Raw genomic sequence first — 144,179 nt, 5'->3', positions numbered from 1 at the left:
TTTCTAAAACAGTTTAGTGAGTGTGGTCTTGGCTAAAAGGATTGCTCCCCATTTCTTATTCACAATTTCAGAAAGGCAAACATCCCAGGAAAAATACTGATGAAGACACAAAGTTTGGGTTCAAATTCTGAACTTTTTCTCTATTATCATTCAAATTGCTAGCGTACCTTGTAAGTTTCTATGTTAACTAGAAATGCTGTTTTTCACTTATGAAGACTAAACTGCCACAGAACAGAAAATGAAGGTCCTTGTATAGATAAATAACTGCCTAAAAGATAAGGACAACTACGAAGAAGCAAGGAGTTGACTTCCAGCACACAGGAGGACTGCTCGGGGAACCCCAGAGAGATCTGTGCTGGGGGCTGTGCTCATTTCATGCATTTGTTACTGACCTGGAATAGAGGGTGAAGAATGAAGTAACAAAGCCAACTGATGACATTAAGGGTAATGTAATAACTTATTTCATTCCCTCCTTCACTTGGCACTGTGTCCCAGGCATCCACAGTGCAGAAGTACTAGTTAGCTCCCAGCTAAACTAAGGCAAACTAACCATTTGTTGTTTTTTTTTCCCCAGATGAAAACTAGCTGAGGTTTTCAAGTCAGTTCACTGAAGGCGTGACTCCCCAGGGATGGTATAGACAGCACCACGGCCAGAATATATGAGAAAAGAGCAACTCAAGGACTCATTGTAACTTTGAACACAATTTAAAAGGTGATTAATCTGGCAGGGAGAGCTTGGGAACCCCTCGCTGTGGCCTGCCTCCGTTCCCAGCACACTGTCACAGCACCGAAGAGCAGAGGGCTCAGATTTGGTGGTGGGTTGCCTGCTGCCCCTGCACTGCTCAGATGTCATTGCTGGAGCCATGGCCAAGCTCTACCCACTCTGGTTTTCTGATCTTAGACATAAAGGTCCTAAAGTTTGTACTCGCCATGTCTATGCGGCAACACACTGAAGGAGAAAAGGTAGGAGGGGTTAAAACTAGAAAAGTGCAGGTTATCGCCAGTGGGCCAGGGCTGCTGGATGAACAGGCCACCTTGCATTTCAGTGACCCCCCATTTTCCTGCAGATGAGAGGTACATGGGCAAGACGGAGGAAACACACTATGCTTCCTTTGAGCCTAGCACTTGGACATAGACTAAACTCACTCAGCTATACGTACCTACAGGCAGGTGCCTGGATGCTATATTGCAGAGTGTGCTCTGGCACGATGGCATCTGCAATAGCTCCAGGTCACAAACGCATCCGTACACCACGGGTGTTCTCTCACCTGTTTGCAACCTGGTACCCTGGCTTCTCTCCCACACACCGTCCCATTTGCCACACAGAACTGTGTTGGCTGGATCTTCTTCCAGTTCACCAGCTGCTCCCAAAATCACAGAGGGCAGGAAAGGCCACAGCCCTGCCCTAAACCAGTTCCCTGGCACGTAGGGGACTGCACGCTCCCTCGGTTCCTAACGGGGTCGGCGCTGCACGGCTGCAGCCCCGTGCTGCCAGCCCTCACGCCCCACACCGCTGCGGCAGCCCCGTACCCTGCGGGACTCCGTCCCCGCGGGGCCCCGTTCCCTGCGAGGCCCGCAGCGCCCTGCAGGCGGCAGCCGGGCCCGGCGGACGCTGCCCGCACCCCGCGGCGCTGCCGGGGGCGGCCCGCCGTGCTCGCCCCGCCGTGCTCGCCCCGCCGCCTGAGCGGCTGCATGAACCCTGCGTTAAGCAGCGGCAGTCGCTGTACATTTCTTATAAACACATTCGTTGTACATTAGTGGATATTTAATGCTGTTAAACTGGTATCTTCCACTTAAGGAAGTTCATCTATAACACCACACAGGCACTTAATAATCTTTTTTCCTTTTATGTCCTGCAGCATGTAATTCCTAGGACTCATCAATTATTTGGAGGGAAGAAGAAGAAAATCCTTAGAGACTCGCCAAACCAAACGTACACAGCGCTCGGACACAGCACTCCTCCCCTGGCGAAAGAAGAGGGATTCTCCCGGGAGGGCAGAGGCCGGCAGGTGGAAGGCAGGCAGCGCGCGCGGCTCCAGCCCCGGAGGAGAAGCCCCGGGAGAGGGGAGGGGGCAGTGCCGGGGTGCTGGCGGCCGCTCCGGCAGCCCCGGTCCTGCATTTTTAAGAGGTAATTTCACAGCCTCTTCACTTGCTCCTCAAATCCCGTAGACAAAACTTAAAAGGCAAAAGTTGGGCTTGTTCTTTTTTTTTTTTTTTTTTTTTTTCCAATTGCCGGTGATTTATGTTTCCTGCTCAAACGGAGGCACGCGGTTTCATGGCAAGAGCAGTCACCGCTGGAAGAGACTGAGGGGTCAGTCCTGTTTTCACTTCCTTCTTCTCTCCCCTGCCTTCAAAAGCCCCCAAAATGAGGAGTTCACCTTTCAGTTGCACGATAGAGTTGTACAGCAGGAAAGCAGTTTAGAGGAAACAGATTCACATAATGCTGCTATAAAACTGTAAGATCCTAGATCCAGCTGATACATCTAAGATCTTACCTGGCTGTACTGTGCCGCGTGAGCATTTTGCATAAGGGAGTGCCCTCTAGTGAATAACAACATCTGTATATTATAAGCAATGTCTTTTCATGAATATTTCAAAGTTTAAGTGAAATTTTCATGGGTTTGAACTTAAAAGAATTTTTTTGCTTTTTAAGAAAACTGTCCTGTGTATGAGAAAAATCATGTACACCTTCTAAAGCATCCTGGAGTCATTCATATGCCTGGGACACTTCTGGTACTCCTTCTTTAAGGTTTTTAACAACAGCCTTAATAATACCTTAATTAATTGCAAGCCTGGCAATAAGAAAAGACTGAGTACATAAGTGAAATTGGGAGGGCAAACTATATTAAATAAAGCGCAGCAAGACATTTAAAAAGAGATACCCAGAAGTCTGCTGGATCCAGAAGATTAGACATGGGATAGAGCCAAGTTTGGAAACTCTTGATAACATGAAATAACAAAAGCCAGTGAAGTTGCTCAATGGTTGTAGGGGGAAGAGAAGGATGAACACATAAAAATGCAGAAAAGTTGGGGATGGAGAGCCACAGATCCTTGTGCATTGGCTATGTTAAGAGTGATGAAGATACAGTTATGAGCATGTAACAGAAATAGTGTCCTTCAGGCCGTGACAAATAGGCAAATAAATCACTGGTCTAATTTACATTGAAAAATCATGTATTTAGGGTCTACTGCAGGAGAGAGTTCATATTGTTCTCATTCTAATGCAGGTTTCCTTTAGCATTACATAGCTGAGATGTCCTGAATGGAGAATCTCACCTGCTGTAAACATGAGGACATTCAGGATGTACAGCAGTGTCAAAAAATAATGATGTCCCTGTGGTCCAGGTCTAGCACTCGGGAAGGCTTAATTCTTCCTTCTCATGAAGCAGATGAAGCTCCCTGTGGAGAATAGCTACTCAGCAGATGCCCTCAGAAATAAATGGAAAAAACACGTCCTCGTGCAGACATGTAGTGTAAAAACCATAGCTGCTTTTGTGCACCTGCCTGAGGGGGTCAGATATTGTGAGACAGATGCAGCCACTGGCTGGCTCTGTCACTTGCTGGCTCTGCAAAGCCTGCACAGCATGTGGATATCCTTTAGAGGCATATCCAAACCGGAGCAACCATGCGGATAACCTGGAACTAATGTGTAGCTCTCTGACACAGGGACACCTACTGCCTGGCTACATACGTTTGTAATAAAATCTTTGTACGCTCCCTATATGCTTCAGTCTTGAAGAAGAAATGCTTTCTCCCGGTCAAGTTTAGATTCAGTTTGAACACGCCATCAAATGACACTGGAATTCTTCATGCCTTTACTTCAATTGCCATTGGAAGGCACAAGGATTTCACAGCATGTTATAGCTCCTGATGTGTAACATAGCATAAGAAAGAAAAAGGACTTTCCAGGAGCTCTGGCATCCTTTTTAGCTACCTAGACACGTGATATCCCAGGTAATGTTGTTACGGTCCAGATATCATCAGGCTGTCCCAGCAGTACTGCTCAGCAGCCATGAGCTTCTGCTTTTAACACATTGTATTTAATTAATTTAACTGTCAGTCATAACTGCAGGCATGTATTCCCCATGCAGCCAGTGAAAAGACCAAAGAAAAGGAGACTGAAGGCAGGTAACTAGTCTGAAGTACCACTGAGATTTTGAGCCCTCTTTGTGTATGCGAGTGTGCGAATTAAGTCTGCCGTTCCAGAAAAGTGTCCATATCACTGCAGGAAACGGAATACGGAAAGTCCCCTTCAGCTGGCCCAGATTAGGCATGCATTTACAGAAGTAGAAGCCTGAATATTTATACATAGCACGAGTTAGTAAACATTTGAACAAGTCAGTTACTGTGGGAAAAAGTCCTATAAATTTCACTAGGCTCTGGAAGAAGTGGTTTTTATTCATTGTTAAAATCTCGCAATATCTGCAGCTGTTCTTACAGATTTTATTGAGACAGAACTCTGTGAGCCTGGAGAATCGATAGTGAAATAATTTGCTTTAAAATAAGGAAACTTGAATGTGAAACTTTATACTTTTTTGAAACCCCCGTTTCTTATTTTATCAGGTGCATATTTTCATTTTCTACTTTAAATGTAGAGTATGCTGTCAGAAGATCACGCTTGTAGTTCAAGTGGAAAAACACAAGCACACGCTTACTTAAGCACTTAAGAATGTGTCTTTCCTCTTCATGGTTTCTTTCTTGTCTCTGCCAAATATCGATTAGCAAATATCTATTACTGCAAACCTGGTAAAAACGTGCAATGAGATAGACTGTCAAGCTCACAGTCATTTTCAATCTGACTCACAAAGAAAATGTGTTTTCAAATCTTGTTATGCTTTAGGTGAATAGGATTCCTATAGAAACACATGCTTCGTATATGTTTTTCCAGTCCCATACATGCATATATTTAGTCCAAGAATTTCCATGAGTCTCAAGCAGAATTCTCTGGCAAAATGCCCTCCGAGGGAGGAATCAACAGCTCCCAGTTTCTGAAGCCTCTATTACTGACTGTTCTCTCAACTACAGGGCTGAATTGAAGTGAGGGTCCTTGTTCATGTGCAACCTGAGAAGGTCAGATAGATCATGAAGAATGGTGTCGGAAACGTAAATGCAACATCATCAAATTTATTACTAAAGAAGATAGTGTTATAGTAATATCTAAGTAGCATATTGCAGTAACTATATATTAATACAGATATTGTGAAACGAGGGTTTAGATACAATTAAGGGAGTTTTGGATGTCATTAGTGAGAGGAATGTACAGTGTTTTCAGGGCTAAATAAAAGTGTCTCCTCAGTTTGGCACCTTCAAAAATAATGCTAAAATCTTTCATTTACCTTGCAGTCTTTCAATGAGTGAAGTTACTCAGTTTGTTGAAGATTCACTCAATGAACGAGAAATGACTGAAAGCGAATGGCTCTGAAGATCTTAAATGCCAGCAATTTAGCAATTTCTATGATTGCATCTACCCTTTGTCCTTGGTCATATGGATTCATCTGCTTTCATTGCCTCCTGCACAACGTTGCAAACATAAAATGAAAACAAAACCCAGAGACATAAAGAAATACCGTGAAGTGTGATTTAACCACTCTGATTTTAGATTGGATTACTGGGGATAAGGAAGGAAAGCTGACTTCTACGGTTTTATGGGCTAAACAGAAATTCTGTATTTTCCACCTCAGTTTTGCACCAAGGAAAGTAATAATGCTTGTTTTGAATTTCTTTGGTATTTCCAGCCACCTAGATAGTATCATTGTTCAGAAAAGGAAGGACTGAAACTAGATAGATTTAAAACATCAGTACTAGGAATTTAAACAACTTCTCTAGTCATCAGCAGAATTAATGAGTTATTTAGGTTTAGTCCTTGTTTAGGTAATATTTTCTGTAGGATACTGGAGATTTTTCAGAATTTTATTCTTCATGTCTTTTAAAATAATGCTGTGAAAATTGCTCTTTATTCTTTCACAAATACAGTTCTGTTCATTATTTTTTTAAAAGCACATAACTCACATTGAGTCTAACACGAAATCTAGCTGGACTCAGCTCTTCTTTATAAAACAGTAAAAGAAAGTAAGTTAGTTTAGTATATATTTACACATTACATGCAAAACAGTAAAAGAAGTACTTTCACACAAGGTTATTTTTAACTAATCTCTATATAAGCTCTGTAAACTGTGTACTCTATTTGTCAGTTAATAGTTGGGAAATTCTGTTTGTAATTTCTTGCCTTCTGTTTCATGATGTTTGGGGCTGCAGAGGGTGTTAGCTAACTGCCTTCAAATAATAGGCCGTGAAAATATTTGAATGCAAACAATCATATAATTAAATAAAGAATCAAATAAGAAAGAGGGAGTATGCTATGGAGCAGGCATAATTTCTTTCCTCTCTAGAAACTAGTTTTCTCCACTGAATAAGTATAAAGCAAATAAAAAAAATGTGTCCTTAAAAATAAGCTACTGCCTTGAACTTTCCCCTTTTAAATAATATTTATCTTTTTTTTTAATGAGTATTCTAAAACTTTCTTTGTTTTTTCTAATTACTTGTAATTTCTCAAATTAGAGTGTGACATAAAGAAATCACGAAAAGAATTCCTCACATTATGGCATTCAGCTGCAAATTCCACATCAGTGTGCTCAGATACGTACCACAGTTATGCACAGGGTCAAATAACACGCACACTAATTTGACGTTTAAATACAGAGAATATTAGTTCCTGTCACAGAGAATTCTAGATGCATAAAAGTAACCAAAGACAATCCCAATGCGACTCACGTTTCACCCCAGAATAAAGAACCAGGCCAACTTCTGAAATGAATTTGCAGTGTCTCAGTCTTTTATTCATAGATTCATAGATTCATAGATTTCTAGGTTGGAAAAGACCTTAGAGATCATCGAGTCCAACCGTCCCTGATCCCCATTAAACCATATCGCTAAGTAGATCATCCACCCTATTCTTAAACACATCCAGGGATGGGGACTCAACCACCTCCCTGGGCAGCCTATTCCAGTGGCTGACAACCCTTTCAGAGAAGAAATACTTCCTAACATCCAACCTGAACCTCCCCTGACTAAGCTTATACCCATTTCCTCTTGTTCTATCACCCAACACTAATGTAAAGAGCCCCTCCCCTACCTCCCCACCATCTTTTCTCAAGTATTTGTAGGCTGTAATCAGGTCTCCCCTCAGCCTCCTCTTCTCCAGGCTAAACAGCCCCAACTCCCTCAGCCGCTCCTCATAAGTTTTATTTTCCAGCCCCTTGACCAGTTTAGTCGCCAAGACAACATCTCTGAAAACTGTAGCAAAGGATGCCTGGAGAAGACGCTCCTTGCAAAAGCAAGATCTTGCCTCTGTGAAGGGCAGCGGGCATCTGATCAGCTGTACCTGCCTTCTGCTAACGTACCTCTCGGCTCCACCATCCCAAACTCAGTCGCACACCTGAAGAAGGTGGAAAGCCAAGGTGGCATGCAAACACAGTGGATTGGGTCAGCATGGGATAGCAGCTGCTAGCACATCAGGCAACTGCAGGCTGCATACTGAGACCTGCTGGGGAGGAATAAGAATATCCAAAGAATCAGAAAAGTGCCAGGAAAGAGTCTGTGGTGACTCTGGAATTTACTTAGAGTCTAAAAGAAAATAAGCTTCAATTAACAGTGGCTAGACTTGATACCTTCTTTATTATTTAAGGTTCCAGAAGTGTAATCTCCAGCCTTGCCTTTAGTACTCAGTAAATCTCCATATGAGTTAAGCAACTGCAAATTAAGCTGTAAAGCTATCCGTTAAACTGTAAATGTTTTTTGCAGGGAGTGCTGCAAAATTTTTTTTTTTTTTTTTGAGAAAATGTGCTGTCAGTTGTAACTTGTGTTCGCATGGCATTGTCTGCAATGGTCAAAATGACTTACGACCAGTAAAAAAAATGTGTCCCTTTACAGAGTTAGCATTCATATTTATTTATACATGATGGAAAATGAGACATGGAAATTCATTTATTCTCATAGATCCTTCATGAAACTTTGACAGGAATCTCTGTCACAGGGTTTCTAAGATGCTGGTTTCACTGCACATATTTCTTTTAAGTGCACACAACTCTATTTATCACTAAAATGCCTTACAGCTTAAGTGTCAAATATTTTTAGGTTTCTGCTGTATTCTCAAGAGGTAGAAAATGAGGGAAGATGAATTCTTATAAAAGGCAGAAGATAAAAACACTGGCACTATATTAATTTAGTTTTATTGCTTTATTAGTATTCGTTTTTGCACTTTCCTGTAAGTATGACAATCTCTTTTTTCGTTTGTGTGTTCATGTGTTTGCTAAGTTTGCCTAAGAGCTCTTGTCATGGATAAAGAAGCTGTAAGCTTGACAACAAATTTGGCATGTGATAGAGGGAGGGGAGGCTGGAATTCAGCAGGTGAGGAGTTTGAGGCTGAGCACAGAGGAGAACTAGCAGTGTTTTTGCAGGGTTTGGGCCTCAATCATAAAAACTTCAACAAGAGAAAAATGTAGAGTTTTCACAGTTTGCATGTCACACCCTGTAACAGTATTGCAAACGTTCAAATGGCAGAACCAAATGTGTTTCAAGGAAAAGGTGTGTTTGCATTCTCAACCCTATTTACATGTTGTTCAAACAAGCAGATATCAAGGTTGCATCAGGACCAGCTTACAGCACGAGAACTAGACTCTGAGTAAGCTTCTGCTGAGCTTTGCAAGAGTTCTCTATACCTCGCAAGAGTTCTCTATACCTCACTCTCTAGCATGAGAGAGAGTCATTCCAAAATACACAAAGCAGCATGACTTCTTGGTTGTCGCACGCTGCGTGTTCTCTCCTCTCCTTCCCAAGGGAAGATGCTTGGGCAGTGAAGTGTTGTCTCTTGGTAGAGTTGGTTTGATTATAAACATTAATGTTGCCTCAGTGTTTTTGCTAGAGAAGGTCACATAAACATATCTCATACTTTGAATGAAAGGTCAGGTTTGTGACTCTCCTTATATCCCAGCATATCCATTTCACAATCTCAAGAGTGGTCTCCAAGAACATTCTGTCTCCTGGACAGACAACTTTTATGACAGCATTTACTCCTACTAAGGTGGAGATAGGGAGCAAAGGGAATGGTCTGCAGGGATAGACAAGAGCAGTTGTCAGCACTAAGCTCTAGACACTTTTTGGCCATCGTGGAAAACCCCGCTGTGATGAGAAGGACGAAATCTTGCTTTTGACTCCTTTGTGGGAAGAGATTGCAGACAGCTGAGGACAGGTCTGATGATACACTCAAAATAAACAGCATGGCTGAGGGCTTTTTATTCTAGGTGAATTGTTCTAAGTGCTGAAAAGCCTGGTGACCAAATACATCAGGCTCTTGTAGTCCAGCCAGGAAGCAAGTGAAGCATGAATAACTGAGTAACGTGTCATTGTCTGCCAGCATGGGATGGGGTCTTCTAGCCAATCAAAGCTCATAGAAAGCATTACTCATGGGTAATGCTATGTCCAAACTTAGCACAATCAAGGAATGCAAAAGGACTTCTAAATTATAGATTCAGTTGATCAATTACAGATGTGGATCGACTAACTCCAAAGTAGACTGCATTTTGCACTCCTCAGAAGGGCTTTCCACACATCATGATTCTTGCATGGGTTCTGTTTCACACAGCTGTTTTTCATCCTTGGGCTAACTTTGTCCAAGTACAGAGCCAACGAGACAGAAACAGCAGCATGGTTGTAAGGAGTAAGTAATAGACAGAGCAGTGTATCATCTATCTTTTTTCAGTTCTTAAGTTTATGCCACCTGATGAGTTTAGCTTGATGATAAAAAAGATCCAAGAGAGATTGTTCTTGAACTCCACGTGTGAGCAGTCCGACAGTATCTAGCAATTATTCATCACTGCAATCCTACAGAAAGGACTCAGAGCAACTCAGTACATTCTCCAGCATCCTTCCCTTTCAGAGGAAACAACATATTTCCATGGCTGACCATCTCAAGTGCTGTGGGAGGATATGGGAGGTTGTGAACGTGCTAGTTGTCTGTAAGTAGTCATTTCTATTAATGTTAGTGACATTTAGCCATTAAGCTAAATAGCTCTGTAGGTCAATGGTCAGGCCTGAGGTCAAGTAATCCTATTTCTTCTATAAAGTATGTGCTTACTTGTTGGAAGGCACAGGAAGCTGACCACACCTGAGCTGTAACATCTGCCATTTTGTTTTCTTCGATTAATTGATCATAATGAAGACTGATGATTTAGTGACTGGAACAGTTAAATACAATAAGCCTGTCAAGATTTTTTTTTTCCAATTCTTTTTCAGCCATGAGAGTCCTTTGCCTTCTTATTCGCAGCACAGAATAAACTAGTCTTTGGTCAAAACAGATATTCTGTAGCATTGCTTTATATTTTGCATGTCTTCATTGCAATGGAATAGGAAAAAGTGATAATATCTGTTTACTAGTGGGTAGTTGCCTCTACATAGCTACTCAGGAATTCTTTGATGGGAAAATGTAACTTGCATCAGCAGTATTTCTTGACTGAGGAAACTGCGAAGGGTATATGTGCAATGTATACATTGTTGTAATTCTGTCATAAGATTATTAAAGCAGTGCAAACAAAGCAAATAAACTGTATACTCCAGAAATATTTTTTCTGCATGGTTCCAGGTGTTCATTTCCATTCATACCATTCAGTCTGTCTCTACCTATGCTAAGCAGAGGCAACCATCTGTTAGCTGTAAATGACTGACACCAGCAATACAGAATAAAAATAGGATTTCATATACATTAGAGTTTCATATACTTTACCTCACAGATCTATTGTTCTTCTTTGAAGGAATCAAGAAGCCTACAGACAAGGGAGAAAAAGTTAATATAGTCTATACAGATTCAAAAAAGACATTTGGCAAGATTAAAAAAAATACATTGACAAGAGCTAGCAGGAAAAGCCCTTGTGTCGTTATAATTGTTAAAAAAAACAAACAGGAGACATCATAGGAGTAAATGCCAAGTGTCACAGACTGCATGGAGCATCTCTAGGACCTGTGCTCAGATCCAAAGTGTTCATCATATCCGAAATGACCACAAAAAGTTGTGACTCAGAAAGAGACATGGTGTACTGCTGATGCAGTTATATAGCATCATAAGGGCTGAAAATGAACCGCAGAAGAGCCTCAGGAGACCGAGTGACTAAGTACAAAAATAGCAAGGAAATTACATTCATGTAAACGAATGTAAAATGATACATGAAAACACAATCCTAACTTTGCATACAAATCTAATGATGGCCTGAAATTGGCTACTACCACTAGGGAGTGAGATTTTAAAGATACAATAGGTAGTTACATGAAAATATCAACACAAATATCAAATATCAATGTTGAATAATGGGGTTTTTTGGAAAAAAAAAAAAGAAGGGAAATGCTATGAATTATTAGGAAATGAATACTGAACAAGACAAAAAATGTCATTATGCCACTGGGTAAAATCAATTTTGTGTATCATGAATACCAAGAGCATGACTGAAAGGGCGTAGCAGAAATGAAAAGGTAGAGAGAAACCTAGCAAGGATAATTTTGAACCACAGAGTGGCCATCCTGTAAAAAAGAGGTAGAATAGATTAGTATTAATAAACTTGGTGAGGACATAGCTGGGAATATGATATGAGGTCTAGAAATCAAGGGTGGCATAAAGAAGGTGAATAGAGAATCTGTTCTAAAATATCTGGGAGATATCAAATGATACTAGCAACAAAGTACACTGTAGATACAAATGTGTATATCATTGCAGATTCTTTTTCATCAGAAGGACAGCTGCAAGCTCTTAAATACTCTTAGACACTAGATGAGCAGTTTTTACGGTACCTGAATCTACTAGCAACACTTCAATGTTTGCTGCTGGCTGAATCTTCTTTATGTCTAGCGAAACACCTGAGAAACCCCATTCTCTCACTTGACTCCTTGCTGATACATACAAATTTGGACATGTTTGTGTGTGTGTTGCAACAAGCATGTGAATAATAAGTAAGATGTCAACTCACTGAGGTCTACAAACTTATATCCTCTTCCCCTCAAATATGGGGTGGCCTCAGGGAAGCATCCCTGGCCAGTACTGTCCTCAAAACCATGGCCACATGTTGTTTGGGAGAATGCTGGCTGGTAAGGACAAAACCCACTAATAATGCCACAGCATAGATGACCATGGGAGGGAGTTGTTTCTTTACTAGTACAGATGCAGAGACTGATAGATGAAGCGGAAAACCAAGGGTATGATGTATCTTCACACGGTCTGTGGTGACTGATCACTTCCTTCTTGTGATTCATTAGCCACTTGCTGTAGAACCATTTGAAAAACTCACAGTGCAGAGGTGTTTTCTGTTCTTGTTTATGGAGCACATATCTGCAAGTAACCTGACATGAGGACTGTAGGGGCTTCATAGAAATTTCAGTTTTAAATTTGTGCCATATAGACATCTACTGATAGCCAAAGAATGATAGCAGTGATTCTTTGTAACCATTGTACAGTCCAGAGCTGTGTGAATGATGTCACTGTGTTTGGAATAATTCCTAAATCACATGAAAAATACTCATGGGTTGTAGTAAGTGCAGCTGAACTTTGCCAGCTTTCATTTCAGGCAGGCAAAATTCTTTTCTTTTTCATGGGACTTATCACAGAATCATAGACACATTGACTGGAAGGTATCTCTGGAGGTTTCTAACCCAGCTTCCCACTCAACACAACAGCACAGCCAGGGCTTTGGCTATCTGAGCCTTGAAGATTGGAAGAAGATTCCTCCATCTCCCTGGACTCACTCTCTAGTGCTGCAGTCACTCTAGTAAAGTTTTTCCTCATGTCCATTCTGAACATCCCTGACCACAGTTTGTGGTTATTGCACCTTGTTATTAGATGATGAGATGAGGACAGTAACTTCCCATAACCTGCTGGCCATCCAGTGTAGCCCACTATGCAGTTTGCCTTACTGTCCACCAAAACACAGTCTTGGCTCACATGTGAGTCCTATTTGCCCCCTGCAACACCCAGGTCTTTTTCCAACAGTGCTGCTACTCAGCAGCTACTCTTAACATATCCTGTGAAAAAAAGATGTGGCTTTCTGACAATTTGACTAACAAGTTGAATATATTCATCCAGCTCTACTACCATCTTTTTAAACAAAGAATGAATTTACCACATAAGATGTGTGAAGTGAGGTATTCTCCAGTGCTCAAGTGTTGTACAAATTGCCAGTCTCATGAGAAGACATCAGATAGTTGTTCACTGCCATTACAATCTGTTCTTTACCTGATTCAGAACGATAAAAGCCTCTCATTGAGATAGTAAGTAGTTACACAGTATGAGGCTGTGACTACGTAATCACTTTGATAGTTGGTTTCAGTAAATACCAAAGTAGCACATATGTTGAAAGCTAGATTTGCTCTTGCAGACCAGTCGAAGACTAGCATATTATTTTCAGAAGGAAAGGAAACAGAAGAACTTAAATCTACAATCCATCCCCTAGGAACTGGAAACTTTTCTGAAGAAAAAAAAAATTGTACACAGAAGATCAGCAACATACTGAAGCCAGAAAAAAAATTGAATACATCCCTATAATTCAGAAGCCAAGTTTACCGACTATAAATCTGCAGTGAAATGCCTGGAAAACCACACAGCAGACTTTCAGCCTTGACAGTGCTTTTCCCCTCTTCTGATGTTTCAGCATCAGCAAGCACAGGGCCCTGCTCAGATGCTCTGAGTGAAAAATTGTGCCTCTCCCCTATCCTTTGTCCAGACAGTACAAATGCGTTTCACTCAGACTTCTCCCCATCACTGTAGCCATGTCCATTTCATGCCCATGTTGTTCTTTTTTAATTGCGGAATAAGCTCTTGAGCTCTGTATTCCCTACTTCTATTTAGCTATGAAACGACCAGAAGAAGAAATCATTACCATGGAGGCCAAAACTACTGAAGTTTTTGCTGAATAACCAGGCGGTCTCTTGCCCTGTCCCACCAGATGGAAAGCTCTCCTGATGAATTGAGTTTTCCAGAGTCTGACTGGGCTGTGCATACAGGCTGAAAGGAGGGGATGCACTGTGCTCCCTCCAATGCCATTACCTGGGGCAACCACACCAGTAGGCATCAGCCATTCCTGTCAGGAAGGCTGAAATGTCTTCTTTTCCACTCAGTTCAGTTCTATTTCTTTTCTAAATTTCCTAGCCCACTTTGGTTCATGCATCCAGCAATGACTAAATCAGAGTTCTTCCTACAGACCCTAAGAGGGCCAGCCTGGAAGCTAACCTTCTTTTCATCCTGCTCAAAACCATTTCTCTCAGATAAGCCAAACCCCATACAGCACTGCCTTCTCCTGCTTTACCCTCTGACACACCAAAGCCCATCTCTCATACATTTACAGCAGACCACCACGACATCTTTCCTATGCCATGATCTCCCATGGCATGCAAAGTCCCTTTCCTACCAGCCGGCCACCACGGGGCTCATAGAGCGGGACTAGGGCAGCAACACTGCTTTTGCCACCAGTGGGGGACCATTAGCAGGACCTCATGTGGAGCCTGCTTCCACCAGCAGACTCTAGCACTAACCACAATACATTACTCTCTAAATTGGCTTAATGCCACTTTCCACACTGAAATGAAGGGGAATCTGCCTCTGCCAAATCCTTAATATTTTGCTCCTGATTCCTTTAAAATCTGCTGTTACCGTAAGACATTTATGATAATTCATTGCTACAGATTGTATTGACACAGGTGATAGAATAAGAGCTTTCTGTTCAGATTACATTTCACTGCAAATTTTGCACTGAAATCAGTGGCCAAATTCCTGCACATTCTTTAGTCATTCGCACTTTTCCATACCAACAGAGGGAAGGGCTGTGGAAAGGAAATGGAACAGAGAAGTGCTCAAAAGGCAGGTATCTTCTGGTGATGGCATTCCATCTCCCCAAAATACTCTACTTCTTAAACAGGTTTTTGCAAGTCAAGTGGTAGAAAAGATCAGACACCAAGAACATTCAGCTCTTGTAAATCTTTCAGCTTTGTAGTCTGGCTCCACTCATACAAAGTTCTCCTCAAGATAGTACTGAAAGTGTGCTACACTCAGTCACACTCCCCTGACTCTGCATCGACATATTTAAGGTCCAAAGACTTCCCTGGACTGACAAATTTGCTCAGGAACAGTTGTATTTTAAAGCTGGAGAATATACACTAAATCTGCCAGTTTGAAAAACAAACTGAATTTTAACAGAACCAAGACCGATGCCTACCACACCGATTTTAATGCTGTGTTCTTCTCGGAGCAACTTTGCCTTCAACTGCCATTAGATTAGAAAATCCAGCTACTAAATTCATTTTAATTATTAAGTTAAAAGAAATTACTCAGGTATATAATGATTAGTCATCATTTCTAATATCTTGAGATATTCTTCAAGAGATAAAAATGCATTTTTCCTACCATACCATCAGGGATGAACTCTACTATTTGCTTTGAATAGCAATAGTTTAAAGCATCTGAATTAGTTGTTTTAAAGTTGTCTTTGAGATCCCTTTAGGACAACATACTTTGATTTTACAAAGGAGAAAGATGAAAGGCTTTCCAGCTAGGGCAGCAGAATCCAGATCCAAGGAGTCACATTACTCAGCACTAGCTCAGCCATGTCACTTTTATTAGAGCACAAGGGACAATGTTATCATTGGAAAAAATTACAACATCCCTTCGGTAGACTGATAGCCACAAAAAGAATTAAGCCTTATAACAAGTTCAGTTTCTTTTTCTGAAACTTCTTAAAGAGTAAAAAATGTTTGAGTTCCTAGAACATAGATTTTATATCTTTTTTTTCTCGTTTATTTATTTATTTTTTTATCTTTTTTTTGTTTGGTTGGGTTTTTTAGAGCAAGATAGTTCTCTTATTTTGTTTTGGACTCTTGCCAACTGACTTTTCCAGTTTTTCTACCATTTGCTCTGCTAATTCAAAAACACCCAGTAGGTGGCCTCAGTGTATAATGTATTTCTTCACCATTTTTTATTAATTCTGCCTTGCTTTTTTCATTGCAACAATTTTATTTTAGTTAAAATCTCCGGCTTTTGATCACTTATTTTCAACATTTCAGCATCAGCTATTTCTTAAGTACTAATCCCTTTAAATATTACTCCTCTGTTGGTGAAAAAAAATCATTCGATTTCTAGAGTACAACTAATGATTTAGAAAAAAAGAACAAACAAGATCCATAGAGTTCTGCTCTGGTTTAGAAATACCATCCATATATTTCTTGATTCTCCCTTTGTCTCTCATTTTACATTCCTCTGGGCTTATTGAAACATTTTCTTTAAAGAACAGGACATATTGTCCTGGTCCAGACAGACATACATGTATGGGCTGACAAATGTGGCAGATCCCTGGAGTCTTCTGCTCTAGATCTTTCAACAAGCTATTGCTGATTCTTGTTCTCCCACATCTCCATCTTCAGAACTCAATTAACTTTTGGGATACATTCAGCCCCTGCTTATGAACAAGAGTGTTACCTACATTTGTCATCCTGTGGGAATGCCCTTTCAGATAAAGAGAGAAAAGTCTTTTGATATGAGAAGTGTGAAATGCATTCTTCACTAACTGAAGATCTTCATTATCTTGTTTCTTGTTCTTGTGAGAAACACTTCCTAGCTTCCAGGTAAGCAAGATTACCTATAGCTGAGATCACTGACACAACATATATGCAGCTTTTTGTATTTTCAAAGACCAGAAAGAATTAAATGCAAGTATTTAAGATATATTCTAAAGGCATATGGAAAATAAGGAGGTGATTGGTGACAGCCAACATGGCTTCACTAAGGGCAAATCCTGCCTGACTAATTTGGTGGCCTTCTATGATGAGGTTACAGCATTGATTGATAGGGGAAGAGCAACTGACATCGTCTACCTGGGCTTATCCAAAGCATTTGATACTGTCCGACACAGTCTCTAAACTGGAGAGACATGGTTTTGATGGGTGGACCACTCGGTGGATAAGGAATTGGCTGGATGATTGCACTCAAAGAGTTGTGATCAACGGTTCAACGTCCAAGTGGAGGCCTGTGACGAGTGGTGTTCCTCAGGGGGTCAGTACCGGGACCAGGGCTATTTAACATCTTTGTTGGCGACATGGAGAGTGAGATCGAGTGCACCGTCAGAAAGTTTGATGACAACACCAAGCTGTGTGGTGTTGTGGACACGCTGGAGGGAAGAGATGCCATCCAGAGAGACCTTGACAGGCTGGAGAGGTGGGCCTGTGAGAACCTCATGAAGTTCAACAAGGCCAAGTGCAAGGTCCTGCACGTGGGTTGGGGCAATCCCAAGCACAAGTACAGGCTGGGCAGAGAATGGATTGAGAGCAGCCCTGAGGAAAAGGACTTGGGAGTGCTGGTGGATGAAAAGCTCGACATGAGCCGGCAATGTGCGCTGGCAGCCCAGAAAGCAAATCGTATCCTGGGCTGTATCCAAAGAAGTTTGGCCAGCAGGTCAAGGGAGGTGATTCTGCCCCTCTACTCTGCTCTCATGAGACCCCACCTGGAATACTGCGTTCAGCTCTGGAGTCTCCAACACAAGAAGGACATGTTGCTGCTGGAGCGAGTCCAGAGGAGGGCCACAAAGTTGATCTGAGGGCTGGAACACCTGTGCTATGAAGACAAGCTGAAAGAGTTGGGGCCGTTCAGCCTGAAGAAGAGAAGGCTCCGGGGTGATCTTATAGCAGCCTTCCAGTACTTAAAGGGGGCCTACAGGAAAGCTGGAGAGGGACTTTTTACAAGGGCATGTAGTGATAGGACAAGGGGCAATGGCTATAAACTGAAAGAGGAGAGATTTCGATTAGATATAAGGAAGAAATTTTTTACATTGAGGGTGGTGAGGCAGTGAAACAGGTTGCCCAGAGAAGTTGTGGATGCCCCATCCCTGCAGGTGTTCAAGGTCAGGATGGATGAGGCTTTGAACAACCTGTTGTAGTGGCAGGTGTCCCTGCCCATGGCAGGGGGGTTGGAACTAGATGATCTTTGAGGTCCCTTCCAACCCTAACCATTCTATGATTCTATGATTCAAAGTCATGTATCGACCCATTATCACAAAATAGGAAATTCTGAGCTCCGCCAATTAGTGGAGTCACTTCTATAATATTTTGTCTTGATGAGACTCAATATCCATTCTACCTTGTCATACATTGTGCAATAAATCCTTTAACACAAGATCAGTTGTCATTTTCACTGTGACCTTCTACACTGAAAGAAAACCCAGTGTATCTGTGACACATATTTGCCCACGAAGTATGTCGGTCTATTATGGATCTCCTCAAACTTCCTGATTCTAATTTTTGTAGATAATTGATATGTAAACTCAGTCTTTGGCTATTGCTAGTAAGCTAATAAGAACAGACAGTCTTATAGTTTCCCTAGCATAATGAGGCCTGAAACCAATTTGGCTAGGATCAAGGAAATATGAAGCCTCCAAATATTTCTGGAATTGCCTCACTATAAACTTTTTCAAAAGGCAGATTGAAATGTTCTGTAATAGATGTGACTGTTTGCACCAAGAAGCAGATATTTTTAGATTTGTGTTAACAAGGGCTTCCTAAGGAGAAGTTGTTGTCTGGTCCTATTGTATCCTAACACCACTTTCAGCTTAGCTTGACATATTCATTGCCCAACAATGTGGCCCCAGTACTGTCTTCACTTAAGGCTTCATTTACATGGGGACACCATGAAAAATGTCTAGTCAAGACAAAGTAACTAGTCAATGTACCTAGGTGAGGCTTCATTACATTTTCATTCAGAAGAAAGGCACTTTTATTTCACAGTAGGCTAAGATACGGTGACCAAAGTTACAATGAATGAGAGCATCCACATGGAGGTTTAGTGCAACTCAGCATATGTGCATTAGTTTCTTTCATTTTAACATTTCTGAGTGTCCCAGTGCAGGCAAGTCCTAAGAAAACAACATTAGCTGAAATGAAAACTTGGGTTTGCATTTGTCCCCTCCATAGCCTGCTCTGCTACCATGGAGACAGACAGCTCTGTCAGAATCTAGTAATCTCATCTTCAAAGAAACAAAAACATTCTTGGTGAAAGAGCCTGCAAAGCTATATTGACCCTAAATGTGATCTTGCGCCCTTCACTGAAATCCCACTTCATCACAAAAGGAAACAGAACTATTCTCTGCCACCCTTGTTTTCCTCTCATCTCTTTTTCTGAATGGTATCAGAGCTCCTAAATTACGAATTGTTCCATGGGCAGCACAACTAACGGGTCCTGCACAACGCCCTACATCTCGGCAGCAGCACCATCATAGCAACGTTGTCCTCTCTCCTGCATCCCTTCTGCTCCTCAGTGCAACTCTTCCAACTCCTCCCCACCAAGGCAAGACCTCACAATACCTTCAGTCCACCCTTGCATGCTCAGGCTGCCTAGTTCACACCCTTGCTGTGTCCTCTCCATAGCTCAGTCTCCTTTCCATAGCTCCTGACGGTTTGGCTCGGGACTGATGGAACCCTCTCCAGATAGCACTGGGGGACTGGCCAAGCGTTGGCTGCCTCTCAGAGCAGGCAATGACTCAATTCTTCCTGCATTTCCCTCAGTTCGACTCTCTTCTCTCCTACGACTCTTCATGAAAAGTATGGAAATGTAAATACTATGTCCTTCTGCCAAATATTGCTGATTGGATTACCGTCAGAGCAGCCAAAAGCCAGCCTGGTTAGCAACATGTCGTTACGGTCAGAAACCAGGCTGGTGAGACAAGAGTCCTGGGGTCTCAACCCATAGTAAAAATCAGCTTTCCCTGTGCTCCACATGAAGGCACTTCACCTCACCCCTCATTTCTTTGTCTATGTAACAGAAACATGAAGCAACTTATCAAAACTAATGTTCAGAAAGGTGTTGGGATTTTAAGACACTGGTTGACTATTGGGAGACTGCTGTTCTTTAGCACTGAAGCAAGAACAGAGTAGGTCTTCTAACTCTCAAGAACATATCAAAATGAAGAAATTAAAACTTCATTCAAGTGCTTGGAGAGATTTGTATTTTGGGGGTATATTCTGAATACTGAACATAATTTAGAAGGAACTCCAACTATTTTAAAAGAGAAAATAAATGACACATGGAAGTTATTTGCATGTTAGCTGGAGAGACATTGAAGGAAATGTAGATTTAACCCTCAGACTGGGAAGGACAAAACTACAGTGCATTCCAGTTTCATGAGATTTAAATAAGCCTCCTCTCCACCACAGAGCAGACAGAGCTCTCACAAGCTATTGCAGATCTCAGCTCTGTTCCTTCCAGAAGCGGCTGCCAGAAAATCTTTACCTCTTATTTCTTACTTTCCTGAAGCACTTTATACCCATATGGTTATACATGATTTGGGTGACCATAGTGATCACAAGCTCTTTGTTAACACGCCTCTGCTGTGCACAAATTACTGAGGACTCACTGTCCTGGGCCCATCTTCCACCCAACACACTGCTCTATCCTGATCAATGCAGTGATTTAACTACTTAGTGATTAACACATTCTCCATTTCTGTAATCAGATCTTGGTACACACGCAATAGGCCGAACACGAGAAGAGTCTCATCCTTTCCTTTTCAAAGAAAAACAATCAAGCTAGTCAGCCCTTCATAAAGAGGTGTCTCCAACTGCAGCACATCTGGTACCTCAGGTAACCCCAAACTACCAAACCCCAAACCAAACCGATGTCTGTGGCATGTCCAGCAATGGAAAATGTGAAAAGGAAAGTACCAGCTTTTTACACACAGCTTTGCCCCTCGCAAAAGTTTAATGGGAATTAAAGCTGGGAATGCTGCCTGGTGTAAGGACAACGTATTTGGGGGAAACGTGATCAGGTAAGTGGAAAGGAGAGGGGTGACCCCAACACGCTGTCAGGATTTGGCACGGACCAAATTTTTTCTTTCTCTCACTGGCCCTAATGTATTTTAGCTACCGTTAGCCCCGCTCCACTATAGCAAAGGGTGTTGGGAGAGGAAGGATCAGACCAGGATCACACACCAACCATGCACCATGTTCAGTGTCACTCAAACTTCTGAAGTCAGGCAATAACGAGTTAAGATACACACTAAAACCACCTTAGCTCGGCTCTCTTTGAGCAACTGTAGTTTAATTCACAGAAGTATATTTTGCCTGTGAAGGTTATACACACTGTTCCAGAACTGAGGCTCAGACACTGATTCCATCTCATTGCTAACTCTAAGCATACGGTTACATGAGACATATTAAACCAAAGCTTCCCAAACAGCTGTGCACTCAAACTTTTAGTCCAGTACGCAGAATTAACCCTGTTAAATTTTGCAACCATTTATTTTATTCTTATCCACATAACTCTTAACAGAAATCTACACTTTCACAGGCCTACCGTGGACACTCACAACCCCTTCCTCCCTGTACATCAGCAGGTCTTACAAGACAACAGGAGTCCACCACAGACACATGGTACAAAACGCGGCTTTGGCCATTCTGGATCCCTTAGGGAATCTCTGTTATCTTCTTTTGATCATATGAATGGGGTGAATCATCTATCAGCAACAGCCTTCTCAAGCTGCTCCAGCTAATCCCCTAACCCCTCAATTCATCTAAAGACAGAGGCACAGCTGGATATACCAGCAGACAACTCCAAGTGATTATTGTCCATTCCAGGAGGCAGAGCTACGGGTTCGTTAGCATGTACCTTGATTCCTCACTCTGGTTTTCAGAGATCAGGATGTTATTGAACTGCATGTCCCGAAGGAGCATGAGACATTACAGCGCAATTTTAACAATGTGTTAACACATTTTTATGCAGTGAAATCGTCAGGATTATTGAGCTAATGACCAAGCTTTTTAAATCACAAGCTCACCCACTTCCTCCTCACCCTTCCATATGCAATCCTTTCTTCCCTCATGTGACCATCCCATTCACAAAAACTGAGACAGTTTATCTCTCATGAGTATCTACTGCACTGCTAGCCCAGTTTTTCTGGCTTAAGAGCTTATACATGGTGTCCTTGTTTGCTGTAAACTTAGTCATAAGCCTAACAAGTTTGTATTTTACCTATGCAAACTGTTCTGTGGAGTACAAAATATGTACGTTTTTTCTGTAAAGAGAAACATGATTGCACTTGAAACTGATGTGGAATATTGGAAAATAACATCCTGCAAAGACTGTAGCCACTTCCAGTTTTGACCCGCGACTGTGTTTCTAGGTGTTGCAAAATAGACAAAGTGAAACCTGAGCAGACATGGAGAAATGGGAGAAGCTTTAATGCACACTTTTGTTATGCAGTTTGTGAAACTGTAATGTGCTTCTGTTCAGGACTTGTAAAAAGGTGTCTAATTTTCACAAGAAACACCCAGTACTGTGCTTTTGTGTTTATTGGAAAAATGGAAGTTGCATTTTAACAGTTGGTAAACAAAGAACAAGACATAAGAAATCCACGTATTATAATAATATGGAGTGGAGGACATGTATGACTAAGTGGGTAACAAAAAAAAGAAGGAAAATAAATGTAAAAGAAAAGGAATACATGTTTAAATTAAAAATTAACATATTTTACGTCAAGCACCAATAGAAAGATAACCCATAAGGGAAGAAAATCTTGCCTTCCCAGCACACCTAGGTCTCAGAGAAAGTGTGCAACTTCAGCAGATGTTAACGCTGGCTTAGCACTAGAGGAACACTGCCTTGGAAAAGAGCCCTTCTCTTATTCTTTTACCAACAGCACAAAGTTCTTCTATAGGTGTATCTGTACAAGGTGATTGGGTATGTTTTATTACTAAACTACATTGACCTGTATGAGATAAATAAATCCATCTATCTACTCCTGACACAAAGTTATCTTATTCTGTATGAGGCAACAAATATATACCGACTGTTTCAAATCTAAGGTGGCTTTTTGACTTCTGTCCGTAGTGAGCTTCGGTTTGTGTTTTACTTCTGAGCCTTCTCATCTCTGAGGTCTTCCATTTATCTCCGGATCTGTCAGGCCTTGAGAGACGGTCACCAGCAACTGGAACTGTAGTAAGGTTAGGTAAGGCTGAACACAGCATGATGACAATCTTGCCTGCTCCATTTTGCACACGTTTAATTGCACAAATAGAAAAGCCCAGGACTTCCTTATTACATTTGTCCCATTCTTCTGGGTAATAAATCAAATTAAGGTGTCACTTTATTATGTATTAAATACCTTGGTGTGTACCTTTTACTGTGGTTGCTACAGGTCCTAAACAAATGAAGGAATGCATCATTACATTTATGCAGGAGGTGGCAGAACACACAAGACGAAGTTCACAGAACTATCTTCATTGACAAAGAAGAAACAGAAGAAACCAAATTGAAGTGGAAATTTGATGCAGGGACTTTCTACAAAGGGACACCAGAGACAAGATGCTGCGAACATATAGACAATGATGGCTCTACTGCAAGGACTGATTAGTCTGGGCATTAGATTTGAAAACCAGAGAGCACTGGCCCAGCTGTTCAGGATAGACAACTGCTGGCTCAAATGCTCAAGGAGCCGCATGCCCTTCACTGCACAGGTTTTTCACTTAAGATTTCAGAGTCATAGGAGTTACCCATAATATTAAAATCACACACAGAGGAAATTCCTCTACGGTAGGACACATGCATCTTCTTTAAAATTAGATTGTTTGGTGAATCCTATTAACCTATCAAATCTGAAACCTGTGTACTGCTGCCACCCAAGAGAACCCCTGTCGCTCCAGCCAGCGAGTCGGCTTTGTCGGGAGCCCAGCTAAAGTGTATGTACACCAACGCACGCAGCATGGGAAATAAACAGGATGAACTAGAGATGCGTGTACATGAGCAGGGCTACGACCTTATTGGCATCACGGAGACGTGGTGGGACGACTCCTATGACTGGAGTGTCAACATGGAGGGGTATAAGCTTTTTAGAAAGGACAGGAAGGGGAGACGAGGAGGAGGTGTTGCTCTCTACGTCAGCAACCGGCTGGAGTGCGTGGAGCTTCGCCTGGGGTCGGAGGAGGAGCTGACAGAGAGCTTATGGGTCAAGATTAGAGGACGGGGACGGATAGGGGATGTTACAGTAGGAGTCTGTTACAGGCCACCTGGCCAGGAGGACAGAGCAGATGAGGCGCTTTATAGCCAGATAGGAGCAGCCTCGCGGTCACAAGCCCTGGTCCTCATGGGGGACTTCAACCACCCTGACATCTGTTGGAGAGACAATACGGCAGGGCACGGGCAGTCCAGGAGGTTCCTGGAATGCGTGGATGACAACTTCCTTGTGCAGATGATAGAGGAGCCGACAAGGAGGGGTGCCATGCTTGACCTTGTGCTCACCAACAGGGAGGGACTGGTGGGCGATGTGAAACTTAAGGATAGCCTTGGCTGCAGTGACCACGACACAGTGGAGTTCAAGATCCATGGGGCAGCAAGGAAACCATTCAGCAAGCTCTGTACCCTAGACTTCAAGAAGGCGGACTTCAGCCTCTTGAAGCACCTGATGGGCAAAGTGCCGTGGGAGGTGGCCCTGGAGGGACAAGGGGCCCAGGAAAGTTGGTCCACATTCAAGGAGCACCTTCTCCAAGCTCAGCAGAGGTGCATCCCGATGAAGAACAAGTCGGGCAAAAAGACCAGGAGGCCGGCGTGGATGAGCAAGGAGCTCCTGGACCAACTGAAAATGAAGAGGTTAGCCTACAGAGGGTGGAAGCGGAGACAGATAGCCTGGGAGGAATACAGAGAAGCTGTACGAGTGACCAGGGATCAAGTGAGGAACGCTAAAGCCCTGAAGGAATTGAATTTGGCAAGGGATATAAAAAGCAACAAGAAATGCTTCTATAGGTATGTAGGGGACAAAAGGAAGTCCAAAGAGAATGTAGGCCCCCTCCGGAAGGATACTGGTGCTCTGGTTACCCGGGACATAGAGAAGGCTGAGGTACTCAATGAATTTTTTGCCTCGGTCTTCAATGGTAAAGCCTCTTGTCTTACCACCCAAGCTGTGGAAAGGACTAGCAGGGACTGTGAGGATGAACCACCGCCCACTGTACTTGAAGACCAGGTTCGAGAACATCTGAGGAACTTGAAGGTGCACAAGTCCATGGGACCTGATGAGATCCATCCACGGGTCCTGAAGGAACTGGCGGATGAAGTTGCCAAGCCACTGGCTATTGTATTCGAGAAGTCGTGGCGGTCTGGCGAGGTCCCCGATGACTGGAAGAGAGGGAACATAACCCCCATTTTTAAAAAGGGGAACAAGGAGGACCCGGGCAACTACAGACCGGTCAGCCTCACCTCTGTGCCTGGCAAGGTCATGGAGCAGATTCTCCTGGGAACCATGCTAAGGCACATGGAGAGCAAGGAGGTGGTGGGTGACAGCCAACATGGCTTCACCAAAGGCAGATCGTGCCTGACCAACTTGGTGGCCTTTTATGATGGGGTGACAGCATCGGTGGACAAGGGTCGACCAATGGATGTCATCTACCTGGACTTGTGCAAAGCTTTTGACACTGTCCCGCACGACATTCTTCTCTCTAAACTAGAGAGGCATGGGTTTGATGGATGGACCACTCGGTGGATAAGGAATTGGCTCAATGGCCGCACTCAGAGAGTAGTGGTCAACGGCTCAATGTCCAAGTGGAGACCGGTCACGAGTGGCGTCCCTCAGGGGTCCGTGTTGGGCCCGGCCCTCTTCAACATCTTTGTCGGTGACGTGGACAGTGGCATGGAGTGCACCCTCAGCAAGTTCGCCGATGACACCAAGCTGTGTGGTGCCGTCGACACGCTGGAAGGGAGGGATGCCATCCAGAGGGACCTTGACAGGCTGGAGAGGTGGGCCCGTACCAACCTCATGAAGTTTAACCAGGCCAAATGCAAGGTCCTACATCTGGGTCGTGGCAATCCCAGGCATAAATACAGACTGGGTGGTGATTGGATCGAGAGCAGCCCTGAGGAGAAGGACTTGGGAGTACTGGTGGACGAGAAGCTCAATATGAGCCGGCAATGTGCTCTTGCGGCCCAGAAGGCCAACCGCGTCCTGGGCTGCATCAAGAGGAGCGTGGCCAGCAGGTCGAGGGAGGTGATTCTCCCCCTCTACTCTGCCCTCGTGAGACCTCACTTGGAGTACTGCGTTCAGTTCTGGAGTCCCCAACATAAGAAGGACATGGACCAGTTGGAGAGGGTCCAGAGGAGGGCCACGAAGATGATAAGAGGGCTGGAGCACCTTTCCTATGAGGACAGGCTGAAAGAGTTGGGGCTGTTCAGCCTGGAGAAGAGGAGGCTCCGGGGTGACCTTATAGCGGTCTTCCAGTACCTCAAGGGGGCCTACAGGAAAGATGGGGAGAGGCTGTTCAGGAGGGCCAGTTATGATAGGACAAGGGGTAATGGTTTTAAAATAGAGGGAGGTAGGTTCAGGTTGGATATTAGGAAAAAATTTTTTACTATGAGAGTGGTAGAACACTGGAACAGGTTGCCCAGAGAGGTGGTGGATGCTCCATCCCTGGAGACGTTCAAGGCCAGGTTGGACAGGGCCCTGAGCAACCTGATCTAGTTGGAGATATCCCTGTTCCTTGCAGGGGGGTTGGACTAGATGACCTTTGAAGGTCCCTTCCAGCCCTAACCATTCTATGATTCTATGATTCTATGATTCTACTGCACTGACCTTCATATATTCAATGGTCCCCAGGTTTAGACATTTAATAAGAAGAATTAATTTAAGAAGAATGTAAGTCTAAATATATAGGGATGAGATGAAAACTACACTTTCCAATGTAATTCTTTATTTCCTGACTTTCAACATAGCATAGCATAGCATATTTTCAGTTGGAAGGGATCTACAATGATCACCTAGTCCAACTCTGACCACTTCAGTGCTGCCCAAAAATTAAAGCAAATTATTAAGGGTGTTGTCCAAATGCCTCTTAAACAGATAGGCTTGGGGCATTGACCACCTCTCTAGGAAGCCTGTTCCAGTGTTTCACCACTCTCTTGGTGGTGAATCACTGAAATGTTGTTCTTTTGCATGCAATGTGATTCATTTGTGGCTTTCTGTGGCTCCATTCGGCATATGCTGTTAAAAGATAGGCATATGTGACCATCACCTCTTCAGACAGCCACTATATCTGAGTTATGGCACTCAGAAAGCTTTTAATTTTTTTAACTATAGGGCTATCAGGAAATAATGTTCAGTATTACAAACTTTGCTAGGGAACGTGTTAAATGCTTCAGAGGAAAAGTTAAAAAGACAAGCTAGTTTCAAAATATTTACAGTTCAGTTTTCCACATGGCAAAGCAAGTTTGCCAAACACGAAGGAGGTTTACAGGGAAGTACATTAAATAAAACCCAGTGGGTTTCCTTTCCTATAACATCTGAACACTGTGAAGGTAGGATAAATATTTGGTGGATGAAGAAACACAGGTCTATTTCTCTAAAAAAAACCCCAAACAAACAAACAAAGAAAAAACAAACAAAACAACCTAAACCACCCACAAATAAACAAAAAAAATCAACTAGCTGAATTGTTCTTGAGCACGTTGCCTTCTACCCAGATTTCATTCATGTTTCATTGCATGCAGAAACAGTCACAAAATCATAGAATCATTTAGGTTGAAAAAGACCTTAAAGATCACCAAGTCCAACTGTTAACCACACGGAAGTGAGATACAACAGAAACACAACTGATGAAGAGGTAGACAACAAACATTAGCAAATCGCGGAGACAGAACTAAACATTTGATTGTTCAGCAAGATGTAGGAAGAGTAGACAAGTCAGCCATTATTTGTATGGGTTTGGAAAGAATTCTGCCTGTGAGCAAGGTACTCCCATAACTTCTTATTAGAGGAGCTCTGCACTTTATAGTAACCTTTTAGTAAGTTACTGTGGGTAACTTACTGGTTGGCATCATTCAGGCCAGCACCCTCCTAGTGCCAAGGAAAAGAAGTCAAAGAGGACTGGTGCCAATAAAATATTGCTGCTCCCCACGAGCTCCTCTTCAGGCCCATGCAGCAGAAGACTCTCTTACACTGCAGTCCTGACCTGTGTAAGTCAGGCTGGCAAAGCACGTTCCTACATGCTTTATTATCCCAGCTTTGACTACGATTGTTTCCCCCCCTCACAGAGGCTTCTCTGAGAGGGCAGCAGGTGTGTGCATCAGAGGTCCTCCTGTCCCTGTTTTCCAGACCTAACAGAAGGAATGAAGAAAGCAGCAGATCCTGTGGGTCATTAACATTCTTATATCCCTGATGCTTAAGAGGTTCTCTGGCTTTGCTGTACTGGTAACTGATCTGCCACCAGCCTCTTATAACCTCCTACACATTTCATTGTCCTGATATTCAAGTGTCGGGGCAACATCCTCTGTGGAAAGTCTTTCCTTAGATTTCTGAGGTCAATGGGGAACGACGGAGACACAGATAACCATTTTAGTAATGAGACTGGCAAGTAAAGGATTGATAAGACTTGAAGAGGTGAAATAAAAAAAGTTGAAGAGGATAGTATGGGGGAAAAGAATAAAACAGCTGCCAGCTGGCTGAGTAGGAAGGATTGATGAGCTTTGGGAGTACCGAAGGTAGTAATGCACAAAAAGGGAGTGGTGAGAAGAGCTGAGAATCTGTCCTTAAAAAGGTGTGTATGAGACACAACCAAATGTCAAAGAGGTGATGCTTGGGAGACTGCTACAATTACAACATGTAGTATATAAGGATTGGCTAAGGACCTCCAAACTGTTTCACTGGAAACAGATAGGATTCTCCTAGAGGAGGGAGGACTATGATCTGTTTCTGATGCCAGAAGAGTTGAGGAAAGCATGACACCACCAAGGGAAGGCTGTGCGGAACATAGGGCAAGTCAGGAATTGCGCAGTATTTAAGCCTTAAACATCACACACATGGAAAAACAGATAACCAGCCCTGGCAAAATGAGACGCAGGTCTGGTTGTGGTACGGCCTGTAACATTGAATCCTGGCACCGTGAAACTGGGGAGTGGGACACCTGCTCACACGTAAGCGCCCAGGTGCTTTCCCCATTCATGGAAATATCATCATAGGGGCACACCCAAGCTCTAAGCTCAGAGAAAACATTTCGGGATCCGCGTTACTGCATCAGATGCTTATCGCTCCATCAGGTGTCATTGCTCAACCGCCATCACCGACGCATGGAAGTTCATCTGCCCTCACGTACGTGACTGAGACCGAAGCGCCGCCGCCACGGCCCCCCCCGCTCGCACCGGCGCAACCGGCAGGTGCCATTTTGTGGCACCAGAGGCCCCAACACCTCACGCCGCCGTCCCAGACGCGCCCCCGGCGCTGCCGAGCCTCCCGCCGCGCGGGTCAGTCACCCGAGGGGGCTGCGAGCGGGGGACGGCGGCGGCGGCCGCCCTGGCCCCGCGGACTCGCTGCGGAACCCCCGGCGCCGCGATCCCCGCGGGCCGCGTCCCACAGCCGGCGGCCCCGCGCCCGCACTACATGTCCCAGCCGCCCCGGGCGGGGCAGCGGCGCGGGGCCACCGCGGGGGCTGCTGGGAGGGCCCGGAGTGGGGCGCGCCCTGACGGCCGCCCGGCAGCGGGAAGAGTAGCGGGAGTAGCGGGAGCGCGGCCGCCGCTGCCGGCGGTGGGGAGGGCACGGTTTGGGCTGAGCGGTGCCAGCGGGCACCTGCAGCGGGCTAAAACTCGGCTGATAACGTAAATGCTCATTGCGCAAGCGATTACGTGTGGGTTGAGAGGGGTCGGTGCGTAACGACAGGGCTTCAGCCCCGTTCCGCTGGTTCCTGGTTTTCCGGAGCGTCAACGGCTCGGCGCGCCATAGGAAGGAAGGGGGTTGGTTGTTGTTGAAGGTGCGAACCTGAAGGGAAAGCCCAACAGCCTAAAAAAAGCGGCTCTGCTTAACTCCGTCCCCGTTCCGGCTGGGAGCGGTATCGGTAGCGCCAGCCGGTACGGAACGGAGGCTCCCGGGGGGGTGACACGGGGGAAGCAGCTCCTTCCTGTCGAGGGCTCTGGTGCTTCAGCGGTCAATCTTTAAAATCCTGTATTAAATTTATGATCTACAGGGAACTACAGGCCAGTCAGTCTCACCTCTGTGCCCAGCAAGATCATGGAGCAGATCCTCCTGGTGACTATGCTAAGGCGCATAGAAAATAAGGAGGTGATTGGTGACAGCCAACATGGCTTCACTAAGGGCAAATCCTGCCTGACTAATTTGGTGGCCTTCTATGATGAGGTTACAGCATTGATGGATAGGGGAAGAGCAACCGACATCGTCTACCTGGGCTTATCCAAAGCATTTGATACTGTCCCACACGACATCCTTGTCTCTAAACTGGAAAGACGTGGTTTTGATGGATGGACCACTCGGTGGATAAGGAAGTGGCTGGATGGTCGCACTCAAAGAGTTGTGGTCAACAGTTCAATGTCCACGTGGAGGCCTGTGACAAGCGGTGTTCCTCAGGGGTCAGTACTGGGACCAGTGCTATTTAAGATCTTTGTTGGAGACATGGACAGTGGGATCGAGTGCACCCTCAGCAAGTTTGCAGATGACACCAAGCTGTGTGGTGTTGTGGACACACTGGAAGGAAGAGATGCCATCCAGAGAGACCTTGACAGGCTGGAGAGGTGGGCCTATGTGAACCTCATGAAGTTCAACAAGGCCAAGTGCAAGGTCCTGCACGTGGGTCGGGGCAATCCCAAGCACAAGTACAGGCTGGGCAGAGAATGGATCGAGAGCAGTCCTGAGGAAAAGGACTTGGGAGTGCTGGTGGATGAAAAGCTCGACATGAGCCGGCAATGTGCGCTGGCAGCCCAGAAAGCCAACCATATCCTGGGCTGCATCCAAAGAAGTTTGGCCAGCAGGTCGAGGGAGGTGATTGTGCCCCTCTACTCAGCTCTCCTGAGACCCCACCTAGAATACTGTGTTCAGCTCTGGAGTCCCCAACATAAGATGGACGTGGAGCTACTGGAGCGAGTCCAGAGGAGGGCCACAAAGATGTTTCGAGGGCTGGAGCACCTCTGCTATGAAGACAGGCTGAGAGAGTTGGGGCTGTTCAGCCTGGAGAAGAGAAGGCTCCAGGCAGATCTTATAGCAGCTTTCCAGTACCTAAAGGGGGCCTACAGGAAAGCTGGAGAGGGACTTTTTACAAGGGTGTGTAGTGATAGGACAAGGGGTAATGGATTTAAACTGAAAGAGGGGAGATTTCGGTTAGATATAAGGAAGAAATTTTTTACATTGAGGGTGGTGAGGCAGTGGAACTGGTTGCCCAGAGAAGTTGTGGATGCCCCATCCCTGAAAGTGTTCAAGGCCAGGTTGGATGAGGCTTTGGGCAACCTGGTGTAGTGGAGGATTTCTCTGCCCATGGCAGGGGGGTTGGAACTAGATGATCTTTAAGGTCCCCTCCAATCCTAACCATTCTATGATTCTATGATTCTATCTCCATAGAGTTCACAGACATCCTGTAGAGGAATGGGTGCGAGAGGATTGCCATGCCCGTGGGCTGTGCCTGCCTTTGGGGGCTTTTGCAGGAACACGAAGCTCCTGCCCTGGGAGGCGGGCGCTGTGGCGGAGCGCTGCTCCGCTGGGACCAGCAGCAGACCCTTGCCCACTTCTTACGGGACTTGAGAGTTACAAATAACACCAGACGTCTTGTTTCTCATGGCTTTTTTGTCTTTTCTAGGAAAGGCTAGGAACGTGAGGTTGGTAGCAGGGATATCTCTTTGGCAATATCTTTTCACTGCTGTTTTCTCACCCAATGTTACGCCAAACATAGAAAGGCAGTCTGTTTAATCACTGTAAGCAAGCAAAACAAAACCGTACCCACTCCATTTAGGAGTGCAAATAAACAAGTGAGGACAATATGAAAATAAGAACTGAATCTTCAAAGCTGAGGTTTGATTTTGGTTGCTTCTAACTGAAAACCTTTGGGACAACACTGTGCAAGCCGGGCTGTGGATTTTATTTGCTCAGAAAGTCAATAGATCACTGTTTTTCTTCAAGAAGTTTCGGTGGCCTGTAGATTAAGAAAAAAAAAGGAGGAAAAAAAAAAAGGATGGAAGTCTCTGTTGAGCACAATGGGAAGCTTTTTCCCACCTTCCTTGCTAATCTTCCCTTCTTAATATATATTTCCATCTCATATTGCAGATGTCTAGAAATTTTCAAATGGACCTATATGTCTCTATATGGCAATCTAAGCCCAGTGAGAAGAGGCTTATTTTTTAGTTAACTTGGTTATTATATTATGCATGATCCACAGATGATGCAATCCATGGATCACAGTTTAAAATGCAACAGATAGGCTAATCCACATTGTTTTCCAATTCAGTGGTATCTTCATTAACTAATCACTTCCCCTGATTGCAGAGTATAAATTTTATGTGCCTATAGTCTTATGCCTATGAAGGCAGGTAGGTCAGACAAAACCAAGAGACTTTAACTGTATGTGGGTGAGATACTAACAGGGGCAAACTGAAAACACGCCTTTTACATACAAAAGGTCTTTTCTGGGAGAAATAACAGATTTTCCAGTGCTGAAAAGGCAGAAGAACAACATTTCCATAGTTATTCAGAAGCTGCTGTAATGTGCGAGCACATCAACCACATTCACTCCGTTTATCTGTCAGGAGCATTAAACACAAAACTATTTTCTGTGGCTTCAGAAGTCCCTGAACTGAATGTGTCTGTACACACTGGGGAAATAGCACTTGTATGCTTTCCCTGTTCTTAACGCTGTTTTCCTAAGTACATGCTGCTGGTTACCTGAGAAGTAAAATACTAGGTTAAATAGATGTTTTGTCTAACACAGTGTGGCTGTTCTTCTGTGAAGAACTATTTTACAACCAGTACTGTATAGGTACATGAATCAGTCGTGTCAGATCAGCTAGGTAATTCAGCTTTCTGAAATGAAACGCTTCTTTCTTCAAATTGCTGCTCTGAACAATAAGAACATTCTCCACAATCCCTTTGTAAAGTGTCCAATACTCATACATAACTTAGCTGACTGCTGAATCTCTGAAATGGGGCTTCTAGCAGGCAATAAGTACACTTTTATGGGTATGTATTTGTTTTATAAACAGCCTGCATAAAAGGGTTACAATTTGCAGCAGGAAAATCAGTCTGATTTCCAGGACTAAGGATGCTGAGGGAAAAGGCAATTTCTTCACGAAAGTCAAAATCTCCTGTGGCCATTCAAAGTCAGCTGTGGAAAAAAGTTTTAATTGAGCAATGTTTTTCTAGGTTTTCTGGTGTAAAATACAATGAAAGATAAAGGGCTACAAAAGCAGCGATAAGCTTTTTCCTTAGGGTTAGTTGAGAGTGAAGGTCTCCTGGACAGGTTTCCTTTCTTCACAAACTTTATTGGTGTAGATGTATTTAGAAAATGAGATTTTTTTTATCATACCACTTTGCGTTGCAGTGGTATCACATACGTCAGGCCTTTGTCACCTCACAACAAGATGCTCAGTTTCATGCATCAAAAACCAGGTAGAGGCATTAAATCCAGAGCAGAGGTCTGACAACAGTGAATTTTAAAAATGTGAATCTTATATATAATATACAAGGATACAACAGTTTATTATAGGAAAAAATGTATTAGCAAAGGCAGTGGATGCATTTCAAACAAATGTAGGCAAATTGATGTAACAAAATCATCAAAGTGTAAATATAGTAATCGATATACACCCAAATATATTACAGCTTACAAAAGGGTTAGGAAATGTGTCTGAAAGAGCTGGACAGGATTTTTTTTTCCTGCTGTTGTATTTGAAAAGTCTTTTTCCTTATACTCTGATTTTCTAACCCACAAAGCACTACATAGACCAGTAGCCTCATTAGTACTCAAGTCCTTAAAGTCCTGAGTACAAATCATCTCCCTGGTTTAGGTCAGAATTTCACATCTCGAAAACAGCGGCTTGCACTGCATGTAGCATCATTTGTACCATGCAGCATAAGCGTGTACCACCAAGGCACATCCAGAACCACCTGGTGGAAATCAGGCCTCCCTGCTTCTGGGAAGCTGTTCAACATAAATAAAGTGGACCATAGAAATCTAAGTCTGTAGATGTGAGAGAGTGACATTTAAGTTTGAACCAAAGCTGGCAAAGCAAAGGTGATTTAATGTCTGGTTCTCCAGATACCAGCTGGATCACTCAGAAAGTAGCAGGTCTGGGCTCTTCTGAAGTAACCAGGGCAATGCAGTGAGACGTTGTCCAAACCAGTACACTCTTGTAAATACTTCACGATCAATGTTCATGAATTTACATGTTCTCTGACAAAATGGTTTCAGAAAAATTTTTATGGGTGGATTTTCTGTGCAGCTGAAGACCCTAATAATTTAGAAATTATAGAGAAAAAGGCAAGTTAAAATCCAAAAGCATCAATGCTGAGATTCTGCAAACAGAAGAGACTCAAGAGTGAATGTCATTGCAGCTGGTAACTATCTACGATATCATGGGCATAAAAGTTAATATAAAACTATCAGCAGTTTTTCCGTTCATAGCATTTTCCTTCAATTTACAGACCAACAATTAATGCCAAGAAGTGTAGCAGCCTTTACTCCTCTCACAGTCATTTGCAGCATTATCTCAATTTGTGAGAAATACGCGAGCCAAAATTGACCATCCTAAGACACGCAAGTGTGTTCGGGCTTTCACAAAGTTTCGTTGCGGGACAGAGGGTACTTTTCTTCTTGTTGAGAGGCACTTACTTCAGAATAGCCAAAAAACCTGATTCTTAATAATCACATCAGCTAATATCCAAGAGACAATGGTGCTCAGAGCTCACTCATCTCCTCGAGGTTTGTAAAACATACAGTAATGAAAGGACAGGGGAGCAAAGCACAAGTTTCCATTTTTTACGGTAGCTTACAATGATACAAGTATGGAGTGAGGCTGAACACTCAGAGAATTAGTGGCCATGTGTTACAGAGTGCATTAGAGTACACTAAAAGTTCTGCACCTCACTGCCTCCAGACCATTTACCATCTAAAACAAGACAAAAAGCTACAGAAATTTAAAAGGAAAAGCAGAGAAATGAAGATTAGGTCAGGCACAGAATCATTATTTCTTTTTTTTCTTCTCCCTCTATCATTTGTCTCCACATGCAGCCCCTACCTACCTGCAAGGCTGCCCCGACTTTCCATCAGGGCACAGATCTGCAAGCCCAGATGAGATATTCATCACGCCCTCACCTGGAGTCTTCCCTCCAGCGCACGGAGGTTTAGATTTGTTCTTTGGTTTGTTATACCCTGCTGTTCCTATTCCATGTTCTACTCCAGTCCCTGCTTATTCCCATATTAGAACACACTCTCCCACCCACTGCTTTCATATACACTCAATTAATTAAAACCCTGCTAACTTTTCTTTCTTTTAGTTGGCTATCAGCCTTGCTGCCTCATTTCCCAAACATCACTACAGACCTCGGATCTCTTTAGCTAGTTTTGCTTCCCTGCTGTGTCTCTAATTTTCCCATGTCAGAAACTTTGCATTTTCCCAAGTCCCAAATGGTAGGGAGCTGCCTCATTCTGTTTACCACTCAGTAAGGATTATATTATTGTAAATGATGTTTTACCCCACACTCCCCAAGTAACCACTCACAAGTATATATTTTTTTTCACGGAGGAAGGAGATAAATCTCTTGTGGGCCACTTCCTCTTGCAGTACAGGCAGGTTCTGTTAAAAGTAGAGATACTATGAGGAATATATACCACAGGCACGTAGGGCAGCATGCAAAAACAGTGAGCAAAGAGCTACATAGCAGCAATCTCTTTGCTGTGGCAGGCTACCAATTATCTGTGTTGGTTGTGCATCAAAGTTCCAGCTTGTGCATTTGCAAATAAAATCCTAGTGATTGGAAGACACAACGCTGCTAGACAAGGCCCTGATTTATAACACCACTTGGACACATACTCCATATTTAAGCATATGCTTTAACATTTCTGTATCACACTAGAATCACTTGCATTGATTGCATTGCAAAATCACTTGCATTGATCCAAAGCATGTTTGGAATCAATAGAACGAACACTTCTGCATCCAGAGGGGATCAGCGAGCAATTCCATCCCCATAGCAGAGAGTTCAATAAAGTTCAGCACCTTTGGCAAATACAACTTCAAAGACATGTTGCTGCTGCCACCATCTACTTTTATACTGCTGGGCGAAGGGAGGTATTGGCAAGGCCAGATACCTGTGCTGCACCTGCTTGTTCAGCATGACTCAAAGCTTTGCAGATCTAGTAAAGAAATTATAACCAGATATTTGACATGTCCTCCTGGAAGATGGAAATGTGTTTTTAAGTCCTTCACACCGTCATCGTCATTACCCTACTATAACTGGCATGGGTTTCCTTGAATGAGGGACGTACACCACTTTAACCATCAGCAAACACCAGTTACTCATAAGAGCTGATACAGCCACCTACATCCACACGGAATAATTGGACTTTGGCATCAAAGGACTAATGTAACAGGCATTCCTGTTTAGGTAAAGAACATAATTTGAGACACACCTCTGTCTATAATGCTACCTGCTGCTGAGGTTAGAGGCTTCTGCCCATGACACACATTCATGTCCCAAGGGAGCTCCAATTAAGTTAGTCTTGTTTTGCAGGCTTTCACTTCTCTTCCCAAATAAGCCTCTGTGCTGTGTGGACATGTGGTAAATTTGATCACAGAGCTGGCCCAAATGAAAAAGCAAACCTCCAATATTTTCTTGCGGGGTTTTACTCATCAGTTCTCATGAGGTTCACCACACTGCAGTAAAACACTCAAGGAATAAAAGACAAAGTGTCAGGTCCTGACACTAACAATCGTACTGTAAACACCGTAACTTAAAAGGCTGTGAACTCTGGGATCTGGCCATCCAGTGGCCAAGTCATGATGATACTTAGTGCTGGCGTGTTCCTCTTCCGATGAGGATTTGTCCCTTTCTTAATTTGATTTGCAAAGGATAGAATTCAGTCCACCAAGCTGCTGGTTATATTTGCTGTGTAAATAGTAACTACCTTGAACAGAAGATGATCATGAGCTGGCTCAGAAGCTCAACATGAGCCAGCAGTGCGCTCAGGCGGCCCAGAAGGCCAACCGCATCCTGGGCTGCATCCAAAGAAGTGTGGCCAGCAGGTCGAGGGAGGTGATTCTGCCCCTCTGCTCTGCTCTCATGAGACACCATCTGGAATACTGCATCCAGTTCTGGTGTCCCCACCATAAGAGAGACATAGATCTGTTGGAGCTTGTTCACAGGAGGGCCACAAAGATGATCCAGGGGCTGGAGCACCTCTGCTATGAGGACAGGTTGCAGGAGCTGGGATTGTTCAGCCTTGAAAAGAGAAGACTTCGGGGGGACCTAGTAACTGCCTTCCAGTACCTGAAGGGAACCTACAGGAAGGCTGGAGAGGGACTTTTTACGAGAGTGTCCACTGATAGGACAAGGGGAAAGGGGTTTAAGTTGAAGGAGAAGAGATTTAGATTAGATCTTAGGAAGAAATTCTTCAGTACGAGGATGGTGAGACTTTGAAATAGATTGCCCAGAGAGGTTGTGGATGTCTCCTCCCTGGAGGTGTTCAAGGCCAGGTTGGACGGAGCCTTGAGTAGCCTGATCTAGTTGAGAGGCGTCCCTGCCCATGACAGGGAGGTTGGATTAGATGATCCTCACACTCCTCACACTCTTTCCCTGCTTCAGCATGGGGTCCCTCCCACGGGAGACAGTACTCCATGAACTTCTCCGATGTGAGTCCTTCCCATGGGCTGCAGTTCTTCACAAACTGCTCCAGCGTGGGTCCCTCCTGTGGGGTGCAGTCCTTCAGGAACAGACTGCTCCAGTGTGGGTCCATCATGGAGTCACAAGTCCTGTCAGCAAACCTGCTCCAGCATCAGCTCCTCTCTCCACAGTGCCACAGGTCCTGCCAGGTGCCTGCTCCAGCACGGGCATCCCATGGGGCCACAGCCTCCTTTGGGCATCCACCTGCTCAGGCATGGGGTCCTCCATGGGCTGCAGGTGGATATCTGCTCCACCATTAACCTCCATGGACTACAGGAGCACAGCCTGCCTCACCATGGTCTTCACCCACAGGCTGCGGGGGAATCTCTGCTCTGGTGACTGGAGCACCTCCTGCCCCTCCTTCTTCACTGACCTTGGTGTCTGCAGGGCTGTTTTCTCACATATTCTCATTTCTCTCTCTGGCTGCAATTGCTATTGTGCAGGTTTTTTCCCCTTCCTTAGCTATGTTATCCCAGAGGTGCTACCACTGTGACTGATGGGCTCGGCCTTGGCCAGTGGCAGGTCCATCTTGGAGCCAGCTGACATTGGCTCTATCGGACACAGGGGAAGCTTCCAGCAGCTTCTCACAGAAGCCACTCCTGCAGCCCCCCCATTACCAAAAAATGGCGACTAAACTGGTCAAGGGGCTGGAAAATAAAACTTATGAGGAGCAGCTAAGGGAGTTGGGGCTGTTTAGCCTGGAGAAGAGGAGGCTGAGGGGAGACCTGATTACAGCCTACAAATACTTGAGAAGGGATGGTGGGGAGGTAGGGGAAGGGCTCTTTACATTAGTGATGGGTGATAGAACAAGAGGAAATGGGCATAAGCTTAGTCAGGGGAGATTCAGGTTGGATGTTAGGAAGTATTTCTTCTCTGAAAGGGTTGTCAGCCACTGGAATAGGCTGCCCAGGGAGGTGGTTGAGTCCCCATCCCTGGATGTGTTTAAGAATAGGGTGGATGATCTACTTAGGGATATGGTTTAATGGGGATTAGGGATGGTTGGACTTGATCTCTAAGGTCTTTTCCAACCTAGAAAATCTATGAAATCTATGAAATCTATGAAAAACCTTGCCACGCAAACCCATCTCCTTTGCCTCAGCTGTTTTTCTTCTCTCGGAATAAGAAGAAAAAGTTGATTTTGAAGAATTCTGGCTAAGTGGTCTTTGCCCTACTTCCTTCATAGGCAACACGGGAGACATTTGACTTCTATTAGCAAGGCACTAGTTTTCAAACTAAGACCCACTCCTCTCTGGGTAGCTGCAATATGTGACCGAGGACAAGTTTATGCAGGCTGTGATTGCAATGATGAACCTGCGATTGCTAAAGCAGCTGACACTCCCACTGGAAACTTACTAGGATTCTACGAGTTTCACAGCAGACATATAGAATGAATGATAGTATATAGGCACCAGTGGTACTACCTGTACTTCCTTTCCCACTTCTTGCCAGTTAAAATAAAGTAGAAAGATCAGACTGTTTACAAGCATATTACACTATTCTGCTTCAGTGGCTGGGGTAGGTGCGGGGTAATTAATGCTTTAATATAAAAATATTTATCATATTTTGAGTGCTCTGATAGAAAGAAAAAAAAAAGATGAGAGAGCTTTTAAGAGAATACAGCTCCAACAGCTAGCTAGGCTGTTGTTGTTTTTATTATTATAAAGTGAGGATGAGTATCCTAGTCACCGTGCAGTTGCATTTATCCAGCTTAGACCAACCCTTACTATTTGCTTTATCCTCATTTTGTTGTGACACACCCATAATCAAGATTAAATGGTGGTGGTCAGGTCAATGTAATAAAGAATCTATTGCAGATTCACATGAAGCATAAATAACAATTTACTGTGCTACTGGTTACGCTGCTCCGCTAGTGGTGCCAACATCAACCCAACAACGAATGCCAAGAGCTTTCGGGAAATTAAGGTAGGTCAAAATACAGTGCAGCTCTCGGTAAAAGACGGCCACAGACCAGCAGTACAATTACATAGCACAAGCACTACAAACAAGCAAAAGTGAGAGCACTTAGAAAGTTTCTCAGACTTGTTTGTATGACTCGTCCAACCTTGGGTTCCTTTGAAAACATCCAGCACGATGTTACACAAAACGCACACATGCCACCAGTCGCAGTTCCACACTCCTGGGATTTTGCCAGCACTCACAAATTGGTCAAAAAATAACGTGTGGCAAGAGGGAGACATTCTCATCTAATACTAATCAGGGCAAGTCCGTTTCTGGACTTGAACCAAGAGTAATGATTCCACTTGGGTCTTCTCTGACCCCAGACTGTGCAAGAAACTAATTTGACAGTCTTAAAAAGGGTATCTTTACTTTAAGGCTAATTTTAACATTTCATCATGCAGACAAGCAAACTCAAGACATTTGGTGAGTTTTATTTCAGCAAGTTTTATTCAACGAGTTTATTACTTGCAGGAAATCTTTGTACAAGGTTGGGAAAGGAGCCAAGTTTCCCACCTTCTAGCCTCCAGCTCCGATCATAAAGTCAGTCTCAATGTTAAAAGTTAATTTTCAAGTATTACTACAAAGCACATATTTTATTTAAACCTTTTTTTAAAATTAAATGAATGGGTGTTTTTTACACTTCCTTGTTTTAAGCAAGCCACTGTGAACAATACAAACCACAAAAAGAAAGCAGCAGCCAAACTGAAATTTCATCAGTGTCACTGTTTGGCTATCATCAGCCTCCTGAAATTTACTATATTAATACAATAATACATTAACTCCCACTGAAATATTCTAGTCCAGCAGTTAGTTTCTGTTCTGTGAATAGCTCTTGAGGGTGCAGCAGAGTCTATAGTCAAGAGCGTAGACTCTGACCCTAAACTGCGTACCTGAAAGAAAAGACTTTTTGACTTCTTTCAACAATACTTTAAATAGAATGTGCAGAGGAAGGAAGAAAAATATTTATTTAAACAGTACAGCACCTTTCAAACCCCTGCTCTTTTTTACTATGGGGAGCCATTTGTTCCAAAGCAAGCGAGCAAGTAAAGCAACCTGCTTCCTCACTGGTATGCATCACCGAATGCGCTCTTCGAAGTGTTTGCGCAAAGGGAGTTTTCAGAATTTCTTTGGAGATTACTGGATCAAATGGCAGATTTTAAAAGCTGCCAAAGAAGCTTACATTATGAATTGCTGTTTCATGTTCTTTATTATGCAGTAGATTACATCTAGTGTTTCATAAGCAAGTGTTTGCTTAATTCATCAGATGAAAATAACATTCAGAAAGCTGTGTTCTCATACTTCTACAGAAGTACAATAGCAACACAAATATACCAGTCTGGAAAGGAGGCATATTAAAGACCTCAGTGCCAAGAAAATACTGTCAGTCATATTTTTTCTGATGGTACTAAGCATCCTTTCCTCATATGGACTTTCCTTGAAGTTGTGAATATTCAGAGCCTTACAGTTTTGGAGTTCCGCTGCCTGAGGATGATCATAAGGTCAAAAAAACCTTGCAAAACAATGCTGCTCTAAGGGATGAAGCTATCCATAGCAGCAAATACAGAGCACTTCACTGAATTAGCAAACTCAAGACTCTGTTCTGACTACAGATAGAACACATTTTGAAAGGTCACGTCTCGCTCATTCCCTTGAAAGGACACCACTGTGGAAGGGCCACGTTCACCCCAGTGAAACTCCTTCTGCGCAGCATGGCCTCACATTCACACCCAAGCATACCCTCAGGTGCAGTTCTCTACATGGAGGGACAACCACTCCAAATGTAGTGAATTCTTCACATGGGCTTCCCTAAATCCTACATGTCCTGAGCAGAAGGTGTCCCTGCCCATGGCAGGGGGGTTGGAACTAGACGATATTTAAGATCACTTCCAACCCAAACTGTTCTATGATAAGCCCAATAATGCCCAACAGGTTTCTCCAAACTTCCTCCGAAGCCAAAATCAGTGCCCTCCTCTCCCTCAGTACCACGCCTCCAGCAGCCACACCGGTTTCCCCGCTCCCCTCGGAGCCCACCCACGTTAGTTAATTCCTGCATCAGCCCTACAACGCAGATCTACAACAGACGTACGAAATCCACCTTCTCCCAGTCGATCACCTCTCCAACAGAAATTCTTTCTTCCCGCTCAAAATCAAAAGCACATAATAAATACTGCTTTTTCTTTTTTCTTTTTTTTTTTTTTAAAAAAAAAAAAGGAAAGTAGGTGGGGGCGCGGGGCGGGGGGAGCTGTCCCGGACCTCCGCCCAACACGCTGCTCCATGCATAGAGCCCTTCGCCCGACCCTCGGCCTCGGCGAGGAGCGGAGGGGGCCGAGCACCCTCCTCCTCGGGGGCGGCCCCGCGGCTCCCCGCCGCCTGCCCGGGCGGGGGGCGCGGAAGGCACTCCCCGTCTGCCCTCTCCCTCTGCCCGGCCGGAGCTCATCCCCCGGCAGCCCTGACAGGGGAGCAGCCACCCCTGACCCCGCTTCCAGCCGCCGCGGAGCCTTCTCGCCCCGCCCCCGGGCATCCGGTCAGCCCCGCGGCGGGGCGGGCTACCGCCATAAAGGCCGGGCCGCCGCGCCGCTCCGCGTTCCGGTCCGTTGTCGGTACTTCGCTCTGCATAGTCTGACTGCTCTCGCCCGCCCCGGGAGCTGCCGGCCGCTGCGCCACACCACACCGGGCAGGCAGAGGTGCTCTCCCTGTCCTTCGGCCCGACAGGCGCAGGTACCGCGGGGCGTCCCGGTGCTGGGGGCGGCGTGCGTCGGGGGACGGGACAGGACTGGGTGTGCCCCCGCTCCGCGGGGGGAGCCGCATTCCCAGCCTCCGGCCGGTGCCGGCCGCCTCCTCGCCCCTGCGAGGGCACGTACCCCTCTCGGGGAGCGGGGTGCCGCGGCGGGTCCCGGGGAGGTGGGCCTGAGACAGGGCGGCGAGCTGCCCGCCGCCGCTGGAAACTGCCTCTGGGGGTTTTTAATGATGCTGATTGGGTTAGCAGATGAGGTGTGCCGAGTGATAGCTGGGTGGTGGTGAGGAAGGTGTTAACTGCACCTCGGTCCTTGGACTGTCTTGCCTGCAGGATCACTGCGTTTTCTGTGTGGGTCGCAACCCTCCAAATGCCGCGAGCGAAGTCATGCTGGCCAAACTCTGCTCAAGTGGTTGCGTGATCGACCTTTAGTCCCTCTGGCTAGCAGAGGTGTTCTGGAGTTCAGATGCCAGCCTCAGTTCTGTCCTTGCGTTTTGTGAGCACTGGCAGTCTGCGAGAGCCGCTCGGCTGCGAGCCTTGTACCAGCAAGTACCAACGAGTCGGTGCTGGCGGTTGTCTGTGCTTGAAATCTGCCTGAGAAGCCGCTGTAAAACCTTTGGTACTTCGCTACAGTATGAAAGCCCTCCAAGCTTCTGTCTGTGTGGATGTAGGCATGTTTAAAAACAGTATATGGCGTCAGAAGGGAACTGGGATCTTAAGTGTGCCAAAGGTAGCCTTGGCTAATTCACCTGTAAATAGACCCCTGTTCGCTTTAGTGGTGGAGCCAAAATCAGCCAAGTGTGTTGGCTGATGGAATTGTCTGTGCAGATGTGCTTGGTTACAGTAGCTGCTGTAATTAGCAGTACTAACGCAGCGAGAATGGAGGGCCCTTGGCGCAGTCAGAGCTGGGTTAGGTGAGAGATGTGTCAGTGGAAATTAAGTGTCTCACTGAAGGATGCGGAGTTGGTGTTCTAACAGAAACTCTCCGGTGGTCTGTATGCCTTAAAAACCTCTACTTCTCCAAGAGAAAGTCAATGATTCTCTAAGACCTAATGTGTCTCTGTCCTATGCAATACATGGTTATTTTACTTAATAAATTACTGACCTGAGTTCTCAACTAGGTTTAGGTCTAATTGGGTATTATACTTCGAAAGCAATTGCCTCTCTTGTTTTTCCATCCTTATCTACTCCAGAGATACCAATCTCTAGTCATGCAAATGGAGGTGGTTACGTTAATTGTGTTTAGTGTAATCAAGTTAAATTCAGCAACTGCATTTATTTTAAAAACTTGTTGCTTCTGTTTTATACCCAGCAAAGAACTTGTGTTTCCAGAAACTTGCTGGTTTTTTTGATGTATATGAAATTTCTTCCATTTCTTCCTGGTGTTACTGCCTTTCATCTGTGCCAGAACTTCTGCCTATGTTTTGTCCCATTTTAAAGGGAGTGAAGAACAGAAAACATTCTCCTTTTCTTCAGAAAGAACAACTTGTTTCCCTACCCACTGTTTCGATTTTTTTTTTTCTGTTACCAGAGTAGCTTTAAGATGTCCTAATATTTCTACAGAAAACTTTCTGAAGTAACTTGCTCTGTTCTAGCAGTTACCTGTTGCTTTTCAGTACTGGCCTTGTTTCCCATGTACAAAACATGAGACTTATGACATCTCCTGTAGGTCTACATGCTAAATTTCATGAACTTTGCTCAGAGTAGCAGAGCTCTGAGTAACTTATCTCCGGGTGCTTGTCAAACATGATTGCCTATACTTGTAGATAGCAATGTTGACTAAGAGATATGATCAAACTGGGCACTTAATGCTAAAGGTTGAAGTGTAAGTGCCATCATGCTCTGTAGTTGAGAAGGAAGATACTAATCCTTCATACTGTAAAGATTAAAACCTGCTTTGACCCAAAGTGCATTTCTTGTGTAGCTGGGAAAGAAAGAGCATTCTTTCAAGGACTTAAATACCTGCTCAGTGTTGGCATTACTGTGATGAGTGCAGACTGTAAAGTTAAACACATACCTGAGATGGTATGATTCAAGGCCATGACATTTGCTTGATGCAGGCAGGTGAAGAGAAGAAAGTCATTAGCTTTGCAATGCGTTCCTAAACAAAACGCTGTTCAATTGCAAAAGCAGACTGTCCTCAATAATGGTAGTACTAGTAGCTGAAAAGCTTGTAGTGACAGCCAATAGTTTACCTGGTGTGTTTTGGAGATTTATAAGCATATTGTATTCTGGAGTTCCCTATGCTGGCAGTTTTGTCGCAGGGTTGAGACTGTGACTTGGTCTGCATGTGATTTCTTGATGACAACGAGTGTCTACAAAGCGGAAAAGCCATGGTCCTAAAAGGAGAATTTTTCCTGACCTAAAGTACTAGCTTGTGGGCACTAAAGTTGTTTGATCAAGCCTTAAGTTTTGATTTGCAATTGCCATGCGTTTCTGCTTAAGATGATCTAGGGGCAGCTATCGCTTTCTTTATTATAGTTTTTGAGTCCACGTTCTGTCAGGGCAGAGAAGGAAACCCATGATGTGAGGAGTGAGGAAAGTGGTGCTAAAGCAGATGAGGGCAGGCGTTTCCTGCCTCTGCCAAATGGTAAATCAGTTGTGCTGTGTTCTGGAGGAGAGTAGGAGCAACCTGGAGATGGTACAGAAACGGGACAAATGGGTCAGATGTGCAGATCTAAGCCTATGTATTTTTTTGAAACAACACTTGAAAGCAGACTGGAGAAAATATTTAGAATGGACCTTAAAATGCTTTTCAATGTTGAAATATTGATGTTAGCATTTTCTCTCTTTATGGTTTATTCTATCTAGTAAACTTTTTCTTTTATCAGGTATCTGAAGAAATAGCCTTAAGATGAACTTCTTCCTGGAAACACTCCAAGCCATTGGATTTTCTGCTTATTACTCACTGGAGTCACTACTGTTCTTGATTGTGCCCAGACGAAAGAAGAATGTTAGTGGTGAAATAGTGTTAATAACAGGAGCGGGAAGTGGGCTTGGAAGATTCTTGTCTTTAAAGTTTGCCAGCCTTGGAGCCACAGTGGTTCTCTGGGACATTAATCAAGAGGGGCTCAAGGAAACAAGTAGACTGGCCAGAGAAAATGGAGCAGAGAGAGTACACTGTTACACCTGCGACTGTAGCAAAAGGCAGGAGATCTACAGAGTAGCTGATCAGGTAAAGTACCTTATTTGTGGCTTTGACACTATTCTAAAATGAGCATGTGCACATGTGTATGATGCATGAGGAGTTTTAGTGACTTCAAAGAAAGGGATTATAGTTAATTCATTCAGAATGTATTGCGCATGCTACTTATTTCAAGAATACTGTTGTGGTTTTTTTTTTAGAGTGGACTTGTGTACCTCTGTTCCTTTAAAAATAAAGAGCTGGTTCTCTTCTTCAGTAGCTAATTTCAACTGGGTAGCTTCTCATTCATTCAATTACAGAGCAAGCACTTACTGGTGAAGTGCAGAAAATCAATTTATTGAAGCTAAAGCAGTATTTCAAGTACTAGCAGTCTTTTAACAAAAGTAAATCCTAAAGACCATACATGGTAAAAAGGATTAACTGCTTAGGCAATTTCCAAATAATTCCATGGCTGTGAATAGGTTTTTTGCAAACTCAATTTATCAGAACTAATAAATGTATCTTGAAGTTTGAAATATTTCTTACTTTCCTTTCTGAAGAGCTTTGTAAATATAGCATGTTGTTAGATATTTTAGGCAGACTAGTAGAATTGCCAAAAGCTAAAATTGCTTAACAGTTTCCATTATAACAACCTGTTCTTGTTTGCTTAAAATGTTGCTAAACTTAACTGTTGGACTAGAAAGTTTCCACAGTGAATGTTTGCCTGAGGATGAATACTTAAAAAAAAAAATTCAGCTGTCTTCAGGAACATCTGTTGGTGCTGTTTAAGAAGCTCTAGCCTTCTGTGTTTTTCTATCTGTGCAAAAAATGACTGGAACAAGCTTTCTGGTAAGTGAAGCTCGTGCATGGCTTTCAGCTTGTTAGAGGCTAGTACTATTGGTTTTGTGTTCTGGTAACGCTGATCTCTCTGGGTCCCCCTTGCAGCTCCGTTATTCCAGCTGAGCTGCAAGTTTGCTGTCCCTGCAGAGCAGTCGCATATGTCTCACTGCAGGCCTGTAACTGTGCTTTCTGCTGAACTGGGAGGAGTGGCGGAGGAGGAGGGAGTATTGTAGTGTGAAGGATGCTGGAATGAAGAAGATGGAAACTAACCTTCAGTTTTGAGGACACAAGGGCTAGCACTTCAGTCCCATGGACAAAAGTAGTAGCAAAGCCTTTCTGGACAGATACAAAAAGAAGAGGGTGTACATACATGTGTGACACAGGTCAGGGATGATAAAAACAGAGGTAGACAGGAGTGAAGTGGTAAGAGGGTCTCGGTGCATGATTCCTCATTGATAATCTTCTGTAAGTAGCTTGCTAAAAGCTGTTCCAAGAATACGCCTCCTGCTGATCCACATAGAAGAAAATATGCTACTACTGTTATTTCAGAAATGCCATGTCCTGCTGACAACTTTTCCATCTTATTACTGACAAAAAACTTCAGCATTAGTTGGTGCTTGGTGCCGCTGTTTACTCAATGCCATGTAGTAGGCTTTGGCTTATGGTGTGCATCTCAGCAAGATGAGGTAGTGCAGTTCCAGGTTTGTTTTCTCCCTCCTGGTCATGCAGCTTCTTACAATGACTGGAGTTTAGCAAGATACAGTGAACTAAATTCATGCAGGCAGGGCAGGACATGGTTGAAAACTTTGTGCCCAGTAAAACAACCTCAAAGCTGTAAGGAAATGTACATGAACCTTAAATACCTGCTTCTAGTACTTCATCACACACACGAAGACAAGGAAAAAGTCACTTCGATAGGAAGAAAACCAGAAAACCTTCTGCATGTGGTGTCCTTGTTCCTTTTGTGTACCAACAGGATGAAGGACAGCTTTTGGCTATCAAGAGCTGTAGCTTAAAATTTATTTCTAATATCCCTGTTGCAGAAGTACCCAGCATCAAAAGGAACATGGCCTTCTCTGACCTACCCCTCCTTCCCTCGAGTTCAGCAAAACTTTAAGAATCTAGGGCTTTGAAAGAGAGAAGTAACTATGATGTGTTTTTTTATCCTCCTACTTCTGAGGAAACAAGCCTTTTCCTCATTATCATGCTGCAAAATTGTATCTGGGCTTGCATTTACTTGCAGGATCTGTGTTGCATGGTACTTTTATTTGCTTATCCACTGTTTGCTCTTGCTTGTTAGTCAAGATGACAGTCTGCAGCCAGTTTTCCACTTTTCTGAGAATCTTCTTTTCTGTGCAGAGGTGCAACAGTAGAAGCATGTTTCCTGATGGTATTTCATGCTGCCTATGAAACATTGAGTGCGTTCTTCCACCTCTTGTAGGCAATTACAGAAGGGTTCATGGCTCTTAGAAAGTAGACACTTCAGGATGCTGTTTGGGAATCATGGGAATTGCTCACTACTGAACTTCAATATAAAAGCATATGAAAAAGGTGCTCAACCAGATCAGCTGTTGGCATAATGCTTGCCTTACCTAGGCCTAAAACAAACACCTGGAACACACTTTCCTGCACTGCACAAATGGAGAGGTTTAGAGCTCTGGGAAGTTGACATTATCTTCCCCCCTCCCCTTAATACCTAAGGAAAAGGCTTGGTAAGGGTCTTCTGTACTTGACCTCAAAGCAGAGTTTGAAGCCTGGGCTGAGTGTCTTGGCTGTGTCATACATGGAGTATAGCTGAGAGGGGAAAGGAATTAAAAAGGGCAATTTGCTGAGGAAAGAGCTGACACATCTAGTTAGTAAGGAAGCAGTGTGAACAGAGGTATTGTAAAGTTGCACAGAGAGGTGGTGGATGCTCCATCCCTGGAGACGTTCAAGGCCAGGTTGGACAAGGCCCTGAGCAACCTGATCTAGTTGGAGATATCCCTGTTCCTTGCAGGGGGGTTGGACTAGATGACCTTTGAAGGTCCCTTCCAGCCCTAACCATTCTATGATTCTATGAAAGTTGGAATGATTTGTCTGGGTAGCAAGAAGGCACTTAAATCTGCTTTGAATTCCATCCAAAGTGTGAGTGTATTTTGGAAGACAGAGTAGAGACAGGTGGTAAAGGAAGAGGTTGTTCTGGTGTTTACCATTAGCTAGAAGTGAGATGATCAAGGTTCTGTTCTTATTTCCTTTCTATCTAACCTGAATCACCGTTATAAACTGTACATACCACATCCCCCACCTCTGTCCATGTTTGTTCACGCAACTGAAGCATAACCACTTATTCAGGTATTTGTTATTTGCCCTGAAGGGTAGGTTTGAGGTAGTGGGCCAGGCTTCCAGAATTGCTGGATCATCTGACACAAGGCAGTATTAAAGCATCATTTACTAATGATTACAGTTATGTCTCTGAATGCATACTATTTTTAACTTGTGATGAGAGGTATCATACTCAGGTTGGTGACTAGAACCACTTATCTAAGGCTGCCTATGGAGATCATGTGGTGTTGCTTCAGGAATATTTAAATTGTTACATGATAACTTTTTGAGAGGGGAATAGACAGACAAGAATGTGTGAGCAGTGACTGAGGTGGAGAGGGGCTGGTGCTGATGAACGTACTATAAAAGCTGCTCTGTATAATCCTACCAAGGCTGCTTTCTGTTTCTTAAACCTTTACTTAGTTAACAAACATGGACAAGATTCAAATAAGTTAAAGGATGATGAGGAAGTTAAGCTAGGATAAAGGATAGGTGGTAAATTACCCTTTAATTCTTTACTGTTGTACAGGCTAGCCTACCTGGTCTGCTTGTGCTTTCTTCAGGCACCTAGAAAAGGAAATGCCATTAAGAAATGAGGTTCTGTGACCTGCAACTGTGTGGCAAGATGGCATAAAACCAGCTGGTTTCTTAAAGCTACTGATCAGCACATGTTTAGAACTTGACCTGGAAATCGCAAATTAAACAACAGAGTACCCATTTCATCTCTTCCAGATAGTTCAGATTAATGAACTGTACTTCAAATACTGCATTAAATATTTCCATTTTTCCTTTTGAGAGCCGGCATGGTATCTTGATATCAGCTGGCCTGTAGTTGTTCTCTCAAGTGAGTCTGTTCATCAAAGTTCTCAGTCTGGAGCTAAAATGAGAACTATACTTCCTCTTACTGAACTAAATATCTAGATGTTATTCTTTAGCCAACTTATTTTCTGGGAATCATCTTACAAGGATTCTGGTACAGTGTTACAACTGAAGCAAATGCACTAGAAACAAGCTTCTGCACTGTGATCCCTGGAAGCTCCTAAGGCTTTTCCCTTCTGTGAATGCACGTCCTAAAGTCTTCTTTAAACCCTACAGCTTTTGTTTAGTTTTCATAACAAACTACTACCCTTCCTACAGTTTTCTTATTTCTTGCATTGTCCTGAGAACTAATATTAATGAAGACATGATGTTCTTTCAGGCTATCTTCATGAGAAATAAACTTTAAAAAAAACAAAACCACAAACCTTTTTGTTTGGTAAGATAAACTTTTAAGTTCTTGACCTGTAAAGTTGCTTGATGTAGTCAAGATACTTGAAAAAATAAAAAGGTTGTAAGGAGGAAATTAATTTTTACAGGTGGTCCTTCTCACTGCCTATGCATACAAGGAATACTTCTTATCAAAAGTGACTGTTTACCCATTCTAATTCCAACATACTGAGGGCAGAAAACTCCATCTGCTCTTCCTGAAAGCTGTAGGGAAGTCTGGTTTAATGTATGTGCTGTGGAATGCAAGTAGAGCTACCACTAGTTAAAAACTACTATGTAATACGTGTCAGTGTTTAACAGTCACAGTCAGAAGTGGAGCATGTGACAAACAGCATGAAGAATCCTGAAATAGCTGAAATATTAAGATGGTACTAAGTAGCCACAGCCCTGTGCGGTGGGAGAGATGAATCCTTGGACTGTTGGGATGTAGGCAGTTAATGCTACCCACAGGGAATCACGTTTTCCTTTTTGTTGTCAAAAGACTCAAGTTCTGTGCAAGCTGGCTTCAACCTTCAAGCCATGCAGCAGCACTGCTTCTGTGTTTGAGTTGCTCTGTGGAAAGCACGAGAATTTGAGTATAATGCAAGGAACCTCACAAGTGAAAGTTTAGATATTGCAGCCCTCACGTAGATTTGATGTATCTCATTGCAGTGAACTCGCCTGAGGATCTACATGCTGTGCCGCACTGTGTGGTGTGGAAGTGGCCCTACAAACAGCATTGCTCATTGGTTTTTAAGATGGGTTTGCTGTATTTAGTGTAGTGAAATACTTGTTGTGTTAGTTAAGCTCTCTGCAATAGAGACTTATCTGGAACAGTTGCAGCAAGAGCCAGAGGTGCTGAAAGCAGAAGCCTGTGTGGAGTTGTTGGGCTCCACACCTCCAAAGAAGGGTTGGTTGTAAGCTCAGCTCTGAAAAGGCATCAGGTAAGAATGTGCAAGAACCTCTGAGGTGTTTGGATCTGTAACATGCATAGTAAGTTCAACTTAGTTGAAATGTGTAGGGTTTCTATTTCTTATGTCTTCATATACAAAACTTGGAAAGCATGTTTTGTATTTATTGCATAATATCTTGAGGCTTTTTGTTTTAGGTTAAAAAAGAAGTTGGCGACGTTAGCATCCTAGTCAACAATGCGGGTGTTGTAATTGGGAAGAGGCTTACTGATATTCCAGATTCACTTGTGGAAAAAACCATGGAAGTGAACGTAATGGCACACTTCTGGGTAATACCTGCCCTTTGCATAAACATACTTAAAGCATTTTTTTAACATGTTTTCATTGTTAATTTTGCATTTTGGAACTGAGGAAAATATGCAAGGATATATTGCTCCTTGTAAGTTCAATCAGAAATTACACATGAAATTACTTTCTATATCTGGGAGTCTAAAATAGAAAAAGGGTGGAAGAATGGGTCCTTTGGGAACTTCTGGGATAGGTAGGTGGAAGCAAAACTGCTTCATATTTAGAAAGGCTCTTAAGAACTGAACTTTACTATCTGCTAAATTTCTGAAGCTAGTCTTGTGTTATAATCCCTCGATATTAATTGACATGAAGCAGGCCCAGCCTGCTAAAAGTTGCTGCTCTAGTAAGAGCCTATTAGTGTTCTAGTTGATTTGTGGTTATGATAGTTTCAGTAGGAAGTACCACATACATGTTCAGATAATGCTCTTAATAAGCGGGGCTTTTGTCCAAAATGAGTAACTTAATGTGCTTTTGCTTCCTTCCAGGGAAGGCAGGTCATCTATACAGTGTTCCTATCATAAAGAATTGCAAAGAGGATATTAAAACATGCTTCAGTTTCTTCATAAATTAATCACAAAGATTAAATGAATTTAATAGAAGGAAGACATGAAACATAATTTTTTTGCCATTTTACAAAGCTTGCAGTGAACACTTAATGCTAATTTGAAACATTGCAGTGCTGAGTTATAGGCTGAAAGAAACTTAACAACTAGCTGAAGCTATATCTAACTTTTAGCAAGTTACTGTCTGTCTGTAGAGTTGAGGAAAAAGCAGTACTGGTGGGGCCTGCCAAGTCCCAGCTTAGTTGCTGAAGGTTAGAGTTCAAACAACAAACCCCCTTTCCCCCCTGCCCCCTTTCATAATGGAAGAGAGGGAAGCTTATTTAAAATAAAGGAAGAATTTATTTAAAAACACCACCTTCAAAATACGATAGCACGTAGCTTAGTAAAATGTTTCATTGCAACTCTGGCTTACATTGCAGACTTGTAAAGCCTTCCTCCCAGCAATGATTGCCCGCAACCATGGACACTTGGTTACTATTGCAAGTGCAGCAGCACTGACTGGAACCAGTCATCTTGCAGGTAGTGTGTAACTGTCTAAATGAACATTATCTTTGAAGTTTGATTTAAACTCTGCAGTCAGTACTCATGAAAAAATCCTAATTTTGTGTATGTGTCTTTGCATATAGGTATACTTTCAAACCAGCTGACCTTAAATAGACCATTCCTTTCAAAAGAGTTTTCCAGAAGCTCAGCAGTGCTGTGAAACAGGTTTTTCTGCCAAGGCAGTTAGAGGATCTAGGAGCCACATAGAACTGTGTAAACTGAGAACTTCAATGTTGTTGAAGTTAACCTGTAGATATTTGGTGGGGAAGAGGCCACTACTTTTTTTTTTTTGCAAGCATGTTCTCAGCTAAGCAGAGTCTTATACAGGTTTCCCTAACTCACAGAACTACTAAAATCCAGATGTGGTGCAGAGATGTGATATCTCATTTTGCATTCTCTGTCTCTCAGCCGTTTATTCAAGAAGACCCATACAGTGATGGAAAGAAAGTGCTGAGATGAGGGCAAATTCAGAAGGCATTTCTGGAAAACGTATGCAAAGAGGAAGGAAAATGAAATAAGGTGACATAGCAGTAAAAGAAATCTAGCTTCAAGGCAGTGATAATGAAGACAAATTGAGTTTCAAGTTGAAACCACATTAGAGAGTCTTGAAAGCTTGAATTTGATGGATAAGAAGCTAGTGCATGGATTCAAAGATAGTCTGATGTGAAAAGATAATTTCATTTGCTATTGTTCAGTAGAGAGTGGAAAGGTGATAGCAAGGATGTGATGAGAAACCCTGTCTAGAACAACAATTAACTTAGAAGAGGGAAAGCAAAGGAGTGAATTGCATCAAAGGCAAATTTTATTAGTAACCTAATCCTGAAAACGGTTCCTACTCTGTTGTAAAGTATTAAAAAAAAATCCATAAAACACAACAAAACCCAAAACCAAACACAAACCTGTGGCTAGTCAGTTTACTTACTAGAGCATAGTTTTGTCCCTGTTCTCTGTCAAAAACTGTTACTGCTCCTGTGTACATGTTCAGTGGTAGGACTCACTAAACCTGTTTAGTAAAGTTTAATTAGTAAATTAAAATGTTTAACTGCAATTAATGTTTTGTTTATTTTACAGATTACTGTGCGAGTAAATTTGCAGCATATGGTTTTGCAGAGTCAGTTAATTTCGAGATGAAAAATCTGGGAAAGACTGGTGTTAAAACCACAATTGTGTGTCCTTTCATGATAAACACAGGCATGTTTGATGGCTGCAAAACCAAGTGAGTAAACTTTTGTGAGGTTTTTATGCAACTTGCATGTTTAGCGTTTTATCTACTCCTGTTTTCTTTGTGAAAATCATGAGCTAGGCTTTTCTCTGCTTGTGTTATTTTTTAGGACCTCAGATGAGCATTAACAGTGCCATCCAGTGACTGGGCAACCCAAATGGCAAAACCCTCAGTACTTTACTATCTGTTTAAGCCAAAATGTGAAATGTAATTGGTGTCCTTTCCTCTGCAGAAGTCAAATGCTCCAGTTATCTTCTCTGGTTTCTAAACCCTTGTTACCTCCTGAAATCAGTGGCATAGCTTTGCTTGTACAATGTCAGATTTAGGAGCTGAGAAAAGCCTAGTGTGTCTTAACATGAGGACTGTGTGGATTTGTCTTATAAGAGATCACGCAAAGGGAGAATAACAATGGCTGCTCACTCTCTAACATAATGAAGGTTCTGTAGTTCATAGGATTTGTGGTTTTTATTTCTTCTTTTAGTTGAATTACTGTAAAATAGAGACTAATATTGAGTAAAATGTGAATCCAAATACTATTTTGTATTATAGCAAGAAATGTCGTCTTTTCCAGGTGGCCAAGGCTGCTTCCCGTTATGGAGCCAGAGTATGTGGCTGAGAAGATAGTCACTGCTATTCGGCAGAACGAAGAAGTAGTGCTGATACCACGAATAATTTATCTTTTATTCATTTTGAAAGTGTAAGTTATGCCTTTCCTTCTTTTCCTGTCTCTTTTCTGTCCAGGGATGTTTTGACTATGTTTTTGACTAAAAGTGCAGGCCAGGCTTCTACTTGTTGGTGTGAATTTTCATTCTGTTCTGCATGTTTCTAGACTTTTCTTTTTCCATTTCTAGGAGTTCAGTCTACTCTTGGACAACAGAACAATGACAGAAATACCTAACTGTGGCTTGCTGACTCCATTGGGGTGCAGTTTTACTGTGGGTTGTAGAGACTGGGTCTGTTCCTCAGTGACTGCATATCTGGTGTCTTGCCCAGCATTAAGGCTCTTCTGAGTCTGTTGCAAGCCAGGTTGGGAGATTGATCTGTCTAATAGCTCAGGCTGCCAAATGAGTGTAATAGGTATTTTTGAGAGGACCAGTGGTACTCTGTTCTAGAGATTCTGTACTGTCTTTGCCAGTGTTAGCCAGGTAAAACTAATTCTTTCATAAAACTGCATGACTCTTCTGATGTCCGTCTTGTTTTGTTGTTTTCTCTTGTTCAACTCCCCTACCTTACAGTATCCTGCCAGTGAAAGCAACTCATCAGCTTGCACACTATTTTGGACACTTCCATGTCATGGATGGCTTTGTAGGTCGAGCGAAGGAGGACTGAAAAAGCGCAAAATTCAGAGACCAGCGGCCCTGAAGTGGACCTTCTTAAAGGTGGTGGGAAAGGTCTGCTTTTCTAGCAGCTGTGAACTTAAGGTGCCTCACTTATTAGTAACAATTTTTAAGGATACTGCTTTTTAATTGGCCCTTAATCAACAGCTTTTACTCAAGCTATTTTTTTAATTCAGTGAACTGTTTTCTTTTCACCTCATGATGGAAATACATTAATTGAAATTAGTTCTTTTGGTTATGTCTCTTACAAAGCTTTAAATATGATCCTGCATCACAAACTAATGATCGGCAACTTTTGGGGACCAAGGGACCAAGAAACCACATATATTTGGCAGGGAGCCAGGAAAGCCTCTGGCAGACCTGACTTCTTGCTGCTGTTCACTGAACTGTGAGGAGGGGCTGTACTGCTGGTGCCATTACCATTCCCTGGTAAGCTGAGGAATTCAAGAGCTTCCTGAAACAACAGATTTGAATTTATACAAATGGAAGCTTTGTGAAATGAAGGTGTGTGCTGTGTTTGTACAAAACCAATGAAATATATTAATTTTTGCAGGTGGTGATCTCTGGGCTCACAGATGACTATAGATGTTGGCACAGGGAGGGGGAAGGATGTAAATCATGTATTTGTGCTGCTAATCTACTTTTTGTCTAATTTATTTTAAAAGCTAATACTATGGCTGAACTTTGTAGTAGAAGTCTTTGTATCTTCTAAGTGCAATGTTTTTAAGAACAATTTTAAGTTTTCATCTCTTAAGCAGAATAAACTTGTAGTTCTAAAGCTTTATACTGCCAGTCTAGGTGGGTGTCAAACATCTTGCCAAGTAAGAGAATGAGATACTAAAAGCAAAGGTATTACACTGTATAAGCAGGGCTTTTCTTGGGATTGTTTCAGAAAGGAATGATGCTAATAGAACTGGAGTGAATGGGATCATTACAGCCATAGCATGAGTAACAGCATTGTTTTGCTTCTCTGAATTTGGTGGCAGGTTGCCTTGTGTCTAGAGACTTGTTTTACTTTCTGTTTACTCTTAGGATTATCCATTTATTTTCGACATGTGCTGAGGAGGCCTTGCCCTTTTTGACAATGGTCACTTAGAAAACCGAAAGCTCCCTCGACTTTTGGTAAATTCAAAACAAGAAAAAGGAAGATTGCACCTTAAATGTATGTCACTTATGCACAAGGTAGCTAAGCTCACCTCATGTCACAGTCCTCTACTGACAATTGCTAACACCTGCAAACTAAAACGCGTTAGCATGCCATTAATTGAAGGATGGTATGGAGAAAAGGGTGATCTATTTAATGTGTGTTTTGTTGTGGGTTTTCTTCCATGATGGCCTAGAAACTACCTTCATTTCCCTTGTCTATACCATGAGTGAGGTTTACCAGTGGAGAAAGGTTTACATAGAACTACTTTACTACTGATGAGCAATGCCTGTTGTGTTTCTTTTCCATGTGAGTTCATATTTCTGTGGTAGCAGAGATCTTGCTATTCTCTAATGCTTCAAAACAGAGAGAATATAATTTTTCTTGGCACTAACTTGATCCTCTGAACAAAGACTGAGGAGGAAAAACAACAACCAAAAAAAGCAGCTATCACCTTAATTACTTTATGAATGTGGAAATCATACCCAAGAGCAATATGCAGCTGCTTGGAAACTGGTCTTCATGGTGGTCTGATCTCATTTCAGTAAGGAACCAAGCAGATACCTCTTTTCTGGTAACTTTTCTAGGGCCAGTTGATCTTCTGAGGACACCTACGTGGACTGCATGTTTTGCTAAGCAGCTGTCCAAAACCATAGGCTTTGTAAAATTAGTCTTTTAACAAAATAACTTAGCTTCTCTGACTGAGTTGTTCTTTGCTGTGACAGTCAGGAGAGACAGGTTTGGATCCACTTCTATCAGATATTCCAGGAGAATACAGAACAACTGTTTCTCCAGTGAGACTTAGGGTTGTTGATGCTTCAGCAGGTGGGGGAGCATTACAGGCAGTGGCTTTTCTGTACTCTGTGTATAACACTCTCTGTAGTCCTAGGTGTCTTCAGCTTGACAGATCTTTACTCTGCTTGCTAAAGCCACCAAGCTCACAGCCTGAAGTTGTGCAGATAGCATATACCTGAGGAAAACATAGCTTTGTCTAGGGAAGAGGGGTGGGGAAAAAAAACCTGCACAGCTTCTTCCCTTGCACTCAGCAGTATTCACACTAGGAATAAGAGTATCCTCATGATATGGGGACAGATATATACTAGAAAAGGGTATGACCAACTCATAGGCTGTATGCCAAGGTGCCTTGCAGTGTTGGGTGTGCTGGGTAGTTACTGCCTGATCAAAACAGACCTTGATTATTGGTATAGCTGTGTTGAGAGATGTCACATTTACCTAAGGTGGTGAATAACTACATCTACCTAAGGAAATACCATTCTGCAGGACTTGTATTGGAATGGTCTTCCATACTCCCTGCCTGGGAGGGAAGAACTATAGAAAAGACCCATGGGAGGTAGAGTCCTAAGACAGGGTATGGCATATCTGACACTTTCCCCTGTCCATGTCTTGAGGTCCAGAGGCAGCATCCCTTGCTATGGCACAGAAAGAAGAATTGACAGAGCCAGAACATTAGCAGCAGCAACACCCCTGTCAGCAGATGCAGCCAACAGCAAAACAAAGACGTTCTTGCTGAACAAGTTTTGTCTCTTGTGAGTGAAGGAGCAACATGCCCCCTTCCTGAGGCAGACAGGAAGGCTTCCAATCCACCTTCTTTTCAAAGTCTTTTTAACTAGTTTTTGCAATTTGGTATGCCATAGCAGGCTCGAGCTTTACATCTGAGACCATGTAGTGACTTGCCTGTGCAATGCTTTCCCTCTTGGATTAATTAATCTCTTTAAAAATAGCAGGCATTTTATGGAGTGGCACCCTAACTGCTTTTTTTTATTCACCCAGCCACAAGGCTAGCCTTTTTGCCATTATTTTTTTAGAACATGACCCAGAAATAACATATTTTTCACATCTGAAGGAAGAGCTGTGTAGTGGTTTATCCCAGCTGGCAACTAAAAGCCACACAGCCACTTGCTCATTCACCCTCTGGGGAAGAGAGTTAAAGAGGAAAAGGGAAGGAGACTCATGGGTTGAGATAAGAACAATTTAATAATAATAATATAAAATTAAAAAATAATATAAAATTAAAAGTAATAATGATAATATATACAAACAAGTTATTGCTCACCACCTCATGACCAATGCCTGTCCTGTCTTGGGAAGTGATCCCAAAACAGGTAAATCCCAACACCACAATCCTGGAGAATCAAGAGGCCCAGAGAGAGAGAGTCCCAGAAGAGCAAGAGCACTTCTTGGTCAACCCGTATCTATATACTGGGCATAATGTTGCATGATATGGAATATTCCATTGGCCAGTTTGGCGCTCAATCCTAAATCTGAGTTCAAATCATAACAGGAGTTGTGGGCCCTTTGTCCTGGCCATGCTCCCCCACAGCCTGTTGTGCTCCTGCACACTGGCAAGAACACAGCAGCTGAAAACTCCTTCAAGTCTCACCATCAACTACAAACATCAGTGCGTTATCAACATTCTTCTCATAGTGAATCCCAGACTAAATTCAAAACACAGAGCCCTTCTAGCTGCTAAAAAGAGAAGCTAACTCTGTCCCAGTCAAAACCAGGACAAGCTGTTGCATTGTTTCCACTATGGAGGCCTGTGCTGTGTTCTCTTGTATACATATGCTTGTTGTCTTACTGTATTAACAGCAGACAAAGCTGCAAAGACATAGCATGAATAACTATTCATGTTCTCCACCTGAGTTAGAGGTTGGCTTGGATTTTTTTTTCTTTTTAATAGTGTTCTTTTAATATCCAAAAGGAACACTGAAAGTAAACATAGATAAAGGGAACAAGCTAGGAGAGATGTTCAGGGATCACACCATTTCTTGGCTGAGGATTTTGGGGGAGATCTAATAGAATAAATTATGCCCTTACAAACCAAATATGAATTCTCTTAACTATTTTGAAGCACCTGATCTAGCCCCTTTGAAATCCAGGAAATCACCCTGAAGAAAACTACGATGTCTGTTGTTACATTCCTGCGTGTAAACCATTAGAGCTTCTAATGGTGGTGACTAATGAAGTTCTGCATTTTTTAGGGCTTCGCTCCAATATATTCCATGAATTCTGTTTTGGAAGACACCCTTTGCTACAGGACTGGTTTCTAGATTTTTATACACCTATGAATATTTTTAAAGAACATTTTAACATCAATAGATCTATAGTCTTTAAACTGTAAAACAAACATAACCTAAATGAAGAATGACTTGAGATGAAGAAGGGGCTCAGAAAAGGTAGTAGTTAAAATATTCTCTTGCAGAGACTATTTGAGGTCACAGTGTGCTGAAAAGTTGTGTTTGCTCCTAACTGGGGAAGTACCTACCCTTCTTGCCCCACTGTGTAAGAAAGCAAGATGCTTTGACTTTTTTGGGGATACATTGATAATATCTGCTCATCAGGGGCAAGATAGTCCTGCATCTAACTTTCATCAACCAAACATTCATGGCACTGTATCAGTAATGACTTACTAGCACTTCAAGATTTCTGGAAATTCCTTGGCTCTCATCCTGTTACCACTCCCAAGTTGGACTGTAAGGATACTTGCGTGGAAAATGTTAAGAACCTTTGTATTTTGTCTGTGTAGAGGAAGGACTGCTATAAATTGACTGCTGTTATTTTAGAGCCTTTTAAAGAAGACAAGAAAAATGGACTGATTGTAAATGGAGTATAATCCCTTAAGAAATAAGACCCCTCTTAACAAAAGCAATTATCTTCTGAGAAAAAAAAAAAAACCTGTAAACTTACATACACATACATTATGTGTATAACTTTAGAATAAAGTTAATAGAATGGTAAATAGCTTTACAAGTCTAGACACTTCCAACACTAAAATGGCTGATGGATTGAAAATGAACTGAGGTAGAAAGACAAAAAAAGGCAAATCGCTGTCAGTACAATGCTGATATTTGTTTGGCTCTAAGATTGGTGTGTGCTGTCATGCAACTAAGTGCCCAGTTTAGCAGTGGCTTTCCAGTGAGGCTGGACTGGTATTAAGAGTATGCAGTATTACATGCCACTTAGAGATGTATGCATACCCTTGCATTTGTTCTTTCTGCAGGTATTTGGGTATCTGCATTCTGCATGTGGTGATGTTTTAGCCTATTACCTCTGCGTGTAAGAACCTCAAATAGCATCAGGTCCAATGTCTGCCATGCCAGACAATGGAGTATTGTTTAATATTAAAGATTTGGGATGTTCATGGAAAAATACGTGGAGGAATGCCTTTGAGCATCCTATCTGATTCTCAAACAATGTGCTTATCATAAGATTAATTTGAAGGCTTATTGAGAGACAGTACGCATGATTATATGAGCAAATCTGGCTCATACTGTACTTCTGCCACATCCTTGGATCTTGCCCCACAAAAGTGTTAGTAACAATCAGGCTTGTTCCAAAAATAAGAATTGATAGATTTAGACTTGTTCATTTAGCTTGGTCCTGCCAGGTGATGAACCCTCTGGCTTTGATACAAGTTGTCACACAGATAGATACGTAACTTTGAATAGAATCATAGAATCATAGAATCATAGAATCATAGAATCATAGAATCATAGAATCATAGAATCATAGAATCATAGAATCATAGAATCATAGAATCATAGAATCATAGAATCATAGAATCATAGAATCATAGAATCATAGAATCATAGAATCATAGAATCATAGAATCGTTAGGGCTGGAAGGGACCTTCAAAGGTCATCTAGTCCAACCCCCCTGCAAGGAACAGGGATATCTCCAACTAGATCAGGTTGCTCAGGGCCTCATCCAACCGGGCCTTGAACGTCTCCAGGGATGGAGCATCCACCACCTCTCTGGGCAACCTGTTCCAGTGTTCTACAACTCTCATGGTAAAAAATTTTTTCCTAATATCCAACCTGAATCTACCTCCCTCTATTTTAAAACCATTACCCCTTGTCCTATCACAACTGGCCCTCCTGAACAGCCTCTCCCCATCTTTCTTGTAGGCCCCCTTGAGGTACTGGAAGACCGCTATAAGGTCACCTCGGAGCCTCCTCTTCTCCAGGCTGAACAGCCCCAACTCTTTCAGCCTGTCCTCATAGGAAAGGTGCTCCAGCCCTCTTATCATCTTCGTGGCCCTCCTCTGGACCCTCTCCAACTGGTCCATGTCCTTCTTATGTTGGGGACTCCAGAACTGGACGCAATACTCCAAGTGAGGTCTCACGAGGACAGAGTAGAGGGGGAGAATCACCTCCCTCGACCTGCTGGCCACGCTCCTCTTGATGCAGCCCAGGACGCGGTTGGCCTTCTGGGCCGCAAGAGCACATTGCCGGCTCATATTGAGCTTCTCGTCCACCAGTACTCCCAAGTCCTTCTCCTCAGGGCTGCTCACGATCCATTCTCCACCCAGTCTGTAATTGTGCCTGGGATTGCCACGACCCAGATGTAGGACCTTGCACTTGGCCTGGTTAAACTTCATGAGGTTGGTACGGGCCCACCTCTCCAGCCTGTCGAGGTCCCTCTGGATGGCATCCCTCCCTTCCAGCGTGTCGACGGCACCACACAGCTTGGTGTCATCGGCGAACTTGCTGAGGGTGCACTCCATGCCACTGTCCACGTCACCGACAAAGATGTTGAAGAGGGCCGGGCCCAACACGGACCCCTGAGGGACGCCACTCGTGACCGGTCTCCACATGGACATCGAGCCGTTGACCACTACTCTCTGAGTACGGCCATTGATAATCCTTTTTGGCACTGTTTTCTCTGCCCTGTGTGACTGAAAATTTAACCATTGTTGTGCAGCCATTGGTTTGCAGGAGGCTTTTGGCTCAGAGGACCCTGATAAAGACAACAGGAAATATCTGTTGGGAAAGGGTGATCTGGCCAACCAGCTGAACAGGAGCCATGACACTGCTGCTCTCCACAGGGGAGGATTCAGAAGGCTTTTCTAGATATTGTCGCTTTTCAGGAACAATCTCTCTGATTGGAAAAATTCCATTACTTTCCATTTCACCAAGTGGAAAACAGTGAAATGCCCCTGACCAGTATTTCTCCAGTTACATCGTACATGAGCTATTCACCGATTGGTTTTCTGCTGGAGAAAGCTTTGCAGCAGTGCCTGTGAAAAGCCCTATCATGAAGGAGTAGTTGCTCAAGGAAGCTTTTATTAAGCAAGATCTCAACAGGGATTGTTGAAATCAAAATCTGTGCAACCACCTCTAATTGCAGGAAATCTAGATGTGCAAGCAGGAAAATAAGCTCAGCTGCAGAAGACAATTTTCTTGCTGGTGTGTCTTAACAGCTCACTGCTGCTTGAGGAAATGGAGCCAAGCTATCACTTTTAGCACTTGAGCAGGTGATTCACCAGCAGCTGAGTCATCTCCATCCAAGGCTAGCACATCCAAAACCCAGGGAGGGGTGGACAGCTGGGGAAAGGACACACAACAAACCTTCCTCCACTAATTCATGCCATCTGGGAGTGACAGCCCATTGGCCTATATTTGCAAAATATTGTTTACAATTTTTTATTACAAAGTCCATAGGGAAAAAGACTTAATTTTATTTAATAGTTCATCATCATTACACAAACTGTCGTTCTGGATTCAGCTTCATAAAACAGGAAGCAATACTCAGAAGATTGGTTTGTCAGGCTTTTTTTGGCAGACTCTTCTTGTTAAGAAGTCAAACAATTAGATGGGAAAATTGGAATTGAACCCACTGTCATGCAACTGGAGTCTTTTGGTGTTAGAGGTCTCCCTGGTGAGCCACAGAGGATATGAGCTGTTGCAGAGTCTTGACTCATTGCTTTGGTTGGTGGTAACCCAGGCTGACCCGGGAAGTCTCTTGGCCTAAACGTTTGTAACTGAACAGAAGGGCAGCAATCACAAATGGTTATCTGTGAGCAGATGCTGCGTGGTGCCTGTAGCTCACCTGTCCCAGTGCTTGCACAATCATAGAATGGTTAGGGTTGGAAGGGACCTCAAAGATCATCTAGTTCCAACCCACCTGCCATGGGCAGGGAAACCCTCCACTACACCAGGTTGCCCAAAGCCTCATCCAGCCTGGCCTTTAACACTTCCAGGGATGGGGCACCTTGATCACTTTGCTTAAGCATGAAATTACATAAAATCAGCCATTAACCCCACAGAAGCTGTTGCCTTTAACCTGCTGGGTTAGCAAATTTGATCAGCTCAGCAAAATATCTAGCAAGTGTGAGAACTGGTGGAAGATTGAAGATGAGACTGTCCCTCGGCAAGGTGATGGGGTAAAGGGAGCAGAGCCTCACCATTTAACAATGGTGAGATGTTAGAAAGTTCAGCCCTACAAATTAACTCACCTTATGGCATTTCGTTTATTGATCTCAGATACCACCTTAAAAAACAAAAGAAAATTGGTAATAATTAGTTGCTTTCTATCTGCTGCAACGAACAATTAAACACCAAATTTTGCAAGATAAAGGTACACAGGATTATTCATTAACCCACAGTGTAGGAAAAGCAAATTCACAGCGTGTGTAATGCTTTAGAACACTTGCCTAATCAAAGTATGTCTCAAAACCCACTTCAATCTGTTGTTTCCATGGAAAAGGAGCATCCACTGCACTTCTACTCTGACCATGCAGCCTGGGTTGAAAAGAGAGTTCTACCATCAATGGTGGGAGTGAATGGAGTGGACACACTTCACTTCTCAAAGGAAAGGCAAACTTTGGCTTTACCTCAGGACAAGAAAACTGGACTAGAGCTAGGCTCCAGGTTCCCAAATCAGCTCAGTTTCTGTAAGGGAGCATAAATAGAGACAAAATATTCCCATATCCTCTCTCCCTTTTTGCCCTCACTTCCGTAGACGTGAGGAGGAGAAGGGAATTTAGCATGTGATGCAGGTTCTCAAGAAACTTAAATGAAGGTGTAAAAAGATCAGGAGTGTGATATGAACAGTTAAAGGTCAGGATTTCAGATGTATCAAGTGGTTGGACATTTCCATACTATAGCCTGAGACATACTCAGACAGCCAACATTTATAGGGAAGAAATACTGCGTAAGATCACAGCTTTCCATTCTGAAAACCTCATCGGAAACACATAATGTTTGGGCCTGGGTCTGTGGATACCAGAGTCCTGTGGGGATGCCGCAGGTCTACAATGAACAGGGCACAGACTGCAGCATTCCCCATCCATGTGCTCTGGTGGAACGTATCATCGGTGATCAAGGCTCTAAGACTTTGCCATTTGCTGACTTGGGAACTCTGATACTACCAGGTGCATATGAACTTCTAAAAGTTATTTGAAAGAGTGAAGTACCTACAGCCTAGGTCTGCTTTTTTTTTTTCTTTGAAAATGCCAGACTTTACATTGGCAATAAACCCCCTCTTCTAGAGGATTTTTTTTTTTTTTAGATAAAAACATAGTTCTGTTATTAAATACCAAAACAAGTCTGCAAATACTAATATTCTTTTTTTTTCCCATTCTGTTTCCCCTTGCTTGAATTATCCTCACAAATGATACTTAGATTAATAATATTCAAATAGTTTAAACAGATCTCAAAGAAGGGGGGGGGGATATGCTTCCAATTTTGAGTGCTAAAATGTAATCGCTTCACCAGAGACAAAATATGCACGATTATACAAATGCAGTGAACACTGACATGTCAATGCATACTTAGATGTGTGGTGTTTTCCTCTCTGGTTTTGCTATAGGTTTGTTTCTTAGGAGAACGAGGCCTAGAAGTTTGAACAATGAAACCATTGTTACAGGTCTACCTGGGAAACTACCTGTCTTCATAATAGGGTTAGAGAATGGCCTCTTCAGAGGTGCCATTAGCTGCTGTTCCTTGCATTATTTTTTTTTTTTTAGCACAGCTGGTAAAATGGGGTCTGTGTGAAGAATTTGGAAGCTGTTTTTATGCTCTTGGTTAATAAAATCTTAGCTGTTCTTGATAGCAGGGTAAAACTCAGGGCAGATATAAGGAGCACAGAGCTACTGTCAGGTGTCTTTTTTTTTTCTTCTCCTCTGAAGAACTAGGGTTTTTTAATACCTGAGGAAGAAAAGTACCAGTTATATGATCTGGCTTTTTGGGAATAGAAAAAGTTGTTTTTGTTTCCTACTGCTGTCTTTACGAAATTAAAATACACTGTAACACTGCTGGGTGGCCACTTTCTTTCAATATATTGGTTAGGCTAATGTTCAGCAATGCTGTCAGCTACACCCCCAGACAAGTTGTTAGGAGCAGATGACACCCCCACTAATAAGGAGAATGTCACACTTGCATCTCTCCAACAACTTTGATCCTGTTAGCAGAGACAACAAAAGGCTGCTATCCTCATTTACAGTAACTTGTGACATTCTGAGGTTCATTTGGAAGAAGAGTAACATCTAAACTCCCTGACACAAGCAATGCATTTTCGTACATATAACTAATACTTGATAGTTTAAGTGTTTCTCATTCATCTTGCAGGAGTAAACTTACTCCTGCCAATTACTCAGAAGGGTTCAACGCTGCAGCTCAGCCCTTACAGACAGCTAACAGCTTCTCTCAGATCCATCAGTGAAATTAATGAGCATTCACATACATTTAACTTGCTGGCTCAGATCTTTAGGACAGATTGTGTGAATGTGGATGTTTCTCAATAAATCAAAACTATTTTATGGACCCAGTAACTGAATTGTCTTTTTTGGGTTACATGAGTGGATAATACTGTTAAAAGAAACAGAAAGGAAATTAAAGTACAATTAAGTTATCAAAGGACAACTAGTTGGTGGTGTTTCATTTATTTTGAAGTGTCCAGATTGTTTTAAGAAATTGCTTTTAGGAGTTTTTTTTTTCTGTTGTCAGAGTTGCTAAACTTTAAAAATAATCAAATTGAATCAAAATATGCTTCTAATTTTGAAAGAACCAAATCAAAACTCCTTTTTAACAAAAAACAGGTGACTAGAAAGAAAAACAATATTGTTTCAGTTTCAGAAACCAGGAAGTGATGGCACAGTCTGAGGAGTATGTGTATTAAGAAACATAAAATTAACTTGGCAAACAGACACCCTTACAACCAAATGCTGATGTTTCAAAATAAAATAAATTTCTATCTCACTTGGCTAACAAAAATCTTATTCCAGTGGCTGAAGTAACATCTAATATTGGTTCACCTAATTATTTCACATAAGAAAGACTTATTAAGCCCTACCTAACAAAACAGCATATGCTGGTTAATGAAGGTAGAAGTGATGGGTTAAAGTGGGGTCAGAGGCAGTGAAACAAAGGACTTGAAGATGTCTTGTTCTAAGAAAAGCCATGCTAATGACCTGCCTTCATAATACAGTGTGAAATTGTCATTCTGGCAGTCTAGTAATCTGTGTTTCACACTCAAGTGTGCTACCTACCCAGAAACAGCAGGGCATATTAAACAATTGCTGTAATGTAAATAAGGGGAATATAAACAAAGCCTTCTTCCTATATCTCAAAGAAATCTGATCTTTATACAACTCTTCAGGAGTTTGAGGTGGAGAGGGGAAGACTATAACTTCCCCCCCCCCCCCCCCTTTGACTAAGTCATTTTAAGGTCAGTTGGATAAATACTGTTGAGAGTCAACGTTATCTGTGAGCTGCCTGACAGGCTCTGTCACAAAATCCAAAGCACATGATCCATAATGTCTCATCCAAGACCCACTGTGAAGATACAGCATATCCCAAATCCCACATACATCTTCAGTGGAGAAAGTAATATAGAGAAGCAATTTCTGGCAAAAAAAAAAAAAAAAAAAAATCCTGTCTCACAGTGCAATCATCTCTCTTTGGAGAAGTGACACTTAATTATAAGAAGTGTCCAAACTTTTGTGGTTCTCAGTCTTTGGGGATACAGAAATATGACTTGCTGGCCAGAAATGTTGAAATCCATATTGAATACAGGCTTTTGAAGGAAGAACTGTGTGTGTGACAAAGCATTCACTACCCACAAAAGGGCTTATGCGTGTGAATTTAACACAGTGAATGGCTCTCCTTGTTAAAAACCCCACAAATTACTGTGAGAAGAGTCCTAGGACGCTGTCTGGTGATGTGACAATTTCCTACTCCAGCCCCTCTCGGGTTTTCATCGCCGATTAAACGGCAAGCGGTGAACCGGGCATACGAAATAGCTCACTTTTCTTTGCCTTTCGCTTCAAATTATGATTTTTTTTTTTTTTTTTCGCGTTTCAGGGATGGGTTGTGTAGCGGAGTACCGATCTCTTCTCTCAAAACCCGGAGGAGCAGGAGCAGCTCCGCAGTGAGCGCCGGGGCTGAGGCTGCCGCGCCCGCGGCGGCGCCGCCCTCTTTCGGCGGGAAACCTCCCAACGCACCGGCCCCGCTCCTTCCCCTCCAGAGCGCCGCCTCGACCAGAGACCTCGCGCAGCACGATCTGGTGCTCACTAAGCTAACGAAAACACATTTCTTGGCGGAGTCCTTGATTTGGCTCCATCCAGTTCGATGAAAAGCGGTTTATTAAATTAAGTCGATTCGCTTACCTAAAATTTGCTGAATGTGTTCTTGTAACGCCACATGTCAACTGTCCTTTTAGAGGCTTATGCAAGAACATCTGCGAGCCTCCTGTGTCAGAAACATCCCATCGAAAGTTTTAATCCCTTGCTGAACACAAAACGTTATTTCTCTCGGCTTGGTGCAAGATGTAGCAATGTGAAAGCTGAACTGAAAATAAGTCATGAGGAAAGACTTGCACATAAATTCATGCTCTGCAAGTGAGCAACAATTGACCTGACAGAGGACACAAACGAAAACAAATTAATCCGTTAGCATTTTAAGCTAGCAAATTGCTCCGATTTTAGAAACAGTGCCAGCTTCCCACTGCCTTACAGAGGCCAATCGGTAGCAATAATCAGCAATAAATGACCTCACCAGCCCATTCAAAAGTGACCAGCCTGCATTTCCAGACCCGTACAAAATTAGGCAGACGTGTACCCGTTTGGGTCAAACTGAGAATAAGATTTCCCTGGCACAGGGAGCAGCTGGCTGTTTGCAAAGATCCAGCTTTACAGCAGCTTTTCCGGCAGGCCCATCCCTTGCAGCTGCCAACTGGAGGAGACCAAGAGAGATACCGATGCTCTCTGCCAATTTCTGCCTGGCAATTATTCTACACCATGGAAAACCATGCTAGGAAATCGTGGCTCCTTCTAGGTTTTATTTTCTTTTAGCTGCCTGCCACCTCAAGAATCACTGCCCTTGTGCATTCGTAGCTTTGAATATCCAGGCCCCTTTTCCAGGCACAGAAAGCCTTGCTTGACCCATGATAGCATCTCTAGCCTGCATATTTGCTCCCTGTCTTTTGCCACCCAGCCAGCCTGCATTGTCCCTTCCAGCCCAAGTGTGGCTGCAGCTGCACCATGAGATGCCAGGCTGAAAACCATGGGTCCTTCCTTCCTTCCCATTTTCCCTTTGCTATTTGCAGCTGGACACAGTCCCCAGGCCAGAGCCTTGCACCAGTGTAAATGGCAGGGACCACAAAGAGGTACAAGGTAGAGGGCAGGAACAAGGGACTTGGAATGGCAGTTACTGAAGGTAATCGCTGAAAACACGACCATCAAGTAGCACCCTGTAGAAAAATTAATTTCCTTCCACTCAACCACACACTAGCAGACTTCACAACCACTCCCCAGGGCTGATGGAGTGAAATGTTTATTCCATAAATCCCAGCAGTGCTGAGGTGGGGACAAATGCCCAGCCCATCAGCACTGCCAGCACCAAAGCTCAAAGCAGAACATGAAGCACCAGGGACTCCTGATTCCAAAGCATCTGTCTGATACCAAAGTGTTTGGCACTCACCTAGGTGCCTACAGAGACAGCTAACAGGTAAACAGGCCCTTAGACATCTACGTTTTGAATCTGAGATTCAAAGTGGTTCTTCCCTCCTCTTATTCAACCAGCCCAAGATCTGAAACTGTCCTCTCTAACTTAAAAGAACTGTTGTTGTTTACCTGTCAAGTAGAAGAATATTAAAGCACAGCATTTCTTAGATCATCAGTAACCTAGAGCTGAAGTACTGAAGATCAATACTACAGGATACGGCAAATTCATGGCACACACACCCTACTTTAGGATCTGTCCCTTTATCTTCATTCCCTCCTTTTGTTACTTAGGCATTGAAGCACGCGCTGCATTAAAAACAGCGGCGCAGCAGCTTCATTAAATTCCACTAAAGAGAAAATACCACAACTCCTGTCACCCTGATTCTCACATGCAGCCTTGTCCACTGATGACTTCAACAGTTACACACGACTCTAGAGCCAAGAACTGCTTAGGAGCTCACCTGTTTAAAGGCAAGAAAAATTCTGAGATTTACATGTAGAACAATAAAAAAATATTACCAGCATACTATTTCTGTGAAAACATGACAAAAATCTTTTTTTTTTGACAAAACAATTGCAGTCTTCTATCAATGAAAAACATCTAGATTCATCACAGGCTTATGAGTGTTTGCAAGCTAGAGCTGATGCCTCCTTTTTCTACTATTAGTCTAACTTCCTCTTTAAGGAATTGCTTTTAAGTATATTCAGTGAGTATTTTCTTGTCTATCTCAAGCATAATGTTTTTTGTTTGTCATTATACATATTAATCTTGCAATTGTTTTCCAGTTTGGAACAACTTTGAAGTATAAGTGCAGTTTTTAACCCATTGATGTAACATAAGTATTATATATCCATACATAATTTTTTATTTTTGGACACTAATTCAATTTTATTGTATATGTATACAACAAAAATCTGATCCCTGACCCGTACAGCTCCCAAACTGTATAGTTTGCAGCTATTTTTAACATCATCCAGCATTCATATTCAACTGCTTTCACTGAAAAGCAGTTAAAAGCAATGTTTTGTTAATCCCTTCCAGTACCATGAAGTTTAAAGAGAGGGTTGCTTTTTCAAAAATTGCTTTGTTGATTTGTTACTTTCTATTTTAAAACTACTGATCCATAGCACACATGAAATGGCCTTTCGCAATGACTGAAGGTGATTATTCTTAATTTACAGGGCAATGGATGACATTGATACTCCCTGGCACAAAGGACAGGTTTTGTGTCAGGAAACAGTCACATGAAGTGTTTGGTTTTTAACATGGCATAGTTAAGGTGCTGAAGTACAGGAATTTAACAGCACCTTTCCCAAAGCAAAAGCCGAATTTATAAGCCTTTAAGAAAAAAAAAAAACAAGTATGTTGGAGAAGGTGTAAATTTAAACTACTGAGTGGTGAGAAATAAAGAACAGGCAGTCAAAGATGCATGCATTTCTGTTCCACTGAGGATGTTAGACACAAGATGACCTTTTTGCTAGAGGAGAATAAAATACGTAGTACAGAGAAAAAGCTAAACCAGAAGGTGGTATCTGTGGTAGTGTTTACCAAAAAAGGGTAAAAACATTTTCCAGGTAAACTAAGCTTGGCATTAACAGAAAACGTTTGTTACATAGCAGCTTCAAAAGGTGGCTCATAGCTTGTATCCATTGATGTGACCCAGAAGAAACATGATAAAGAAAGAGGAGGCAAGATGTTTTCGAAGCTGTTTGAAAATGAAAATGTTAAAGAAAATAGCAGGGACTGAGCAATTTTCATTTCAAGTCTGTGTCCTGTCAAAGTCACTTAAATACCAGGAAGTTTTTCTAGTGCACAGCTGTTTATCAAAGTAAAATAAGTAATGAGGTAGCCTAAGGGTAGTGGGACTTTAAGAGAGTAATGTTTGGAAGAATAGCACAACACAATGCAAAACCCAATTCGCCTGAATTTAAAAAAAAAAACTATTAATAACAACAACAGGTTGTGGAATAGCTCCACATAGATTTAAATAGATTAGGCTTGGGGCTCCAGACAGAATCTGCTCAAATTGAATGTTGCAAAAAAAAACCCACACAGCTGCTGAAATAGGGAGGTCGTGAATACAAATAATCCTTTGGGGTATGAAGGACCAAGAAATTAACACAAATATTACAACTTGCATAGCAAAAAGGGAAAAGTCTAAATATAAAAAAAGTTTCTCATAATTAATGTAAAATGAATGTTCTTAAAAAAACAGATATATGCCTAGCTTCATTGACAACAAAGATTTTATTAGTTATAAAAACCACCACCGAAAGAAACCTCTGTCCTTTTGATGGAAGAGCCATGCCACCCAACTTGTCTAATTATTAACTATTATATAATAAATTAAGGAATTACTTGCACAGACAGCATCAGGAGAAAGCATTTTATATTCAATGGCCCTCATGTCTCCTCAGAAGATATTTTCTAGGGAAGGAACTGCTAATAATAACTAGGCCATCTGCCACGTTACTTCAGTATCAGAAAGACATGAAAATCTGTCGTAACTCTCAGCCTAACCAACTTGACTATTATTTCCACTGTTTCTCCCGTGCCACAGCTGTGTACGGCATTCTGCAGACTACTAAGAAACGGCAGGTTGCTGCTCAAGGAGCTGACAGCCTGAATTAAACATGATGCGCCACCATCCAGCAAATGAGACTGGAAAGCTCTTTTGCAAGGGCTACCAGAACTTTAAAAAAAAAAATAGATAAGGGAGATGCTTTCACTAGCTACTTAATTAGCATTTCATATAGATACACGTGCAGTCTTGGAGCCTGCCACTAGAGTAGCCTTTTTTTTAACTCACAGGGAATTAGCTACAGAAATGCATTTTTGGGTTGAAAGGGAAGATAGTGTTGTAAAAAACAGACACTTCAGGGAAAAAAAAAAAGTGTATCAGTTGTATAAGAGCAGGGAAGATGCTCCAGCCAGAGCTAACAGAAATTAGCTTGTCAAAAATGACTAGGCAAAAGGCAATTAGGGAGGATAAAGCTGCAGAATGAATTCGAAGATGAGCTTCGAACCTCAGTCATGGATGGTGATCACAAAGTTACAAGACAGGGTGGGAAGCAGCATAATTAATAAAAGCAAGAAGGTAATACAGAAATCAGGAGATGAAACAGTATTGTACCTGAGAAAAAAATACAAAAAATAACGTTAACAGGAGGATGGTGTCCACAAGGCAGAATACAGCATCAGTGTGAGGAAGAGATTGAGCTTATTGAAAGAGATGCTGAAGGGAGAGACAGGCAAGTTGCAAAGGAATTTCAAGTTAGCTGCATTCAGTTCAGCAGCTCAATTGTCAAAAAGGAAGAAATCATGTGTGACTCCAGGATCATTACATTGAAGGCCTTAAAACTGAAAATCCTCAGAAAAGGATTTTGAGATAGGAGGTTTCAAGACAGAAACCTAAAGGATGGAGAGGAATTACTTATTTAAAATCTGATGAGGCAGTTACTACATACATGGTATTGTATGTATAAAAAACATACTAAGGTTTTATTTTAATGACTCACTGCATTTAGTCAGTATAAATGCAGTACTTCCCTCTTACATCTTTCCTATCACATAGGCTGCAACAAAAAAATGAAGTAGCATGCTTGGTTTACTTTTTATTACTTTAATACTTACAGCACTATTTCCTCCAGTTGCCTCACATTATTGCAAGATAATAAAAGCCTGCAATAGGGTACTATTTTTCCAAACTTTTTTCACACTAAAATTACTTTTTTCATAGCTATTTTGGAAGACTGACTTTAAAGATGCAGATACTTTTGGCAAGAGTTAAGGGCTGCCTGCAAAGGCATTAGAGCAGAATAACATTGTATACTCTAAATTTATCCTACTTGTTCTACACAAGTTTTAGGGAAGCCTCACCTATACGCATGCCCTCGTTCACACAAGTGTGAAAGTTTTATTAGGAAACCACAAAAAAGACTCAGAGCTGCAGCACATACAGCTCCCTGCCTTTCAAAGCTTCAGCTATTAAACACAAAGTTTTCAGGACTCTGGAGCTAGACGACTTTCTTCTAACACCTTCAAGGGCACAGACTCATTCCAATTGTGGCATCAGAAAACTTCAAGCCAAACATACAAAGGCCTTGTACTATAGGGTGATGGGAAAGGTTAAGAAGGTAAACAGCAGAGATGGGAGTCTGAACATTCACCAGGGCCTTGCAGAGCCTGCAGCTGCTGCTCAGTGCTCAGCTATGATCAAATGACCACAGCAAAGAATACTCTTTTCAAAGACCATATTCCAAAGCTTCTCAGGCTGCACAGAAACCTATTTTCCAGCAGTGATTTAGACTGCTGTCCTCCTCTTCTGTTTATAGTGTAGACACAGCATCAATCCTTCCTTTCTCTTGCATGAAATCTGCTATCTCTGTGAGAAGAGGCTAAAAAAGAGCTCAAAAGAGCCAGTAGTGGGTGGAGTGATTCTGTTTTCATACAGTCTGTTGTGCAACAGCACCATCCAGCTGTCAAATAGGAAAAAAAGAAATGTTAATGACACTATCCAGATTTGGTCCTTGTACCACAAGCAGAATGAAGAACTACATCTATTAAACAAAACCAAACCCACGGGTCTTTTCTCTGCTTCTAAATTAATTATATTGGTTCATCGTGTTATGTTTTCTGGGTTAGTAGGCAAAAGTATGCTTTTGCAAAAATAAGGATTCAACTCGGTTTATTTCTGCCCAGTAAGACTAGCAGGCTACAGCTTACCTCAGTGATTCAGCGAAGTGTGGAATATAAGCTCTCAGATATGAGGGAAAGACCATTATCTTTGGCTCACAACCAGACAGTCACGCTACAAAAGTTCACGGAGAAAATGCAACCATTTCATACATAAGAGCCTATGTTTTAGCTATGATAACTTACCACTCGTGAGCTTCAGTAGTGAAAGCAAGAACAGCAACCTCCAGTGAAGGGGAAAAACAATAACTCAGACTTAACCAGTGGATTACGCTTGAGAGGCATTATGACATCAGTAACAAAACTTCTTGCTTTCTAAGATTTTTCATAAAAGTTCTATTCTGTAACAGTAACTATAAGGCATACGCAGTGGAAATAAATGAGTAAGTGGCATTCCCTACAAGGCATGACTGATTACCTGAATTAAATCCACAAAGTCACTGCTTAAATTGCCCTTGGTTCTTCACTAAACTCAGTTTTGTTGTAACATCCACAGGGAGCTTACCATGTGTGTTCACTGATGATCAGGAAGTCTAATATTAGAATACTGTTCCTGCATTACATGTGCCTTAGCCTGTCCTGTGATCCCACATTCTCGCATTGTTTGATACTTAAAAGCAGGGATGCATCTCCTTTTCTGACTGCCTGAAGTCCAGTACCAGTTCTTTACAAACACTTTACAAAGCAGTACAGGGTATCTATTAAAGTCCAAAGATAAGTCAATCATCCTTTAAAAGAAAACAAAAACAGTGGCGACTTTCCAAGTAAATACTGGCAGGAAAAAAATGTAAATGCAACAATTAACATAGGAGAAAGGGCATTTCTACACTCAAAGAAAACAAAAGGCAAACCTAGGATAAATGAGATGACTTTAAGGAACTTGAGCTTATGCAAGGAAGAATCAGCATAATCACATAAAGAGGAGATGCTGTTTTTCTTGTACAGAACTAAAACATACAGTAGATTTTAATGCAAGCCCAGAACATAAGAGCACAGCAACAGGAAAAGAGCAAGCACTAGAATAGTAGCCAGAGCCATAGGAACAAAGAGCATGCAAGATACAGCAGAGGTGCCGAGTGACAAACCTGTGCCAAGTGGGAGAGAAGGTGCCCTTACACAAGCAAGGCAGCTAAACCAGAAGAGTCGAGAGACATGGCTCTAAAGTAAAAGAGACAATCAGCTCCCCAAAAACCACAGATGAACAGAAGATGAAATAGAAATATGGCCAACAGGGAAGTATTACAGCTAAGTCTGACTAATGAAAGCAGGGAGTTCTCTCACTGAAACAGGGCAAACAGAGAACACAGGATCAAGAGGAGCTGTACTAGAAAGTCATTGCAGGACTTCATCATTGAGTCAGAGACAGGACAAAGAAAAAAACTTGGAATGAGAATAGAAAAAATTCTTGAATTGGTAAAAAAGAATTGGTGCCAAACGGGGGGGAAAAAAAAAAAAGACAGACTGGTATGTAGGAGGGTATTGGGGCACGGAGGCAGTGGGCACGGAAGACCCTTTGAATCTATAGTGAAAGTTTCTTCTGTTCCACACACACAAGAAAAAAGATGAAAAATGTCAGGAAAGTTTCAATGTTAAGCACAGAAAAACTAATCTAAAATAAAGAATCTGATTTTGATTGAAGAAAGTCTATTTGCCTTGCTGGGAACTGACTACAGAACTTGTGACATGGCTTGGAGGCTGCAAGCTATGCTCAGAGAACTGTGTACTCAAAAGGCATAGAGTTACACACTCCTTCCAATAACAGAAAGGGTATTATCAATCCATTTCAAAACTCACATGTATAGGTAGAACAGACAGAAGAGGATGAAAAGCAGATCTCCATTAGCTACCAGTCAGGTCTAACAACAAGGGAGAAGGTAGAAACAGCATAAGAATCCCACTAAGTGTAGAAACAGGCCTCCAGTGGAAAGAAACAAGACAAGCCAGACAGAAGGAGAAACAGGAAGCCATGAAGTCTTTCCAAAACAGTCTAAATAGAGAGACAACACTTTTATACCATCCTCCATGAGGTCAGCCAGAGTTCTGCCAACTTGATCCTAAAGGATTTCACATGGAACTTGAGCTCATGACAGTGGTTTTTCTGTTTTACCACAAGGTACAAGCTTTTAAGCCAGGACACCAGAAGGTACTAGAGATAAGAAAACAGCATTTCCTCCAGCTTACTGGTTGTTCAGCTTAGTTAAGGAATCAATCTTATTTGAGTACCTGGTCAAACCGAGCTTTGTCGTCTTGTATGAGTAAGCATTTCCAAACCCAGGGCTTCAGCTGTCCAGAGAGTCTTAGATAGACGTACTATAGTTAAACCTGCCATGTCACTCAGAGTATATGTTTACATGCCTATGAGTTCCCCCCACCTCCCTGCCAGCAAAGTATCTATTTACTATCCACAGAGCTACTATTCAGTTCAGACCTGAGGAGTTCTGCTCTATCTTCAACAACCCCTCTAACTTTGTTACAAGCAAAGCTTGTGGATCTGATTTATTGCAAGCTTCTGCTGTCACTAGCAAGTACAGTGGCAGACCTAGTAACAAGTTTGTTGGATTTGGGATTTTAGTTCATGAATGGTCTTATTTAAACTAGGGACACAGAATACAACTCGTGTGATCCTATCATTATTTTCACATATGATAAATCCAGAGTATTAGGCAGAATAGCTGGATACAAGAAACAGAATCACAGAATCATTTCGGTTGGAACAGACCTTGAAGATCAAGTCCAGCCATTAACCTAACACTGCCAAGTCCACCCCTAAACCATGTCCCTAAGCACCAGATCTACACAGTCTTTTAAATACCTCCAGGGATGGTAACTCAACCACTTCCCTGGGCAGCCTGTTCCAATGCTTCACAACCCTTGAAGTGAAGAAATTTCTCCTCATATCCAACCTAAACCTCCTCTGGTGCAACTTCAGGCCGTTTCCTTTCGTCCTATCGCTGGTTACATGAGAGAAGAGACCAACCCCCACCTTGCTATAACCTCCTTTCAGGTAGTGGTAGAGAGCAATAGGGTCTCCCTTGAGCCTCCTTTTCTCCAGGCTAAACAACCCCAGTTCTCTCAGCTGCTCCTCATAAGACCGGTGCTCTAGACCCTTCACCAGCTTCGCTGCCCTTCTTTGGACACACTCCAGCACCTCAATGTCTTTCTTGTAGTGAGGGGCCCAACACTGAAAACAGTATTCGAGGTGCAGCCTCACCAGTGCCAAGTACAGGGGGACAATCACTTCCCTAGTTTTGCTGGCCACACTATTTCTGATACAAGCCAGGATGCTATTGGCCTCCTTGGCCACCCGGGCACACTAACTGGCTGAACATGAGCCAGCATCGCCCAACATCTCCAAGTCCTTTCCAGCCACTCTTCCCCAAGCCTATAGCACTGTGTGGGGCTGTTGTGATCCAAGTGCAGGATCTGGCACTCAGCCTTGTTGAACCTCATACAGTTGGCCTCGGCCCATCGATCCAGCCTGTCCAGATCCCTCTGTAGAGCCTTCCTACGCTCCTGCAGATCAACACTCTTCACCCAGTTTGGTGTTGTCTGCAAACCAACTGAGGGTGAACTCGCTCCTCTCGTATGTTGCACATACCAGTCTCTCAACCAGCTCCATCCTTAGAACTACATTGCAACAATCACCAGCCCTCTCTTTTCAAACAGGCTGAGAGTCCCATAAAGTTTATATTTAGCATTTCAAAGCAAGTTAGTTTCTACTTCCAAAGTGTCTAGACAAGTTGTCTTGATACTCGTGTCTTCCAGTGATAGGCCAAGTTCCCATGACAGGGAGTATGAATAAAACCAAGAAGTTCTATCCTAGAAAGCTCACACATTTGAAAATTTAAGAGCTTATTTTAATCCAAGATATGGCACCTGTAAAGTCCAGCTCAAAAGGGCAACTTGCTGCTGTTAAATCTCAACATGCACAGTGAAAACAGTCAATCAATGCAAGTTTCTAGTCAGTAGGGCTTCCCCATTGATTCCAACATTTTCTTTCTCTCTTCTGCTGAGGGCATCTCCGGTTTCACATTATTTCTTTTCCTCTGCATCATAATGTCATGCTGAAAATAGAAGAAAGCGACCATGAGAATACAGATTTCTCAAAAGTCTCTGACTCTGAGCTCCAAATGAGTAAGATTCTTTACTAGAAGTACTCTATATATCAAGAGCCAGACACTCTTCTTAAAAGAAGTCTGATTAGCTGATATCTTCAATTAAATCCTAGTACATTTAGTTATCTGATAGTTCACCTTGCTGCTTCAGAAGACAGTGAAATTACAGTATTCCCACTATATTATGTCAGACTAATGTGTAGTTATCTGTAATAGGTTTTTGGTAGTTTGCACAAGTATTTAAAGGCTAAGCTAAAAGACTCTTTACTACTATGGAAAGAAAAGGAAGGAAAGAAAACATCAGAGAACAGTTTAACTGCACATAGTTACTCATGATACTTTTCCACCACAAGAGAAGGAAATAAACACACCATCAAGTAAGAATGAACTCTTCCTATGCTTTATCTTAGGTTAAACAAGACCTAAACCAATGGAAAAAATCTGACCTCAGAATTTTTTTATTCTATCTGTTTAGAACAGAAACTATTACTAGAAATATCTGACTGAAATTCAGAGGAAAACATATCAGGTACTGCAAGAACACTGACTCACAATTTCAGAGGGTTAACTTAGGAGAACCAAGCGAAGTACTTTGATGTGCATCTGCTTAAGTCTTCCAGCAACACATACCGAGACTACCTAGGCCTGTAAGCCACTGTAAAACCAGCAGCAGTCAGCACTAGCTAAGCCTCAAGAGTTCAGAAAGCAGTGTGTCAGCAGCACCGTATTTAAAGCGAAGCAGAGTAAAATGTAGAGAACCTACTGTGCTTACCCAGAATTTTCTGCAGTTTCTGTACTTCAAAAAATAAGCAGTACACATATCCTTCTTATAGTTGTTGTCATCCATACATTTTCTAGAGGCATCTGTTTCCTTTAACAGGGAAAACATACTTCAGAGTCCAGGGAAGTTACTGTACTCAGTGTCTAAAAATTCTAACAAGTCCCAGAGTATCTATGAAGATAAGAGGCAGCTTCTCAGATGAAAGAATACTATCAAAGAGAGCAGAGGAACATCACAAAGGATCATCAGTAATTCCAAGCAATGACTTCATTTAGAGATAACAGACGTTAACACTCTTTAAATAGTAAGGAGGGTGTCCACAGAATAGTTGTTTACAAAGATGCTTGGTATAACCCACAGAAGACTTTTAAAAATCAACCAAGCTTGTCTAACCAGGATTTCAGGCTCTGGTTTTAAGGACAGAAAATTGAAGAGATTACTATCAGTTGTATTACTCTTACTTATGAGGAATTACTGGCTGTAATTTCACACTCACTACAACAGACAATTTTTCAGTTTTTCCCCATCTTCAGATCCTTTAAAAATGTTTTACGCAAAATGCCAATGCAAGAGCGCTCTTCATAAAAAAAAAATCCTCTAGAAATCACACTATTTAACATTGAAACATACAAACAGAAATCCCAATGTGATCATCTTACCGCTACACATGGATTTATATCATGGTCTCTAAGCTGTCGTGCATGCCTGGACATTCTAGACAGACACTTGTATCTTGGCTAGAAACAGAAAAGAAACAGGTTAAGCATCTACTTTTAATAGTAACTCAGGATTACGTCTGAACTTCAGCATGTAATAAAGGCCTTTCAGTAACACACACACACAGTTTGGTTGCCTTTTTAAAAAAACCCACAACACACCACCACAAAACTTCTTTTGCAAAATGTTATTTCAAAAGCACTAACAGCAAGACAACTCAGGCAAATTTAGCCTGTCACCAAGACCACTTACTGCCTGGTAAATTCCTGCAGAGATGGAGCCACTGCAGTGGCTCTCACACCAGCCTGCCGTACCATTGAGGACGTGACCGTGTCTAGGACAAACAGCTCCACAGAAGCTGTTTGCAACCAACACACTGCAGACATTTCAATTAATAGTGCGGGGGAGCAACGTACAAGTCAACTTTTCCAAATTTGTGCCTACTCCTTAGCTGGGTCACATCTGTATCTTCACTGAGCTTTCCCAGGTGTTAAAAGTGCCCAACGATCTCCTGTGTCACTGTGTCAGATATTTAACAGAAGAAATGGTTTCACCACAAGGAGGGACCAGACCCACCTACACTGTGTACGGCAGCTTGAATCACATTTTTCACCAGTTTAGTAGTTTGACAGACTCTAGGAACTGTAAGCTTGAGAGACACACAGTTCAGTGCCAAGAACCTACATTGATCCAAGATGATAACATCAAGATGAATAGCAGACCCTCATTCCCTTTACTACTTCCCATACATTGCCTCTGGCACACATATGGTCATGCAGGTATTTGTTCCAAACCAATACTAAAACTAACCAAAAATAAATTAGCGTTGGCCAGATCACTGTTTGAGCCAATGCAAGCAGAAACACAGGACTGAGGAAGAGAGAGCTCTTTGCAGCAAATTAAAGTACAACTGATAAAAGAAACTATGAAAGAACATCCTTGCTCGATCTTGTTGTTTGATTGTTTTTCCTGCCCTAAAGACATTGCTGCTAATTCTAAACTTAAACCTGTTTCTGTTCACCTTAAAGATTGGTAACTGCAAGTCTGGAGTAAAAAGTCAGTTTTGCTTGATATCAGCAAACAAAAAAAAAAATAATCAAATACTGCTCTTAGTAGCTCACGGACAGAAAACAACGGTTTAGGTGAAGGTTCTTCTTTGGGCAAGAGTAATCTATTCCAGGTGAATAAGCTTTGGATTTTACATCCCATGCAAGTATACTCTCCTGGTGCTTGGAGTATTTTTTGCATTCCACATTATCGTTTTCTGCAAATGGGCCTTTACAGAACAGCATCAGGAAACCCTTCCACTATCTTTTGAGAACTATCCAGTGCTCAAAGTTAACTTTACGAGCTAGGCAAATGCTTGCTTTTTTGTGGGCGCAAGAGGATTTTTGATCAGGCACTTGCAACTCAAATGGAAACACAAGGATGCAGAACAACAGCATCATCCCAGACCTCAAGGACGTAGAGGGCGAAAAGAAGTAGAAGAAAACAAAAGTATCATATCACAACGCATCATCTAAGTCAGCAGTACCATAGACGCAACATTTTCAGAGGTTTGTTTGGGCCTGCATCATAACGCTGTTTCACTGATATTAGAGGTGTAAGCGTCACTTCAGCAGACATGCCTCAAGGTGCACGGTGTTACACAGAACGTTAGCGACTGGAAGGGACCTCAAAGGATCATCTAGTCCAAACCCCCTGCCTGAGCAGGACCACCTCGATCAGATCACACAAGAACACGTCCAGGCGGGTTTTGAACATCTCTGGAAAAGGAGACTCCACACTTCAGCCTTCCTCTCTGCAAGAGTGCTCCTGAGTCACAGGAGGAGTCACCACCGGCGTTCATTATACAAACTGCAATTAACATTTTGAGTGCGATTACACTACCAGAGTCTGCAGCCGTGCCCAGCTGAAGCAACAATGCACACAACACATTGAATACATACTTAATGAACAGGCAGTGCAGGTTCTCATGAAGCTGCTCAGTTCACAGTAAAGAGGCAAACGCTTAAACATGGTAAGTATGACCGAAAAGGACTGATGGCTCCTGCGCGTGTTCCTCTCTCCCCCGTCTCCGAAGCACTCTGGGATGTGAAACACTATCACCGGGAAGGGCAGGCGGGTGACGCCGAAGGGCTGCTGTGTGCCTGAGCAGCAGTGGAGCAGGAAGCCAGCGTTCCCCCCCAGCCACTGCACATGCACGGGCTTCCCTCCCTTCCTGCTTTCGGGTTACAGGTCTGAGCCCGACCACAACCGGCGGCTTGCCTGTTTCACAGTTCTTAATTATGCTTTAACACATTAACAGTTGTAAACTGTACTGCAGAGAAATGCATTTGTTGCTAGCGCTCTTTAACCCTCGGGCTTTTTCAGTTCGTAAACCATCAGGATATTTTTCTACAGGCTCCCTCCCATTGAAAAGCGTTTGGTTTCCTTAAACGCACATACACACACAACGTTGCTAATTACGCTGCAATACAGACCAGCTTATTAAACCCTAAACCCTGGAGTGAAGGCTGTATAAAATTCCGACGTTTTTTATCACTATTGCAGCAGGACAAGGGGGGGCGGGAGGAGGCAGCCGGCGGGTCTCCAGGCGGGTCTCCGCCGTGCCCGCCTCAGCCTCCGGAGCCGGGCTGGGGCACAAGTCCGGTGCGGAGGGGGGCGGACAGGCCGCCGCGGGGCCGGCCAGCGCCCCCCGCCCAGCCCCCGCCTTCCCGCACCGGCGTCCCGCGCGCCCCCTTCCCGCCGCCGGACCCTCTCCCCGCCTCGCGCGGGTAACGGCCGGCGCCCCGCCGGCCACCGGGGCCCGCCGGCCGGCGCGCGCGCAGCCTTCCCTCCGCACCACCTGCCGCCGCCGGCGGCGAGCGGTGCCGGTGCCCGGGCCCCGCCGCGCCGCGGCCGGGCCCCAGCAGGGCTCCCCAGGCCCGCGGCGAAGGAGCCTTCCCTCCCTCGGCGGCGACCGGCCGCAAGCACAGCAGGCGGACGGGCAGCGCGGGTCGCCGGCTGCGGCACTCACCTCCGTCCCAAAGCCGTGTCCGCGGGAGCCCGGGGCGGGAGGGGGGCAGCCCGTCTCCAATTCGAAAGACGTCAGCGGCTCGGGCAGCCCGCTTAAGTACGGGCGCAGCCTACCCCGCTCCCGGCCTCGCGGCTCCCCCCGGCCCAGCGCCGCCGCCGCCCACGCCCCGGCAGTGCTGAGTGGCACGGCCCGGCCGCCAATGGCGGCGGCGGCGGGCCCGCCCCGGCCTTGAGCGGCGCCTCCTTCCACCAACGGGGCGGGCGGCGCGGGCCGCAGGCGCCGGCGGCGGGGCGCGGCCGCGGCGCTGACTGACGGGGGGAGGCGTCCAACCCGCGGTGCGTGTGGGCGGCGGGCGGTGTGGGCGCGGCGTGTGCGGCAGGCTGGGCTGCACCGCAGCGCATACACTACAATGGCTGCTGGAAAGACGGGAAAGCAAACAATTTCCAGGCCCGCCGCGTCCAGCCCGAAATATGGGGAAAAAATTACAGAAAAATCGGAGAACACTGTAAAGGGTGGAAACGGGGCGCAGAGGGGATGCTGAGGCTCCCGCGGTGAGTCTGCTGCGGGTTTGGGGGGCAGGCGCCGGGGTTTAGCAGGGAAATATCAGGGTTATTTAAATTATGAAGGGGGAGGAGGAGAAGGAGGGGGGAGAGGAGAGAGGAGCAGCGAGCAGTGAGGAAAAGTTTGTGTTAACCATCCTTCCCTTCCATCCCTCTCCCCGCGTCTCCCGCAGCCCCCCACCGCCCCGCGTCGGACCCCCCCGGAGGGGAAGAGCAGGGGAGAGGAGGCGAGGCGAGCGGTGCCCCCCTTCCCCTCCCTCGGAGCGGGGGAAAGAGATGATTTTCAGAAAAAAAAACCTCTCTCAGGAGTTTCCTCCACTCCTCCCCTCCCTCCCCGCGGCGCTATGTTGGTTCGCGAGCGAGCGGGCGAGGCAGCGGTCTGCCCGGGGGACGGCAGGAGGGCGCGGGGTGCCCGCCGCCGACCCCCGGGGCCGGGGCCGCGGCGGCGGCGCGGGGCAGGGGCAGGAGCAGGAGCCGGAGCAGGAGCTGCGCGGCCGCCCCCTCCCCTCCTCGCCTCTCCGGAGCCTGTGCTGTGTATGCAGTGACAGCGGCGAGAGCGGCGAGAGGGAGCGGAAGACATTAGAGACCGCGGTGCCGAAAAATGAGGGAAAAAATTAATATAAATTCACCTCCCGCCTCAAACCGGCCGAATTTCGCACAGAAATTTCCCCCGTGGACCCGGCTACCCGTGGGGTGTCTCCCGGACCTGGCGGCCGCGTCTTTGGGGGGGATCCGGAGTGACTTTAGGGCACTCGACCCCCCTTTCCCGTCGTTTTTTGGACAAAAGTTTTTTTTTTCGTAATAAAGAAACGAATTTGCCTGCTCTCCCCCTCCGAGTGGCCCAGAAGCTTTTCCCTTCCCCATCGGTGTGTGCTTAGAGAAAAGTGTGAACCTAAGTGAGTGCTGAGTCGCGTTGCACTGGGGAGGGGGGTTTGCTAACTGAAAGCAGGAGAGATCCGGAGAGAGAGAGAGAGAGAGAGAGAGCAGGGACAGCTTGTTGTCAGTATCATAAACAACCAAAATGGAGGGAGAACTGAGGCATATAACAAAATAAAAATCAGAAAAAAATGCCAAAAAATACCTAAAAATCGGGGCTGCTCCCCCTTTTCTTCCTCAAGGTAACAGAGTAAAACCCGTGTCTTCCCGAGACTGTTTTAAGGTTTCAGGGAGCAAGGAGTTAATATTTATTATTTTTTTTTGTTGATGAATTCTTTGGAAAGGCAAAAGCCTCTTATAACTCGCCACCGACAATGAGAAAACGTGAAAATCCCTTTCAGGAGAGAGAGGTAGGGGGAGATGATACTGCAGAAAGTGCATAACTTGGGGGTAATGTGGAGTGATCCTAGATAAGATAAACGCTGTATGTGCTGCTTTATAACTTCCTTTTTCATAGTTTTTTTGTATGTTTGGAGGGGGGTGTTGGAGATGGGGGCTCCTTTCTTTCCCTCTGTCTTTTTTCCTTTTTTTTTTTCTTTTTTTTTTTTTTTTTTTTCGGACCGGAATGTAATGCCTTTGTAGTGTCACTTTCCTGATCTAATTAGGATGTGTGAGGCAAAGAGTAAACCTTTCCGGTTTATAAAGTGCGTTTTCGTTGCCTTTGAATTTCAAGTTTTCCTGGTGGCTCCCTCCTCTATTTAAACTGAATTCTTCAGAGTAGTGTGGGCTTGAAGCAACGCTCCATAGGGAAGGCAGAGAGGGCTCAGGGGCAGGGCACCTTTTCTGCGGGTGGGTGCTGATCTCCCTGCCACGTTCAGTTCACCTGTTTGTCTCCTACAAAGAACGTATTCTGCAGTCTCCTCGTTTCATTTGTATAAAATAATGATGCCTCATCTCGCCTCACATTGAAGTTAATGCGAAAGTGCTGCTGATGTTGGTTCCACGTGGGATCAGGGACATAGCAGGGCATTTTAAAGAGACAGCTTCTCTTTTCCTGGGGTTATCATCACCTCTGCAGCACCTCTACCTCTAGCAGAGGGGTGGTTCGTTGTTGCTGTTTTTTTTAATGGAAAGGTATCAAATTGGCCCTGGTCTGATAAATTAAGGCAGGATAATAGGGGGAAACATGTAGATTCGTTTGGATCAAAGCAATTCTTTCATGTGTGGCAGGTCTTCGGGGGAGTTTTCTTGGTGTGTTAATTAAAACGCTGTGTTTTGGAGAGCGGTTTTTGGAATGGATGTTGCAGAAATGAAATATTCTCAGGTTGTTTAATATTAAAACCTAGTGCTGTTCCGCTAGCTATGAATTCCCTGGGAGGAGACCTATGTGCATAGCACAATTTCACAGGTGTTTTGTAAAAGTCATGAAGTGCGTTATTTTTACTTTGAGTACATTCAGTTTTGCTGGGGACACTGAGTTTGTTGAAAAATATTGTAGAGCTTGTTCTATACTTAAATCTTCTGAATGGTCCCCAAAGGTTTTGAAAGTAGTGAAAATAACCGTAGGTTTTAATTGGCCAAACTGGGGGCTTTTTACAAGTACACCTTAGCAGTGTAATTATAACATCACTTGGAAGAACTGCCTCTGGCTTTCTTTAAAAAAAGAAAAATCATCCTAACTGCGGTCTGGTTTCATGTATATGGGTGCATGTGTGTGTGCACGCATGCTGTTAGCATGGGTTCTGGCTGATACAGTTTTTTGCTTGATTTTTAACTTGTAAATGTTTAACTATGATGATGTGAAATGCTCTGCTTGTCCCTATTATCTCCTGTGTATTTTTATTTTGAATGAAATACCCTATTTAAAAAATTAACATCGCCTCTTAACATGGCAATTCGATATCTTTATGAGGAGTTACGATGTTTCCTTCACATGTGCTTTGGTTTTGCAGTCTCTATATTTAATCGTAGATTAAAGGTTGCACACAGGTATGTGCTTCTCAAGAGGGAAGATGGAGTACTGAACTTGTAGGGAGTACTGAACTTGTAGGGAAGCTATTTCAGCAAATGTTTTCTTTGAACTTGTGGCAGTCGAGTATCAGTTGTGGTGGCCCTCTGCGTTGAATAGCATGTGTTCGCAAATGATCTGTACCTTTTCTGCAAGGGTGTCCAAAGAAGCTGTTCTACAGTAGTTGTTGACTAGAATAGTCTTGTGGGTAGAGATTTTGGAAGAAATCTCAAAAGTTTTCCAGTGACTCACAGTTGTGAAAATTAAATCACATTAACTACTCTTAGGCTAGAAAAAAAAGGCTCATTAAGGAAGAAAGATTAATCAGTTTGCATAAATGAATGAAATTGAACATTTTTCCAAAACTGTCTTTTATGGTTTAGAGATCTCTTTTATAGTTAGCAAGAATTCATACTTCCTTTCCAAATATTTCTTACACTGATCTCTTACTTTTATTGAAGTAACATTATCCTGACATGCATAGAAATTTGATAAATTAATAGCAGTACACCGTGTGTTGGTGTTTTTAATGTACCAGGGTAGATAGGTAGTAGTAGATGTGCAGAACTAACTTTAATAAACTAGTTGATGGTACCGAGAACAGTATTTAAGAACTCTTCAAATACTGTGTCTGTGGCCATCAGTATGAAGTGTTTAATGTGTTGTTATATTTTTACCTAATTAAGAGCTTCTAAATCATTAATATTATAATGCTGAAAATAGATATAGACACTGGTAATAACAACATGAAAGAAGCCCATCTTGTGGAGTATCTTTCTTGACTTACAGTTATGTATTACAAAGTAAATTCAATGTATCCAGCCATAGTACAAAATTCAGGACATAGGGAGGAGGAAGAGGAAGGGGTGTTCTCACAGAATTTGATACTCTTCTAAACTGAGTTTAATTTTAAGGTATAGTGCAGACAATGATGATAGTAATAGCAGAAGATAAATGTTGTTTGGGATTGTTTTTTACAAACTTACTCTCTTTTTGTAGAAAACTGAATTTTTCTTACAGGGATGATGTGGTGTTTAATAAAAATAGAAGTAACTTTCAAAGCTTCCTTACTTCTAAGAGTTAAGATAATCTTCTCTATTATATGTTGTTCTGGTTCTGTACATGATCCAGTATGATTTTTTCAAGATTTTCTAAAATTAAAATGCCTGAGGAAACAAACACTATGGGCTGTTGTTGGTAAAGTTAGCCTACTTTTTGTAGGTAAACTGGTGATCTGTAAATGCATTAAAATCCTTCTTAGATACTTATCAATCCTGTTCAGTAATGTTTAAAAGTTAATAACTGCAGTGTTCTACAACAGTACAGCAAATGCAGGAACCTAAATTGACATACATTCAGCTTTTCTTGAATGCTTAGTTCATGTGTGTCTCTTGGTGTGTATTTTTCATTTAGTAATTATCCTGAAAAATTAGTTTCCCAATATAGAACTTTGAGATTTAATTTAAGGAACTTTTAAAAAGTTTGTGTAATTCCAAAAGGCACTGCCTACAAAGTGCAGCCACATCTAATGGTCGTCCACCTCTGCAGCTAGTCAGTCAAAATGGTGCCCTTAAGTCTCCTCCTTTCAGGGTAGTGCTTGTGTTTTAAAATTAATGGGTTAAAGAGGGCACTGCTCATGTTCTAAATAAACCACTGTTTGTAACTGTTCAAGGTTATTTTGTTAAAACAGATGTTTTATTTCAGAGTCTAAAACATAAGTTTTTAAAAATTTTGTATCTATAACCTCTTATATCTTTAAAACCAGTTTTTGTCAGCAAACACCTTTTGGGAAGGTTCTTGAACAAGTTTATCTGTTTACCAAGGGAAAATATTCTGGAAAACGTGAAATATGTTAGAGCAATCAGACCATTCTCAAATCAGTGTAGAGTTAAAAGGAGCTAGCAGCCACCACCACCGAAGTGATAGAGCACTTGCTTTCAAGGAGATATTCTCCAAAAATCTGCTACTAATGAGGATTCAGCTTGCATTGCTTTTGAAAGAAATGTACAGTATCTATCCACTGAACTGTTAAGCATCTTTAAGCAATTACCAAATGTTTAGGTAGCCTTAAAAAACTATTTAAAAATAATTCAAATATTAGAACAAAGTAACATTTTGTATTGATCAAATGTAAAACGTTTAAATTTCTGAAGTGTCAGGGATTTTTTTTTTTGCATTTATCTGAACATTTTGATAATAGAGTTGTATATTCTTCCTGCTAATTAAAAAATCACATCTAGAATTTAATCAAATTTATATTGATTTTTAAATTGTGTGAACTTGTAACTTGAATGTAAAACATTGATTAACTCTCGATATAATCACTTACACAGCTGCCTATATTTTATTTTTAATTTTTCAAGGTATATAGTGACCCTTTATCTGAAATTGAATAGATTGCAGTTACTAATGCATTTTAAATGAACAGTTTTCTACCAAGCATCAAATGCAAAAAGCTTTAATTGTACACAAGTTACAAAAACTTAATATTGTGCAGAACTGGTCACCATTACTGCAAGTTCAGTTTTATTTAGATTGGCTTGTTAAAGTATTTTTTGTCTACTTCAGTATCAGTGTTTACCTGTTATTGTCTCCTCTTAGAAGGAAAACTTAGAAGAAAGGAATAGAATTAGAGAGGTTTTTAAATTTTTTTACAAGATATAACCTGCTTTTAAAAATAGTTATATAGGATGGGGCTTTCTTTCTCAAAGGATATATTAAAATTGTTAATATTTAAATGGACCCTGCATGTCTTGTAAACAGTTACTGTAGGATCGTGGCATTAAAATGAACCACTGTACATAGCAGGGTGTCGAGATGACTGCCCAAGTACAAACTTGACAGTGAAGAATGGGAAAGCTTATATAGTTCTTCTTACGTTGAAGGAATAAATGAGTTCCAATTATATCCTTCGTTGTGATAAATTCTGTCCTTTTCCTAACTCGCTGCCTGTCCAGAGTGTAGAGATACCTTAATGTCAAATACATTAAAATACATGGCCAGAGCGATGGGCTGTTTTACACATGCCTAATGCTGGTGGTTTTTATAGGCTTACAAGGGGGCATGAAGGGAGTAGAATGTGGCCCAATGCGCATAATTTTATTTTATTTGTTTAAAGGAAAGAGAGCACCTTGGCTGAACTAGTATAAAACCAAAAAGTGAGATAGATAAAACAAACGAATGTAGACAAGTGTGGCTGTAATACACAGCACAGTAGCTCAAAACTCCAAAGTAAAATAGCTCAAATCAGCTTTGAGAAGTCAAGTGGGAATCAGGAAAGTAAAACCTAGAATTGCCATCAGATGCAATTAAGAAATAAGTATGTAAAGGACCTTGGAAAAATGCAAAAAGTGTCTGTTACAGTAAACTGAATTGCTATAATCTTCTTTTGCACTTAATGTGCTAAATTCCTCTTTGAAAGGAGAATATCCCTAGAAATCAGATTAGAAAGTGTTTAAAGGGAATTATTTGTCAAAGTTGTTTTTTTTACTGAAGTTAGGATAACTAATAATAATCTCTTCCATATTGCTGTAAATAATACTTTATTTGATATCATTTAACCATGCAGATTGCACATAGACTTACTTACGTATTGTACAGGTAACTTACCTGGTAGCCTGACACTGTGTATCGCTAACTTTCACCCTAAAAGCTTTTCTTTATGGTTGTGGGTCACATTACACTTTGGAGAGTGCCAAATCTGAAGTATTTCTCACGAAATAAGTTGTAGGTGGTTGATTTTGCCTTATGCGTGTTTACTGTGAATTGCCAAGTAATCAAAAAGCAAATAGAATATCAGAAAGCTTATCTTCCCTCTTCGTTTATTGAGTATGTATTTATATACTACAGGGTATCAGATTTGCCAGTGCATGAGTTCTCTAAAAAGCCCTGCAAATCATCTGATTCTGAATTAATGAGATCTCATTACATTAGATATTTGAACAGCAGAAAGACCCTGTGTATGAAAATCAGATTTTACTGTCCCAAGTGCTTGTCACTTCTAATAAAACTATTTATTGTGTGGTATATGTATTTATCATGAATTTTACATTTACATATGATGGATACATAGAGACACACACACACACACGTGTTTTAAGGAAACATCTGGCTGTTTTGGGACAGTGTCATGTCTTTTGAATCAGTTGGGATACAGGCTTTTTTTTAAAAAAGATACCTTTTTGAAGAAAAGACAGAAAGAGAGATTCTGGCAGCTTACTATTAAATTTCAATCAAGCCTATATAGTTAGTAATAAAACATTTACAAGTTTGTAAATGTTAAGTTTCTTCAAACTCTTACTGTCACGTATGGAATTTTCATTTGTACTAATTGTGCATTTACTACAGCTGCCTACATGCAGGCTTAATAATAATACTGTATTTATCACATGAAAGTATAGATACAATATAAATTTGTAAAAGTAGAAATTGCCTACAGCTGTTCTTATGTTTTCATAAGATGATACACTACAAAGGTGTAAAATTGTGGTGTTAGCTACCTGTTATCAGCTACTGGTGCTCTTCCTCTCACAAGTGCTTAAGGAAGAGTGAGTTTTAAACTAAAATAAAGCAAATGTAAAATCCTGTCGGGGTTTTGTGCTCTGTGTAAAAGCTAAACATAGACATTGTTCAAGCTTATTTTGTTCACTGGAAGTCATTGTGGTCAATACACACATAATTTGTTTCATCTAGGACACTAGGAAACTGTGAACCACGTAGCTTAGAGAAAAGTTTAGACATAGCTGATCACGGTAAATGCCAGTTAATTTCAATCTGTAGATTTTTTTTTTTTCTCTGTGACTTGACAGTTTTCTTTAATTCTTTTCAATACTAGGATTGTGTTTAGACTAAACCACTTCTAATTATACGCCAGCACAAACATATAGCTTATGGCTATATTTTAATCAGTTTCAGAAAAAGTAATAAAAATATTATTGCATCTGTCAAAGGATGGTGTTGCTACATGCTATTTTAAATGGTGTTTAAGAACAGTTATAAGCATACCAGCACAATGAAATCAGCTCTATTCCTAAACAACAAAGTTACATTATTTGTTACTTAAAAAGTTACCGAGAATCATAATATGTTAATTATCCTAATTATTCAGACTGTTTTTAATATGTGTTGAAATTGCTTTAAAAAGTATATATGAAATATTTATATCAAACTCGTTTAATTTCTCATTACTTGTAAAATGTAATGTTTTCCCATTTGTAATTTTAAAGGGTTTTTGTCTTAGCTGAGTGAGTGTACCCTTTTCTTTTGGATACACTCTTTTCTGAACCCAGCAGTTCTTTCACTTATTTAAAACTCTCTTGTTCTCTCAGAATGAATTTGTGTTCCATTAAGTGTTGTTATTGATCATTCTTGTACTACAAAAATTGTGCTGAGGAGAACTGCAGAATTAACTTGAGCTGATGATGCTACAAGTATCAAAATTGGGTGTAGAGTAACACAGGAAACCTAATCATAGTGGTATCTGGATGATGGACGTAGTCCCAAACTGGATGAATGTTGAAGTACCCCATGAAGAAAAGGTGTGAAGTTTTGCAGCCTTGTAGCATTAATCAAATATGTGGTATCACTATTTCTCATAAAAAATACTCAGGCATACTCCTAGCATCAATTGCTGTAGAAGGCAAGCAGAAATCTAGATTACACTTTCAGAAATTATAAGCTATGAAATAAGTTTCCTGGAAAAAAACCCTGGTTTTAGAGGTCTCCCATGTAGTATGATGTTATTTTACCTTTGAGAGCTTGGCCGCTTCAGAGTAGTTGAGAACAAGTAAGTTAAGTCCATCTTGAGTAACACATTTCAGTTTCTAGTACCGTTTTTATCTATGCATCATGTAAAACAAACTTCTATTATTTTCATTATGCTTAAATACTTGTACTGCAAGGAAAGTGCATTTAAGCCATTTTAAACTGCATTGATAACTCATTCATTTGATTGGAGTAGAAAGGTGCTTTAGTTTGAGGAGGTTGAATATGTATTATTTTCTATTTTTCTGTAGTTTGCCTAATAAAACTGCTGAACATAAAAGGAGATTGGATCTTTGAGCCTGGAGTGGAAAGAGAGATGTGGTCAGGAAGGGCCTCTGATGGATTAAATCACTGCCCCTCACTCTCAAAATATTTAAATCCTATGAATTCATGATTTCAGTTGCACAGTAATGTTGCAACCTCAAAACTGATAATATATTCAGTTTTCTTGAGATGAACTCCACAATTCTTCATTAGGCACATTGAATTCCCTAAAGCTTTTATCTGAATAAGTACTTGAATATTGTGCTGTTTGTTCCAGTTTTCATCAGGAATTGAGCCATAGAAAGTCTCTCAACTCTGAGCAAACCCTCAAAGACTTCATGGATGCCCTGAACCTCCCCTGTGCCTGTCATAGTTTTAGTTGTTAAACTGTGTTTGAAAGTCAGATAATACTTTCTGCTAAGGATCTGACTTTTATCATAAAGGGGGTAGTTAGATATTTGGTGGTAGTTTTAGCATAAAGGTTTTGTGTAGGTCGCTTAAAAAAGCTGAAAGGCAGGCAGAAATTTGCTGTCAGGTTGCAAGTGCTCTGTAACTGCTATGTGAAGTAGTACTTAAATCACATTTGTTGCCTTGAGACAGTAAGATTCATAGTTTGAAGAAGACAGAGCTAAACTGATTTATTAGTTCTTCGTTTCCAAATATATGTAAAAAAATTGCCACCACTTTTGCTGCCAACAGTGCTGTGAAGATTATTGATCCATATATATATATGTATCTATACATCTGTCTCCAAACCTTTTGTATCTTAGGCCTTTGTAGGTCTAGTGGATGGAGATCATAATGTATTTGTATCCTTCTTGTGAATGAACTGTTACTTAGCAACTTTGTAAATTCATGGTGTGATTTTGTGTTGGGTGGTGCATCTGAGACTGTATGTAGTCAAAAATATGTGTACTGCCCCTCATGCATGGCAGAGCTCAGGCCTGAATAGCGAGTGTTCTGTCTTCTTGTTTTGTGTATTTTTAGACCAGTTATGTGGATCTAAAAATTTATTCTTTTTTTTCACCTCCACTTGTTGCATTCAGCAGTTGTTTAGGAAGTTTGTTTTTTATACTTCCTGAGAATGTCACAGTGGCTGTTGAAGTTATTAAATGACCTGAACTACATAATTTGTAGATGGAAGAGAGAGACTTTTTTTTTCATGTCTGATCTTGACCAGATGATTTGAAAGTTTCCTTGGCCTCTTCAACAGTGCTTTGCTATAAATCAAAACAAATTAAATTGAAGAAACAGTCGATAAAAATGCATGTCTCAAGTTCTTCTGGCAAAGCTTAGTAAAATCCAGTTGGATGCTGACAATTCTTTTCACTGTGACCTTCAAGATACTCAGCTTCTACTTCATGCTTTCCAAATATCACCATTTCCATCTATCAAATTCTAGGTAGGTCATTAGTAAATGTTAGAGTAGTAACTGTATAGACTGTAATGCTAGCGTTTTAAGCCTGTCTCAGAACGAGAGACCTATGTTAAAGTCAAAATGCTTCTCAGGGAGCGAATGGTGTTTCCCCATCTGTTTGTTTTTTGTTGTGACATGCATTTGAGATTGTTTCAGGTGGCACTGATGAAAAGGAGTGATCTTTCAGGTTGTCGAGAATCAAGCTGTTCAGGGTTTCTTTTTTATAGGTTAAAACCAGTATTTTTTTTAGCACCATTCGGAAACTGGTGGTCCTTGAGGGTACATCATGGAACAGTAGAGTCATGTGCTTCTCAGCAGGGGTTGCTGCTTAATGATGGAACTGCAGTGTCCTGAATGTGGAAGGAGCAGACCTGCAATGAAGGATTGGTCTCTTTCTGCAGTGTGAACAGAGAACTGCTTTACTCTGACTTTTACAAATAAATTAATTGTTTGGAATAAGATCCTTCCTTTACTCACTGATGTTTTCATTTTTTCCTGCAGTATCAGAAACAGACACTTCAGGATGATTTTTACACGTCTGTCAGCTTGAAAGGGCAATTAATGTAACCATATATTAGGTCAGAGTGTTTGAAAAAGACAAAAATCCTTTTACTTAAAGATATTGGAAAAATATTTAACTGTTTTGAAAGCAAAGAAAAATAACTAATCTGATGATATTATTCAACCAAGTAAATAATATTTAGATGTGCGAGATTGGTACAGCAATAGCTTGGATCTCTCAGTAAGAGAATGTGAGATTATAGTAATATATTTATGAAAATAATACATCATGTACTTTTAGAAGAATATAGTTTTCAGTATCAAAACAGTCAGAACTTAATGAAAGAAGAAAAAAAACCACCACGATGTTGTGTCCATGTACATCTGTAAGTTGTTTGTTTGTTTTTTTACGTAATAAAGGTTAGGTACCTAGACAGGCATAGGTATTCAGAACCCTGCCATGATTATTTCTAGGAGCTGTACAAACACAAAGCTCTTCTACATTCAGATAGTGCATGATAAAGTGCTTTCTAAGGCTAGTGGGGTTTGTTGGTTTTGTGGATTTGAATTCAGAATTAAAAGTGATACACAGAAAAGCGATATGGTACTGACGTAGTAGCACACAGTATTTTAGTCTAGTGTGGGACATGTATATTATAAAACCTGAATGTAAATGTTACATCGCTTTGGAGTTGACTTTCTGGTAATGTGAGTTGTACCTAGGAAAACAAGTGTTTTGCTTTGTCAGAATTACTGTTTCGCTCTGGTCTATTTGCCTTTAATTGCTCCATGATAATTTTTCTTGTTATTTGCATGAAATTGTGCTCATGCTTTTTCCTCCAAACAAATACAAATAGCATTGTACTCCTGCTGTGATTATTATGCATAATACCTCTGACTCAGCAGATCAAAACTTATGTTTATTGGAAAACAGAATTAATAATTTATGCTTTTTTTTAAGACAACTTAAAAATAGCTGTGTCAAAAGAGATTATGCTTTTAACATGTTAATCCACTAAGCCATCAGGCATCATTCTGTAGGCAATGTTTTTATTCCAGGCAGCTACCTCTTACCAGAGTCCATCTGAAAGGTGTCAGGTTATCACAGAAATATACCTGTAAACTTGAATTCTTAGGGGGGAAAGGCTTCTTTAATAGAAGGCGTAATCAGTGTATTATCAAATTGCAGCCTTTTTTCCAAGAATTGTTTTATATTTCAGTATAGTTTGGCCTGCTTTAAGGCATTCTGGTTATTCAAGACAAATTGTTGATTAAAAATGGCATATGCAAAGACCTTTTCTCGGTGGGGGGGTGGGTAGCAATTCCTAATTTTAATGTAGAGTATTATGTCGTAATGGCCAAATACCTGAATGGAATGCTATAGTGATTATGGGAAAGATAGAGTAAAGGAGTATCAGAATTTATGCCAGCTGGATTGGAGACTCTAAGGTTCATCTGGATTAGTAGTTTCAATTGCTAATCTTGCCCCATGTTCCTCTGCCACTTTGTTTTCTGAAGTTGTATTTTCCTCATTCAGTTTTTGTAATTCGATACTGTCTCTGCCTAGAGAGTCGCAGATGTGGGAAACAGCAACACTGACTTGTCAGAAAATACTGTAAGGTGCAAAAAATACAACAGGAAAATATGATTCTGCCTTATCTTTTGACTTCAGAAATCTTAGATGTTACCCGTGAGAACAGTATATATGTGTGTGGTAGTCTGAAATTTGACTGTAAGTTGACTGCTACTGTGTACATCAGTGACTAGAATTTCTAGGTATTAAATACCAATACAAGGAATTTGCTTGTACTTAGTCACATTGCAAAGTTTGCTGAAACAGCTTAGCAAAACCCATTTTAATTTGTTTGTACAAATGCTAATTCAGAATGGTACAACATGAGTGAAAAGTTTAGTTAGTTGTTACTACTTGATATTCTATTCTGGCTGGTTATGGAGCTCTACTTAACATTATCTGACAGATTAGAGTATTTAACTTGAAAATGTGCTGCTGCTCAACTGACCGGCTGGGACATTGCCTACTGTGATTTGCTACTGGCAAGAAGTCTGTAAAGACCACTTTAAGGCAAGCTTGGTCGTATGTGAAACTGGTAAGAGTTAGGTAAGGTTTGACATGCTGCTTTTTTGTTAGGCACACTAAAACACCTTTTGCAATTTGCACCAATTTATTTTTGAACTGGAGCGGTTTGTTTCAAATAATCTAAAAGACTTCTCGGTTTTGGTGGCGTTAGCCTTATACCTTGAAGTGTGATTCTGTAGGGTTTTTATTATGCTGGTAGTCTATGAACATGTATGACCAGAGCATAATAGTTGTGGTGTTGATTGCTTCTGTGTACAGATCTGCAAAGAACAGTGCGGTAACGAGACACAGGGAGAATATGGGAAATAAGATAATATGTGATACAGAGTAAAGTGGAACATCATAGGGCCTACCCCGAGGGTGCAGTGACAGTCTGAAGATGATGATCCTCACGGTGTTTTGCTGTAAAGCTGTGTACTGTTTGTATGTGATAGTACTTCCTACGTAGTGCCTATAGATTATATTAATAAAGTATTTTCAACGAGGTGTTTTATGTATCAGTAGACTGCAGTGTTTCGTGGAAGTAACTATGCCAGTCTTTATGTAAATTGCTTTTAAATAGACTGTTGAATAAGATGGTGTTCCAAATAGTCACAGTTTAAAATCCCGATAAGGAAGGAATTGTTGTAAAGTGTTTTGTTCCGAAGCTGTGTACTGAATGGTCCTGGCAGATAGAGTTCTTCTTTCATCCGGGGCTGGATTTTCACTGAACAATTAGATGAAGCTACCTACATTTGAACTGATTCCTGAATTTAGGCTAACTGAAGTGAAAATGATAATGCTGAAAACTGGTACATGAATCACTTTGTGGAGCTGGGTTGTTAACTGCATTAGTAAAAAATAGGTTCTTTGACTCACTGGTTTAAATTACAAAAAAAACCCCAACAACACCTAGCGTGTTTTGTGTGTGATTAGGATAGAGTGTTACTCAATTTGTATGTACGGCCAGTGCAGAAACAGAGAATGTCTCTAAATTCAGCAAGTGGTGTGTGTTGCTCTAAAGGCAGCGAGTGACTCATGTGACTGTCTTAGCAGCTGGGCAGCAAGATTAGAGAGCTACTATGTACACATTCCCTTACCGAGGGGTCCAAGCTATTGCTAAACAAAGTTGTTACTACTGCCAACAACCAAATAACGGGCATAAGAAAATATAGTAAATAAGTGTGTCATCAGGTTAGCGCAGTAGTTATTTCAGACAGTTTTTAAAGTGAAGAAAAAACCCGCCGCTTTTCCAAGATTCATATTTACAACATTTTTGTCCTTTTTTCAAAGACTCTGACTTCGTATGAGATTACATGTTAATTATCCCTTTCAATTTGCAGATTTGCAAAAGTCATCTTGAAATGGCTGTGTCTGACACTGCAGGGAAAAAAATGAGAATGTTAGTGAGTGAAGAATCTTATTCCAAAGAACTCATTTATTTGTAAAAGTACTAAAAATATGCTTGTATCATGAAGTATTTTGATTCGAACTTAAATTGGCAAAGCGTATACTTCTTGGTCACTTGCTAATTTGAAGACTTATTCATGATGTTATTCCTCATGTATTTCCTAATTGTAAGAATTTGTGAAGTTTGTTCCAAATTGTCTTTAAGTTTTCCTGGCATGCCAGTATGGATTAGTGGAATACGTATTATTTTTATTTTTTTTACGTTTCCTTAACCTGATTTTTTTTTTTTCACTCAGATACTTGGCTTTCTTAAGAAAGTTGCTAAACATTTGTGAATGCTTTGTCCTTTGTATATGTGTATTCACAGTTACACGTTGATATTTCAAATATTATTGATGAATTTAAACTCAAAAGTGTCACCCTGTCAAACATGTCTTTAGAACTAACTCTCATAAGAACTCCTTTCAGTCTTGAGGACCAGAGGACATACACTTGACTGTTGCAATCAAGTAAATTGATACAGAAATCAAGAAGACATGAATATGAAGCTCCTTAGTGCTATTTTTAGTGTCAACTTTCAGACCATAATTATGTTTTAGAGATGAGAAGTATTTACCGAAGAGGAGCTTTTATATTTAAAAAGCCAAGACAGACGAGAGGTCAAGCCCATGATAACTTCCTTAGAGTAAAAGAGGACCAGAAGAATGTGTGTTCCTAGCTGTCATCAGTACATCCCACTGCCCTCAAAAATATTAAACTCTGTTTAAACAGTTATTCTGCCTCAGGTTTTCTGGATTATTGCTTTCTCTCTTTTCCTGTCTAGTAATGACTTATTTCCGATCGTGTCACTCCTTGTTTATTCCAAGTTTTTTCAGTTTTCCTCAACAACGGTTTACATTTATGTCTCTAAGAAAAAATGGAGGGCATAAAATAAGGTTGTCCAGAGTTGTCAGTGCATCTGAAAACTACCTTCTCAAGGTGGACTATCATTTTAATAATACTTCAAAACATCTTGTTGATCTGGCCCTTTTATTTTTGCATGGGTTTAGATTTCTTCATAATCGAATTTGTTATTGTTTAGTATTTTGAAATCTTTGATTTGTAGGAAATTTTCAGTTTATTTTTTGTTTTGATTCATCCTCTCCTGAATGTTTCATTACTGCTATTTTTTTAAATGCACCATTTTCCCATAACAGATTGCTTTTCTACTCTACTTTCATAACTTTTCAGTCGCATATCAGTTGCAAAAGAAAAATGTTTATATTCTGATTTCTGCACCACCTAGTCAGATGGTGCTGTGTGACATAGGGGCACTAAGAAACAGGGGGATACTTGTGTATTGCTAAGTAGGTTATCGATAAAGCACTAGCAGATTGTAGCCAAGGATACAGCTGTAAAATATGTCAATCCTTTGACTACTTGAGTGCTTCAGTGGATTCTTGTGTGCTGTTCTTCACATGTTCCTTGAGATGAACCATCAGAAATGTCCATCTGCCAGCAGCGTTTCCTGAGTCCAGGTCTTGCTGCCTCGTCTTTTGTGCTGTAGCAGCTTCTTGGGCTCAGACTTGTCACCTCCCTAGGGAAGAACTCTGCCATAGTGCAGGTTGTGTTGAGCTGCTTCCCTTTCTTCTGCAATGTACTCTGTTTAGAGCACCTTCTGCACAGCTGGAAGAATTATATAAAGTAAGCAGCTGTCATGAGAGGATATTTTGCGTGAATTTGGACTTTGACTTATTTGTTTGTTTCTTTCAGAATTATGCCCAAAATTTTTAAGCCACAAATTTGTGTTACTCTGCTAAACTGGAGAGGGAAGTATCTTCCCATGGATTCTAAAGAGGAAAGCTCTTAAGCTACCTCTAGCCAAAATTACAATATTTTCTTTAATAAATTTGATTTCTGAATACCCAAGGAGAAACATCCCAGCCAGATCAGCCAAAAATATCTCATATTTGTTTGAGATTGCCTCTTGTAACCAGGCATGATTTAAGAAAAGAATAGGAAAGTTTCTTGCTGTTATAGTCCTTTTTCCCCTGCTACCTCATGCCATTCTGTTCTTAGGATGGGGAATTATCGTTGATATTTGCTTCTTAGGGCTGTTAGAAAAATCATGGATATTTTGAAGGAAGTTGAGGTGCTGTTTCTGATGCTATTTCTGTCCTTCTGGTGAGAGTTTCACAGTGTTGCTGTGGTGGTGAGTGCCACCTGCCTGATATGCGTTCCTTTGACAGGAAGATCTACAACTAAGGAGAAAAAATAGTTTGGGAGAGTTTGTTAGCTCTTTTTTTAAAAAGCTCAGCCTGTGCTCTCTGACAGCATTTCCTAGGGTTAGAGTTGCAGTCTCACCACTTTCCTTGCACCAGGAGAGGCCTGGCAAATTGGCTGGAAGTTTTAAGTTGATCAGAAGTGACTCTTTAGCTCTTCAGCTTCAGATGTGATCTTGGTATTTGGTTCTTTTAAGGAGTGACAAGCTCCCCAGTGATGAGAGAGAATTTCAGTAGCTGCCTTTGGAAAGAGAAATATCTGGGTTCTGGTATCCTCTGAGAAAGCAAGCCTTCTGGGGCAAGCTGAAAAGTAAAGCATGGGAAGGATCAGAGCCTAGATAACTGAAGCACTCTTCTTCAGTAACTATAGATACTGTGGTCTTTCACAGGAGAGCAGTGGACAGGAAGAATGTTTGTTTCTAAGCACTGATGACTGGGTAAGAATAAATAGAACTAAAGGAGGCTTTCGGAGTTCTGTTGCTTTGTTCATGTCTTAAAAAAAAAAAAAAATGTAGCATCCATTTTTAGGATGCAGTGTACTAGAGGCTGAAAAGGAAGACACAGCAGGCATCTGTCCTTCCCCTGACAAGCTTACAGTGTTACTCGAAGGAGGAGAACTGAGACATGTGGAAAGAAAGGGTTTCAAGCAGTTAAAGTACTTGCGGTTGCGTATACGCACCGTGTTTAATTTTGTGTGTTAATTTAACAACAGTGGCTGACACTGCTGTTTTTAAATAAAATAGTAAAATCAGCTGTCCCTGCTTTACACAAAGCCAAATTATGTTCCTCTCAGTCATCACCATGGGCGCTTCTATGCTATCCTACTTTTCAGACCCTGAATCACTAAAGGCAAGTACCCAGTGGGATCCTAGTTCTCAGAGCTGTATGTATCCTACAGATGGGAGTTCACAAGCCAGTTTGCTGGCTGGAAACCTATACATGGATCTTGACAATGGAACATATTTATACAGAGTTCTGGTATGCTCTCTAGCACGTTTGTATTTTGCCTCAGGCTCTGGATACTTTGAGAAATCCTGCCCTACAGCCAGAGTCCATACCCTGGTGAAATGCCCAGCTGCTTGTACTTAGTTTCTGCCTCTTGTGATGGAAAGACGCTACTTGCCCAGCCTGCATCATGAGACTTGTACTGTGAGCACCTTGATAGCAAAACAGGAGAGCCTGCAGTGAATGCACAGGATAAAATGCAGAGTGAGAATAAAGTAAATGGCTCTTGTGGTTTTTATGAGGATTGTTTTTTTAAGAATCAAGTTTTGAGAGAACCTGTTTTGAGATTACTAGGCCAAGTTTTTCAAAACCATTGTCTTCATAGTCTGTTTCGAGCGCAGTTTCCACTGCCTTCCACTGCAGCTGCAGGCACTAAGTATTTCTGCAAATCACTCCTTGTAGACCCTATGCCAAGGACTTGGAAAATTAATGACCTCTTCTGTAGCGTTCAGTTTAAATGACATAGAGATTCCTAGTAGAATCTGAGTCCTCTAGGACAACATTCAATTATCTGACTCAAAAGATTGGTTTCTGAATGACTAAAGGACTTGTTGAATAAATAATCAAGAAATGGGCCAAATTTGGGTAGAGTTCAGAGGAATGACAGCTCTACCACTATCCCTGTCTGATTTCACGTCTCCATCCCAAAGGACAGGTGTTCAAAACTCTAGGAAAAATAGGAAAAGTCTTCCAGAATCTTTTGACACAGACAAAAGTTTTTTTATATTAACCTTTATTTTTTTTTTAAGTGGCTGTAGTGTTTTGAATGAATGTGAATGAAAGTGAAGAAACAAAACACTAAAGCAGACACTCACTTGTAAAATTTCAGCCCAAACGATGGCAGTTTGGCAAAGTCTTATGTAGAGGAGTTTGTCTTACAATGGCAAGTGTTTGGCAGCGTGGTGAAATGTGATCCTACTCATTCTGCCAATAGTAAAACATGCTGGATTTGAGTTAGCATTTGTACCTACTGACAGCAGTGTCAGTTCTTGTGTAAATTAACAGAGGAATTGTCCTGCCTTCAAATCGACAGTTGTTAGAGAACTGTTATCACAGGTCTTACTGGGCCAATCGAGGCCTGAGATGAAAAACTCTACTGTTAGTCAACCTGATAAATGCTGATCAAATTCTATGTTTGCATTTTATTTAGTAAGAATAATTACACTTACATGCGTATCAAAGCCTGGTGTTCTGTTTCTGACAGTGGCAAAACCAAAGATGTGGTGAAAGGCACAGGAGCAGGGCAAGCATGTAGAGATGGCTTTCCCAGAGTGTTCACCTGATCTTCAATAATTCTCTTGTCAAAGGCTTCCTGAGCCAGACGTGGTGGGTTTGTATTTCCTAACCCTTACTGGACTCTTTCCGTGTACTGGACTCTTTTTTTTCTTGTGACCTCTTGAGCCTCTGTAAACTCTTCAGTGCCTAAACACCCTGTTGCAGAGAGTTCCACAGCCAAAAGGTGTGAAGAAGAACAGGTACATTTCCTTCTTGAGACTGTCCCCTCCTCGTTTAGTTTCACATCTCCAGCTCTTTCACTGGAAGAGGCAGTAACTACCAGTCTGTTCAGCTTCGTCTGTCGGTCTACAGCCATTTCAGTGCAGGTATACCTGCATGCCGTTCAGTTGCATCTCCTCTGTCTACATGTTTATTGATTCCTTCAGAGAACTCTACTTGTTCATAGAGCTTGATTTCCTTTTCCAAAAGTTGTGTTGCCTCTTTACCAATATGTTGTATTTGTTCACGTGTCCCCGGCTGAGCCAAATGCCTTGCTTTTACAGAAGCCATGTCTGTGGACCTATATACATCCCCTTGCGAACTAGTTACATTTTTTCCTCTATTCACATCCCTATCTTCTGGCATGTAAACTTAAAGCCAGTATTTTGTTGTCTAGTAACCCTTTTAATTTCCAGTCTAAACTTAGTTACGATAAGTTTATACTTACTCTTCATGCTGGCCATGCTGATTGTCTCATTGGTGTGCTTATTAAGACCTTTGGGTGGGTTTTTTTTTGTTTTCTTGGTGTTTTTGTCAGATGTTCTGTTGTGCTATCCCAAATAAATCTTTTGTGAATGTGTATTACCAGATTTATACATAGTGTTCCCAGCAAGATCTTGCTAGTCCACTATAATGGCATCTGTATGTTCCACTCTGCACTGGAAATACAGCTGCTTTTTTGAATCGTTATGTTTTTCTTTCTTCTGAACCGGCTCTCCTTAGTGACTTTTACTAGCTGCTTATAGGATGATTATACACAGTCTTTCTTTCTCTGCTACTTCCAACTAATGATTCGTCACTTTTCAGCAGAAACTACTAGTCGCTAAGTGTCTTACTCTGTCCTTTGTTACTCCTTTGCATCCCATTTCTGTCGCAGCTGTCCTTAAGATTTGTTGCAGTTTTTCTTGTGTGTTCAGTCTGCACTGTACTTCTGGTACCTCCTAGTTTCATATTTTCTACACGTTTTGGTAGTGCTCACTTAAAGGCATAAAAAAAATCCTACATGAAAATGTTGAATGAGAAAAAGAGAAGACTAGTTTTGGCAGAAGCCCATAAATAACATCCTTCCACCTTTCAGAAAGAAATCTGTTGTCATCTCCTCTTGATCTGCTGCTTTTCCTGCCATTTTTTTTTCCTGCCACTATTCTTGAACTAACTTCTCTCTTCTCAGCAAAACAGACTACTGCTCAGGTGATAGTATATCAGATTTCTTACTGAGTGAGACTAGAACTGTTGTGCTTCCTTTATATAAAGACTGTTTTGTCATGTTGAAGAAAAATTGGATGTTTGACATAGGTGTGTGACATTTTATTTGATTTTCTCTTTACCTTCATGTTTTCCTTCCTTCTTTGAAAACATGCTCCAAGCAAGAGGCCATGCTATCATCATGAATTGTATGTCCAGATAACTTCTCTCTGCCTTTCCTCGATATTGAAATGAGGCAAAAAAAACCATTTATTTGAATTTGATGCTGTTCTGAGACTCTTCCATCTCATCACATGACAGCCTTACTTCCTGTTAAATCAAAAGATAATGTTATATAAGTATAGTAGGTACTTTTTTTAATTAACCTTTCAGAAGCCCCTGTGTTGGTCTCTGTGGTTGGTAGCCATCTCTGGTGCAGAGGACTGTAAACTTCTACCTTACTTTCACTGTAGTGAGAATAGGGAGTTGAAACAGTTAACCCAGTGCTTCTTCTCTCTGCTGTGACTGTGGATGTTTGGTAGACTTAGTTCTGACCAAGTTTATTCAAGGAAATGTATACACCTCCAGTAATATGAACTTAGTCATTTGGTACCTCTCATCACTTCTGCTAAGGTGAGAGCATCTCGCAGTGCTACAATACTCCGTTAGTCTGTTGTGCTCGGTCTCTTCTGCCACGTTGGTTCCCTTTGCCACCCTCTTGGGCACTGGGTCTGCGAGACAGAGGTGGTGCCAAATCGCCTTGTTTAGAAGGGTGCTGAAATTTCTGCCGCTCCTGGCTCTGAACTGCTGCTCAATCTGGTTAGTGCCAAGAGACCATAGGAAATCTGTGGGTGCAGTTCCTGGTGATGTGCAGTTTGGGCTAGAGCTGCGGGAACCCCAGCTGGCTCATCCCTGTACCTGAGGTGGCTCTTCCTGCCTCCTCTTTTGCTGGCACTAAGCCACTACTGCAAAGGCTCAGACTGCACAGAAACGGTCTGCGTTTTTTTCTGTAGGGTTAATTTGACTGGTTTAGCTCTCTGACCTGGTGCACTGTGCGGCCAGACAAGCACCAGTGCAAGAAGGAAAGGGAGGAGGCACCATACCTTGAATTGTTTCAGTGTGGACGCACCCTCAAAAGAAGCTCTGGACAGGCTGACAGAGTGCTGTCCTGTGCTCTGTTCAGCATGACAGCTGGACAGATATGCCCATCTCCAATCCCGAAGTGTTGGCCAAGGTGCTGCGGCAGAGCAGTTATCCCTCTGCCTGAGTTGCTTATGGGTGCTTGCGCCTGACACTGCTTTCGCTGCACAGCCTAGCCTCCAGCAAGGAGGTGGCTTGTGTCCGGCCACCCTTGAGTGTTGGCTGGACATGCTTGCCTCTGCTTATGGTTGACCTAGTAAACAAGGTGCCTGCTTAGATGGAGCTACATAGTTCTGGAGATAGCCGCTTTGCTTTTGGGATTGGGTCCAGAAATAAGAAGATAACTGCTGAAGCTACTTGCCAAGGCGGTTATCAAATCTGATGAGGGATCAGGCCTTGAGGTTAACTGGCAGCAATTATCTGTACTGTGGCTGTATCCATGCTGAGTGATTATTCAGTGTTTTCTTTTGTGTTGCTTTTGGTTTGGTTTTTGGTGTTGTTTTTTTGTTTTGTTTTGTTTTGTTTCTTTTTTTCAAAAAAAAGATGATGTCTCACAGTGCTGGTTTCTGTGGCCCTGTAATTCAAGGGAAGTATAAGCTCTCGCCTTTGTCAAGTACAGCCTTTTGGGTACACATTGTAAAGTTTTGGTGACAACTGTGGTAACAATGAGACTAAAATACAGATGTCTGACACGTTTTCATATTCCCATTTGGGATACAGACTCCTCTGAAAGCACCCTCTGCTTTGGTGAGGAAACAAATGATTTCAGAAAGGGACATGTTGAAATCATTGGGCTATTGTACCTGTTTTGGTAGTGTTGCATTGTTTTTCTTAGCTATTCCTTTGCATAACCCTAACTCTTTTGACTGTTTGTACCCAGCCCTTTAGCAGATGTTTCCCCCAGTGCTAGTCATGGTGGCAGCTTGTGCTAACTGGTGGGGCTGGGAGTGTTTGGGGAAGAGGGGTGGAAGATTATCAGTCAGCGCTACAGGTCAGAAATAGATGTGTGTGGTTGATAATATATAACAAGCATAGTGTAGTAAGGTGAGCTTCTAGCTCTCTCTACAGGAGAAGGGAATGCATACCTTTCTGTACTCTGGCAGATTTCTGTGATACAATAGGAGGCAGGAAAGAAATTTAATTCCTGCAGCCAAGTTTCTTTGTGTTACTTGCTAATATGTTGTTAACGACAGAAAGCTTGGGTGGGTGCTGTGCTGTCAGACTCTGTTACCCCGCGTTAGCTGGTCATGAATCCGCACTTCATGTTCACAAGTATTTATTTTTTCTTAAAGACTTCTCATTTGTGCAGTTACAAACACTGATGGCACAGGCACAAGTCTCCACATCTCCTTCGCCTACTCTCTGGTTATACGCAGATTTGGATAAGCAGGGCAGTTGCAGTTTGAAATTTGTAGTTGGAACATTATCTGTTAGCAGGATTTCTTTTTTTCTTTTTTTTTTTTTTTTTACTTCTAAAACAAGTAGTGTAGACCACAGATCTGCTTCAGATAATTCTGTCCATTATTGTGCGCAATTAGACCAAGTGTTTTAAAAGATTAGTAGATATTATATTTTAAGAGATTGATTAGTGGTCAGAAGTAAGGCTGACAGTGAAATTTTTCTTCTAGAGTCCAAATGCAAAGATCTCATATTAAAATTTATCCAGTTGTTTAGCTTTTCTTAACAGAAGGTTCATAGGTCATAGAAACAAGTGTGGTATGAAATTTCAAACCCAGTAGTCACCTGCTTTTAAAGAAAAATAGTAATACTCCCTCATTTTAGAAGACAACGCAGTTATTTAACCCCTGCTTTGTGCTGTCAAAATATGCCCCTGTTTCTTAGCATACATGTGTATTCTAAGCCGTTTCAATTTTTGTTTTGTTAATTTTATTTTTAGCTGTAGAAGACCATACAGTCTCCCAAGGATTTCATTGGCTTGCTTTCTAGCCACTTTTTCCTAAGAAAAGGTGACTATACCAAGGTCTGTATACTCAAATCTGTTGGACAGTTGCCTTGCAGTTTATTAACGCTGCTGCTTTGCCCCTGGTTTGCTTCACTTCACTTTTTAGGCCCCCTTCTCCTCTTACAGGATTCTCTGTTTTGGGGAATTTTTTTTACCAACTTGTCACCTGCCAGATAAAGAGGAGACTGGGGAAAAAGATTGCTTTAACTGTTTTACTAAGAGAGCCTCGTTGTTTCTAATTCACCTATAATTTGTCTCTCTTTCCTCTTCCTTACTGTCCTTTTGCCCCTGTCTCCAAACCTCTGAACCTTCATCCCCATCACTCCCCTCTCTCTCTTCTTTGGTTTGGAAGAAGCCGGGAGGCGTGGTTAGATGCCAGAAGAGCTGAGTTATTACTTACACAGGGAAACTTCATCCTGTCCAACAAGTATACTATTCGTAGCCTTGAGAGATATATCTAAAGGGCACAGAGTTTCCACTCAGAATTAAATTGATGAGATTATGTATACATATTTGTTGTGACTTGGCAGGTATCCCAGTGCCTGAAGTCTTAAAACATATACTTTGCTTTACTCGAGGCAAGGGCAAGCTCAACTGCATGTTTCAAAAGATGCTCTGGAGAGATGGAAGGCTGCTGCTTGGAGTTCTCAAAAGCGTTATCCTCTCTAGATCTGATACGACACAGGAATTCTGACTAGTGTTCTGTCTGGTCCTGTATTTTATCTTGATATTAGCTGCTATCAGATGCTTCGAGGGGTGCTATAACCGTAAGATACAGAGGAGAAAATCCTCTCTTACTTAACTCTGTGCTGATTTGGACTTTTTCCCTGAAAAAAAGAGGGTTGGTATTATTTTTTCTGAAGCCCTCTTGAAATCAAATTATAATTCTGGGTGATCTAGTTATCTATAAGTCTCCTACGTGCAACTGTATGCTACCTTCTGACAGTAAATCTCGCAGGCTAATACTTTGCTGTTAAAAAATAAAATATCTGTGTTTATTAGTGTAAAATTTGCTATGCTGTGGATTTATCGAGTGTCTCTCACTGTCGTAAGATGAAACCATCTGAAGAAGTTACTCTACTGCTAGTTATTTAATAGTTTTATCTTGTCGTTGTGTTTAAAAAAAAACACTATTAAAATGCAGCTTGAAAGTTCAGGTGCTGCAGATATGCTGGAGAGAACCATGAAGTTAAACCAGATGTATTTTATGAAATTCTGTTTGGTATGGGACTTTTCCTTATAAGGTCCAACGACCAATTGTTTTGATTATTTAGAAGGAAAAAATTCCATGAGAACTGTTACTGAAAATGACTAACTTGGCATTAGTGATCTGTCGCTCTCTTACAGCATTTGATGCAATAGTGAAGTTAATTAAGATGGCTTAAATACCCAGTTAGCCACTCAGTGCTTCAGTTGTCCATATGTGACCTGTTTATTTCATTTGCTAGTAAATTGCTAATGATATCTGTAAATAAATACTCCTTCTGTTTGTAGTGGTGTGTTCTTAACATCCAGGCCTTTGTAAATAAAGAGCAGCCTGTGTGTCTAATAGAAAGCTCGAACACTTGATACACAGTGCACAGTGACTGACGGGCTTTGGCAGCGAGTAGCTGAAGTGATTCCTCAGGTTTTGCCATTAGAGTAGAACCTTTGAAGGAGGAGTGTGGCATTGCGATTGCTAATGGACAGTGGAGGATCTGCAAGAGCGGAGTGGCCAGGGCTGCACGTTAGAAACTAGGGATGATCAGGTCAGGTTGCAAGAGAGGGGCATGCTTGACAGAGAGGTAGGCTGGATTTAGTTAAGTGGTTTTGTTTCTTTATTTAAGCAAGGGTTGGAGGTTGATAAAAATGCACTAGCTGATACGCAGTAGATATGAGCTGCTTTTGATTAAAATTGCAGAGGGGTACGTGAGAGAGATGGGACCAGGACTTAGCAGATGCAAAATGTATGTCCACCCGACCCATTCTTTTGGCATCTCAGTGGCTTAGAGAAGAAATGCTTGAAAACAGTTACTACAGTTGCTCAAATCCATTTGTGTCATCTATTAGAGTAGGCTGTTAAAGTCAGAGGATGAAGAATAATCTGTTGTGGGTTGTTGTTGTTTGTTTGTTTTACCTTCTGCATGATATTCTTCCTGTATGTTGAAAAAAAGATTTGCCCTAACAAACAGAAACAGCATGAAAAATTTACTGCATTTTCTTTTTTTTTTTACTTCTATTCTGCTTTTCTAAGTATAGAAACATAGGATTCACTCAAGCAGATAATAGGTAGAATTGTCTCTTTGTGAACCTTGAAGTGAAGGTATCGAGAGAGTATATCTAAGCTGTTGATCACTGGGAAATAATTAACAAAAACAATTTACTATGACAGTCCACAGTGGGATGTTACCTTGAACACACTTTAGTTCCTCTTATAGTGTCATGTGTCCGTGCTGAACATAATTCTCAAACTTAGATCAAAAAAGAATACTTAACAGTAGTAGGTGCAGTAAATGCTCGTTACAGTGAGTTAGTTTCTACTCTAAGGTTTCTTTGGCTTAATTACTTATAATGTACTGGACTTGTATTTCTTCCCACCTGGCTTACTACCCATGTCCTTCTTTACTCCAGGATCATCCTGACTGGAGGTAAATGCTCCATACGTGTTGGCAGGTAGCCAAGAGTGCTGCTTTTTGTGGTAGGGGTTGTAAGCAAGTTGGTCGTAACGATTGATTAGTCATGAAGGTCTGCCAAGGCTCTGGTGGCCTCCAATTCATGTATGTCTGACCCTACTCAGATACGAATCGTTACGGGATGGACAGGTACAGGTCACTGCCCACGTAAAGGAAAGCGAGAGAGCACACCTGGACCTGGCCTCGGGGAGGAACCAACACAGAGGACCACAGAGGATGTAGCAGAAGACAGAGAAACACAACGGGATGCTTGATCAGTGCCCTCATACATGCTCTAGGCTGTGGTTTTGCAAGTGACACTGCTACTGAATCCCAGAGTGATTTTTTTTTTTACCCCCGGATGGTGCACAGTGCCACAGCAGAGGCCCGAGGTAACCGGGTAAAATCCCAGCAAATAAAGGTCAGTAGCCTCACCTATGCCATAGTGTCCAGCTGGGCCTGGGCCTGCTGCAAGCACTGTGACTCATCGGACGTGAACAATACCCAAGAAACGGCTACAGGATCCTGCAGAGGCTGGAGGAGGAAACCAATCCAGTAAGTATTGCATGCCCAATTGCACAATAACTTCACAGGGTTTAAACTACTTTTTCTGGAGCGGAGCTCTCTGGCTCAGGTAGCAGCTTTCTCTTTGCTGTTTAATTTCGCCATTCACAAACGTAGATCAGACTTTTGTTTTATTTATTTGCTGTGGGCTCCTCATCCACCTAGATGCACTCTCACTGGCCACTTCTGAACTTCTGCACTTCAGCTACTTCCCCTACATCCCTTCATTTCTCTTACCCTCTCACCCAGAGTAACAGTTTTACTGTTGGTATCCTTCACCCCAAATGTTTGCATGTCAAATCCAGCAAATTCTGTTCAGTCTTCTCTCAGCTGTTCATGCCTAGTTATCAGTCCTGCTGTACTGAAGGAATTCTCAGTAACTTTACTGTGTCAGCTCCCTCTTACCTCCCTGTCTTCTCCTTCCTCTCATTCTCTGTGCTCTCTACCCTCTGTGTAAGAGATTCATCCCATGAGGAGTGGCATCAAGTTATCTTCACTGCCTGAGTCTTTGCAACTCCATCCTGTAGCTACCTTGCCCTATTTGGGAAGCCCGGAGATCTCGAGAAGGAGAGAGGCGATGCTGCTTGTGGTGCTGGTGACACCACGGAGCATGCTGCCTGCTCCCTGCCTGCCTTGGGAAGCCCTGGGACTGTGGGGAAGGCAGAAGCAGCCCAGCACAGCTAGACACAGCAAGGAGCATGCCTGTCCCAACTGAGCCAGAGTTACGGCACGGCCACCTTCATCCTCCCTGGAGCTCAGCTCCTTGCATGGGTGCAAAGGGAGAGAGTTCGAAGGCTGGAGGGAGCCGTATGTTTGAGGGGGTGCGCAGACGTGGAGGATGGATGACGTTACATGGGACTCCGTGTTTCCTCCTGCTGCTGCCTACTCCCCAGTCCATGCAACGTGTCCTTCGGTTTAACAGGTGTTGGTTTGCCTTCCTCCCAGTGTCATCTGTCACATCTGTGCTGCTGACTCAGGGCTTTGTAGTTTCTCCAGTACCTGACTGCACAAATACAAGAGCTCTTGATCACACTTTTTGATGCTTTAACAGTACGTTACTTGTTGTGCCAGGTCCCAAACACGAGTTATGCTTTTCTGCCTCCTTTCTCAGCTGATTCGATCTCCTCGCGTTCCCTCCTCGCTAATCACAGCCTTCCCCAGCTTTGGTTATGCTGCCCCCCTGCTCCAGACCTTAGTCATGCTCAGAGTGTTTATAAATTTTAATGCAGTCTCAAATATAAAGCCATGCTGTCACGGAGTTTCATTAGCGTGCACAATCTTTGCTCAGGGTGAAGTACACAAGGAATTTTGAACTGCTTTGTTGTTCTAAAACTTTTATTTAGTAGAGTGAGCTTCTGTATATATAAAAACTGCTACAGACTTTTCTTAACTTTGCAGTGTATTTTACAGTAATTTGTAGGAATTTGTGAAAAGAGTGTGTGGGAGGGGGGTTTGACACAAACATTGCAGGTAAAGGGGGCGTTGGTTTTTTTCTTTTTTTTTTTTTTTCTTTAAGGAAATGCTCTTGTAGCACTCCTGGATGAAGCTTGTTGATAGGTAGCCTTGCATTGTATTATCATAGTTAGTCTGTTGTCTGTATAAATGAGGCCCTTAGATCTACCAGGAATTTGCTAGGGAGTAATATCCTTCAGCATGAGGACAGCTTGTTGCACATGTGTGCTGTTACAAATGTAATGCCTACTGTTTTTTTCTTTTTAAAAAAACAAAGGCAGAACCCTTAATACTCAAATGCCTATCCAGCAGTGTCTGACCATTTCAAGTTCTGAAACAATAGCAAACAACTTACCCCATTACGTATGTCCCAGAAAAACCTACAACAGCATATGTAGTATGTGGAAGTAATTTGGAAGGCATCTTGCAATTTTGGAGGGAATACGGTGAAAAGAAAAGTTGGGGGAAAAGAATTTGAATGTGGTCATGAGAGAAGAAACTAGTTAGCAGTATTAAAATAGAGTTTGTAATGAGTGAGGTGACTAGTAACATCTTTATTTTTTCTGATTTCTCTTAGCACATAAAAAAGCTGCAGCCCATATGAAGAGGGGAATTATTAGCTAAAAGATAGCCATCAGATTTCAGAAGATAAACGAAAGGTGGATCTGAACCTTGAAATTGTCAGCTCAGCTCAGCAGGAGGTTGCAAAGGCAGAGTGGTGAAAGGAGGGTTTCCTGGAGAACTCCCAGAAGATTGAAATGGATGGTGCGATTCTGGAAGGGGACAAGAAACAGGCAATACAAAGGTGCTAAACATAAACAGCTGTAACAAAACACTAGTCAAGCACTTTACCTCCATCACCCTGTGAATCTTAGAAGATGTTCCATTTTGAGACCACTATGTCAGTTGAGCTAATTAGAAATGTTTCCTGACAGTATTCAGGATCTTGTGTTCATCATCTAGAGAAGCGCTCCTTGCGTGACCTGCTTTGTTTTTAAGGTCATTATTCTTTCATTGAAAAAGTACCATCAGCCAAATCAGTAAATAAATCCATTTTCTAAACACCTGTCTGAAAAACAATTGAACACACGACTATTGTAAAACTCATCTCTTCATGACTTTTTAAAAATAAAATTAAACTAAACAATACCTTTTGATTGCAAATTTTTTGCTAGCCTACAGCTACTTTCCCACAGCATGAAAGGAGCTCAAGCGACTTGTTGGAGAGCATTTAGAGGAATGCGTTCTCCAGGACTCACAAAAGCATCTCCATTTCATGTTTCCATCTGCCCTCCAGGACTTTTTCCCATAACGTGTGTGAAATATTGATGCATACCATACAGTCATAAGACTATTTTTATTCCGTCTTTTTTGTCACCATCTTCCTTCCACCTTTCTGGAAGCCTGCCCTGCTGGCAGTCTGCAGCTGTTCAAGGCAAAGTCCTGCATGCATTTTTCTCTCATCACTTACTGTAGGCTTGGAAATCAGGGAAGCAGAGTCCACTAAGTTGTTCTTAAAAAAAAGGGGAGAGCTCTTAAATGCCCTGGTGTCTTGGCCTGTGGAGAGCAAAATTACCTTGCAGGACCTGAGCATCCTGATCTAGGGGAAGATGTCTCTGCCCATGGCAGGGGAGTTGGAACTAGATGACCTTTAAGGTCCCTTCTAACCAAAACTATTCTATGACTTTCATCATAGACCACTCATTATTAGTACTGGTGAATGCTTACTGTGATAAACTGTCCAGCAGGACTGTGTAGGAATACGCCTGTGTGTTTGGGAGCTGGAGCCTGGGTTAGAGTAGGGCAACAGGTATAACAGGTACCCGTCTCACGACCTGCTTCTGTGCCTGTAGAGAACCCTGTCCCTTCAAAGCTATCTGTGACCTCGTGTGCATTGACAGACATGGAGAAACCTCCTCATGCTACTGTGAGCCTTCCTGCCTTGGTTGCCCTGCCAATAACAAGCTGATTGCCCTGTGATTTAATGGTAAAGTTGTTTGGTGACTTCATCATTGTGACATTTCATCAGGCTTACAGGAGCTCCCAGATTGGTTTTCTGTTGGTGCAGCTCCAGGGCAGAATCTGTGTGGACTTCTGGCATGTTCTGCCTTTGCCGCCTGAAACTAGTAGTTGCTGCCAGTCACCTGATTCCAAAAATTGTACCCCAGGTAGCTGTTCTGGATACTAACTGCCTGGCTTCATCTCCCTTTGCTGTGTTCAATTGTGTGGCCCTAAGTTATGCATGACTGCTTTTAATTGTTCATTAATCTGGCATCAAATCTTAGAGTTCTTAAGATGTGCATGCCAAAACGCGTTACATGAAGCCAGAGCACTGTAAATAAACCCCTCGGGACGCCAAATGGGAGATGGGAACAAATGCAGAACTATGTACTCTACCTTGCTGGCAAGGATGTTCTCATAGCGAAAATGGCACTCAAACACTCTGTGAAGTCACTGTTACCAGAGTGAGCTGATTAGGTGTACGCTGACATCATTGCATAGACGAAGCTGGTACGTATGAACAGAGTCAGGAATACATTCGTTGTCTGTGCTGTGCAGGTTCTGAGAGGCTCGCTCATTACAGCTTTGAAGAGGGATTTGCTTTGGTATTACCCCAAGTATTCTGCATCTTTCGTTATCCTTTCCTAAGGCCTTTGTGTTTTAGCTCATAAGGTCATTGATACAATCATCCAGCATCACAGCTGTAGCAGTAGTAGTGAAGGCCATTGTGACTAAACATGACACTTTTTATTTAATGTAAAGTTACAATAATCTATGCAGTATTTTCTTTTCAGATAGAACAGCAGTTCCTCGACTTCAGAGTGTATTGGAAGATTAGCAGCTGCTTGGAAATTGGGCTCTCTTTCTTATTTGTTGCCTTTCTTTGGGGGCTGGGATAAGAGGCAGAGGAGATGGGCCAACCAGGATCAGCATTTTAATTGGAATAGCTTCAACAAATCACATGAAAATCCAAGGTTACGAAAAAAGCCGTGCTAAACCCTGTCACAGTTTTTACCCCCAGGCAGTGTTGTTCAGGCAGCGTGATTCAGGGCAGGACTGAGCTTCCACTACATTCTTTGTACATCTCTGTAGAGCTACCATCTACACCTGGGGTGCAGCACATGTACTGGGGACACTACCCTTTCTCTCAGTCACTTTATTTCTGTCCTTCACGAGTTGTCATTTTGTCCCAAATGTGAGCTTCCCAACCCTCTAACCAAACCTCATGAGGCAAATCTAACTCTCCTGTGAAGGGTCTTGTCCTGTTACAGTCACTTCAGCTTCTATGTGATGTTGCAATTTTTCAAAGACTTCTTTCTCCTACTTTGCCCCTCTTATTTGAGCTTGCATTAGCAAGACAGGTAAGTATTATCCTTTTTTTTTTTTTTTCAGCAGTAGACAGAAATTGAGGTAGGGTAGAGGATTTCTCCAAGCCCAAACGATGAATCACTGGTTGAATTATTGTAGTCCCATGTTTTCTGACTTCTAGTCTGTGCTTATTTTACAGACTTTGCTGTTTAAAACCTGTCCCTGCCTTCTGGCAGTTCCTTTGTGCTGTCTGCCTAGCAGACTTTCAAGTGAAATTACTGAGCTTTTTGCTAAGTTTCGCTTTCCCAGCTTCAATTGAGGAGCACAGCACAAAGCTGAGTGACTGGTGGCTGCTTTTTTTCTGTGCTGTTCCAGTTCAGATTGTCTCTCTCTGACCGAGCAGAGATCACTATCTGCATAGGATTATGTTGTGTGGTGGTACATACGAGTGGAGTTTATCTTGAGTTCACTGATGTCATTGTGATTTCCACCTAGCAGACTAAAGCACCAGAAACCCTTTTACTTGACTGAGTACTGAAACTGTAAAAAATATCTTGTGTTATGGTTCAAGTTAGATGACTCTGTCTCAAAAAGCAAAACTTTTACTTCCTATCCTACCTAGTTGTGCTCTGCAACCTAATTATGTTGTTTAAATGGAACATCGTAAAGTATTCAGGTTTAGAACAATCTTCTGGAATGTAAGTATGTAAAATCATGGTTTCAGGAGTGGTCTGGACCAGGCAGGCCTGCACCAGGCAAATCTGAAATCTGTACCAGGCTATTTTGGTAGATGCTGTAATAAAGCCTAGAATTGGTGGCCGCCTGGGTAGGCATGATTATTTGGGAAGTGTCCAAGCAGCATTTGTAAGAGTCCTGTCTTAAGGAGTTGGAGTTCTTTGGAGACATCAGCAAGAATTAAAGATGTTCTAGTTCAAAAATCAACCTTATCAAAAAGGCTTTTTAAGGAGACTGAGGAGCCATAATGTAAGAGTGAAGGTCTTTGCACAAGTAAATGACAGATTAAAAGACAGGATCAAAGGCCAAAAGTAGAAGGTCAATTCTCTGTTAAAAGAGGGTCCCAGTTATGTTCCACAGAGATCTGGGCTGTTCACCATGGTTGTTAATGGTATCAGTAAAGGGATGAGCAAGTTTGCTATGAAGAAGAGAACCAGCTGTAGAGAACAGCAGAAGAACATTAAAGTGCTGAGAACTGTGTAACATAGGTGATGAAATTCAGTGTAGGTAAATGAGGATAACTGAGGAGCACTAGGTAGAACAATCCTGATTACATATAAGATTGTGAGTTTGAGCTGAGTATTACTATTGAGGAGTAAGATTTGGGGATTGCGATTGGTGATTCTGTGAGATCATCAGCTCATTGGTCACCAAAACACAACCCAGATGTTAGGAGAAAGAAATACAAAATAAAATTAAGAATGTCATTACAAGAGTGTATGGTCCAGTTGCCTCCTGAGTCCTCTGTGCACTTCTGGAGCCTTTGTCTCAGAAAAGATTTGTTAGAACTGGAAGAGGCTTCAAAAAGGTCAGCAAGGAAGATGAGCTACATGAGGTGGCTTCCATAAGAACACTTCTGTAAACTGAGACTTTGGTCTGGGAAGAGAATGAATTGAGGGCAATGTCATGGAGATCTGCAGAGGAAAGAAGAGGCAGACTAACCACTGCCTTTCAAAACAAGTACATACACTGTTAGGAGGGAAGGCAGATTCAGAGCCTTCAAAAGGAAGAGGTTCTCCATAAAATCGGTAGTGGAGAGACCTGTGGGATGACTTTTCGAAAGTATGCTGTAGATACTGGAAACTGATAATGGTTTCCAGGGGTAGCATTGACTATTGCTTGGAGGGGTGATATGCTGAAAGTTGCTAAACTTAACAGAAACCACATATGGTTCAGGAAGTCCCTGACATCAAAGTAGTTGGGAGTCAGAAGAGTTATCAGTGAGAAATATCACACATTCATGACCTGTTCTATACTTTTGTCCATTACTGGAGGCAGAATACTGGCCTAGATGTACCATTAATCTAGCCCGTGCACCTAGTCTCATTTTAAGATGTCTTGGGACAAAGGAAAATAATGTTCCTCACGAATATAAATTAATTTCTCATCATATTAGTGTATAATCTCATAGGCACCTTTATGATATGTGTTTGCGTTTACTTGAACATACAGGATTTGCTTTCAATTTCATTATAAAAATGACATGGTCCTAAGTGCAGCTTAAATAGTAACCAAAGTTTGCTTTCACAGAAGCATCATCACTTTAAAAATGGATGTAGATTGGGGAGGGGGTGGGGGTGTGATTCCAAATACATGAAGGCATCTTTGCAGGTTTTAAACATTCTAACAGTATCAACATTATTTATATCACAGCCTCTCCAAAGTTCTTAGAAATATGGCTATGCAGTGCGATAGAGATTCTTAAAAAGCCCAGAAGAACACAATCATCAGATGGGTTAACTCTAGGCAGCTCTTATTTCCTTTAATTTAGTATATAATCAGAAATCTTTTGGAGCATTTAGTAACCAAAACTGAGCTCTCAAGATGTAAAGTGGACCTAAGTAATATGAAACATGGAAAGCCCACGAAGAGATGCTGGATGGTATTGTGAATTTCTTTTTTTTAAATTACAGACTGTTAGGTCATGATAAAGTAATTGTTGCTAAGTTCATGTTCTACTTTTCCAGAAACTGAAGAAGAAAAAAGAAAAAGGCAGGCATGACAATTTTTCTTCTATGTTCTGAAAAAGGTTATGTAATACTCTTTCTAGGGTAGCATATTATAATAATGAGCTATTTTCTAAAATCAAAAAACTAGTTGTCCAAGCTTCATGACTGTAATACAGCTCTGAAGAATTGCAAATAGTCTTATGATCATGAAAAAAAAGTGTTTTATTTAATAGTCAAATCTATATAAATACCTTTTTTCATAGGATGGTTACTGTCCCACAGCAACCAAGTGATGTTTTCCTCCAAATCCTTGCTTTATTAATTAATAAATGGTATGTACATTTAACAGGTGTTTACTAGTGAAATTTGTGTATTTACTGCCCAGAAGAAAAGAATTAGGTTTAATAATCTTAGTGCATTTGTTCCTCTTGCTATGCTACCCATATTTCACACAAGTTTGAAAGGATTGGGCTTTTTTCCTGCTGAACTTTAATGCAATTTCAGTAAGTTTCTCTGTTTTGTGAGTGTTTCACAAAAAAAAAAAAAACAACAAAGACTTTGTTAAAATTTTGAATCGATGGAATATATTAATTCTTGTATTTTTCTACCTTCTATATAATGCTCTCTGCAGTGTAATCATTGCTCTGCACTCAGTAGATGCTAGTGATGTGCTTGCTGTCTCTAGCAGCAGACTGCAATGGTTGCCAGGTTTTGGTTTCAGTGCTTATGTTAGTTCATTATGTTTTAGGTGTTAGGCTGTTTCCCCAAGGGGTAAAGTCTTATGCGTTATTATCTCTAAGTCGTTCTTATGTTTATACCTAAGATCACTGGATAGATATTTTCACTGTTTTGCCCACATCATTCCATTTTCCTGCAGCAGCTTTTCGTGCTGTATGCTTGGATTTGGTTGTGTCTTCCTGCAGCCTGTGCGTGCTCTTGCTGCTGTCTTGTTGCACTCCCTCGGCCACTCCTCTGTACTGTAGGCTAGAGCCTGAATCCATGGAGAAGGATTTCTCTGGACTCAGCTGCCTGCTATAAGGAGAAGTCCTGAAGTTCAAGATAAGATAAACACAACCTTGTACATAAAAAAAACCCAACAACCCAAACCAAAAAAACCTATCTGTTCCATTGTGATTAGTTTCCATACGTGCAAGTGCTCCCCTTACATGAAACACTGCTGTGCTGTACGGCTAGTGCCGACATCTTTGAACAGTTATTTACAATAACTGTTGTCCAAAAATGCAAAAGGCCAAGTGGCTTCACCCACCTCTCAGTGCCATCTTGTCCCCCCGCGACCTCAGCATGGACCCCTTTGTCTTTTCACATCTCTGTGTCAACTTGCGAGAGAGCAGGAGCTGTAAAACCCTGGCCGATTCCCGACTGCTGCCAGGTAGCGTACCTGTTGGCTCCCTGCCGCTCGCTGCCTGCCATGCCAAAGGCCACAAAGGCTGGAGGCAGGGCTCTGGGGGTTGAGATCAGGCCCTCCTGCCATTTGGCAGTGCCATGTTTATAGGCAGTCGTGCCAGGTGTCTTCATTGCTTAGGGCAGAAACATGTATGTATATGTTGCTTGCTGTTAAAATCTCTTCCAAATTACAAAATAAAACAGGCAGAAAATTAAAGTATCACTTTGTGAAAGTGCAGGCGCGAACTGTTCCTGATCTAGGCAGACTCTCAGGTCAAACCCACCTTCTGGTTAAGAGTCTAAGCCCAGCAATGCTTGTTCTTTCTCCTTACCCTCCAGCGTCAAAGCCTCAGCTTAAGCTTCCAGAAGGAGGAGAACTCAGGCTACAGAGAGACACCTTCCTTTGTCGCCCCTTCCTCCTCTGGCCCTGTCTAGCCAAGAACAAATGGGGGAGAATCAGCATCTTCCTGCCAAAACCAGAATTCTTCTAAATGTGAGCAAAGGTGAACAGGCTTCACTGGCTGTCTCCTCTAAAGAGTGACGTGCTGTGGAGGGTTGACCCTGGCTGGATGCCAGGTGCCCACCAAGCCACTCTATCACTCCTCAGCAGGACAATGCAGGGACAAAGTAACGTGGAAAAAACTCATGGGTCAAGATAAAGGCACTTTAATAAAGCAAAAGCAAAACCTGTGCATGGAAGCAAAGGAACACAAAAGATTTATTCTCTACGTCCCATGAGAACGCAATGTCCAGCCACTTCCCAGGAACTAGGGCTTCAGTATATGTAGCAGTTGCTGTGGAAGACAAACGTCGTAACAGCAAATGCCCCCTTCCTCCTTTCTCTTAGCTTTTATTGCTGAGCAGATGTCATACGGTATGGAATATCCCTTTGGTCAGTTTGGGTCAGCTGTTCTGGCTGTGTTCCCTCCCAAGATCTTGTCCACTCCCAGCCTACTGGTGAGGGGGGAAAGTTGGAGAGACAGTCTTGATGCTGTAGGAGCACTGCTCAGCAATAGCCGAAGCACTGGTGTGTTATCAACACCTTTCTAGCTACCAGTATAAAGCACAGCACTGTGAGGGCTGCTGTGGGGCAAATTAACTCCATCTCAGCCAGACCCAATACACGTGCTGTTCAAAGGGAACGTACGTATGACTCTTGCGGTGCCAGATCAGAAGTCCCCTCGCCGAGATCAGGGGAGGTGATCTGAGTTCTTCTATGTCTGAGAGATTGCTGATTGCCTTCTTGTGTCTCTACAGCAGCTAAACTGACAGGCTTCTTGGATGGCCCCTTCTTGACGGCTGTCTTCCCTCTCAGTTCACACACATGGGCTTCAAGCTTAAGGTTGGGTTCAGCATCCCACTTCCTCATGTGGAAGAACCTTTCTCAGGAAGAACCAGAGTGCGCCATGCGGCATGCACCTGGGACTCTCTTTCTTTCTGACCAGAGCAGGAGAGGAATGATACTTGAGGCACCCTTGGCAGCCAAGGCGCTGGCCCGTAGGGATGAGGAGGCACAGAGATTTTCTTCAAAGTTTTGGAGCCCAGAAGACATTCTCTCCACAGTTAGTATATCCATATTCAGGCTATACATCACTGCCAAGCTGTGAGAATGTGACACTGGGGCACTTTGAATCACTTTCCTTTACATGGCCTGTGTGCACAGGACATCCTCTAGATCTTTGGAGACTTCATCATTGTCTAAATCACTGTAGATGACTTCCAGCACAACTACTACTCTCAGGTACTGGATGCCTTCATCTGTGGTAGTCCGCTTTCCTGGGGAGTTCACAAGATCTTCCTTGAATGGATATCTTACCCTCACACTTGAGAGGAGCTGTCTCCAGAGACTGCAAATTGCTGCCTCTTTTCCAATCTCTCTCTCAGTTCCCTGGTTTCTGGCAAGGGATCCCACCTGTTGGGCTTCCTTACCTTCCCCAGTTGCTGACTGTCAGCCCCATTATCCGTCCTGGCATCGGAGCAGCCAGGCAGCAATCCGCTCACCTCGCTGGCAGCTGTAATCTTTTCACATGTCTCAAAGTTCTGATGAGGTCAGAGACCAGGTAGTTTCTGCTTCCTATCTGAATTCTCTCACTCATTCCTCCAGTTTTTTTATTGAAGGACAGGCTTCTTGATCAGATGTTTCCTCTTCTTCCTCTTCCCTTACTAACTGATGATACAGACCCATTGTTTTCCTTGTCCGCTGTCTCTTTTTCACTACTGGGGCAATTACTGGGGTTGTTGTTGTTTGGGTCCCTGCCTCAACCACAGTCCTCTGAGAGTACTGAACAGTGGCTTGATAGGCATAGGCCAGGCCCCAGTACAGTGCTGGAAGCTGCTGGTTTTCATTAGGGTAGGCAAGGCTCCCTTCTATCAGGTGATGCGTCAGTTTGCCAGGGTTGCTTGCCTTGTTAGGTGTAAAGTCCCAGGTTATGGGAGGTGATAACTGCCCTAGGAACCTGCCCAAATCCTTCCACACACCCTGCCACCCAGGAACCGGCCACCTCGGCACATTTCAGTATTGCCTCACCCAAAAATTTCTTCTCTTACACCAGGGTGACACTAGATTCCATAAACCCTGTAGTATGCTAACCGTGTTAATTAGTGGTAGTAACCAGCTCATGTAAGGGTGAATAAGGATCTCAGGAACCTGCATAATAAAACCATCCACATCAGTCCTGGGTAGGAAGAGGGAGATGTATTGCCTCATCCTCTCCACAAGATAGCTTCCCCAGCACAGCAAGGCCATCAATGCCAGGGCAAAGCACATAGTCATTATTTGTATTAATACATTCCCAAGCTCAGCAAAATAAAGAGATAAGCAGCACAGCCAACAAACTCCGTGACCTGCACAGGAGATTGCCACTTAATAACTACTATAGTTATAGCATGCTTAATAAAAAACTGCCGTTGTCTCGTGCCCCACGTTGTGCGCCAAAAAGGACTCTGGTGGGTTGACCTTGGCTGGACACCAGGTGCCCATCAAGTTGCTCTATCCCTCCCCTCCTCAGCAGGACAGGGCAGGGACAAAATAACATGGAAAAAAACTTATGGGTCAAGATAAAGGCAGTTTAATAAAGCAAAAGCAAAACCAAAACCTGTGCATTGAAGCAAAGGTAAACAAAAGGTTTATTCTCTGCTTCCCATGACAAGGCGATGTTCAGCCACTTCCCAGGTACATGTAGTGGTTGCTCGTTGTAACAACAAATGCCCCCTTCCTCCTTTCTCTTAGCTTTTATTGCTGAGCAGACGTCATATGGTACAGAATATCCCTTTGGTCCGTTGAGGTCAGCTGTCCTGGCTGTGTTCCCTCCCAAGATCTTGTCCACTCCCAGCCTACTGGTGAGGGGCGAATGTTGGAGAGACAGCCTTGATGCTGTGGGAGCACTGCTCAGCAGTAGCCGAAATACTGATGTATTATCAAACACCTTTCTAGCTACCAATATAAAGCACAGCACCGTGAGGGCTGCTGTGGGGCAAATTAACTCCATCTCAGCCAGATTCAATACACGTGCTGTTCAAATAGATGAGGATCAGACGGCCTGCCAAGGACAAATAGTGATGTAGACCCTTGCATCAGTCAGAATAGTGATTTTAATTCAACACAGAGAAAGGCATCCCTGAAGTCATCAATACTTCAGCATCTTTGCCAGTGAAGCATGGATTTCTCTTTCCTGCTTGACTGTTTCCATTGATGGGATCAACTTCTCCAGCTGAGGTCCTTCCTTACTGAAAGTTAATTCTCCGTAAGAGAGACCTCTGGAAGTCCTGGATTGGCAGCTAGACCTTCTGCTACCTGCAGCAACTCTGAGATGAGTCTTCTGCTGCAAAAACAGCGTTTTTCTACATAATCAGTCAGACCTACCACTCATGCTGAGGTCAGTGCAAATGTGAAGTAGGCATGTTGATCTTTGATGATCCAGGAAGGATGGCTGAGCCTTGCAGAGCCACAGGTGCCAGCATGCTGTCCTGGAGCAGTGCAGGCACTTTGCCATGTTTGCCCTCAGCCCCTTCCAACTGTCCCAGCAGTCTGAAGGAAGGAGTGTTAAATCTGCACCTCCACAAACTGCACTGCCTAGTGAGAGGCTTGTGTGTAAGCCCACAGCACAAGGAAAGCAGGAGGAGGCTAAGTGGTGCTCCTTCTTCGGTTGCCTTAACCCCAGGTTCTTCAGGAGCTCTGGCGACATTTGCACAGTTTTAACAGCCCCGGCTGAGAGGGGCAAACATGGTCAGATTTGTAGTTCAGTCCTGCTGCTCTGTAGTGGAGGTGCTGTCTGACTGTCACTTTGGCTCTTCTGAGCCACAGTAAGTGGCTATGTTGACTGTCTCTTGCTGATGCTTCCTCCAACTCAGCTCCCCCTTCTATCCCTGACTGCTCGGACAGAGCAGGTTTCTTCTGTCTGTACTTTTTTAGTCACCTGATACAGAAAAGAAGAAAAATTGTTACTTATGCTGCGATGATCGTGGTTCTTCCAGCCATGTTCTCCACAGAGGCACCACAAGCAATCTCTTGTCTTATGCTCTGAAGGAGTCTTTACTGGTGACAAACCTGAGAGAGGTTAGACTGGAGCATCCAGAGTTTAGTTTGCTCAGTTACTGCCCTGAGCAGCAGCAGCTCCTGGCTTCCTTGGTTTCCACGTGTTTATCCTCCTTCTTCCCAAATCCGGATGCCAGTCTGTGTTTCATCTTTCCCATCTGCACACTGTGCTCCCAGCTAGAACATCAACTCTTGCCCACGTATTTCTCTCCTATGGCCCTGCTTCCTTTCATCAGCCACAGCAAACCTCGCCAGCTCCTTCACATCAGCATCACCTTGAGACAAGAGCACAGGTTTGGGACCCGCAGGGCTACAGAAGCCACTGAAGAGGGAGGTTGCCACTTCCCAAGGCAGCACATTGATGGCAGTGGCTCTTGCCCCACCGCGTGGGTGAAGAGCAGCGCTGGGAGCTGCCTTTGCTGCAGACCACGTTAGGTGGTACATGATGTGCGTGGCACGGTTTCAGAGCCCTTTGCCTTAAGCCACTGCTGGCAGCATTTGGGAGGGTTCACAGGCACAGCCTGGATGGACATTATTGTCTTCAGAGAACTCGATCCTGTTCATGTGAGTACATGTTCACCTGGGATCTGTGTGGACAGCACTTCTTAAAGAATCGCAGTTTCCATAGGGTAAGTAACCACTTTTCATTTTGTTTCCTCAAAGAAATATTTAAAACCCAGGATGAGCCTGTAATCCTATTAAATCCTTCATCAGTTCTATCATTATTATGACTCTGATGTTTCTACAATCCTTCTTTTTGTTTAAAACTGATTGATTTCAGGAATTGAAACTAGATTCACTGTTTCGTATGCAAGGTGCAGTGACAGATACGGTGTTCTCAATACTGTGTTCTCATTATCGCTCTCTTACTTGGAAAGAAATAACTATGAAACTGGTGTTTCCTTTACTGTGCTTGGACATTCTTAAGAAAACTGAAAAATGCAAGTTAGGAGGAGGATTATTGATTGTATTCATGTAATGTCTTCATTATCCTTTTAGTTTAGATAGCAAGTAATGTTTTAAAACATTTCCAAGTGCAGCTGTTTTTTTCAGATTCTTAAAGATGATCTGTGAATTTTGAAAAAAGAACACTCCTCTTTTTTAATATTAAAACCAGGAATAAATTGTTTAGCTTAGAGTTTCAAGTTGTTTTTTTTTTTCTTTGACTCCTTAGATGGTAGAAATTAAACTTTTGTCTAACCTGGAATTATCTGGGTGTTTGGAGAGTTAGCAAAATTAGTGCCTCGCAGATACTGAAAGATCTGATAAATTGTAAAAATTACAATCTGACAAATTATGAAAGTTGTATTTTATTACTAGTTCCCAAGTGGGTTTTGGGCATGTACGTGAGACAATGCTTTTTGCATTGTGATGCTTCTCTACTTCACATGGAGAATAATTTCAACTTTGTTATTCATTAAAAATTGTTCCTAACTAATCTGGTAGAGAAGAAAACTTAACATTATAAATATAAGCAATTACGAGAAGAATGGTACATCTTTGTCCAGTATTCTGCCTCAGAGATTGTCCAGCACCAAAAGCTTCTGAGAAAGGTAGTCTAAAAATGACCATCGTCATGGACAACTTTTGTATTCTGTGCATAACAAAAGGTCTGATATAATGCTGCAAAGCACAGAAGTTTTTTTGTTTTCAGTTAATCCTGTCAAATGTAGCAGATGTTTTCATTATTCATACAAACTTCTCGCCTTTCGTGTGTATGTTGTTAAACTCTTTGCTTAATAATGGTCTTTATCCTGGGTAATCGTAGATATCCTCGCTAGTTGTAGGTAGAGCATTGCCCTCATCTGGATCCACTGCATATACAGCAAAGTATATTTTGTTATATTCATAAGGTAATGAGTGAGAGTACCTGACCTTCCTCCTTCATTCTCTTCAGCTTTTTAAATCCATTTGGCATTTATCTTGCTTATTTACTTGCTTCAGTTGCCCTTGATAAGTCTTTCCATGCCTCTGATGGCCGATCTCTGAGGGCATCTGCTTTTTGCTAGAGCAACTTGAGATGTGTGGTGAGAATTGAGCACCATAAGTATTTAAGAGAAAATGTTGAATGCTGTTGAGAGGGCATTCTAAAATTTTAGACAGAATTGTGGGGTTTTTTTTTCAACAGGAAATCTGTAAATACCAATAGTGGAAGGACTAAGTCCACGAGGACTAAGTCTGTGACATTTATGTGGCTGTCTTAAATATTGTCTACTTACTGGAAGCTACTTTACTAGAAACATCTGGATAATGAAGCTCTTCCTTTCTGCTGCAATAGTGGAAGATGTTAAGATAGGCATTGCAAGGTAACTTATTTATAAAGGTCTTGCTGAGAGAGAGAGTGAGGAGGCATCAGCATTTGCTCCCTGAAACAGAGTGATTTTGGGACCTCCGAAAGAGGAGGTGAGAGTTGTGCCCCCTCTCTTGCTCATTAGTTGAAAACAAAGCTTTCACTTTTTGTTGGGGTACTGGAGCTGTTTCTGCCACCTGCCTATATGTACAAAGCCCCCCAAAAATGCTCCTCAGCTGTCAGAGAGCTTCTGTCGGTTGCTGTTAAGCACTTTTGCCTTTTGTAGGTGTTCAAGCGCATTGGTTTGTTCATGTTCATGCTTACCAGCAGAGGAGGCTGGGGCTGTGCGAAGCTGAACTCAGTACTGAAACGAAGAAAACTTTGCTAGAGTGAATGTGAAGTGAGAAAGGAAAATGATTTGGGGGGGGGGGGGAAATGTTACATTACTCCGGGGCTCCGGCCAAATACCTTCAGCCTGCTATGCCACGTGGGGTATGTGCACTCTGTAGAGCTTTACCATTACATATCTGGAAGAGCTGGAGGGGATAAGCCTCCCTGTTGCATTAAGGCACTGAACATGTTTTCTGTGTGTACCTGTGTCATCTAGGAGGCTGCCTAGCAAGAAAAGGAAGACATGCTGCAAATTTACAAAATGATGGTGGCAGGGAAAAGGGAGGTTTAAGGGAAATTCCAGAAAGGCCCTCTGGATTTGCTCAAGCACACCCAGACTTGCCCTCTATTGGGATTTACCTGTAGCATGTGCATCATTAAGAGGCTTTATTATTTTTTTAAAATTAATTTTATTTTCCTTTGCAGGTCACCTTTTAAGCTGCTATTTCCTGTATAATTAAGCAGAATGAAGGCATTAGGTTCTAGTAAAGTTGGGCCTAATCCAGAAATCTTCTCTTATTCAGTCCTTTCTGAGTAAGAAACTCAAGTCTGGGCCCAGGATTTTACGTTTTCGCCGTTATTTCTGAATTATTTGTGTTCTGTGGATTTATTTTGGTTTTAGCTTTATTGAAAACTCCTTTGCTTTTGTCTAATTTTGTCTCTTTGTGTGTTACTGTCCAGCATAGCGTTAGTTGAAATGATGTAAGTATACTGCAAATTGAAGTGCATAATTGTTACTGATAATGCAAGAACGATTTGATTCCTACAGTTTATCATTAACAGTGCCTAATGTTCTGTGCATGGGTTGGATCTATCCCTTTTAACTTCTCCTTTCCAATTCTTTTCAACCCCCAATCTTGCCACATCCCAGCCTTTCTGAATATACTGGTTTCTCTGGAGTCTAGTCCATTCTTCCTTTTGTTTTTCAGACCAGTAAAAATGGGAAGTACTGGATTCTGGTTTCCTCCAAGAAGAGTCAGCGGAACTGGTTAAGACCAAAATCTGAGGACTTTAGTGGGCAAACATCAGGTGTGCATTGAACAGAGGCTGCTTTAATCCTGCTTTAAGTATATGCTTCTTTAAAAATAGTATTATGTATGAGCTTTTGTGTAATGTGTTTTGTTATATTTGCTACTGCATATAATCATTCATCCTGCAGTTGTGAAAGCACCAATAAGATTGAGGATTTTAAGTGATAATATGTTGAGACGCAGACAGGCAATATTACTCATAAAATTCTTTCAGCTGGTCTTTGGAAAGTGTAATATTTGAGGATCAGTGGTTTTTTAAGTTTTATCTCCATTGCTCAGTCTATATATCCACAAGAAAAAAAGAAAGTGGTTATTTGCTATTCAGAGATCAATACTAAAGTTTTTAATTGCCTCATCTGTTGAGAAATGGTACTGAGATAATAGTGCATACATGTTTTTTAATAAAACACTGTCATTGTCAAAGATTGAATCCACACTATATTTGTTCTCATGATGCATTTTTAAGGACACTTAAAGTTCAAAGTCAGCTTAATTAGTTTTTATCATAGAGGAACAAAACCTGAGTTATTAATCTGTGAGAACGTTCTGAGTTACATCTGGTACAGCAACTAGATGACCTGAAGTTTTGGAGAAGGTAACAGTAATGTTATATTGGCCTCAATATAGGATGGCCTCCAGCCCGAGGTGCGATCTTTGCATTGAGAACAAGAGTAAGAAATTATCAGAATTGTTAATTTAACAGTTAAGCCTCATACGCTGTTCCACAACGAACACTGCTTTTGGCCTCACGTCAGACCCTGCATATCACCCTTCTGCATGGCCTAAGATCCTGCATCTCCCTAGCCTGATGCACGTTCAGTTCCTCCCCACCTGCCCCCAGCATTACCAGCTCACCCTCATTCTCATGTCCTTTGATATTCCCAACCGCTACGCAGGGCTCCCCACTCGTCCCTGGCTCCACAGCCCCATCCTAGTTCTGTCCGTTCTCTCTCCCTGTGGCAGCTCACTCTCCCTCCCTGTATCCTGCCAGCCATGCCTGCTTCCCTTCTTACCGGCTGGGCACGGAGGCCACTTGCTGCTGAGCTCTGGACCCAGCATGGTCAAATAACCCACACTTCCCTGCAGCAGACTCCGGAGGTAGTTTCTTTGCCCTTTGCCACTAATGCCGCCTGCCCCTCCCAGGCTAGCTGTGGATTTGGCAGGGAGGTGAAAGGGATCGTAGCCCTTTCTTACCCCTTGACACTGTAGGTGCCCTAGCCACGCAGTGAGGGCCACAGCTGCTGCGCTGTCGGCTCTGTGCGGTGAGTCTCGTATAGGTGCCCTTGTGGTATAGTTATACCCTGTGTAAGCATAGAACGGTCGTGGTTTTTTTTTTCCTCCCCCAGAACTTCATTTGTGAGGAGAGATTAGGCTAAATCAAGATTTCATTCTATATTCAGGCCAATATGCGTAGAAGACCAGTGTGTTCATTTACAGGAAAGCACAATTAATTTTATTACCAGGTTCTAATTAAAGCATATATTGAAAAATTCTTAATCCACAAATTTATCACAATTTGATGTGAATCAGACCCTCCTTTTGATTACTGTGGTGGCTCCGTTGAAGTCTTTGGAACTGGTCTTCAGTTACTTCTATTGCAGAACCACTTTGGTCTCAAGTCTCCAAACAACCGCTTCATTTTTTCACTTACGAGCTAGAAAGCTGCTTATGAGACAGAAAATAAAATTAAGCTGATTCTTTGAAGACCTGTCCATGTTCCCACTCATGGAATTGATGTCTTCAGGCTTCGTCCCATGAGTGGGAATGAGTCAGAGACAAATGTGAAATGCTGAGAGTCCTTAAAGAAACACCTTTTCTGTCACTGGGTATCTTTAGAGAGGTTAGTAGTTCTCTGTAAAATCTGGGAGAGTAAAGGTGGTCTTTCAAAACTTCTTGCTTAAAGACAGCAGCATAGTTTAACCTGCCAGTCAAGGACTGGAGGGCTGAAAGGCAGATTTCCACCTTGGTGTGCCAGTGCTGCTCTCCTCTTGTAAAGACGAGGGAAAAGTTTTGGGGAGGAGGGAGGCATAGACATTGTACTCATTGTACACGTTTCAAATGGAAGTCTCAGTCTGAAGCTTTCATAAAGCGCAGACTTTAAGAGTTCCCCCCGCCCCTTCTCCTTCCACGCACTGAGAAGAGCGCAGGCTCTCCTTTCTCCCCGCTTTCTCCCAGGGCCGTGCTGGGGCTCTTGCCAGGACCGCTTGGTTTCGCCCCCATCGCACCTGGGCGCCGCTCTCCGCTTCCGTTCCGGAGCGGTGGGTTCGCCCCGTCCCTGCCGAGCGGAGCCCGACCCCAGTGAGGGAGAGAGGACAGCCGAGACCGGGGCCCGGCCGCCCCCACGCTGCCCAGCCTCCCTTCGCTGCCGGCAGGGAAGAGCCCCTTCTCTTTCTCGGGGAGGTGGCGGTGGGGTTGGAGCAGCTGCGGCCGTGTGCTCCCTATGCGGACCCCAGCCGGCCGGCTCCACCTGTCCCGGCAGCTGCCGGCTTCTCCTGCCCTGCTGCCGCGGGGGAGGCGGCCGCCGAACCCCCCCCGGCCTGCCCGCTGCCTCCGCCCCGGGCGCCGCCCGGCCCCGCCGCCGTTCGCGCAGCTGCCCCGCAGAGGCCGGGACGGGCGGCAGCTGCCGGCTGCAGCGCCGGGGATGGGGTTGGTGCTTTTGAGGGGGAAAAGCCAAATTTGGTGGCTTTCCAGCCCTGCCCAACGCGTGCGTAAAGCGCCGTCCTTCTCCTCGTCCCCGCTGCCACAGACCTCACGCCGGACCCTTCCCGCGACGAGTAGATTTTGGTATCTAAAGTAGCAATTGTGCTCCGATGATGAAAAAAAGCTGCCAGCGACCCCTGACAAAGGGGGGCTGCTGAGTGCCCCGTAATGGCAGGCGCCCCGTTGCTACTCTACGTTACCAGATGATGAATTTAAAGCTGTTCCCCTGCAAGGCAGACATGAGCGTCGTGCACCTCCGGTAGCTGAAAGCCTCCGGTTTAGTTCACGGTTTGCAGTGCCCCAGCAGGACTCAGAGCCACCATCCCGATGTAGCCTAAATCCCAGCACTTACAGCCCCTACACCTTGCAGGATAGCGTGAGGAGGGTGGGGGTCTCCAGCGCTGGTCTGGTGAAACCTTAGGTGTATTTAATCTATCCCCAGTCTGTGGGATTTCTGTTGTTAATACGTCAAGTCTCTGTTGGCAGAGGGTAAATCTAGAGGAGAGTTTCACCTGGCGTTAGCAATCACTGGCAACGCGTACATTTTGCTAGAGCAGATGCACAGATGTGCAGCGGTCACAAGGAGGAGGCGCGCCGGAGAACATGAGCGTTGCCTCCCCAGGTATCAGTGTGGGCACTGCCGCTTCTCACGCAGGTGTTCAGACATTCCGAGGCTTACAGATTTCCACTTTGGTTAACTGTGTGCGTGCATGTGTGCGTGCCTGTGCAAACGCGACAGGCACGGCTTTAATTCCTTTGAAATCCAAAGCTGCTGAAAGCTGTCTGGGTAGGTGGGCTCTTTGCCTGATGCCTCCCGTAATCCGGGAGAAACTTTGCTGTTCTCCATCGATGTCTGAGGGGAAAGTTGCGAGGTGTGATTTCAGGGCATATGTGGATCCGTTCATCCTGAGCAATGCGTTTTAAGAGTTGCAGCAAATAGTGTAAAGAAACCTACGGGTATTACATTAGACCAGCTGAACCTAATTTTATTTTTAAGTTTTGTTCAGAAGCATCACATAGCAAGTAAACTTCAAAATCTAAGTTTAGTTACAAACTAGTTGTTTCTTATTTTTTTTTTCCAGTCCCCTTTTGCTTTCTTTTACGACCACATGAAACTTGAGAAGCCATCTAAAGCTAAATCATTTAGTGGAGTTGGGCAATTCCCAAGTGTCCAACAAGAAGGCCTGGTTTAGGCTGCGATGGCCACTGTCATTCCTGGTGATTTGTCAGAAGTAAGAGATACCCAGAAAGTCCCTTCAGGGAAACGTAAGCGTGGTGAAACCAAACCAAGAAAAAACTTTCCTTGCCAACTGTGTGACAAGGCCTTTAACAGTGTTGAGAAATTAAAGGTTCACTCATACTCTCACACAGGAGAGAGGCCCTACAAGTGCACACAACAAGACTGCACCAAGGCCTTTGTTTCTAAGTACAAATTACTAAGGTATTAAACTCTATTTATCTTTCAGATTATATTATCTATTTTATGTTGGCCGTGTTAAGCCGTGTAAAAGTATATATTTGTGTACGCCTTCAGCTGATTGCAGAGAGGATGTGTTAATTAAAGTAGCCATTGGATTGTTTCTAGAATTCTTAATTACCTAAGTTTGCAAGCTAATGTCTTTGATTTTGTTTCTTAATTTGTTTTCTGCTTTTGTTTTCTGTTTGTTTGTTTGTTTGTTGTTTTGGGTTTTTTTTTTTAATGAGCATAGAATTTTCATTTGTGTAAGGAATTGTCACGAGAAAAAAGAGAGTACGGACTGAAAATTTTTTGGCTATGGACTTTTACACGAGTACTTTCATACTTGCTCATATATCCCTGTTACAGTAGCTAAAACTCACCAAAACTAAAGTGTCGATTTAAGAGAAATGGCTCGCGTTTTGCTATATTTAAATTTGTCAAACTGTCTTTGTAGTGTCGTGCTTTCAGTTAAAAGGCTCTGTTGCAAAACAGTCCTTAGCGTAGTATTTAGCTGCCATTAAAAAATGAGCACGTGTGTTTTTTGATCAAAATAATTACTTACAGAATATATCTGTGTTTAAAGGCATATGGCTACTCATTCTCCTGAGAAAACCCACAAGTGTAATTATTGTGAGAAAATGTTTCACCGAAAAGACCACCTAAAGAATCACCTACATACACACAATCCCAACAAAGAGGCCTTTAAGTGTGAAGAATGTGGAAAGAACTACAATACCAAGCTTGGGTTCAAACGTCACCTGGCTTTGCATGCTGCAACAAGCGGTGACCTCACCTGTAAGGTATGTTTGCAGACTTTTGAAAGCACAGGAGTGCTGCTGGAGCACCTAAAAACTCACGCAGGCAAGTCATCGGGTGGAGTGAAGGAGAAAAAACACCAGTGTGAACACTGTGATCGTCGGTTCTACACCCGAAAGGATGTCCGTAGACACATGGTAGTGCACACTGGAAGAAAGGACTTCCTCTGTCAGTACTGTGCACAGAGATTTGGGCGGAAGGATCACCTCACACGCCACATGAAGAAAAGTCACAACCAAGAACTTTTGAAGGTCAAAACAGAGCCAATGGACCTTCTAGATCCCTTTACCTGCAATGTTTCTGTGCCTATTAAGGATGAGCTGCTTCCAGTGATGTCTTTACCTTCCAGTGAACTGACATCAAAGCCATTTACAAACACTTTGCAATTAAATCTCTACAACACTCAGATTCAGTCCATGCAGAGTTCTGCATCTGCACACCAAATGGTTGCCACATCGTTACCATTGGGAATGCCTTGTCCAATAGATATGGAGTCTGTCCACCCTTCTCACCAGCTATCGTTGAAATATCCACTCGGTACTACCTCATACGCAATTTCTATGCCTGAAAAAGAACAGCCATTGAAAGGGGAAATCGAAAGTTACTTAATGGAGTTGCAAAGTGGTATGCCTTCTTCATCCCAGGATTCTCAAGCGTCTTCATCAAAACTAGGGCTGGATCCACAAGTAGGGCCACTAGATGATGGGTCTGGGGAGGTTTCCCTTTCCAAGGGCTCCGTTCCTATTAGCGAACCTCTAAACACCCCATCATTGGACTTTTCTCAGCTGTTCAACTTCATACCTGTAAATGGCCCTCCCTATAATCCTTCTGTTTCAGTGGGAAACCTCGGAATGAGTTACACGCAAGAGGAGGCACATTCTTCTATGACTCAGCTTCCACCACAAACCCAGGATCCACAAGATCCTAGCAATAGTATAGGTCTTGGGTCTCTGCACTCGTTGTCAGCAGCTTTCACGAGCAGTCTAAGCACAACCACCACCCTACCGCGATTTCATCAAGCTTTCCAATAGGATGTACAAAGCTGGCTTGTTACTGTCTATTTGTAGAAATGCCTTAGGTGACCATTTTTAACTTAGTGCCTACTATAAGACATTATAAATTCTCTGCTTTTGTACAGTACCAATCTCCTGAAGCCAGTAAGAAATTTAAATTAACTTTTTAAAAAATGTTTTGAAAGTGTTTATTCTCAGCTGTGTTTACTTTTTTTTAAAAAAAAACAGTCTCATTATATTGTTTTCATTTTCACTGCCAATTGACACATTTAAAATGTTCAGTAGAAAGTCATCCCAAGCAAACTCTCAACACTCATCCCTTTTGTAAAACTTTTACAACCATACCAGCTATTCCATTTTATTGATGTCAGTGGTAGAACTACCACTTTTACCTTTTAATATATTTTAGTATTTGCAAAGAATCCAGTTAAAATATGTATCACAAAGGTCGCTGAAGATTTGGGAAAAAAAAAATTCTCCAGTCCCTTTCCAAACAAGTCCTCTTCCCAAATGTTGACTCATCTGAAATCTTCTATAAAGACAAATCTAAATTTTTTAAATAAATACAGAATTCAGTTTTTTCTGAAAACTTGTGTGTGTATATATAGAAGTCCATATATACACATGTACATATATATAACATTTTGACTTGTATTAAAGTCATTATAAAAGATGTTAAGAATTTTGCCATTTTCTGGCTTAAATTTTTGTGGCCTGTTACGACTAGCGGAAGAAAAAAAAAAAATAGTTTAATTCTCTAAAATCGTGGCTGAACAGAATTTCAACAGAGAATCTCTGCTTGCCTAAATGACAAATGTTTCAAGTTGAATTTGGAACTGTGTTGTTGTGCATTCATGACTCTGGTAGAGGGAAACAGGCGAAATTAATGGCTGATCTTGAAATATGAAAGTGTTGTAATTTAGTAATGCAGAATATTTTGTCGCAGTTTTTGTTTTAATTCTTAACTTGCTGTTTTTTCTCTGTAGTAGCGTAGAAAGAGTACTGCATAGGAATCTTTCAATAGTATATTCACATTTGTAGGCATCAGTCTTCTCCCAGCTGCCACCGCCAAAGGGTGGATCAAGTCCAGCCAGAAAGTGTGTATCTATTTTCAGTTCAAAACTAGTGTGCAGTCAGAGTGAATGTGAATTTGCAAATACCAGGTTTTGTTTTGTTTGCCTTTTTTTTTTTTTAATCGGAATTACCTTTTCAGTTGTGTTACATGGTGTGTTATGTCCTCCTAAGCAACAAGTTAGATGTTAATCACACTTTCTACACCTGGGTACTTGGTTAGGGACTTTTTGCCCATTGCCAAGATTTAAAGACAGGACTCTTAGGAGTGAAGTAAAAGCATATTGCTTACACCACTTTTACCTAATGCAATATATTCTATTCCCCAACCCCTTATAACCAAAAGAGGAAAAAAAAAAAAACCCCACACCAACCCTGTGATGCATGGTAGCAAACTAGATTTGCTGTAATTCAAAGATAACATTCTTTTCCTTGTCATTTTTGTACAAGGAATTAAAAAATAGAAATCAAGTACATTAGTATCTCTCAAACAATAATGAGGATTCATACAAGGTTTTAAGTGGTTAAACTAAATATACTTCACAGAAACAAAAGTTGCTCCCGTTTAAGGAGCTCATGCTCCGAATGTTTTATCAGTAGCTCCTACTTTTTTTTTTTTGAATTCTAGGAGCAATATGCAGGTGTAGTTTTACTATTTTATACATATGTGTATTTAAATTTTATTACTGAAAGATAACATTTTTATAAACGTGTTTGTGTTCCAAAGGCATTAAAATAAGGATGTATTAATAAGGAAAATACCTTTTGAAATTCTGCAAACTACTCCTAGATTTTGGGTTTAGGAGCACGTTATCTCAAAGTGGGCTTTTAGCTCTGCTTCATGACTGCTTCCTCTGGTTTCTATGAAACAGATTGCTCGCTGACTCACATCTTTAGTTGAATGATTTGTTCAATATTGCTTTTTTTTCTCTTCACCTTTCTAAAGGAAAGAAAAACACAGATGAACAGAGCACAAGGTGAACGCAACCGAATGTAACTCTAGTTTAAATCAGCAACCATAACGCATCTAGGAAGAACTCAGGTTTATTCTCAATCCTTTAAAGCAATCTGAGATGAAGATAAATGGACTTAATTCCTCCAGTGGGTTATGTCCCGCATGGAGCCGAGCATCTGCAGCCTCCTCCACTGCAGCAGAGGAAAGTTGCGAGTGCTCGGCATCCTGCGGCCGGCCCGGCAGCGTGGCTGGGCAGCCTCTGGCACACAAATTTCCAATCCTTAGCGACTGTTTATCAGTCTCAGCTGCCGATTAGACTTCTTTAAAACAGCAAAACCCAACGGACACTTTGCCAACACCCGTTTCTTAGTGCGTAGCCAGGATCCTTACTCCTTTGTTCGTGCCTTAGCTTCCTGAAAAGGGATCAACATTTCACTTTGGAGTTAGACGTACATTTCACTTGAGAAATAGAGACCTCAGACAAAATATTGAACCTCATTCAGTCAGGGTTTCAGTGGGTGGCTGCACCGAGTGTGTGTGCCGCTGAACTGGGGTGTCCATGGAAGCAGACTGACGCCGTAAGCAATGCTACCACCGCCGGAGCGCGTTGGAATGTCACGTAGGCAGAGTCGATATTGGCCACTACCAAACCGTCAGTTTTTTCAACCCTGTTTCTCGATTTCAGATGGATTCTCGGTGGGAGGGGGGAGGGCTGGCTGATCATGCACCACTCTTTGTGCAACTTCTAAACTTCTAGTAAGGTTTGTTTTTTTAAAAAATATATATATTTTTGTGTACTTGTTGCTTGTGCTTTATTTAGTAGTAAATTGTGGAATAGAGTGATTTATTGTTAATTTGGCAGTAGCGGTTTTTAAAAACCATATACTGACTGAAACATGAGCCAGAGCTGATTGCTTTATTAAGCTAATAATGAATGTTAAGAGTACATATTTTCAGGATCATTTGCCTAGTGAGCTAAACATGTATTATAGGCCAATATTTTTTAAAATAAAGCTTGGTCAACCTCTATGTTACACATATTACAAGATATAGCACTTTCAAAAAGAAAACCTAAACCTTTTAAGAAAATTTCTTACAGGTTATGCTTTTTATTATAAAACCTTTTATTATAATTTGTTTCAAGTGCCATTAGATTACATATATGTAGGCCTTTGGTATAATGCTTTGTGTACAAAATGGTAGACATTGTAATTTTAAACAGGTACATTTTTACAGTGTTTTCTTATCAATTTGCTATATTGCACAGAACCAGTGTGTCTTTCTTAAGGGTTTTACAATGGTTTTTACTAGGTTTACATGTTTCAAACTACACTGTCTTCTACTGCCATTTTGAATACCAGTCAACAAAAATTAGGAGTTTGTCCTCACCAATTGCAAACTGTGTCCTCTGGAGTTCTGGATGGTAAACTATGGCGAAAATGTTTAACATGCAGTATTCGATACAGATTTTTTTTATCGTATCCTATCATCACTATGCTGCTGTCTGACGTTAACTTAGGGCCTGATCCTGCATCCGTAAAGGTCAAGGGGAGCAGGATTGCATCCTTCGTTATGTCTGTCTCATACACTGGTTTAGCAGCTCATCCTGTATTCTTCTCAGTCTATAGATAAGCCTCTGAAATAAATGTACTTATCTGGTATGCAGTAAACCGTATAGGCTTAGCTGCCCATCCTGCATCCTCCCAGTGTACAGTTAAAACTGCAGCCTACTTAGCATCACGCTCAACGTGCAAGTAACGCCACAGTAGTTCAAAATGTGTTTGGATAGTCCCAAAGCTTTTATGCAAAAAGGGTGTCTTACTTTTGTTGGAAGGCAGTGTCTTTTGATAACAGTTATCTAGCCCTGGAAGTGACACAGAACTATTGCTAATCATATGTAAACACTTTTCAGTATAAGCTTCAGTGGTACAGTTGAACCAGAGTGAATGTTTATCTCCTCAGAAACACTCCTGCAATATTGTTATATTGGATCATGCTGCTAATGTAACTTGGGATACAACTCCTCTCATGGTGCTACAAACCTCCCTGTCTCATTCAGATGTATTTTTACCCATAGAAAAAAGGACTATACTAGACCTATAGTTGTATGATATATTTTTATACTGTGACTTAATTTGTCATTAATGAACTTTGTGCAACACCACAATGTATTCATATGCACTTGCAAAAGTAAAATTTTGGACATGCAAATTTAAACGCTGACAAGCCCAGCTCTTGTTCACAAAAAAATAGGTGACTGCTAGTTAAAATTAAATGTGGGCTTTTTATATGGTGTGGAGTGAAGAACATACTATATATTACTAAAAGCCTTTAAGTTTAGACAAAAACTGGGAAAAGTATATTGGGGAACGATGACACACCCAAACCTGACTTGGATTGCTGAAATTATATTTTTAGCTAGTGGAAAAATTGTTTGGACTTGTATGCTAAAATGTTTTAATGATAAAAGTTTTGAGTCAAAAATAGAGAAAAAAAAAAGAACACAGAAAACCCTGCATTCCAGACTGAATTTGTATATGTTTCTTGCATTTAAAATTTGCTATCCTGTGATATGAGAAATTGAGTTGCTTATCATGTATATGTACTTTAAAATGTATTCACAAACTACTGTTGTATTTGTATAAAATATAGACAAAAAGATTGCATATATATTTTTGTGTATAAGCTCTGTAAGATAGCAATCACATTATGAAGCTGCAGCAGAACTTCATTTTAAACATTCACATCCAAAGAAACAGACTATTTATTGTCCACATACCCTGATTATAAAATATACCTTGCTGCTATTAAACAATAGTGCTGCAGCTTCTTGTGGCCTACAGTGTTATGTTTGCTGTACAAAAATATGTGAACTCCACAAAATATATCAATAAAATTACAGAATGGTTTTAGTTAAAGAATAACTTACGCCTGGCATTTCAATAGATAATCTTGATCTGCATGTTTGGGATTACAAGAAGTAATTACAGAATACATCCAGTTTTGCTGAGTGCAGTTATTCTGAGTTTGCAGAGGTGTAACTGTCTTTCTCGTTTATGACTGGTAAAATGTCAGTTTTTCAGAAAATCTTAAAGCATAAGTGTCTGCGTTTCGTGATTTCACCAAGGAATAGATGGGATGCTGCTGCTGTGTCTGTGACAAGACAGATCTGAACTGAAGGAAGCAACTGAGTTTGCCATGAAATTGCACTTCGAAACGCTGGGGGACAGTGGAAGGTGAGTTTGGAATTTCCGTAGCGGGACCGCTTGTTTGGGAGAAGTAGGTGAGTGATTCTTCATCACTTCAGATTAGTGCAAGCCATTTATATCGATTGTCATAGTTTGCAGGATAAACTGTGAGGGTGTGGCATGTCGAGACACAGTCAGTGGGTTGTATCTCTGACATATTTCCAGGAGAAACTCCGTTGCTCTGATCCCATAGATCTCCCATCTGCTCGTGAGTCTGCCGAAGAAGTCGGACTAATGCATGGGGTGAAGAGCTGCTACGCAGCCAGACGGGCAGCCTGCTCACCACTGCAGAAAGTTGCCTCTCTGCTGGTCCCACGCAGTTGTTCTCTAGCGTAGGCTGTTTGCCAAGAAAGTAAAAGGCTAGCATTTCATGTTTCATTGCTTTTTGGAACATACTTTGTTAACATCCTCAGCGTTGTCTGTGTTTTCCTGCTTTTGGGTTCCTGTCTTTTCTGAGTCTTGACTTTTTAGATTTCTTGCTGTAACTCAGTCTGAGAGAAATGATTGTTACAGAGAGTTGTTGGCTTTCACCTTCTCCGTACAGAGACATTTTTTATTTCTTGTGATCTTTACCCCTTTCCTCTGAGCTGACTTACTGCTTCTGTGCTGCAGGTTTCTAACTTGCTTGAGAGAGTTGGCCTTGTTATATTGAGTCAAAAGCTCTACAGATGCTCTATGATACAAAATACTCTGCAAAACCATTTAATCTCCCCCTGCCCAAGAAAACCACCCTGTTGTCTTGCTATCATAGCTGGTCTCACCTACCGCTGCTGAATTAACATGTCCTCTTTCCAAACAGACACCCTCTAGAAACTCCATTAGCCTCTGTAATAACTGGAGTATGGTTGCATAATGATACCTGTGTTATACTCAGAGATCTCTTGGTGCCATCTTTCCAGAGGTTTCCTTGTTCAGTTCAGAGCCACAGGCATCTTCCCCTCTCTCACTCCTGTAATCATCCCTTTCGAAAACTTGCATAAGTATAGAAAGAAGATCCTTCAATATCCTCTCTACCTCATCTTGCTGTCCTCTGGGAGTGGAAGAGACAGACTGTTCCCGTTCCCCCCTTCACTCTCCTTCTCCTTTCCGTATATAAGCATACCCTAGGATAAAGAATGGGTTTTTTGACACAGAGATCCAAAACTATGATGCAGAGCTACTGCTGGACAAGTGAGAACTGAGCAGCTCCATGCTCTTGGCTTCCCTGCATTACAAATCAAAACATGGTATTAAATCGGATAGAAATAAAGTTTTCCAAAGTGGCAGTTGCTGTAGTTGGCACAGCAAGGGTTGATGATCACAAACGGGCAGCAGGTGGGACAGCAAGATAAGCTCTGTTGCAAAATTTAGTCTGTGCCTAAAAGTTTGAGAAGTGTATTAGAGGATTAACTGCTGCTTATCGTTATTAGCTGGAGCCTTTAGCAAATAAACAGCAATGCTGTATTTCTGTGTTTTGAACAACAATGGAGATAGTGGTGTTGAAAATGGCAGACCCCAGCAGTAGTGTCCAAGTTCCTGACTGCCTGCTATACCCCAGGTAATTCAGTATAAACTTTCTCTACTCCTAATAAAGGTGTAAAATCTTGCCTGGTATTTTTAGTTTTATGTAATTATATTTATTTGGTGTAATGGCCTGTGTGTCTTCAAGAAATGAATGTTTTCAGAGAAATAGGATTTTGAAAACTATAATTAACAGTTGTGTCCTTCAGTGTCATCGTCATCCCACAACCTTGTCTCCTTCGGGGACATTTGTGTCGTAAAACCACCAGCTACAAAGCTAGTTTGCCTCAGAGGGGACTGCAGAGACATCAGTGATGAGCTGAGCACTCTGAAAACAGGACTGTGGGAATACACGCTGTGCCTGGGCTGGAAGTCATTTTAATTGATCCTTGGTAGTTTGCCAGTGACACTGATTTTCACTGTTGCACTGAACTGCAATATACAAAGAAGAAGAATGGTTTAGTGTCATTTTCTTATAAATCAGTCAGATCTCTGCTTGATGTGTGTAAAATAATGCAGAGAACCTGAATAGTCAGTTTCTGAAAATCAATACATTGCTTAAACTTTTGTGTGTATACGCTTATATATACATATGTGTGTGTGTGTGTGTACATGTAGATACATATGTGTACGTGTCTTTATACATGGGGGGGTAGCAATCAAACCTGGAAAAATCAAGAAATTACGTTTACTTTATTTTAGTTTGCTTCAAAAAGTTTGAAGTGTTTGTGTTCTACAAGTCCAAAACGAATCATGCAGTTTGTAAAGGTATCTCTTAGTTAACGCAGTGTGTGGTTTCCCTGGCAAGTTGGAAGAGTTTCTTCCAAACACTTGATTAATCTCTGAGACACAGCAGTTTATCTATGGGGCGCACAGACTCCTGCGAGGAAGGTGTTTGTCAGCTCTCCTTGTGGAGTATTAGATACAATTTCAGCAGAACAGTTCTGTAGGCTGTGCCTCTGAAATTAAGCTTAACTCTGGCTTACTGCCCTTAAATTGTTACATGCATAGTGATGGGTAAATCCTTAAGTTCCCTCCCAAGTACTTACATTGAAGAGGAAAATAAATACAGACATGGTTAAGGGGGTGTGACATAAATGAGCAACATCTAAGCTCTAACATGGCAATATCAAATATCAAACATTAATAACAAATAAAACACAGACTAAACCCCCAAACTCACTGAAGTCTGTCCTCACCTAAAAATTGTCTCCTTTTACATTCTCAGTGCCCAGCTTCTTATACCAATGAAGCACAGGATTGCCCAATAGTTTACATGCTCTGTTCAGCTTAGACATGTTTTCTTCAGCAGTACTTTTATAAGAATCTTATTCACTACTGTAAACCATGTAGCAACATACTTGAACTGTATGACCCATTTTAAGCAAGCAGGTTTAATACTCTGTAATTTAGGGCAACCTCTGATGATTTGCAGTAGCCCATCGGAGTGCCCAGGCCCTCATTTCAGAGCCACTGAATTAAGCTGGTCCTCTTGCCTCTCCCTACTCTTTGCAGCTCTCTGAAGATGTGGTGTTTGCAGGTCCCCCCATGGTTGCCCTGGCAGTGTGTCTGTTACAGGTCCATGGGGCTGGGCATCATCTATGTTAATGGCATTGTGCAAGCTGGGAGAGACTGACCCTTTTATACTTCAGTCCTAGGCATCAGCATTAAACCTACTGTACCTGGGAAAGCAGCTGTTACCAACCGTAGAATAGAACTAACGTGACCCCCTGGGCCCTTTGCTGTAGGTGATTCATTTTTCTCATTAAAAGCATTGGTGCTGCTTTTTAGTCTTTAAGCTGCAAGTCTCAAATTCCACCATTACTTTTTGTCATCTCCCTGTGACCCAGCAAAGTTAGCTTGGCTCCAGGGGCAAGACTGCAAAACCAATCTTAAACGATTTGGCTGAAAATACTGCATGGAGTGCCTGCCGTATGACAGCAGTAAACCTGCCAGCCTAGGGACCTGTCTTTGCATGGCCAGGAAGTATTGCTATGGGTCAGAGCCTGTAGTTCACGTTTCATTGTCTTTATCCCTAAGTTTAGTTTCTCTTCACTTGTCTCAAGGTGCTCTTTTGCAATTGTGACACTAATACACAGCAGTGCTGGTCCCAAATTGTTACCCCTGGTCCACTGGTGGTCAGTGAGGCCCTGGTAAATTAGCTGTGAAACCTCACCTGCCTTGCCACTGCCTCCGGTTAAAACCTCAGTGCGTTCAGGTAAGGAGAGCCTTTGCTTCGTGCCCTTGAACACCCGGAGTAACCTTTCTGGGAAGGAAAAAAGCATCAAGCAGCTGTTTGGCAATGTGTGTTTGAAACTTGATCTTATTATTTATAAACTAGGATTTAACCTTTTTAAATGTTTATTATTATTATGTCTCTCAGCAGCAAAATAACATCACAATTCTTGCAGATGTATTTGTTCTTTGCATTTGGGTTTATCTCTGACTATTTTTATGAAAACTTGCATATATTTGCTATTCCAAGGTGTCGTTTGTCTCACCAAAACAACCAAACTGTGAAACATGAACTGGATGCTTTTCTGGCTTGTGTTTGTAGTTTAAAAAAAAAAAAAAAAAAAAAGTTTCGTCAGTGGCCTGTCTTCAGAGCAAGTCAGTGTATGGGCTGGCTTCAACTAATGGTATCGCTTACACCTGTGTGATTGATCATATCAGAACTGCTTTCAGGCAGCTCTGAGTATCGTTAGAAATATATGAGGTGTGACTGGAAGCAACATATGGACCATGAAACACTATATGCATGAGGAAGAATATAGGTTCATCATCAAATCCTAAACTGAGATCACAGGGACTGACAGTAAATGGACAAAAAAGAAAACTTTGATTTGAAACTGGGAAGAAAACCTCTCAGAAATCACTAAGGCACAGGCTAAGGAACTGTGTTGTTTTGAGAATAGGACTGTAATTGGAGTACTTAAGAGATAAATTTGACTCCTTTAGCAAGATTATAAAGTAAGTTAGGAGAAGCACAATGCTGCCTCTGTATGGTAAAGCAGTTCTTAGAAGCCACTGGACAGCCAAGCCTCCAAGGGTTTGTTACGTGTTACACCAACCACATGTACAAAGAAATAAAGTACTGATTGTGGAGAATAATATAACTATACACTCTTAAACTCTCTGAAATCATTTCCAATCCCCAATTCTGTCCTTCTCCTGGTTTAGACAAAACCACAACAGTGATGTACCTTGATCAAAATCAAGCTCTGGTGTTTGGGGTGTGTCCTCTCTTGTGGTGGGCAACATCCAGATCAGCCCTTTAAGGCTCTTGGTATCAGGGCTGACGACTTCTGTCTAGCAACTCAACGAACAGCAGTAGTAACTAACAGTGGAGGCAAACAAAGAGTTTCTATATTCCTGATACACAAGTGAAATATAAACGGGTGAACTGAGCGAGACTGATTCTGTATTCCCTCTCAGCTGGACGCACAGATTAGGTTGGGCAGCTGTTGCAGCATCGGGTGCACAGGCGTGTTTGACTTGTAGAAATACGACACAGATGCTTGGAACAAAACCATCGCTGCTGCAGGTTATGGTAGCTGTGATGTGTTGCGTAGCTGTGACATATGGCAGCCCTTGGGACACAGACTGTGTGTTTCCCTTTTGTCACTTGTGAAAGTTCCTGTTGCATGCTCTACTGATGACTTCTGGTTCATACAGCTTCCTTCTTCCGTGTGGAAACAGCAGTGAAACGGGAACAGCGTGGTTGGAGGCTGCCAGTGCGATGCTGTGGGTTTCCCTGGGGAAGGGTGTCTGGGAGGGACGGAGAAGCTTGTCCCCAGCAATCCTGCTCCCCTCCGAAAATGAACCCCCAGGCCACATTGCAGCCCCCTCCTCTGGCAATGCTGGAGCAAATGGGCTGTGACGTGTAGCAAGGACATCCTACAGCAGGTATGTCTTGTGGGAAGTCACTGGGCTGTGTAAATGGAGTACAGGAAAATAAAATTTATTAAGAATAAAGGCCCGCTTGCTTTTAAATCTGCTTTAATTGTGTTCACACTGAAAGACATTGGATGTCCCCTGGCTCCAGTCCTCAGCTGTCAGCTTGAGACAGGACAGCAAGTTATATTAAGGCTGTTTAGATCTCAAAATACACCCCTCTTCCTGTTCAAAAATCCAGTGTATTCCCCAAGAACAATACCAAATCCCTGCCATGACAGGCAAAACAGAAAGGTTTTTAGGAGAAAAGGATAACAGGAAAATTACCAAAAAAAGACAACTGGAACGAGGCGGGAGGATGTGGAGTTTGAAAAAAAAAAGTAGTATGGAAGGTCTGGTGTATCCTTACAAATGAGATTTCAACCAAAGAAATTTGGGAACAGCCATAATCCTAACCCTCTGTTTTACAAACACAGATTTTACTGCTGTGTTCTGCAGTATTCAAAATCTCCGTATATGCTCCAATGATTGTCAGCTTAACAGGTCCCCTCTCAGGCTCTTCATCCACACGTCCTTCTACCTACTCCTCTCTCTCAACCAACTTTCCCTTTGAACATTCTCTGGCACCTGAACCTGGTGAAAGCAGGTTGTAACAAGTGCACTTCTCCCATGAGAGGCTGAAGTTCTTGGAGAATTCATAGCAGAGATTGTCTCTCTGCTGCTTTTACGTACTGTGTGGCATAGAAGTCCATGCCAGAATTACAGCCCTAACAGCACTCAGAAAACTGCCATAAAAAATCCGTTCTCCCTCCATGGGAGCTTTTCCATCATAACTTGCCTGCCTAGAAAACCTTCTCTGCAAAGATCGTAAGTGAAAACTTTTTCATAGAAGCATAAAATCACAGTGCTGCTCAGAAAAGGAATGTGGAATCCCTGTTGTCTCCATGGCTTGCTTCACTGCATATTTAAAACTACACTGAAGCTCCTTTGCTCTTCCCCTCCACCTCAAAAGCGTCCCTGTGCAATAGCTGCCCTTAGGAGGGGGCAGCAGCAGCAGGGTATGGCCTGGCTGGCTTGTGCTTTACAACAGAAAGCTCACAGGGTGTGATGGCACCAGAGGAGTCCAGGGGCCTCTTGTACTATTCGAGTCCTTTCTGGGAGGGGCAAGGAAAGAGGAGCCTTGTGTTGTCAGGCAGCCCCATCTGCAGGGACGGTCCCACCCAGGGCCATTGAGAGACCCTCTGACATCCCTAACTTTGC

General features: G+C 42.2%; 3 protein-coding genes across 12 annotated transcripts; 2 read left to right on the top strand and 1 right to left on the bottom strand.

Moving 5' to 3' along the window:
- Positions 1–45,226: 45,226 nt before the first annotated feature.
- LOC104371018 (short chain dehydrogenase/reductase family 16C member 5) lies at positions 45,227–54,913 on the top strand. The gene is made up of 6 exons (XM_009982450.2): positions 45,227–45,553; positions 50,997–51,128; positions 52,130–52,229; positions 53,325–53,469; positions 54,047–54,172; positions 54,711–54,913. The coding sequence occupies exons 1-6, from the start codon at positions 45,233–45,235 to the stop codon at positions 54,802–54,804; spliced, it is 918 nt and encodes a 305-aa protein (XP_009980752.1). The 5' UTR covers positions 45,227–45,232; the 3' UTR covers positions 54,805–54,913.
- A 6,953-nt stretch (positions 54,914–61,866) lies between these two features.
- Positions 61,867–82,156, bottom strand: CHCHD7 (coiled-coil-helix-coiled-coil-helix domain containing 7). 6 transcript variants are annotated; one of them, XR_015222078.1, is made up of 7 exons: positions 82,031–82,156; positions 78,954–79,031; positions 78,286–78,384; positions 77,275–77,462; positions 64,634–64,908; positions 63,216–63,501; positions 61,867–62,741 (listed from the first exon to the last, which is right to left on the bottom strand). XR_015222078.1 is itself a non-coding variant. In XM_086608660.1 (4 exons), the coding sequence occupies exons 2-4, from the start codon at positions 79,005–79,007 to the stop codon at positions 77,361–77,363; spliced, it is 255 nt and encodes an 84-aa protein (XP_086464786.1). In that variant the 5' UTR covers positions 79,008–79,031; positions 82,031–82,156; the 3' UTR covers positions 75,701–77,360. The 6 variants fall into 6 exon arrangements, 2 of the variants coding, with proteins under 2 accessions (XP_086464786.1, XP_086464787.1); XR_015222077.1 differs by having other exon boundaries at positions 63,216–63,250; XR_015222079.1 differs by lacking the exons at positions 61,867–62,741; positions 63,216–63,501; positions 64,634–64,908 and adding exons at positions 72,298–73,181; positions 75,413–75,694.
- A 240-nt stretch (positions 82,157–82,396) lies between these two features.
- On the top strand, positions 82,397–132,462 carry PLAG1 (PLAG1 zinc finger). Of its 5 annotated transcripts, none has more exons than XM_086608658.1 (5): positions 82,397–82,581; positions 108,978–109,160; positions 126,162–126,261; positions 130,046–130,404; positions 131,006–132,462. In XM_086608658.1, the coding sequence occupies exons 4-5, from the start codon at positions 130,163–130,165 to the stop codon at positions 132,267–132,269; spliced, it is 1,506 nt and encodes a 501-aa protein (XP_086464784.1). In that variant the 5' UTR covers positions 82,397–82,581; positions 108,978–109,160; positions 126,162–126,261; positions 130,046–130,162; the 3' UTR covers positions 132,270–132,462. The 5 variants fall into 5 exon arrangements, with proteins under 5 accessions (XP_086464784.1, XP_086464782.1, XP_086464781.1 ...); XM_086608656.1 differs by having other exon boundaries at positions 108,756–109,160; XM_086608657.1 differs by lacking the exon at positions 82,397–82,581 and adding an exon at positions 105,873–105,972 and having other exon boundaries at positions 108,756–109,160.
- The last annotated feature ends 11,717 nt before the right edge of the window (positions 132,463–144,179 follow it).

The sequence above is a fragment of the Tauraco erythrolophus genome, chromosome 3 (genome assembly GCF_009769465.1).
Source record: "Tauraco erythrolophus isolate bTauEry1 chromosome 3, bTauEry1.pri, whole genome shotgun sequence".
NCBI lineage: Eukaryota > Metazoa > Chordata > Aves > Musophagiformes > Musophagidae > Tauraco > Tauraco erythrolophus.
The sequence above is the reverse complement of the archived record's forward strand: the minus strand, read 5'-3'. Positions and strand labels throughout refer to the sequence as shown.

Excerpts from the sequence above, each read along its gene's own strand:
- LOC104371018 (XM_009982450.2), top strand. The coding sequence starts at position 45,233 with ATGAACTTCTTCCTGGAAACACTCCAAGCCATTGGATTTTCTGCTTAT. Across the intron at positions 53,470-54,046 it reads TTTGATGGCTGCAAAACCAA|GTGGCCAAGGCTGCTTCCCG; the intron begins GTGAGTAAACTT and ends CGTCTTTTCCAG. Across the intron at positions 54,173-54,710 it reads CTTTTATTCATTTTGAAAGT|TATCCTGCCAGTGAAAGCAA; the intron begins GTAAGTTATGCC and ends CCTACCTTACAG.
- CHCHD7 (XM_086608660.1), bottom strand. The coding sequence starts at position 79,007 with ATGTCCAGGCATGCACGACAGCTTAGAGACCATGATATAAATCCATGT. Across the intron at positions 78,385-78,953 it reads ATATAAATCCATGTGTAGCG|GAAACAGATGCCTCTAGAAA; the intron begins GTAAGATGATCA and ends TCCCTGTTAAAG. Across the intron at positions 77,463-78,285 it reads GAAACTGCAGAAAATTCTGG|CATGACATTATGATGCAGAG; the intron begins GTAAGCACAGTA and ends TTCTATTTTCAG.
- PLAG1 (XM_086608655.1), top strand. The coding sequence starts at position 130,163 with ATGGCCACTGTCATTCCTGGTGATTTGTCAGAAGTAAGAGATACCCAG. Across the intron at positions 130,405-131,005 it reads TCTAAGTACAAATTACTAAG|GCATATGGCTACTCATTCTC; the intron begins GTATTAAACTCT and ends CTGTGTTTAAAG.